This window comes from Ornithorhynchus anatinus, chromosome 15, assembly GCF_004115215.2.
Source record: "Ornithorhynchus anatinus isolate Pmale09 chromosome 15, mOrnAna1.pri.v4, whole genome shotgun sequence".
In the NCBI taxonomy this organism is placed as follows: domain Eukaryota; kingdom Metazoa; phylum Chordata; class Mammalia; order Monotremata; family Ornithorhynchidae; genus Ornithorhynchus; species Ornithorhynchus anatinus.
In genome coordinates, this window is record NC_041742.1 from 2938695 (window position 1) to 3060590 (window position 121896).

General features: G+C 46.0%; 5 protein-coding genes and 1 long non-coding RNA gene across 12 annotated transcripts; 4 read left to right on the plus strand and 2 right to left on the minus strand.

Moving 5' to 3' along the window:
• Nucleotides 1-6805: 6805 nt before the first annotated feature.
• Nucleotides 6806-34521, plus strand: SUZ12 (SUZ12 polycomb repressive complex 2 subunit). Its single transcript, XM_001511245.5, has 16 exons — nucleotides 6806-7211; nucleotides 9833-9879; nucleotides 9967-10031; nucleotides 18882-18950; nucleotides 19941-19990; nucleotides 21771-21856; nucleotides 23575-23806; nucleotides 24564-24666; nucleotides 25508-25613; nucleotides 26752-26929; nucleotides 27918-28009; nucleotides 28131-28274; nucleotides 28625-28782; nucleotides 29189-29387; nucleotides 30391-30470; nucleotides 32145-34521. Exons 1-16 carry the CDS (start codon nucleotides 6941-6943, stop codon nucleotides 32488-32490), a joined length of 2226 nt encoding a protein of 741 aa, XP_001511295.4. The 5' UTR covers nucleotides 6806-6940; the 3' UTR covers nucleotides 32491-34521.
• Nucleotides 34522-35151: 630 nt separating this feature from the next.
• CRLF3 (cytokine receptor like factor 3) lies at nucleotides 35152-57924 on the minus strand. Its single transcript, XM_001511224.4, has 8 exons — nucleotides 57752-57924; nucleotides 49434-49641; nucleotides 46713-46800; nucleotides 44672-44849; nucleotides 42705-42927; nucleotides 40888-41020; nucleotides 38285-38397; nucleotides 35152-36571 (listed from the first exon to the last, which is right to left on the minus strand). Exons 1-8 carry the CDS (start codon nucleotides 57881-57883, stop codon nucleotides 36318-36320), a joined length of 1329 nt encoding a protein of 442 aa, XP_001511274.1. The 5' UTR covers nucleotides 57884-57924; the 3' UTR covers nucleotides 35152-36317.
• LOC120638834 lies at nucleotides 40006-55498 on the plus strand. Its single transcript, XR_005660818.1, has 6 exons — nucleotides 40006-40076; nucleotides 43759-43876; nucleotides 46555-46673; nucleotides 47050-47200; nucleotides 51072-54276; nucleotides 55242-55498. It is a non-coding gene; the product is annotated as an uncharacterized LOC120638834 (long non-coding RNA).
• A 3734-nt stretch (nucleotides 57925-61658) lies between the features above and the next one.
• ATAD5 (ATPase family AAA domain containing 5) lies at nucleotides 61659-96450 on the plus strand. Of its 6 annotated transcripts, XR_005660833.1 has the most exons (24): nucleotides 61659-61734; nucleotides 68597-70548; nucleotides 71384-71459; nucleotides 72761-72916; nucleotides 73618-73762; nucleotides 75643-75733; nucleotides 76180-76361; nucleotides 77842-77999; nucleotides 79031-79190; nucleotides 79649-79981; nucleotides 81256-81352; nucleotides 81552-81628; nucleotides 81913-82055; nucleotides 82162-82312; nucleotides 82671-82841; nucleotides 84184-84314; nucleotides 85836-85929; nucleotides 87454-87518; nucleotides 89340-89520; nucleotides 89995-90164; nucleotides 91108-91967; nucleotides 92931-93089; nucleotides 93238-93579; nucleotides 96381-96450. XR_005660833.1 is itself a non-coding variant. In XM_029079803.2 (23 exons), exons 1-23 carry the CDS (start codon nucleotides 61678-61680, stop codon nucleotides 93314-93316), a joined length of 5688 nt encoding a protein of 1895 aa, XP_028935636.1. In that variant the 5' UTR covers nucleotides 61659-61677; the 3' UTR covers nucleotides 93317-94872. The 6 variants fall into 6 exon arrangements, 5 of the variants coding, with proteins under 5 accessions (XP_028935636.1, XP_028935645.1, XP_028935638.1 ...); XM_029079803.2 differs by lacking the exon at nucleotides 96381-96450 and having other exon boundaries at nucleotides 93238-94872; XM_029079812.2 differs by lacking the exon at nucleotides 96381-96450 and having other exon boundaries at nucleotides 93461-94872.
• On the minus strand, nucleotides 95081-100282 carry TEFM (transcription elongation factor, mitochondrial). The gene is made up of 4 exons (XM_001511172.5): nucleotides 100206-100282; nucleotides 97571-98022; nucleotides 97033-97182; nucleotides 95081-96425 (listed from the first exon to the last, which is right to left on the minus strand). The coding sequence occupies exons 1-4, from the start codon at nucleotides 100225-100227 to the stop codon at nucleotides 95988-95990; spliced, it is 1062 nt and encodes a 353-aa protein (XP_001511222.2). The 5' UTR covers nucleotides 100228-100282; the 3' UTR covers nucleotides 95081-95987.
• Nucleotides 100283-105013: 4731 nt separating this feature from the next.
• Nucleotides 105014-121549, plus strand: ADAP2 (ArfGAP with dual PH domains 2). 2 transcript variants are annotated; one of them, XM_029080146.2, is made up of 10 exons: nucleotides 105014-105138; nucleotides 107272-107402; nucleotides 108686-108777; nucleotides 109522-109607; nucleotides 110165-110277; nucleotides 111205-111351; nucleotides 111685-111768; nucleotides 117993-118055; nucleotides 118873-118950; nucleotides 119841-121549. In XM_029080146.2, the coding sequence occupies exons 1-10, from the start codon at nucleotides 105045-105047 to the stop codon at nucleotides 120081-120083; spliced, it is 1131 nt and encodes a 376-aa protein (XP_028935979.1). In that variant the 5' UTR covers nucleotides 105014-105044; the 3' UTR covers nucleotides 120084-121549. The 2 variants fall into 2 exon arrangements, with proteins under 2 accessions (XP_028935979.1, XP_028935980.1); XM_029080147.2 differs by lacking the exon at nucleotides 111205-111351.
• Nucleotides 121550-121896: the final 347 nt, after the last annotated feature.

Genomic DNA, 121896 nt, shown 5'->3' on the forward strand with positions numbered 1-121896 from the left:
GCAGTATTTATGTAACAGTGCAGCAGTATCGCCACTGGGAACAGTAAAATAAAGAATGATGGAAAGTCCAAGGAATGTGTACTGTAAATAGTGATTAGAAAGGAAATAGGAGTCAATTTGTGATAAGAATAAGGGAAAAAAGTTTACCCAGCAATGCCGTTAACCGGCAGATTTCTCTGAGCTGATAGATGAGGGCTTTTTTTAAAAATCTTGACCTTGATTTTTTAATTGGGAAACTCATTTGATTGCATTTATTATCCACGAGAGCCGGAACGGTGGGTTTTGCCTATTCTGCCCAAAAGCTACCAACCTGTGTCCGCTTAATGAACGTTAAATAACTGTGGCCGAGTGGATGAATCCCGGGCCTGAGAGTCTGAAGAACTTGGGTTCTAATTCCGGCTCTGCTGCTTGTCTGCTCTGTGACCTCAGGCAGGTCACTTCACTTTTCTGTGCCTCAGTTCCCTCCCTCTAACATGGGGATTCAATTGCCTCTTCTTCCTCTTACTTAAACTCTGAGCCCACGAGTGACCTGTTCAACTTGTATCTACTCCAGTGTTCAATACAGTGCTTGACACCTAGTAAGCACTTAACAAATTCCACTATTCTTTTTTATTATCATATTTTATTTCTCCATTTAAACCTCCAGAGGGTGACTAAAAGATGGGAAGCATATGCTCTGTGATTTTTATTATTAAACTTGAAAATAAAGGACAGATGAATGAAAGGAGAACAGTATATAGGGAAGTCCATTCGCTATATAGTGACTGTGCAGTCATGTCACAGTAAAAACAACTGATCTATATGAACATCTCAAATTCTTCTCTACTCATAGAATATACTTTTTCAGTAGAAAATTGATAAGTATAACATGAAACTTGGAAGTTTTTCCATTGCAGATGTTTCTCCTTTGTTTCCAATTGTGCAGAAATATGTTGTTTTCAGATAGCTTATAAAGGCTGGGGTTTTGCCAGTGATTATGGTGGTGGGTCTGCTTTAAAGGATTAAAATATTTATTTTGGCATCTATCTTAGAGTTTGCAGAGGAATATTGTGAGAGACTTTTTTTTTCTCCCTGAGGCAAGTTTGAAGACTGCAAGAGATCTTATAGAGCCATGCAGGAATCCTAAACAAATTCATTGAAAAATACCTCTGCTCACTCCTAAGATTCCCAAAGCGCCATTTCCCCATGGAACTGAATTACTCAGTCTTAATCGTGCCTTGTTCTCGGTGGCAGGAAAATTCTTAGAAGTCCATCTGTAAACTTTAGGGCCAGAAAATTGGCTTTTCCCACTGTCACTGATTTTGAACTCAAATCGCAAATATGTCAAAAACATCTGGACACAATATTAAGACTCGAGCTGCAGATTTCACCCATATCCAAGTTGATATATTTCCTGGATATCCCAGCCCGGCACAGGTGTATTTTTCTCCTGGGTAATTTTCTGGCTTACTGGTGTTAGGTTACTCTACGGCCTCAAGAATCTTGTGACTGCTTATGTTGAAAGCAGCACTGCATTGTCTATTTTACATCACCAGTGCTATAGAATGAGACATACCCTGAGCCGAGAACTTCACCGAAGCCAAATCATACTGTGTTGCTCATTCTTCCAAAACTCTTGCTTTCTTTCCTTTAACACAGTCTATCATTTCTCTTGCCTTCTCTTCATGGTAGCAGAGAGGAAGAACTGAGTGAAACAGAAAAAAAGGCATATGAATTTTGGGTGCCATTTTGAAATGTCACCATTGACTGCTTTTTTTCCCCTATAAATTGAGACATTTACTATTATCCGCTCCGTGGCATTAATTCATTTTCTTTTCTACAGACCTTCGTAATCCAGAAACGGCGTTCCCAAACTAATTTAATATTCCTTTTAAGAGCTCACCAGGAAAACGGGCATTTCCATTTCCTTCAGAGCAAGTATTAATAGGGTCCAAGTGCGTATCACCATAGGACATATGTACTAATTCCAGTGGTCTAAGCCATTTTCAGTTATAAACAGACATTTCCGCTTCCATTTTTCCAGGGGCAGAAACATAAAGACTAGGAAAAACCACCCCGAGAAATAATAGAGGAAGACATCTCTAGTGCTTAGTACATTATATTAGCTTCACTACAACTAAGTCTTCATTCCAGAATCTTGCCAATACCCTGGTAACCTAGAAGAACCTGAATAGGTCCTGTTTAACTCGTTTCCTGGGTTATTAATAAGGGCACGCCCCATAACACGTCTTTTTGATTAACCTGAGAGAGAAGACCAAAACTAAATGAAAGGAGAAATTTTGATTTTGTGAGGTAATTAACTTAAAGACTAGGGATGGAAATATACTTTAGAAGAGCATATCAGAGGCTGTGTTCGTAAAGGCTAATTTTCCTGGAACTAGTAAGGCAAGTTCTCTGTGGAATGCTCTTCTGTAAAGTGATGCTAATTATGACGTGTCTTAAGCACTACCTGTGTGCTAGATACTCGTGGAAGAGACAGATGAGGTGATGGGATGGAGTGCCCGTCCTACACGGGGCTCACAGTCCAAGAGATGGAGAAGCTGAGCTGGTTGGTATCTTTTGCTCGTTTTGCAGATGAAGAAACTTTGGGTTAGAAACTTTAGGTTAAAGGAGTACCACTCGCTCATGGTCACACAGTAGGGTAGTGGCAGAATTGGGATTAGAACCCAAGTATCTTCATTCCCACTCCCCTGTTTTTGCCACTAGACCTCGCTGCCTCATCAGCTCTTACTAATAAAAATAATAATTAAGGTATTTGTTAAGCACTTACTATGTGCCAGGCACTGTTCTAAGCGCTGGGGTGGATACGCGATAATGGAGTTGGACCCAGTCCCTGTCTTCCATAGGGCTCATGGTCTTCATCCCCATTTTCCAGATGAGGGAACTGAGGCCCAGAGAGGTGAAGCGACTTGCCCAAGGTCACACAGCTGACAGGTGGCAGAATTGGGATTTCTCACCTAACATAGCTGATTTCTTAGGAAAACCCAACCCGCACACTCCACTCCTCTAACGCCAGCCTATTTTCTGTATCTCCGTCTTGTCTATCGAGCCATCAACCCGTTGTCCGTTTGCTCCCTGGGGGCTGGAACTCCCTCCCCCCTTCACATCTAACAGTCCAACATTCTCCCCATTTTCAAAACCCTCCTAAAGTCACATCTCCCCCAAGAGCCCTTCCAAGACTAAGCCCTTTTTTCCCCTATCTGCAGTTATTTGCAGTTTAGCTGCAAACCCCTTCAGCATCTTGGTAGTCACCCCAGGCCCACAACACGTGTCCATCAGCCAGTCAGTCATATTAATCGAGTGCTCACTGTGTGCAGAACGCTGTACTATGCGCTTGGGACGGTACAATATAACATATTCTTGAGCTCTACTGCTCCCCTTGCCCCTAATCTATTTTGATCAGTCAATCAATGGTATTTATTGAGTGTATACTATGGGCAGAGCACTGTACTAAGCATTTGTTCCTGTATTAGGGTAATTAGAATAAATAAATGGATCGTACAGCCAGTTATACATTGATACAAAGGGGCCGAGAGAGGATATGAATCTCTTTAGCCGCGTGTGTGGTAGAGGGGCGCTGGATGGGTTGTCGTTGTTGGGTCTAGGGAGTTAAGGGGGTTGTTCTATGGGCATTGTCCCCCTGTAACTCACCCCCGAGGGGCATTTTTAACGTCTGCCCTCGCCTGGAGACTGTAAAGTGGCAGAGTCGGGACTTTACAGGACTTTACAGGGCAGGGATCCCATCTGCCAACTCTGTGGCACCATCTTTTCCCAAGTGCTCCATTAACACCACCCTTTGATCGATCAGGAATCAGGCTGCGGCCTTGAGAAGAAATCTGGGGACCTAAGCAATGATCCGAGGTGTGGTGGAGCTAGGAGGTGAAGGAGGAGATAATAATAATGATAATGATGGCATTTAAGCGCTTACTGTGTGCAGAGCACTATTCTAAGCGCTGATGGTGGTTCAAATACTGCACATATCTATGATCCTATTTAGCTATTTTGAGGGTACCGACGCCTGTCTACTCGTTTTGTTTTGCTGTCTGTCTCCCCCTTCGAGACGGTGAGCCCGTTGTTGGGCAAGGGACTTCCTCTCTCTGCTGCCGAATTGTACATTCCAAGTGCTGAGTAATAATAATGATGATGATGGTATTTGTTTAGCTCTTACTATGTATGGGCCAGGCACTCTTCTAAGCATCTGGGTAGATCTAGGGTCATCAGGTTGTCCTCTGTGGGGCTCCCAGTCTTCATCCCCATTTTCCAGATGAGGGAACTGAGGCCCAGAGAAGTTAAGTAATAATAATCATCATCATCATCCCGCCGTCGACCCCTGGGTCACGTCCTCCCGCGGTCCTGGAACGCCCTCCCTCCTCACCTCCGCCAAACTGATTCTCTTTCCCTCTTCAAAACCCTACTTAAAACTCACCTCCTCCAAGAGGCGTTCCCAGACTGAGCTCCTCTTCCCCCTCTACTCCCTCTGCCATCCCCCCTTTACCTCTCCGCAGCTTAACCCTCTTTTTCCCCTTTTCCCTCTGCTCCTCCACCTCTCCCTTCCCGTCCCCACAGCGCTGTACTCGTCCGCTCAACAGTATATATTTTCGTTACCCTATTTATTTTGTTAATGAATTGTACATCGCCTCGATTCTATTTAGTTGCCATTGTTTTTCAAGATGTTCTTCCCCTTGACTCCATTTATTGCCATTGTTCTTGTCTGTCCGTCTCCCCCGATTAGACTGTAAGCTCGTCAAATGGCAGGGACTGTCTCTATCTGTTGCCGACTTGTTCATCCCAAGCGCTTAGTACAGTGCTCTGCACATAGTAAGTGCTCAATAAATACTATTGAATGAATGAATGAATGAATCATGGTATTGGTTAAGCACTTACTACGTGCAAAGCACTGTTCTAAGCACTGGGGAGGATACAAGGTAATCAGGTTGTCCCATGGGGGGGGCTCACAATCTTCATCCCCATATTACAGATGAGGGAACTGAGGCCCAGAGAAGTGGTTTGCCCAAAGTCACACAGCTGACAAGCGGCAGAGTCGGGATTAGAATCCACGACCTCTGACTCCCCAGCCCGGGCTCTTTCCCCTAAGCCACACTGCTTCCCTATTCATTCGATCGTATTTCTTGAGCGCTTTACTGTGTGCAAGAGGATGGTACTCCACGCTTAGTACATGCTTAGAGAAGCAGCGTGGCTCAGGGGAAAGAGCCTGGGCTTGGGAGTTAGAAGTCATGGGTTCTAATCCCACCTCCGCCACTTATCAGCCATGTGACTTTGGGCAGTCACTTCACTTCTCTGGGCCTCAATGACCTCATCTGTCAAATGGGGATGACGACTGTGAGCCCGCTGTGGGACAACCTGATCACCTTGTCTCCCCTCCAGTGCTGAGAACAGTGTTTGGCACATAGTAAGCGCTTAACAGATGCCATTATTATTATTCTCTGTGCCTCAGTGACCTCAACTGTAAAATGGGGATGAAGACGGTGAGCCCCATGTGGGACGACCTGATGACTTTGCCTTCCCCCACAGTGTTTAGAACAGTGCTTGGTACATAGTAAACACCTAACAAATACATTTATTATTATTATCATTACACGGTAAGCGCTCAAGAAATGCGATCGAATGAATGAGATGCGAGAGTTTGGGGGGCCTAAGTGGCAGGTAGGTGGGAGCCCCCCTGAGTGAGAGGTTTGAGGAGATTCGGGGGGGGCTGCCAAGGTGCGGGGTGGTCCATGTGGGGCCCAGCCTGAGGAGATTTAGGGGGGCTGCCCATGTGGGGCCCGGCCTGAGGACATTCAGGGGGAGATGCCAAGGTGCGGGGTGGCCCATGTGGGGCCCGGCCTGAGGAGATTCAGGGGGAGATGCCAGGGTGCGAGGTGGCCCTTGTGGGGCCCGGCCTGAGGAGATTGGGGGGGGAGATGCCAAGGTGCGGGGCGCCCCATGTGGGGCCCAGTCTGAGGAGAGTGGGGGGGCTGCCCACGTGGGGCCCGATCTGAGGAGATTCAGGGGGGCTGCCCGTGTGGGGCCCGATCTGAGGAGATTCAGGGGGGCTGCCCATGTGGGGCCCGGCCTGAGGAGATTCGGGAGAGGATCCCAAGGTGTGGGGTGGCCCGTGTGGGGCCCGATCTGAGGAGATTCAGGGGGCTGCCCAAGTGGGGCCCGGCCTGAGGAGATTCGGGAGAGGATGCCAAGGTGTGGGGTGGCCCGTGTGGGGCCCGATCTGAGGAGATTCATGGGGGCTGCCCATGTGGGGCCCGGCCTGAGGAGATTCGGGAGAGGATGCCAAGGTGCGGGGTGGCCCATGTGGGGCCTGATCTGAGGAGATTCGGAGGGGGGGGCTGCCCATGTGGAGCCCGGCCTGAGGAGATTGGGGGGGGGGGCCGCCCCCGAGGGCCCGCCCGCTGAGGGAAGGCGGAGCAGGAGCAGCAGCCGGCCCCCCCCCCCCCCCCCGCCCGGCCCACAATGCACCGGGCGGCGGAGGCCGCTGGCCCTTTTTCCCGCGAATTCAGTTCAAAGAGGCGTCCGGGTGCGGGGGGGGGAGGAGGAAAGGGGGGGGCGGGCGGCGGGTCCGGCGGGCGGGCGGGGGCGCGCACCGGCCAACGCAGCTCTTCGAGAAGCGTCTCCGCCCGCCGGCCGGAGGGCGCCGCCGACAACGGCCAACGGGCGCGGGCGGCCGGGCGGCGCGCGACGCCCTCGGCCAATCGGCGCGCGGCGGGCGGCGCCAGTCGGGCTAGGGTGCGCGCCGCCCCGCCGAGCGGGGCCCTGAGGAGGAGGAGGAGGAGGAGGAGGCGGAGGAGGCGGCACCTTGGGGCTTTTTTTTTTTTCCCCTCCTCCCTCCCCGTCGTCGTCCTTCCTCCCTCCCCCGTGGACCCCCGGAGGTCGGCGGGCCGGTGGGGGTCGATCGGAGGGGTCCCGGGGGCCGCCGGCGGGCCGGGCCATGGCGCCTCAGAAGCACGGCGGTGGGGGAGGGGGCGGCTCGGGGCCCAGCGCGGGGGCCGGGGGCGGCGGCGCCGCCGCTCCTTTCGGGGCTTCGGCGGGCGGCAAATCGGCCGTCGTCGTCGTCGTCGGGACCGGCGGCGGCGGCGGCGGCGGCGGCGGCTACTCGGCCTCGTCCTCCTCCTCCGCGGCGGCCGCCGGGCTGCCCGTGAAGAAGCCGAAAATGGAGCAGCTGCAGGCGGACCACGAGCTCTTCCTCCAGGCCTTCGAGAGTGAGTGGCGCGGCGGGAGGGGCTCGGCCCTCCCCCTCCCCACACGCCCGCACTTGGGGCGAGACGGGCTTCGGGCCCCGCCGGGGGCAGCATCTTCCTTCCCCCCCTTTTCGGGGACGGGGGAGGCCTCCGGGCCCCGGGGAGCTGGAGAAGAGATGCGCCCCGAGTCCATCCCTCTAAAAATAATCATTTATTTTTAAAAAAAAAAAAAAAACCCCAACCAACTCCGCGCTCCCTAGTGTCTTGCGGCTACGGGAGCCTCCGCGGGCCCCGAGGAACAAAAAATGAAGTTGGAAGGGGGCGGCTGCCCTCCCCAAGCCAGAAAATTCGGCACCTTTTGGAAATTAAAGCCCCCCCCCCCCCCCGCTTGAAAATTCGCTTCCCTCCTCTACCCCCCCACTGGCCGGAGGCAAAAAGCACGCTTCGAAACGATGTGCAAGTCGAGAGGGGACTGCTGGGGACCGGCACTTTGGGGAAATTAAATCACCCCCCCCCCCCCCACTGCTTGGAGGCCAAAAGCACGCTTCGAAACGATGTGCACGTCGAGAGGGGACTGCTGGGGACCCGGCAGCTTTGGGAAATTAAATCTCCCCCCCCCCCTCCCCTTTTGTAGGCCAAAAGCACGCTTCAAAACGATGTGCACTTGGGGAGGGACTGCTGGGGACCCGCACCTTTAGGAAATTAAATCCCCCCCTCGCCTGGAGGCCAAAAGCACGCTTCGAAACGATGTGCACTTGGGGAGGGATTGCTGGGGACCCACACCTTTAGGAAATTAAATCCCCCCCCTCGCCTGGAGGCCAAAAGCACGCTTCGAAACGATGTGCACTTGGGGAGGGATTGCTGGGGACCCACACCTTTAGGAAATTAAATCCCCCCCCTCCACTGCCCGGAGGGCAAAAGCACTATTCTAAACGATGTGCACTTGGGGAGGGATTGCTGGGGACCCACACCTTTAGGAAATTAAATCTCCCCCCCCTCCGCCTGGAGGGAAAAAGCACTATTCTAAACGATGTGCACTTGGGGAGGGATTGCTGGGGACCCACACCTTTAGGAAATTAACCCCCCCCCCCCACTGCCTGGAGGGAAAAAGCATTATTCTAAACGATGTGCACTTGGTGGGGGGACTATTGGGGATCCCGCCAGCTTTAGGAAATTAAATGGTGGCAATTAGTGTTCGTGGGCAGGGAACGGGATGCCCCTGTTGTGCCCTCCCAAGTGCTTAGGGCAGTGCTGGGCACACGGTAGGCACCCAGTAAAGGCCACTGACGATGCTATTCAACAGTGGGCACTTTCCGGCTTAGAAATAGCAAAGGGAAGGGGGGGGCAGTCTAACTCCTTGGGATTCTCCCTTCTTCTAATTTAAGGACAATACCTGACGCCAGTTGCGGTTTTCCTTGCTATTTTGAACCGGACTTTTAATGCCATCAGTCCTGGAGCATCCCCTCCCCATTTCTCCTTGGGGTAAAACGACCGTCCCCTTAAACCGTCACCCTAGCCGGGAAGAAAAGCCTCCCATCAGGGCTTGAAGGCCCCCCGTTTCCTTTATACCCCTTTGTGTAGTTTTGGAGGACTTCCCAGGCTCCCTCCACACCGAAGAAGTCGGGCAGATCCAACTGGGAAGTTGTAGGCTACTTTGGAGGTGAAGCGGGGCAAAAGTTAGAGAGGCCGGCTTTCTGCTCTTCCCGGGAAGATCGAGGGCGTTTTACACCCCTTCTTCAGCATCCGAGTTATTCCGTCCAGGTTATCCTCATCTAAAATGTTGATGATGTGCGGGAGGAATCCCAGTACCTTGGAAGGAAAACTTAATCGCCAGGAACTGATTAATGGAGTCTATTCCATCTTTGGCCTCATTTTGAGGAAAGCTGTGGGGACCCGAAGTAGATCCTGTTGTGCACATCAGACAAAAGTAGGATGAGCGGTATTTGTAGCCCCTTGGATACGAATCTCAAGCCGCGGGTCGTGAGCTTGAAAGGGCGATGGACATCCACCAGGCTAAGTTAAAAAGAAATCCTAGATCATTTGGAAATTTCCAAGTCACGCGTTAGGGGACGCAAACAAAACTCTGGAGCAAAATGACCGGTGACCGGCCCTATATGATCTCATATGGGAAAAGGGGATGTATAGAGAGGAAAGGTGATTTGGATACCGATTGCGGATTGTGGCTGTCGAGTGGGAAGAAAAGGGCAAGTGTTCCCTTTCAAAAGATAACTGTTAACCTTTCGGTACGGAGTAATTTTTAACCTGTTAGGAAATGGCTTTTACGGAACAAAATATTGAAATCAGTTTTTAATGCGTGCAGTTAGGAAATGGGAAGCAGTTTGACAAATACTGGGGGTTTACATCGATGTACGATGTTGACGACCGCACAGCGGTAAATGTGGAATTTTCACAGGATCAGAAAGAATCCACTTCTTTCGGAAATATCGTAGGCGTCGTCGTTGGGATTCGTTTAAATAACATAGGCAGTTTAATTCGAAGAGGTCATTTCTGAGGCGTGTTAAGTAACTTTAAGGCTTCCAGTCGGATGATCTATGAGTGCCTTTGTTTTGGAGTGGGAAGGGATGGCTCTTAACTGATAAGTAAATGTAGGTAATGTTCACATTTTTCTTCCCACCACCTAGAACCAACACAGATCTATAGATTTCTTCGAACTCGAAATCTCATAGCAGTAAGTAATGAATATTAATATATACATGTACTTAATTGGAATTCACAGTCTGTAACTTAAAATTAACCTTTTTTTCTTGTTTTATAGCCGATATTTTTGCACAGAACTCTTACTTACATGTCCCACAGAAACTCCCGAACAAACATCAAAAGGTACATTTTATCATTCTTTTTCAAAACTAGTCATAGCGTTGTGTATCAGAGCTCGTGTGTGAAAAATGAGGTGGGAAGGCAACTGTGTAAATGGGTCACAAAAATACTTTCAGGTGCTGTAACCTAGTTTTATCAATAAGGACCACAATTTCTGAGTTAACAGGCATTAAAAAAAAATCAGAGTGCCTCTTCCCTCCACGGAAGTTGACCACGTGAAAATATTTGCTCCAGAGGTGACATAAAATTAGTATTTGAAACTAAAGGTTAAGAATGGGGGTTTCTGTCTTCATAATTAGAGAATTGAAGTAAAGCATTTTGAAATCAACCGGGTGGCCAGTTCCAGGGTATGACACCCTGTTTTTAGCTTTCGCCTTGAGCCTTTGGAAGAGCGCTCTCTTCTGTTGCATGGAGTTGGCGTTCAGCTCATTTCTGTTATCAAATAGGTACTCTATGTGGACTGTTCCAAATGCTTGTCAAATACAAGGAATTGATCATTCCACAGATGCATGGCAAATTCTTAGGAACCTACTGATTTTTCTACTTCAGATGGGTTTATGGTTGGCAAAAGAGTAACAAACAAACTTGGTTTGTAGGGTTTGGCTTTGATAAAAGTCCCCTTAATATAATTTCAGTTTACTGTCCTGATTTCACTACACTTCAAGACTTGTCAGTTATGTGGCTATTTTAGTATTAAAATATTTTAGTGTTAAAAATAACACAGTATTTAGTGTTACGGGTACTGAAGCACTGACGGGCCAGGCGTTACTGAGTGCTGGGGTAGGTACAAGATCATCAGGTGGGACACAGTCTGTGCCCCATGTGGGCTCATAGTCTTGATCCCCCATTTTGCAGATGAGGTTACTGAGGCACAGAGAAGTGGAGGCTTGCCCAAGGTCACCCAGTAGACAAGTGGGAAGCAGTGTGGCCTCATGGAAAGAGCGTGGACCTGGGTTCTGATCCAGTCTCCGCCACCTGATATCTGCCCCAGGGCTTAGTCCAGCTGACTCCCCGGCCCACACTCTTTCCATCAGGCCTCACTGCTTCTCATGCATTGATCTGTTAACCTTACAGCCATCTTTATTTAGCAAGGCTTTGCTTAAACTCTGTACATCTATTTTGAGATTTTGGTCTTATGTACAATTTGTCATTCGACATCCTCTCTTGTGAAAAGAATTTCACTTAGGTAATAGATGAAACTTTTAAGCTCAGTAGAGCTACCTGGGGGAAGATGAGGTTACTCAACAGATTTCTTTTTGCCGTTGTTACTGCATGTCATTCACCAGCTCGCTCTTCCTACTGTCCTACAGTGAGATAGGTAATTGAGAAAATTGAGGAATAGTAGGTAAACTTTTACTAATAATAATGGAGCTTAACTACTAGGGTTTTCTCTGGTGTCTGTTCAGCACTTACTGTGTGCCACAGATGGTCCTAAGCGCTGGGGTAGATACAAGGTGATCTGGTTGGACACAGTCGGTGTTCCACCCGGGGCTGTCAGCCGTCATCCCCGTTTTCCCGTTGAGGTAACTGAGGTACTGAAAAGTGAACTGACCTGCCCCAGGTCTCACACAGCAAATGAGTGGCCAAATGGGAATTAGAACCCAGGTCCTTCCGAATCCCCGGCCTGTGCTCTATAATCCACTAGGCCATGCTGCTTCTCACTCTACTGAATATAATGCTTGTGTGTTTAAAATGTAAGATGGGTTGGAAGATCTTAGGACTTGTTTCGTAGGAAAGCGAAAGAAAGAATTTCCCTTTTTAAGGAACAGTAGAAGCTCAATAAATGATACATGGCAAGGTGAGCCCATCCAACCTCCATACCATCAAGCTGTAGGGCATTAAATCAGCTCTCTTCCTCCTACCTTACCTCCTTGATCTCCTAATACAACCCACTTGGCTCCTCTAACACCAGCGCGCTCACTGTATCTCGATCTCGTCTTTCCTGCTGCTGACGTGTTGTCCGTGTCCTCTCTGTCCTGGAATTCTTCCCCTTCAAATCCCACAGTCCATCAGTCCAGCCCTCTCCCCTCGTCATAAAATGTCACCTGTCCTTCAAGAGGCCTTCCCTGACTAAGCCCCCACGTATTTTCCCTTATCCACCTTCCCCTCTGTTGTCTGTGCACTTGGCTATGTACCCCTTACCAGTCTGATACTCTCCCTCAGCTCCACAGTACTTATGTAAGTATCCTTATTAGTTCCCCATCTCTCTTCTCGTGTAGACGCTAAGCTCCTTGTAATAATAATGTTGGTATTTAAGCGCTTACTATGTGCCGAACACTGTTCTAAGCGCTGGGGTAGACATAGGGGAATCAGGTTGTCCCACGTGGGGCTCACAGTCTTAATCCCCATTTTACAGATGAGGGAACTGAGGCACGGAGAAGTTAAGTGACTTGCCCACAGTCACACAGCCGACAAGTGGCAGAGCTGGGATTCGAACTCATGAGCCCTGACTCCAAAGCCCGTGCTCTTTCCACTGAGCCACGCGGCTTCTCCTTGTGGGGCAGGATCATATCTACCAACTTGTACTTATATTGTACTTTGCCAAAGGCTCAGTACAGTGCTCTGCATCCAGTCATTACTCAGTAAATGCCATTAATTGACTAGAAAGGAGGAATATTTTTTTTTCTAAATGCAGTTTTCCAATGAGAAGCAGTGAGGTATGTGTGGCCAACACTGACAAGTCTGCCAATCTTCAGCCGGGCTAGGGACACCAATTCCGGGACCGTTTTTGTTTGATACGCAAGTGTGGCAAGCACTGAGTGTTTTCCAGTGAAGTACAAGAGCTGTTGTAGAGTATTTTAATGTCGTGGAAGAATTAATCTAGAAATGGTTATAAAACAGATCCTAACCTTCCGAAGACTGCATTCATTATTCTTTTTTCAAATAGTTCAATCAAGGATTAGTTTGTGTTCCTTCCAATAGATGGACCAGGTTTTTTCAAACTGGGAAATGAGTCGTCTTTCTTGACTCAACTCTGGTTCTTGCCTTTTAAGTAAAGCGTTTACTTTGAAGGTATTCTGAAGAACTTCAGATTATGAAAACTCAAAACTTATCTGGGCCTCAGATCATCCTTCGGATATTGGAATTCAATAAATTACTATAACCCCTCTGTTAAGGTAGGCTGATAGAATGCAAAAGAGAAGTAAATATGGTTGAAAAGGTCAGATTACAAACAAACCTCTTCCCCAAACTCATTTCCTTGATTTGAGTTGTCTTTGAACTCCAACCAGACTTAGTTGGAAATATTCAAAGCCAAATGAAATTAGTTCAGTGATTTCTCCTCTCCACCACCGTCTTACCCAGTTTGGTGAGTCTATCCCTCGTTCTGAGCTGGAACAGAAGCTCATTTTTAGAGAACACGAGGTTTGTTTCTTCAGTATTCCTTGGGATAATCTTAGCTCTTTGAAATGGCCTTTGCCTGATGTTCCTCGCCTTGCTCAGCATACCATTTTGTGCCAAGGAATCACAGCGCCGAGTGGTGAATCTCAGCCTTCATCATCTGTCCTCTGGGTTTCATTTTAGATGTTCCAGAGATGGGGAACGGCCCCATTTTTAAATGTAGCCAAAAGACTACATTCCAGTGCCTGAAAAAATTTAGTATGAAAGTTCTTCCTTATAACTCCTGCTGCAGTTTGTCCATTTACTTTTACTGCCCCTCCCCTTATGTAATAGGGTGAAGTATGGCATCATACAAGGTAACTTTTATAGTAAAATGAAAGGTTCTGGCTGAAGGTGTGGAAAAGAGTTCTAAAAGAATAAATGATCACTTCGGAATTTCTCCACAGAAAAGAAGACAGTGTTTTTTCTCAGTCACCTTGCCGTGAGATTGTCTAGTAAGCAGGGCCCAGGCGGCAGCTGGGTCAAGACCTTGGGCCTGTGGTGGTATGAACTGGGAGATTGTTTTTTAGGTCCATACTCCATGCCTTGCCCACAGTTCTGCCAAATTTGATGGCAGGCAAAGCAGCCGAGGTCACTGCCCAGTTGCCCGTGTACCTGTAGTTAACTGGCAGTGGAGACTGGCTGCTGTGGATGGGGAGCGGTGGCGTGCGTTTTAGAAAAATGATCGGGGCGGCAGAGTTCACGTGAGCTGGAGAGCAGGGAGACTGAAGGTAGGAATAAGAGGAAGAGGATGCCGGAATCAGGCCAAGGTAGAACAGATGCTTGGACCAGTCTAATGGCCATTTGGATGGAGAGGATTCCGGAGATGTTAAGGAAAAAACTGACGGGACTTGGCGAGGAATTGAACGTGGGGATGGAAAAAGAGGGAGAAGTCAAGGATAATGCCAAGATTGCCCATGGTGGAGGTGGTGTTAACTAGGATGGGAAAGTTACGAGGAGGAAAGGATTTGGGAGTGGAAAGGTGAACTATGTTTTAGACATCTTAAGCTATGTAATTTTGGGCAAATGGTATTTAAGTACTTCTTATGCGGTAAGCACTGAACTAAGTGCTGGGGTAGTTAGAAGGTAATCAGGTCGTACATGGAGCTCACAGACTATTAAGTAGGTGGGAGAACAGGTATTGAATTCCCATTTTGCAGATGTAGGAACTGAGGCACTGAAAAGTTAAGTGACCCACCCCAGGTGATTCAGCAGGTAAGTGGCCGAGTTGGGATTAGAACCCAGGGCCTCTGACTTACAGGCCTGTGCTCTTTCCCTGGGCCCCGCTGCTTCTCTCCGTCACTCAACTTCTCCGTGCTTTCTACCCAGCGCTGAGTACAGTGCTTGGCACATAGTAAGCACTTAAAAAGTTCAATTTAAAACTTAACACAAGAGTTGAAGATGCATGCGGCAAGCACTGATGCTTATTTGTAAAGGAGATGAAGGAAAAAAATGCCGGGCAACTCAGATGTGGTTCACAAGAGAAAAAATCGATGGTGCAAAAAATATTTTTTGTTTTCCCCTTAGCCAAAATTTTCAGGGTTCCCATAAAAATAGACAGGGCTTCATAGCTTTTTACTACATCATCTCTATATAGTTAAATACCACAATTAACTATATTGCTTTCCTTTTTGACTTTTCACAAACATTTGTGCCCAGGGTAGTTTTACTTCAAGATTCCTTTTTGTAAAATGTTACTCGGATAGCATTTTCACCATTTCCTTTTGCGTCTGTCATCTGGAGAAATGAAATTGTCATGACAGGAGAGAAAGGTTTTATTCATTCCATCTTATTTATTGAGTGCTTACTGTGTGCAGAGCACTTTACTAAGTACTTCGGAGAGTGCAATATGACAGGGTCGACAGGGTCAGGTTTTTCTGAGGATCAACACCCAATGCTTATTAGGTAAATGGTAGCAATTGCTAATCTGAGTTTTCACCTGAAAATTATTCGACTACGCCTAGCCTTTGATTTTCAGTAAAATATTTTTCTTTCCCCGGTACCAATTTTTTGTCCCAATTACTCTATATATGTGCAGTCAAAAAGCATTCCATGGTTGAGATGCTAAATATCTTACTGTTAAATTTCAGATCTGATCCAAACTCTGCTTCTGTACGGATCCAGTTTTGCCATTTTTAATGTTTTCATCACTCCTATTTGGTTGTCACCTGTTCCAGCATCCCCTCTGAAGTGTCAGTGAGATGACAAGACCAGTCAATCTGTAGTACTTTCTGCGTGCTGAATGTAGGTATAGGTAGTGTAGTGTAGGTAAATTACTGATTATCATAGAATAGTGATAGTATTTGTTAAGTGCTTACTATGTGTCAAGTACTCCTCTAAGTGCTGGGGTAGATACTAGTAAATCGGCTTGGACACAATCCCTGTCCCCCCCCCCCGTGGAGCTCACAATCTCCATCCCCATTTTGCAGCTGAGGTAACTGAGGCTCATAGAAGTAAAGTGGCTTGCCCAAGATCACACAGCAGACAGGTAGCAGAGGTGGGATTAGAACCCACGACCTGCTAGCTCCCTGCCCCTTGCTCTATCCATTACACCTTGCTGCTTCACTGTATCGTGTGTATACCTTGGTTATATTTCCAGGCTCTTCTTAAGACTTATGGGCGTAGAGGATAGCGACATCTCCTATCCAGCATGTAGGACCAAAGGCATTAGGAGTTTTGGAAAACCTTGTTAGTCTGGCTTATGGGCTCCATATATGCCATCTTAAAACTTTTCCCCTTAATTTTTTTTCATGGGAACATCTTAGTGTATGTTCCATTCAGATCCTCAGGAGCCAAAAAATGCAGGTTTAAATCTTTTAAAGGGTCAGTCACATATATCCCAATTTCTGTGTGTGCTTCGTTAAGAAATTGAGGTGAATCTAAAAGGCTTCACATACCTTGGGTGAGGGAGTAAATTTTCATTAAGGCCTGCCTTTGAAAAATACATTCTTTAAAATCCAGTTGGTTTTACTCCAGGAGCACAGCCATTATGTGGCATCTCTGTTCTTTCTGTTGTGTTTCTTATTCTGTAAAGTTTTTTATGTAGTTGATTTGAAATAGTGAAAGTGAATTTTTTTGCTATATGATCAATGCAAAAATCTTCAATTTTCTTTTATCTGGTAATGTCCAGTTAATCAGCAAACCGAGTGCTAACTTGAGTTTCACATGGGGAATTGGGCAAAACATGCATGGATCCCCTTGATCTCTACAAAAGAAAAAAAATTGTGCCCTCTGCTTTCTGGAACTGGAGCCATTGATCTGGGTCTCTGTATGTGAAGTCCCTCAACCAGACTGAGCAGAAGAGACAGTAGGTCCGTTATGCAGTGAGGAGAGATTTTTAGTAGTGATCAGTTTCTAATAGATAGTTTTGATATGTTGAAACTTGGATATGAGTACTGTATATTGAAATTTTTGGTGTGTTAATAATAATATTAGGATTCATAGTCTCAATCCCCACATTACAGATGAGGTAACTGAGGCACAGAGAAGCGAAGTGACTTGCCCCGGCTCACACAGCAGACAAGTGGCGGAGGTGGGATTAGAGCCCACGACCTCTGACTCCAAAGCCCATGCATTTGCCACTAGGCCAAGCTGCTTCTTTGGGTTCAGGGACCTGATAAACTGAGTTCTGAAAAAAAAGAAAAATGGGGTGGGAGGACAGTAGTGTGTTAACTGGATAAATGGCGCTGAGAAGTTTCATTTTTTTGTAAGTTATGTCACTGTGAGAGAAGTATCTCTTGAACAATAATAATAATAATGTTGGTATTTGTTAAGCGCTTACTATGTGCCGAGCACTGTTCTAAGCGCTGGGGTGGACATAGGGGAATCAGGTTGTCCCACGTGGGGCTCACAGTCTTAATGCCCATTTTACAGATGAGGGAACTGAGGCGCAGAGAAGGGAAGTGCCTTGCCCACAGTCACACAGCCGACAAGTGGCAGAGCTTGGATTCGAACTCATGAGCCCTGACTCCAAAGCCCGTGCTCTTTCCACTGAGCCACGCTGCTTCTAGCAAAATGAGAGAACCCAGGTTTTGGGGGAAGCCTGCATAGATACACAAAGCTCCCTCACCCGTTATCCTTCCCTCCCTTCCACCTCTCAACAGGACCAGGAAAAAAAACAGTGATGGGAGGCTACTTGTTCTGAGTGGGAATGGAAATGGTGTGATTTCCAGAATGGCTCTGAGCTGTCTTGTCAATCTGACTATCCTGAGTAAGAATCACTGAATGATAAGCCAAAATGGCCCTAGTGCAATCATTAGAAGGAAGTATTCGTGCCCTTTTAGGCCATTTGTGATGGAAAATATTTTAGTAACCCATCACCTTCTGGATTCTGAGACCCCATGCCCGACTAGTACGTTGCCCTAACAGATTCGTCGGAATGATGCGGACTGATTTCCCTTTGCAGTCCGTCCTCTTTAGCACTTTCAAACCTACTTATATCCAACCACATCACATACCTCAGCATTCCGTTGTGTAATTGTGTACCTTCAATTGTACATGTAATTATTTTGATTTCTCTGTTAATAATTTTATAGCTTGCTCTCCCATTAGAGTGGAAGCTTCTTTTGGGGCAGGGGATGTCACTTGCTTTGTAGTTCTCAAGTTTGCTTTGTTGCTCCCATTGCTCGCTCAATAAATGATATTACTGCAGCTATTACTTCTGTGACTCTGTGGAAGTAACTGCAAGTACTGAACTGAACTGCAAGTAGATTGACTCTAGTTTTTAGGCCCCTGCCCCATTGGGGGGAATGGGAGCGGCTGAACCCCGTTCAAGCCTGACCAAAGTATCTCTGGACAACCCAGCCTGACTCCCAAGACTCGGGACTTGTGCGCGGATTAGGTCTTGAGCAGGTCTCTGAGAAAATTCCTCTATTTTTATAAGGAGACAAGAAAAATGACTACCTTGAATTGAGAATTTAAACAGCCCCAACAGATTAATGCCCAGTAGCCATGTGTTAAATGGAAGGAATTCAAGGCAGAGAAGCATAGTCCCCGGAGGGGCTGGTAACAGGTGTCCTACCGAATGCAGTTAACTGGAATAAAGAGGGATTTATCCATAACTTTTTAAAAGGGTGGAGAGGTTCTTTAATAATCAATGATACATTATACCACTTCCATTAAGAAACCATTTCATTTTCATTTTATTTAGTGTCATTATTTGAGAGAGATTAAATTTGAAGAAGCTTCTGATGGAAGTTTTTCAAGATGTTGCCAGATCATTTAAAAGGAAGTTGGTCTTTATTTCACACATTAATAGGTGTTTGGAATTACAGTTGAGATGTACATTTTTTTGAGTGAAGAATGCAAGTAGTTTCGTTAAAAAGTTCCGTGTGGCCTAGCTTATCCAGAGGAATAACTTTGAAGGCAAAGAGTTTGTTCAATTTTTTTTTTTTTTTTTTGAACATCACAAATACTTATTCTTCCTTTTGCTCAGTATATCAACCTGATGTTGATATGTTGGTCTCTTCCTCACAGGAAAACATTCAAAGTTGATGACATGTTATCAAAAGTAGAGAAAATGAAAGGAGAGCAAGAGTCTCACAGGTAAGCCAACCCTTCAGTAAAGAGGATGTATAAACAGGCCATCATCACACCGGAGGATAAATTATAGTAATTATCCTCCGTATTAATAATTGGATGTTTTTAGATGCGACAGGTAATTTGCTGCATGTATCAGTGTAGGATTTTAAGATATTTAAGTTTTGAATTGTACATAGAGTATTTTCAACTGCTCTTAATATAAAGAAATAAAGGGTAAGTAAAGTATTGAGTAAGGGATAATGGATATGAAATTGTGAGGAAATGGGAAGAGAGGTGAGACTTCTGTCCAAACTGGGTGCTTTGTTTTTCTTCTTGGCATTTTAATTGTGCATTAACTGCTTTAGGTTGCGAACAGAGTTAATGTTCAGAATTTACTAAGATTTGGTAGGGTGCCCAATTCGCCCAAGAAATTTTTTTTCTATCAACCTCTATTGCACTGAACTTCAAGCGTGTTAATTAACTTCCGTATTTGCATTGTCTCTTCAAATGAATATTATGAAATGGGACTGAATTAGGTTAGTTACTTTCTTAGACAATTCAGAGTTTCTTGTTAGGCCTACCTATGTTGTGATACAGAAAAAGTTTGAATAAGCTGGAGCTAACTTTACTGTTTACTTCCCGCCTTTCTACTCTACCTGTTCTTTCTCAGGAAAGTGTTAATCCATTTTAACACCCCATTAACTTGACATTTTTACTTCTCCTGATTTTAGCTGCAGCAGAGAATGAGAAGGAAAAGTGAAATCCATACATTTAGATTTCTAGTAATGGGGTTAGGCCAAGTCAATATCTTGAGCAAGTTTTGTTAACAAATATGTGTTCTCTAGGTATAATAGGCCTAGTGTAAAATAACTTAGTGGTCAGAAATAAAGAGCCAAATTTGGACTTTGATCAGAAAAAAAACTTTTGTGCCAAATTGTAGAAGCCTGAAGTTTAAATAATCGAGGTCTTGAGTAATTTTTGAACATAACCTAACTCTTCCTTTTCTCTCTTTAGCCTGTCAACTCATCTGCAGCTTACATTCACGGGCTTCTTCCATAAAAATGGTATGTTTCATGAAAGTCCATTAAATTTTTCAGTAGCGAAATATTTCTGTCTGCGTATAATTTTTATTTCCCCAGACTTGTATTCCAAAGTTCCTTCTAATTATATTCAGTTCTGCCATAACACATGCTTTCACCATGTGTTTTGGCTCAAACAGTGTTAGGGAATTAGGGAAAGTTGGTCCTACAACATGAGCCTGTTTAGAGACAGTGCACCGTTGTGTCAGGAAAAAATGGTTTTCGTGAAGTGTCGGGATGCTTCGATGTAAACTTTCCTTACTGTGGGCATTTTGCAGTGATGGACACCAGTGTTATAAGAGAACTGGATGTGGCTAGAAAGAAAGCATTATTCTTTACTTTCGAGTAGACAGATGCCCACTAATGATTACCTTTTGGCATCCTTGACCTAGTGCTTCATTCGTGGAATTGATCACTTTCAGAGAGCCTTCTATTTTACATAGTGTGTTGATTGTTTTTTTTAAAATTAATAAAGCCGTGCATGGATAGTCATGTCAGATCCTTTTTCATCAGAAGATGACCATTCACTCGGCAAGCCTAAGAAGTGCCCCTATCCAAGGAATTTGCAGGTTGGGCCCTATGCGAGCATGTACAGTTCCTAAGGATTGTTGTTTCCAATGTTCTCTTACCTATAAATCCGTTTTTGGGGTTTTCTATAGTGGCTGTTAACCACTTTAGCAGTATTCTACACAAACATTGCCTTTCTCAGTGATAACATCCTTTGGAGAGTTCTTGTTCTCTTGTCTTATCATTGTCCCTCTCATTACTAGGCAGAATTTTTCTTAGTAATCCTGTTCTGTTTTTCAGAATCTAGGATACAGTTCAGGCTGCACCAAAGAACCCCCTTTCAAACAGGGCCCCTGGATTGATTCCAGACCACCTCTAACTTTAACTGGTCAATTGTCCATGAGATAACTTTGGGAAAAGCTTACCCATCTGTGAGCATAATTATTTTACGATTGAATGGATGAATTTTCAAGTATATTCGTACACACTGCCATTACTCACTCTTGTTCTCATATGCTCGGGATAATGCTGAGGGTTTTTCTTTAAAAGCAATCAAGGAAACTAATGTGGGTGTCATATTCTGGAAAGCCCTAAAGGCTGAACTCTAAACTGACTAAAATTTTCCAGAAAGTACTCCTAAAACATTGATCTTTGGGTAATACCTTCACTGGTCTAGTGTCATCTTCAGTAACCCTTCCTTACATTTTCTAAATAAAATGATCCTACACCTCTGAGATTGTCAAACGTATTGTCCGTGTTTACCAAAAGCTAAGTTCTATCTGGGTCAGGTATGTTTTATTAAAGTAGTAGCTATAGTGTTCTGTGTCTTCACCTTCAGTTTCTAGAAGAAAACCCTGAGAGTGTGCCACAGAATCTAATTTACAGGCCAAATCCTAGGTTAAAAAAGCAAAAAAACCCCATAAAAAACCAACCCAAGCAACAAAATCTCACAGGTATTTTAAAATCTTATTAAAGGAATCAGTCAAACTATGAGAGAGGAAGACAGCATGGAAAGATGTGGAAGCACATAATTTAGACTCGATGACTATCCGTACAGATTAAATCCTTTAAAGGAGTTTAAAAGATTCTCCTAAATATTAGAAATTACCCTGGAAACTTTTACTGAACATAGAATTAAATTTGAGGAAAATGTTTTGTCTAAAGCTTAATCTGATAAATTTAAATTTGGGCTAATCTAATAGTGTTTAAATTGAGTTGTTACTTCTTGGAGATTTTAAAGCATTGGTTTTCTTTTTAGATAAACCATCACAAAACTCAGAGAATGAACAGAATTCTGTTACTTTGGAAGTTCTACTTGTGAAAGTCTGCCACAAGAAACGAAAGGTGATGTATAAAAGCAGTCATAGCTAAAGTTTTAAAAATACCGAATAGTGTAAAGCCCGTGGGAAAAATTTTCTGTCCTTACCAAATGGAGAATATTTGAGTCAAACACTGGTTAAAGCTAATGTTTCCTCTAAGCTGGGTATTCAGGGAATCCGAGAATCTTAGGCCGTGCGCCTAATTTAGCCCTTCCCTGGCTAGGGTCGTGTCCTCCCCTTCCGGGACCAAGGACTCCAGCAGTACCCTAAGAATATAATCCCTGGACTATTATCTCACTAGCGGGATCCCCTTCTAATTCCCCCTCCTTTTTCAGAGCAAAATCCCAGCTGGTAAAAACAGGACAGAGATACGTGGTGTCATCTCATTTTCCTGCCAATGCCTGCACAATTGGGAGGCTGGCTGTCTAGCTGTTCCTCCTGTCTGCCTAGCTTCCCAAGGTGTGCGTGACCCTGAGGAAAGGAGAGTAGCAATGGGAAGGAAACTCTGGGAGGCAGATCCAATTTGGGTGGAAGTTTCCTGATTCCTTCTGGTCAGGTAAAGCTCTGGGACCCCATTGTCCTGCCTTTTCTATTGTCCCCTTTCTGCATTGCTTTTATTGCAGCAGCCCATGGCAGGTGCCAATATTGACATGCGGGGCAGTCCTTCAACACACTATCAAAACCCCTCCGCACAAGGGGGTCTGGATCTGTGTAATCGTTGGCAGGATCTGGCCTGTGATCTTGTAGGACTTACTACCTGTGTCCTGGGCTAGACCTGTGCGGCGTTCTATGCGGAAGTGCCTCTTCCCTCTTTCGTATCCCGTTATCTTCAGAAAAAGTGCTGGTGTTGGCGCCTGGATAGAAAACACTTCAGGGTCCTCTTCCAGCTTTTTCAGTTTACCGGAAATCATGCTTATAAGGCAATCAGCTTTTCCTTCTGCTGATTGTTTCCACTTTTCATTTCAGTTCTCCCTTTCTTGCCTTCTATTGAGTTTACAGTTTTTCACAACGAATTGACTCCTCCTCCTTCCTTAGCTCCACAGGCCTCCTCTGAGGAAAATTGAGACAAAGGGCAAAAAATATCAAGGCCTCGGAAATGGGGGGAAGCCTTCCCCTGTACTCTCTCATGCTGGAGTCACAGGGTTGTGGGCCTAGCTTTGCATCCCTCATGCAAGAAATGGAAAAGAGCTATTTTGTGGCTTGGTCTGAGGTTGGGGGGAGGAAAGAGAGAAGGGGGGTCACAGGTAGCAGTTGGCCATTCTTCTTTGAAAGCTGTGCGTCTCATTCTGCTTCTTAAAAGCACGTTTCATCCTTGCCTGAGCGAAGCAAGCCCAAGACAAGAGTATGGATGTGGTGGGGAACAGGCTGCAGGGTGTGGTGATCACTTTATCGTCCGTAAAATGACAGAAAAATTGTCACTTCCTTGTATTATGCAGGACATTGTTGATTTGGCATTTTCAGTTCTTTAAGGTCAGTGGAAAAATAGAAAATAAGGACTGATATTACCCTGCTACTTGGAAAATGTTATTGCCCGAAGTTTTCAAAAATATAGTAAAAGTTCATTGTACAGTAAAAGTTCATTGTTATTGGGGCTTATGTGGTATTCCTCATAAATGTCACGGTATTAGGTGGAAAAGCAATCAGTGGAAAGCAGCTTGGCATGCTGAATTTTAAAATTGGCTCAATTTCTTCAAGTACAGAAATTCAAATATTAAAATCGTATCGTTTGTCTTTGTTTTTCAGGATGTAAGCTGTCCTATTAGGCAGGTTCCGACAGGTAAAAAGCAGGTGCCTTTGAATCCAGACCTCAACCAAACAAAGCCTGGCAATTTCCCATCCCTTGCCGTTTCCAGTAATGAGTTTGAACCTAGCAACAGCCATATGGTGAAGTCTTACTCCTTGCTATTCCGAGTGACCCGCCCAGGAAGAAGAGAGTTTAATGGCATGATTAATGGAGAGACTAATGAAAATATTGGTAATCTAAGTTTTAACAATATTCCATCCATACTTACCTCTGGGGCCTAACTTATGCTGATGCCTTTGAAAAGGCTTCATTCTATCCATTATAGAATTGAGCCATATGTGACAAGTATGATTTAAAAAAAAAATAGCTTTTAAGCGTGCTTCCGTAAGGAAGAAGGTAAATGGCATTTACTGTATCTTTAATGTTATCAACTTTTTAAATATATTTACCACAATTATTTTAAATGGCACCACCTTGTAAAGGGTTATTCTAGTGTGTGGTCCTCAGAAAAGTAAATCCTCTCATGCATGTAATCTGCTGGCGTTCATCTTTTAGGCATAGTTAGGTGGGCTTCAAATACCCCTCCCCACTTGGGCCTTGATGGCTCAACTGGAATTAGGTGGGAGCCTAGTCCAAGGTGGATGTGGGTAAGGGTGTCGGTTTCGGGGGAGAGGGGAGGTTGCTGTGCATGTGGAGCTTTTTGCCGATGATATGGGCAGGGGACAGTCAGCAGCAACCCAAATTGGAGATAACCCCAGATGGGCTGAATGAAAATGGAGGGACACCTGAACCGCAATGGGTTCATTATGGCAGGGCATAACTTGGCCCTGAAGGGCTCCTGAACTGTGGAGGTTTTGAATCGTTTTGGTCGGGACGGTGTGGGAATAAAGTTTCGGTGCTTGAAAGCATGAGGACTTGTTTCATGTTAAATTTGCCTCAACGGTAGGTTTTAATTTTGCTCATTTCTGTTGTGTATCTTAAAATCTAGATGTCAATGAGGAGCTTCCCACCAGAAGAAAACGAAATTCTTCAAATCGTGAAGATGGAGAAAAGACTTTTGTAGCACAGATGACTGTGTTTGATAAAAACAGGTAATGTAACCTTTTTTGGTTTTTTTGAAAGTTCAAGTACGGTACTCACATAGTTTGAATACTGCTGGAGGTTATCCAAGTGACCGACATACCCTGTTTCATATGGCCCTGATGCTATGGGAATTGAATTGGAGGAGCAGCGTGGCCTAGTGGAAAGGGCATGGGCTGAGGAGTCAGGGGATCTAGGTTGAAATCCCGGCTCTTCCACATACCCACTGTGAACCTGTGGGCAAGTCACATAACTTCTTATGCCTTAGTTACCTCATCTATAAAGTGGTGATTCAGTACCTGTCCTCCTTCCTACTTAGATTTAAAGCCCTGTGTGGGAGAAGGACTCTGCCTGACCTGATGATCTTGTGTCTTCCCCAGTGTTTACAACAGTGCTTGACACAGAGTAAGCACTTAATAAGTACCACAATTATTATTATTATAGTAATAAGAATTGAATAGCTAAGTGGATTTTTAACTTGAGAAGTTCCTTTTTTTTAGGTGAACAGTAAACTGGCTTTCAGTAGGGTCACATCCAGAACGCCAGGCCATCCATTCTGGTTCGTCCTTCGTTTCAGGGGCTTACAGTCTAGCCGAGGAGCTTGGGACAGTACAGGTGGCAAATGAACAAGATGTCGCTTTACCTATGCTTGTTTCTATACAGCTAGACTCTTGTAAAGTAAGCTAGTTTGCCGACTCCACTTTCTTCATGAGTTGTTAAAGCTTTTTATCAATTCCTTTGGATACTGCAGCTCACTTCTATGTGAACATTTTGAGAATTAAGTAATTTCTTTTGGTTGAAAACAGTGAGTATTTTTGTAGCCTTAGAATTCCTTCATTTCATCTATTCCAGGCGCTTGCAGCTTCTAGATGGAGAATATGAAGTAGCAATGCAGGAAATGGAAGAATGTCCAATAAGTAAAAAGAGAGCAACGTGGGAAACAATTCTTGATGGAAAGGTATAGACATCAGCTTGAGCCTGTTATAGTTCTGGCTAGGCATCTGCTGGTTAGGTCAAAGTGGCTAAACCTTTCCTGGCCAGAGCTATAATAGTTTGGAAGTCACGAGTGGCAATAATCTTAACTTTGCTACTCAGAACACGGGACCAAAGGGCCAGAAGGGGACATTTTAAATGACTGTACTGGTGCTTCTGAAATAACTTTTCCTTGTGGCAGCATCTTTTTAAAAAATTTAGGCTAATGACAATCAGTGTTTTTGAAGTATCTAGACAAATGAAAAAGTAATAAAATGAATAGGAAAAAAAGCCATTTTCAGTTGCGGGGGTGGGGGAGGGGTGTGTGTGTGTGTGTGTATGTGTGAGATATGTTGGTGACTGTCCCAAAATTATAATTTGGCCAAGCGTGGTCTATAAACATATTAGTCATAGGTAAACTCTTTTTGAAAATCTTAGATGTTTCTAATTTTTTATTTAGCATATTGCATATGGATTAAGATTAATTTCCTTTTCAATAGTTATACCTTCAATTAACAACTGGTTCCTAAAACTCCAGAATCAACCTCCAGAGGTCAGTTGAATGACGAAACAACTCTGGACTGATGGTTGTTTTGGATTTTTAAAGATGTCCAGATGTGGAGATTTCACACCTTTCTTTGGTCACTTTCAGTGTAGTCACCCTTTCTGGTAACCGGAGGCTCTTGTCGCTTAAACTTCTTTCACTGAAGACCAAGTTGTTGACTAATCAGAGTAATAACCCATGTCATTTATTCAATAGTCTCTCTTTTCCAAGTTGAACAATCTGTTTTTGTTGCTCCTTCCTCAGAAAACCAATTTTCTACCCTCTTGGGGGTTTTTTTCTTTGTTTTTTTATAACCTTGGTTCTTCTTCCTCAGGTCAGGGTCTAGACATTGTAAAGTACTGTATCATGGTAGAGTTACTTGCCGTTTGGCCAGTGTTTCCCCATGCCTCACCTGGCATAAGTGCCTGTTGAAGAAGAACCCGTTTTTGTTGGCTCTTTCTCCTATTTATCAGGGCCATTTTGCATTCTCTTCTTTATGAGGTTGAATCGCTCACTTAATCGTCCGTAAGCTTAATTCCTTTAGTTCTTAATTCCCGATGTCCCCGACTGTTCTTTTCAGAGGCTGCCTCCGTTTGAAACGTTTTCTCAGGGACCTACACTGCAGTTTACTCTCCACTGGACAGGAGACACTAATGACAAGTCTACAGCTCCTATAGCCAAGCCTCTTGCAACTAGAAATTCAGAGAGCCTCCCTCAAGAAAATAAACCTGGTTCAGTTAAACCCACTCAGACTATAGGTAAGTGAACAACTGGGATTTTGCTTAGCTGCTGAACCTCAGCGAAGCCTTCTCATGCCTAATCTACCCACCAGGAATTGTATTTACTATTGTGTTAGCTGAGTGGCAAAAAGAATCAGATCCTCAACCTAGGTGGTCTCCTATTTTCTGCTCTTAACTTCTGGACTCAGTCGTTTTAATACCCTATTTAAATTTTTAGTAATTAGTTGCTCGTATAAAAGAACCCTCTGTCGTAGACTTGGGCGCGTAATTTTGAATTCCTCCTCTTTCCCTGTGGCATGCTGTCGCCCTCCAAAAACATTTTTTTGCTGTGCTTTTGGTAAGGAGGCATAGTATTAAAATAAGCATAATACATTGTTTTGGAAAGCAAATTACTAGAGAGCAGAGACTGAGCTTGTAACGTGTACTGGGTTTATAATAAAATGTGTACAGGTAGGAATTTACCCAGTAACATAAGATGGCGGTGAGGCTTTGATGTCAGGTGTTATATGTGGATGCCAGTGATCTTTTAGGTGTAATTATAACGGTTGCATTCATCAGGTAAAATAATGATGGTACTTAATTGCTTACTATGTGTCACAGCATGGTTCTGAGCACTAAGATAGATTCCAGTTCATCACGTTGGAAACAGTCCCTGTCCCCACATGGGGCTAGTAGTCTTAAGTAGGAGAGAGGACAGGTATTAAATGCCCATTTTACAGATGAGCAAGCTGAGGTACAGGGAAGTTAAGCCACTTGCCTATGGTCACACAGCAGGTAAATAGTGCTTCTGCGATTAGAGCCCAAGTTCTCTGATTCCTAGGCTGTGCTATTTCCTGTGTCTGAAGGGAAATTGTAACTTTTCTAAATTCTATTTAGGAGATAGACTCCTGGGTCTTTTACCTATGCTCATCTCAATGGAGCTCTTATTTAATTTAAACTTTCTAAATATGAAAGCCAGTGCTTTACCAGATTAAATAGGAGAGTGCTTTTTTTTCCCCTCTTACAGCTGTGAAAGAATCTCTATCTTCAGATCTACAAACAAGAAAAGAAAAAGATACTTTAAATGAACCCCGGCAAAAATTACGAATATTTTACCAGGTATGAAAAGGTTGATATCTTCTGTTTTGGCTAGCAGGAAAGGCCGTGGAGATATATTTTTGAAGTGAGATTGAGCTGGTCAAACATGTAAAATGATCTGTTGGGACTCTTCTGTTTTCAGTTCCTTTATAACAACAACACAAGGCAGCAGACTGAAGCCAGAGATGACTTGCATTGCCCTTGGTGCACGCTGAACTGTCGCAAACTTTATAGTTTACTCAAACATCTTAAACTCTGTCATAGCAGATTTATCTTCAATTATGTAGTAAGTAAGCTTTCTTTGTTCTTTCCTGTTCACATTCCAATAAAGTTGCCAATTTTTAAAATAGGTCTTTGACAGTATAGATTCTTCATTAGGAGGCTCATGGTGGGAATGGGTTGCTAGAGAAGTGCCTGGTATATTGTATTTTAGTCTTCTGAAACATAATTTTAGACACAAAGCTTTTTCTCTCCCATATCCCATACTGGGTGTGGGGGAAGGGGAATGTTCTCTGTGTACTTTTTAGTAAGAAAAACGAGAGTATTGTTATTTTGCCCATTCCGTATAAAATCAGAATTTAGCTTTTCGTCTGTGTGTCTTTCGTTACCCTGATGCATTTGGCCTTCTTGTTGCAGTATCACCCCAAAGGGGCTAGGATAGATGTTTCTATCAATGAGTGCTACGATGGCTCCTACGCAGGAAACCCTCAAGATATCCATCGCCAGCCTGGATTTGCTTTCAGTCGCAATGGGCCCGTCAAGAGAACACCCATCACCCACATTCTCGTTTGCAGGTAGGAACAAATCACTCCAGGGGTTTGCCATGATTTTGTTGGGCCATTTCTTTCCCAACAACTCTTTTCTAACCGTGGCTCCCTTGGATCAAACTGGGTGACCGGTTTGTTTTGGTTTTTTTTTTACCTTTTACAGTGTTCAGAAGTCATCACCCAATCTTACTACACTTTTTTTTGCCCAATTCCTAATGCTTTTTCTTTAGGGCTACCTACCTCAGTCTTCGGAAGTTTTTCTATGTCTATTAAACTGTTTGCATGTTTGCTCTCGTATACTTCTCGGTGTGCCGTTGAGAAGAATCGCAATAGTCGCAGGGCTTCCTACTGTGTTTTAGCAAGTGTGTTCCGTGGCTACAAATTGTAAGTGTTGTCTTAGAATAGTGTTCACAGCTAGCTTATTTTCTTTCAGGCCAAAGCGCACGAAAGCAAGTATGTCCGAATTCCTCGAATCTGAAGATGGGGAAGTAGAACAGCAGAGAACATATAGCAGCGGACACAATCGGCTCTATTTCCACAGCGATACCTGCTTACCTCTCCGCCCGCAGGAAATGGAAGTGGACAGTGAGGATGAAAAGGATCCTGAATGGCTGAGAGAAAAAACTATTACTGTAATTATTTATTTCCCTACTGGCTTTCTGTTAGAATGGAGTGTTTTTATTGATGTTGACTCATAGAAAGTGTAGCAAATAATACGACTACTAGGATGCTTTCAGATGGAATGAATTCGATCTCAAATGTCAGATCAACTGGCAAACAGAGCTTTCTGACTTGAACCTCTCTGTGGAACCCAACTCATTTTTAATGTTTTCAGTGGGCCTGCACATCTCAATGGAGGTATCCATCCAATCATTCAGTCAAAGTTACTTATTGGACACTTACTATGTGCTGAGTACTGTATTAAGCACTTGGCCGAGTGCAATACAACAGAATTAGCAGGCAAGCTCCCTGTCCTTAATGAGTTTACAGTCTAGAGGGGGAGGCTGACACTAACCTGAATAAATAATATATAATTTAAAGATACGTAGTACACGAGTGCTGTGGGGTTGGGGGTTTGGGTAAATAGCAGCTGCTCAAAGGTCACAGACAAATGCATCTCTAGTTGATTTGCCCAAATTAGCCTATAAAATAATCCGATTCTCAGGGTGGAGGTTTTTTTCCCCTGAATTATCCATCTGAGCTGGGCATGAAACTAATCAGTTGGCATAGTGGCTCATTCTTACAGTTCACTGGACTGGGTAGTCCCAATCCCTGAACTAAAGAATCTGAACACCCAGTTTTACAGTTGTAGTTTTTGGAAATTTTGCTTTGATAGAAAAACTAAAGAAAACCTAGTAATTGAGAATTTCTTTCACTTCAGATATTGATAAAGATTCATGTGTAAGAACTGCTGTTCTCTTAGGCAAACAGTTGGGTAGTATCACCTTTTAGATGATCTAGCCTACCTTCTGGCTTTTCTGTGAGCTGTTTGGATGAATTCAGCAAGTTAGAAATGATTAAGAATGTGTTGAAGCAGACATAAAAAGATAGAAAACAAAAGGAGTTTGGTTGAAGAAATGTAAATGACATGGTAGTGCTCTATCGTTCATTTAACTTTAAAAAATGTATTTGTAGCAAATTGAAGAATTTTCAGATGTCAACGAGGGAGAAAAAGAAGTTATGAAACTGTGGAATCTTCATGTTATGAAGCACGGGTAGGTGACGGTGATTTGCTTTTGTGTCATTTTCCCTAGTACTCTTTCCCTTTTTTGTGTGTATGTGTTGTTTTTTTAATGGTATTAAGCACTTTTCGTGCTTTTCTGCTTCACGGCATGCCCGTTGTGAGCATTTCAAGCAACTGTGTAGTTAAAATGTCGATCAAGTGCACGGCAAACCTTTTTGCCGGGAACCACTCGTCCTTAGAGCATTCCTCAATTGGGGGGGAGAGAAGGGGAAGTGGGCTCCCTACTCTCTGTCCGATATAGCTTGAGAATGTGGAGGCGGGGGAAGAAAAGCGAGGTGGCAGAGATGAGGAAGAGCTGGAACCAGTCCCTGCGCTCTCTCCAGGCCCCAGTTAGTGCTCATCTGACTCGCTCTCCCCTGCTACTCATTCTACCCAGTGAGGAACCTGGAGGAAGTTTGGCCCCACTGTTACTCTGAGAGCAGTGTCAAAAAGGGTAGGGGAGAACATGGGGCTCCTTGTGAGCAGGGAACGTTTCTGCCAACTCTGTTGTACGCTCCTACGCATTTAGTCAAGTGTTGTGAACATAATAGGCGCTCAACAAATACCTTTGAGTTTGTTTGGGGCCCCTAGGACATCAGCAGTATCTTTGGTGACTCCCCTCCCTCTGGGGGTCCCTTGCAGTCCAACCCGTTAAAATTTTTGAAATTCATTACGATGAGACAAATTGTCACTTGTTAAATTGCTGCAGATTCCCGGGTTACAGGAGTGGGTGACTTAGCACTCGACTCTTCGATTTTTCTATAGGCACCCACATATCATCCGGGATGCTTTGTGTTATTCTTTCACATGAAATCACCACAAGCATTTGGAGATTAGATCCTTTACTAAGCTTGCTAACTTGTTGTGGAAGAATGAAACACACTTCAGAAGTTAGTGAGTAGAAGCATTCAAGTGGAACTATGCTAGAAAGCAGTGTAATATTGTTGCAACCTCTTTGTCACACCTGTTGCTTAAGGTCAATATAGTCTTGGAATTGTGCCAGGAATTTTGGGGGCTTAGGGGAGGGAAGGGCAACAGACCATTTTCTGTAAAGGATGCCCAATTGGGCTTTTGCGGTGGTGGCTTCCAGCAAACATGGAGCCTACCAAAGATGCAGGCAGCAGCCTCCTCGGGCCACGCTGCGGCTCTTCTGGGATCGGCAGTTTAGGGGGCCACGGCTCGCACTGATTCCCACGTGGCCCTGGGATGGGCTCGGTGTTCATTAGGAGTCATCGTGAGCATGAGAATAATAGTAATTGTGGTGTTTGTTAAGCGCTTACTTTGGGTCAGGCACTGTTCTACGTGCTGGTGAAGACAAAAAGATGATCAGTCACAGCTGCTGGCTCACACAGGGCTCGCGTCCTGTTGGTGGGCCGTAGAGTATTCACCCCGAGCAAAGCTCGTGATCCATATGGCCCCGAGCGGGGAGAGACAAAAATAGGGATTGGTTTTCCCAGATCACTATGTACTAAATTTTGTTCACTTCTCCATATTCCCACTCCTGCCTCTACTATTCAAGTTAGCCTCAGATTTTCCATAGCATTCAACTACCTCCCACCGTACCATACCGGCATTCTTGGTGCCTGTGGCGATCATTACGCATGACCTTTTGATCTCCAAAATAAGGTGGCATTAATATGGTTTTTTTTCCCCCTTTACTGACCAGGTTTATTGCCGACAATCAAATGAATCATGCATGTATGCTGTTTGTTGAAAATTATGGACAGAAAATAATCAAGAAGAATCTGTGTCGAAACTTCATGCTTCATCTGGTCAGCATGCATGACTTTAACCTCATTAGCATAATGTCAATAGACAAAGCTGTCACCAAGCTTCGGGAAATGCAGCAAAAATTAGAAAAAGGAGAGTCTACGACCCCACCAAATGAGGAGTTTTCTGAAGAGCCAAACGGGACAACAAATGGATATAGTGAAATTAACACACGAGAAAAAATTTCAGAAACAGATAGTGTCTCAGGGGTCACAAAACAGAGTAAAAAACAAAAGCTTTGAAAGAAAAGGCTAACTCATGTTATGGACAAACACTGAAATGACATTCTATAGGGAGCATGATCCCTAGAAAGAACTTTCAAAACTGTTTTTTGTCTTCTTTCTCTCTCTCTCTTTTTTTTTTTTTTTTAAATCACAGGTTCCAAACAGGCACACGTAAGTGAAGTAAATGATTTCAACAAAGGTAGTGCGACAGGGTTTTTTTCCGCCTTATGCAAGTCCATCACCTGTGTCCGTTTTAGTGAGGTTATTTGTTGTCTTGAGTTTGAGCATGAAGAGCAATACTTCCTAAAAACTTTTTAATAATTTTTAGCAGTTAAGAGATTATGAAATATATCGAACATATGTAAAACTTACATATATTTAAATTATGCCCACTTTTGCATATGACTGTCTGTTGATGTAACTGTGGTAAATTTTGTGGGGGAGGCTTGGAAAATTGAAATAGAATTCACTAAAAAGAGAGACGTCCGATTAGATTTTAGTGAAGTGTGTGATTATTTACAGTTGATCCTCGCTTTTGAAATCCTGCTATTAGGCTAATGTGTTAAAACAAAAATTTGATCACTGTTAGAGCTAAAAAGAATTTTAACACCTTGAAAATGTAAAGCTAGCACTTCTTTTGCTGTGTGCCTCTTTGGAACGACCTCAGTTTTTTCATATTGATGACAGTGAGCTGCCATATTGGTTTTTGAAGGTTATTGGCCATTTTTTTGTGTGTGGATAATTTTGATGTATTGCTCACCCGGTGTGTTTTTAAACTTGAACACTTAGCTCTTCTGTTTCCCATTCAAACTTAATAACTATACTGAGAATCCAGGCGTCCACCCTTTCTTTGAGGACTGGGTCAGCGTACCAAGTGACAGATGTAGCTTGGGCTTTTCAGATGCCACTTTAGGGGCCGGGGGGGGGGAAGGGATGGGAAAAGGCACTGTCAGGTTGAGCCTGAACAATACGTTGTACACAAAATAGAAAGTACAGATTAAAAGCTCTTTTAAATCTTCCAGAGTACCTTTGTGCTGTAGTTGAAAAGGTCTTGTGCACACAATAATGCAGTTGAATTTTCTCCAGGAGTTTAAAGTGACTTCACTCCTGGCACAGTATCTGCACCAATGAATTTTTAATCCCAAGCACTGCGGCTGAGCGACATCACCTCAGTTTTTTTTTAAAGTATCCTAAAGATATTGCCTTTTCATATTCTTTATTTATAAAGGAACAATGCTGCTGTAAATAAAGGTATTTTTAATTTTTTTATTTCATTCCATCACCATCAGATGCAGGTCCCTATTTTGTTAAAATAAGGGATAGGTAAGCTTTCTAATGGTGTCTTCAGAAATTTATAAAATGTAAATACTGATTCGATTGGTCTTTAAAATGTGTTTAACTGTGAGACTATTTAACTAATGGTGTGGATGTGATTCGTCATCCAGTATTAAGTTCTTAGTCACTGATTTTTTTTGTGTAAAAATAGGAAAGAGGGAAACTGCAGCTTTTAATACAGACTCCTTGATTTGCCAGCACCCCGGTGAGTTCTAGTAAACTCTTAAGAATGCCTCCAGATCGTAGAACAAGCATTTCTCTCTGGCTTTAATTTGCTAAAGCTGTGCACATATGTAAAAAAAAAAAATAGATTATTTTAGGGGATATGTAGTTCTAGAATTATTGCTTATGTCATTTCTTAAGCAGTTATGCTCTTAATGCTTAAAAGAAGGCTAGCATCGTTTGCACAAAAAGTTGGTGATCCCCCTCAAAAAATAGTAATGAAATTACTTCTGTTGAGTAAACTTTGTCATCTTATAATTAAAGCTGAAAAAATCCCTTTGTTTCTATTTATAAAAAGATGCCTTTTCTATATGTACCCTTGATGAAAGATTTTGAAGAAATCATGTAAACTGGTAAGCATTTAAATGGTGCAGTAGGTGTAAAGAAACAGTTCAGTTGTTTAAATGATACGGTGTTTTTACATTAAATGTTTATTTGGAAAGCAAATGATTTTGTACATAAAGTTCCATAATATAAAACTTGTATCATCGACTCACTTGTGTGTATGCTGACCTCTCTCTGAGGATAAAGATGTTTCGAGTTTCCAATCAATTCACCTGTTACCCCTCCACAAAGCCTGCTGTTGGGCTGCTGGCATTGCCGTTTGACTAAATGGGTTTCCCCCCGAGAGACCGCACTAGGCGTTTTTCCCGACTTTCCCAGCTTGAAATGTGCAACAGCTTTCCTTCCAATAACTTTCCCCGTGTAGCTGTACTCTCCTTGGAGGGAAAGAGTAGGCTCGCTTCTCCTCCCCTCCTCTTGTTCCTGAAGAGCTGGATGAGATGCAGCCAGTCCAGTTAGTACTTGAAAGCATTATCTGGCATGTTTCAGAACAAAAAAATTTCACAGATTCTGTACCAGGTTAATGCTACCATGAAGGACTTAGAAATTTAAGACTGATGGAAAATACATGAGAGGCCTGTGTTGTGATTAGAGTGACGCTGAAGACAAAGTAGACTTGATGGAAGGTGGACTTGTGTTTGAATTTTAATTATCAGTTCTTATGAAAACATTTCCTTCATCAGGGCAAGGCAGCTACTTTCCGGCGTAAAGGATTTGGAAATTTTAGTTTGGGTTAAAAGCCTTGCAAATTCAAACCCAAGAAAAACTCACAACGGTAAGTTGCTTTAAAATTTTTTTTTTAATGAAACAACAAAAGACAAGGGTCTATATTCTGCCTAATCTTCAGTTACCACTGAGAGACTCCCTACTGTAACATGGATGGCAAAGGGACAACATTATGATTGTCTTTAGAAGGAACTGCATCCCCAAATAAATTACTTTACAAAAATATCAAACGAGGTTTTCTAACACTATTCCCTATTAAAAAAAAAAAGTTCAGTTAAAGGTTCACATTGAATTTGGGGGGGGGGGGGGGGGGGCGGGGAAGAGGGTCCGTAGCAGAAACAGTTATCTAGCAAGTCACAAACATTTTACACATTTTCTCAACAAAGTCAAGTATCGCCTTATCAGGTCGGTCTGTCCTTCAGGGACTAACAACAAGCTGTTTATCGTAGGAGATTCCATGCTATAAATACACAGCACGGCTAACACTGTTCACTCTCTTCCTAAATTAGTAGTTTTACCCTGTAATCATCTTGAATATCTCTAGCTTCACTGCAAAAAAGCAGCAAAAAAACCCCAAAACGTTCTAAGTTCAGGAAGGGAATAAATAGCATTGGAGACTGGGCCCTTACAGGGCAATTAATGTATCCTAGAAAGAATTCTGAAAGGTGATACTAAAACACTGTCCACAGAATGCTCAAAATACTGAAGGCACAGAGGTAAGGATAAGGATCATACTAGAAGGGTCCTCACTTTTTGCGGTTTTAAATCAGTGACTGGGCACCCTGGAAAGAGGACCAGTATTCCAGAACAGAAAGTTATTTTCACTATTAACACCACCCCACAATAATGGGGTAAAAATGACTTATGTCCAAAGGCCACTTAATTTCACATATCCTTAGACCCAAGAGATGGGTTTAGCAAAAGTTTAAAAAAAAAAAAATAACTTAAAAAAAATGTTGAACACAGTGAGAGGGTCTGAGGCTTGTTTCGTAATCGATTTATACGGATGCAGCATTCCAAATTCTGAAAACTGCATTTAATATCTTCCTCCACAAAACACAATACTTCACCACCAGACTATTTTGAAATAAATCCAGAATATGTGCAGCGTACTGTTTTCAAACTGCTTGGGAGAGGAGTCCGACATGAGGCTTATGCTAAACTGGGCTGCGAGTGGATATACTTGAAATCCGGCAGCTGAATGCCCTTTGACCTGAAGGCTAAAACACTAACACTTTCCACCCCGGGTAGGAGAAGGAACATCCAAAATAGAGGGAGTCACAGGACTGATCAAGTAACCAATCAAAAACCACTTCCCTGTTGTTGGAACTAATAGTTACTCGCAACTTAAAGTTACCACCGTCGTTATTGGGAAGGCCCAAGGTCACCGCTTCCATGTCAAATGTGACTGTGGTTCCACAGGTCACAGCCGGCAACTGGTTGGTCATCTCTTTGCCGTTGACGAAAACCGCCCCTGAAACGGCAAGAGAGTGTCAGCCTCCACAAGCGCTTAGTACACTGCTCTGCACACAGTAAAGTACTTCTCTGTGCCTCAGTTACCTCATCTGTAAAATGGGGCTTAAGACTCTGAGCCCCATGTGGGACCACCTGATTATCTCCTATCTACCCCAGCGCTTAGAACAGTCCTTGGCATATATTAAGTACTTAACAAATACCTTTATTATTATAATTATTACTCAACATTGACTAAGGACGGAAAAGCCATGAAAGATGAGGCAAAGGGCTGTGAGAAATGGTTACAGCAGATCTGGGGCCTGGGGTGAATGATTCAAAATGCCCGACTCATGAATCATATCCCTAATAATGTTTTCTTCCCACCCTAGAAGCAGCAAGACCTAGCACAGAGAGCTGGGGCTTGGAAGTCAGAAAAGACCTGGGTTCTAATCTTGCCTCCACCACTTGTCTGCTGTGTGACCTTGGGTAAGTCACGAAATTCTCATATACCAAATGGGGATTTCATATCTGTTCTTCCTCCCCCTTAGATTTTGCACCCCACACAGGGACTGTGTCTGACCTGATTATCTTGAACCAACCCCAGCCTTTAGTATAGTCCTTTAGCATGCAGTAAGCATTTAGCAAATACCAGCGTTATCACCCTTTACTTTGGCGAAATCTTAATCATCTGGAAGACACCACTTTCAAACCCAAAAAAGTCAGCCTGGTATAAATATTTCACTAGGCAGTCCTTAAATATTTTACATTGTGATTTTAACCACAGAATTTGTACTAGGAAAGTAGTGCAGAGCTGTGGGCCACAGTTTTGTTCTCTGAATTATCAACGTTGGCCGAGGTTGGTCCCAAAGACTACGTATTTGTGATCTATACTCCAAATTTGACTGGCTTGAAGCAAAACATACTTTGTGAATTTGACCACTTGCTAAGAACCCTAAAGACTGTTGTGAGTGGAGCATAAAGAGAGTTAAGCCTCTGCCATAAATGACTGAGGAAAGCATTTCCTGCTAGGTGACCTTGATTGACTGATTGATAGTGCTGGTGTTTTGGATAGAGCACGGGGCTGGGAGTCAGAAGATCAAGGGTTCTAATTCCAGCTCTGCCGCTTGTCTGCTCTGTGACCTTGGGCAAGTCACTTCACTTCTCTGTGCCAGTTACCTCATCTGTAAAGTGGGGATTACTCCTTGTGGGACATGGACTGTGTCCAAACTGATGAGCTCGTATCTACCCTAAGCATTACAGATGCTTAACAAACACTATTTAAAAAAATAAAGATAAAGGATCGTCCGTAGCCTTTGTGAGCCTAGTGTCTTCCACTGGACAGAAAGACCAGAGATGGTCTTAGGCAGGGCTTTTCCCGCAACCACCCCTAGCTAAATTCTGCATGACTTTCCGGCGATCCTTGGCTTCCTTCCACACACAGTCCCACAACATCCAGTTGCTTCACCTGGGCTCCACCCTCCTGCCTCCCACAGCACAACCCAGTCCGTGTCCCTTCCGGAACCGGCAGATCTCAGCCCAGCCGGCCCCGGCTCTACCACCCATTGGGCCCTGGGAGGGAGGGAGGCAGATCTGTCCAAGGCCCTCTCTCCCGCCAAGGAAGCTACGGGACAGTTCTGACAGTCTTCTGCCTTGGGGCACGGCTGGCAGGACCACGCAGGCTCCCTCGGCCATCGGCACACCCCCGTAGCGTGCGGCAGCCACTCTTACTTACCGTTGGTACCCACGCACACTGCTTGGTCACGCTGAAGGGAGTCATGTCCATTCTGCTGCTCGACACAGACTCCGATGCTGTCTCGCCGGTCTGGCTGGCCCACGGTTTCCACCCTGGAGGACAAGGAAGTTTGCCCAACTGTTTATTAAGGTGTAGCCCCAGACTACCACAAAGCTTAAGCTCCTTAGGGATTTTGTGGGGAGGCCACTGGGACGGCGTGGCTCTTCTCTGCATTCTTCTGACCCTTTTTTCGGTTCCTGGGAACATATCCAGTCAGCAGAATTTTGACATTTGTGGTTACTGACGCTGGGTCACCATCCTAATGCACGCGGTGGCCCGGCCCTTTACGCAGAGTGCCTGGAACCCTTCCCAGATAGGCTCGGGCGGCTCTTGAAATCGAGCGAGTTCCTTGGATGAGGCTACTGGCCGCACGCTCCCTCTACCTGTTTTTCCACCTCTCTCTGCCTTCTCTTTGAGGTTTTCCCCATCCCCATTTGTTCAGCCTTGGGACAGCCAGAAGGGGTCGGGTGCATCCAAGCTCATTTCAGTCAATCCATCATAATGCTTACTGTGTGCAGAGCACTATACTAAGCGCTTAGGAAGAGTACAGTGTAACAATATAACAGCCGGTAGATACCTTCTCTGCCCATTACGAGCTTACCTTCTAGAGGAGGAGACAGACATTAACAGAAAGAAATTAAATAGGTACGTAAGTGCCAAGGGGCCCGGTGGGGTGGTGAATATAGGGTGCATTTCGGGGCCATAGAGAAGGGAGTGGGAAATGAGGGCTTAGGGAAGGCCTCTTGGAGGAGATGTGCCTTGAATAAGGCTTTGAAGGGGCGGAGAGTCATTGTCTCTCGGCTATAAAGCGGGAAGGGGGTTCCAGGCCAGAGGCAGGATCTGCAGCTCCAGGAAAGCAGCAGCTGGTAAGGGGCGGGCACAGAGGTAGACAGGCTGCTTGTGGGCGGCTTAAGTTACCAGGCTGGAAAGGAGGTGGAGAGAGCTGTGGTTACACAGGTGGGAGAGCCCCAGAGAACAGGTGGATATCTTGGGAGGAGGTACTGGTCTCTCAACTGAGCCACCTGGCCCAGGGAAGATTCTGGGCAGGGCTGCTAGCCCGTAAGTCTGACAAGGGGAATGCCTTTTGGATGGATTCTAGAGCCAATACTTATTGTAAGATCTGGATGGTTGTAGTTGTCTGAAATCCATTCAACTGATAGTAACCACTGAGCGCCTGAGTATATTGCGTTCTCTATCATGCCCTTGGGGAAATACAACAGAATTAGCAGCCACGATCCCTGTCCCCGAGGAGTTTACACTGTCTATTCCAAGGTATAAAAACTCAAGACTCAAGGGTTAAATCTTCCAGGAGAAAGTCTGGAACCTGGCCTGCTGTGCATCCATTTGGTAGTTTACTTGTGTGGAACTGTAGATGAGATGGCAGCCACTGATCCAGGTCATCAGTGGATACCATCAGCCTCACCTCAACTGCCCCATGAGCCAAGTTTCAGGAAGAGGCCCTCTTTTCCTCCGCTCCCTCTCCCTTCTGCATGGTCTCGGCACTTGGATGTGTAACCTGGGGGCATTTGGTGTTCATTCCAATCATTCAGTCGTACTTACTGAGCGCTTATTGTGTGCAAAGCCCCTTCAGCCCCACAGCACCTACGTATATATCGAATTATCTATTATAAATTATTTATTTCTAGTAAATGTCTGCCTCTCCTTGTAGAGTCCACAAGCCAGACCCCAGCGGAGCTGTGGAGCCAGAGGATCGTGAGGAGCGGCCCCTCCCGTAAGTATTGGCCATCTTGCTGGAGGATCGATCCAACTGAGCTCTAAAAAGGGAAGCTCCTGTAGAGCTGCAGAAGGAAACTACTCTTCCCAACCTCAGAAGGCTCTTCCTCCAGCTAGGCTTCGGGGGGCTGGTTCGGTGCCATTCCCTTGGAAGGAGGTCAGGAGAAGTCCCTCGTCTGGGCAGGTGGAAGGCCAAAGGAAGAGCAGAGTCTGGCCTTTGACTCGCCACTGGCCTTGGGAAAGAAGTGAGGAAGAGGGGGAGGCTGAACAGAAGCCATTGGCTCTGAGTAGGAGGCGGGGTTGCTTTATCACCATTCACCAATGGTGATAAACTCCCAACAACTCTCAACTTAGGAGAGGAACTGCCCCGGCCCGGGGCTCTTACCCAACATGGCAATGGGGGTCCGGCCCGGGGATCTTACCCAACATGGCAATGGGGGTCCGTTCAGCTCCCCAGGGAGATTGAATGACTGGATTTATCTCAGCAGTCTGCGGACCAGGGGAGGTGTGGAGAGAAGGCTAAGGAAGGGATAGGGAGGAAATCCTTTGTCTGACGCCCCTCATCTGTAGTCACGGCTAAGCCATAGCCTGGAAGGATTAACTGGAATCTCTGAGGGGGAGTTTGGTTTCAAAACTTGCCAGATTGCATCCCCTCCAGGGAGATGCTGAGCCCCCACTGTTGGATGAGATGAACCTTTTAGTCCTGAGGTGGTGCCCAGGCACAGGAGTTTCTCCCCCGCTGTACTCCCCATTGCCAAAAGGGACTGCCCCGTGCTCGCCCCACCCCCACACCGGCCCCAAGCACTTGCCTGAACGTCAGCGTCTGTCCCCAGAAGTAGGTGGGCGCACTAGAGTAGAGGACTCCCGAAGCCTGTGAGTCGTTGCGGAGCGCCATGTTCCGACGACTGCTCAGGCTGTAGCCCTCAAAGCCGGCCGTCCACTCTGAAAAAGCAGAAAGAGAACGGGGGGTTAAACCTGAGCACCGTGGGAGCCCTTACCAGGAGTGAGGTAAAAATAACTGTGGCATTTGTTAAGCGCTTATTATTTGCCAAGTACTATACAGTCCCCACCCAACCTGGGTGCTCACAGTAAGAGGGAGAATAGGTATTGAAGTCCTATTCTACAAATGAGGAAGCTGAGCCCCAGGAAAGTGAAGTGACTTGCCCCAGGTCCCACAGCAGGCAAGTGGGGGACTCGGAATTAGAACCCAAGCCCATGCTCCTTCTCTCAGGGTCTCCTAGAGTTGGAGCTGAAAGAGCAGAGGGGAGGGCCTTGTCCAGGATTTAAAAACCCAAGCATACTTGTCGAGAGGATTGAGTGAGAGGCACAAGCAAGCAACTTGAGTCGGCATCCCAAGAGGCAGTTTACGTGTGTACACGGAGTGTTCAGGACTCTTGATCTCGCAACAGCTTTTAATACTCAGCTCCTCTGACAGGTGAAAGCGTGGCTTACAGCGGGGTCTTTCCGTACAAAGGTCAGAGAAGCTCCAAAGCCCCATTCGACAAGCTTTCCAGCTCAACTAGCCCAGCTACAGAGTTTGGATCCCCTCTCAGGGTCGCAGCCGGAGAGTTTCCCGTCTTCTACCAGTCTCTGCTAAGGGAGGGAGAGTCAGGCAGAGGCCTGTCCGTTCCACTCCTAGCTTGGGCAGTGGCTAGCGAGTGGAAGGCCATCTGCTACGGGTCAGAACTCACCCTTGCCGGGCAGCAGCAGCATGGGAGAGAGTCAAGGGCGGAGATTCGAGTTTACTCCGTGGAAGGCGGCAATGGTAAACCACTTCCATATTTTTACCGAGATAACTCTTAAGGATCCACTACCAGAACCATTGCAGAGGAAAAGCAGGGCGTTCTGGGAGAGATGCGTCCGTGGTATCGCAATGGGTCGGAAACGTCTCGACGGCATAAGACAAGACAGTCTGGCGGCTTGTACTGCCTTGACTCTCCCACCTCTTGGGAAAAGAGGAAACAGTAGGCAGCTGCTCAGCACAGAGACACGGGTTCTAGTACTCATCCTTCCATTAGCACTTCTGGAGATCTTTACCCCTCAATTGTGGATCAAGGTCTCTCTCTAATATAACCCAGGTTTACTGAAGCCCAAGTACATCTACTCCAGCGGGGGCTTAGTAGATAGACTGATAGAGCACGGGCCTAGGGGATCAGAAGGTCATGGGTTCTACTCCCACCTCCACCACTTGTCTATGTGACCTTAGGTAGGTCATTTCCACCTCTCTGGGACTCAGGTGGGAAATGGAGATTGAAACGTGAGCCCCATGTGGGACAGGGACCGTGTCCAACTCCATTTGCTTGTATCCACCGTAGCGCCTAGTACAGTGCCTGGCACAAAGCACTTAAAATACCATAATTATCATCATCCTGATAATCTGTATCTGCCCCAGGGCTTCGTGCAGGGCCTGGTGCAAAATAAGGGCTTAAGTACCACTTTAAAAAACAGAAGCCAACATGCTGTGGGATTAGAGATTGAGGGCGAGAACTCTAGAGCTCTGTGGTTGGACCCTGCTGGAACCAGCAATTTCCTAACGCAGTAACTAAGCAGTAGCTGAGACCCTGAGCAGTTAGTTGGAGGGCTGAGGGCAACTGACCAGGCTAGTCCCATGAGGACAGCGACTCACCGTGTGGCACCAGGGTCGAGTGGCCAATCTGGGGGACGCTCCAGGGGCTCCACTCCTGCCGGCCGTCCCCTCGGGCGCAGACGCGGAACTGATAATCGACGTTGGGGTCGATGTGCAACACAATGAACTCCGTCTCCGAGCCGACGTAAACGTCCTCAAAGTGATTCGAGGTACTTTTGCGAAACTGGAGCCTGTAGTCTTGGGCTGTGAACTCGTCGTCGACCTGAAAGGGGGAATGGGCTGTACATCAGAAAGGAGGGAAGGGAGGGAGTGGAGGGATAACTCTCAACAATGTCATATCTCAGACCTCGAGAATGGGCAGCCGCCTCCTCCAGAAATCAACCAGGTTTCTAATGGATCCAGAAGGGTGGGCAAATCTTTCTTCTGAGTGGAGAACGGGCTATTTCAGACGGCCACTGGAAATGGGATTGGCAAAACAAACTGGCCCATCTTGATCTCTACTTTCCCCACTTGTCCTGATCCCAAATGGGGGAACACCATTCCAATTCTGCATCACAAGGAAGAACTATCTCTTAAGCATCACGTTGCTGGAATAATAATAATGATTATGGCATCTGTAAAGTGCCAGGCACTGTATTAAGCACTGGGATGGATACAAGCAAATAGGGTTGGACATAATCCCTGTTCCACTTGGGGCTCACAGTCTCAATCACCATTTTACAGATGAGATCACTGAGGCCCAGAGAAGTGAAGTGACTAGCCCGAGGTCACACAGCAGACAAGTGGCAGAGCAGGGATTAGAACTCATTACCTTATGACTCCTAGGATTGTATCCACTAAGCCATGCTGCTTCTCTAATTGTATTGCGGTTGATTCATTCTATTTTACATTGACTATGTAGTGCGATCCCTCTCTCAGGATGGCACATGAAGAGTATGCAGAGAGTAGTGTGTTGCTTAGTGGAGCTCAAATCTAAAAATCCAGAAGCATTTGGGCCCCAACGACAGCTTCATAACGAAACTAATTAAATGGTCATGAAAGGGAGGGTATCCTTGAGTCCCACTGGCTAATTTAGTCTATTGGTTATTAACAGAAAAGGACTCTGGCTGTTGACTGCCTTAGAGAAGGATTGCTGTGTGGCTCCTTGCGGTTTACTGCTCAGAAAATAAACCTGGTAAATGAGGGTGCAATGAGGACTCACTTGTTAACAGGTAGGTGTGAACTGAATATTTTCAGTCACTCAATTGAGTGTTTACTGTGAACAGAGCATTGTACTAAGAGCTTAAGACTACTAATTCTCCAAGAATCTCTTTGTTTTACAGTGCAGTGGTGAATCTTAGACCATAAGATGCCCCTCTCGGGACGGCACCTAGAGTTTCCAGTGCTCTACTGGTCTCGGCTACGGGAGGGAGAGTCAAGCAGAGGCCTGGCCATTCCATTCCTAGCTTGGCTGGTGGCTAGCGAGTGGAAGGCCCCAGTCGACAAGTCAGAACCCACCTGTGCCAGGCAGGTCCTCCTGGCTGGTGGCTGCTACCCTTTAGCCATATGCTGTTGGAGCAGGGTGAGGGGGAAGTCTCATATGGGTAAGGAGGGAGATTTGCCAAAGCAAAATGGAGCTTTGGGGGAAAGTAAGTTCACTCCACACCACTTAATTCAGAATTTTTTTTTTAAATGAATTATGGTATTTGTTAAGTACTTACTATGTTTCAAAGAACTGTTCTAAGCATTGGGGTAGATAGGAGTTAATCAGGTTGGACAGTCCCTATCCCACACAGGACTCCCCGTCAAGTAGGAAGGAGAACAGGTATTGAATCCCTAGTTTGCAGTTGAGGAAACTGAGGCACAGAGAAGTTAGGTCACATGCCCAAGGACACAGCACAGAGGAGGTGGAGGTGGGATTAGAATCCAGGTCCTCTGACTCCCTGGCCCATTCTCTTTCCACTAAGCCGTGCTGCTTCCCAAAGGAAATACTACCAAGGGAGCATTCCTGGGCCCGGATTACCTACCTTACACCATCGGACGATGATTCCGCCAGGCTTCTCTAGGAGTTCCTCGATCTGAACCGGCGGCCGAGATGCCACCGTCCCATGTTTTAAAATTTGATCTTTCACTATGGTAAGAATCGAGTCGTCCAACTGTGCAGATAAACAAGGCACGTCGACTAGTGAGGGCACTTCTGGTAAACTGGAGAGAGAGTATTCACAGATCCATTATTTTAAACCGGAGGGCAAAGGATTAAGAATTTTAACCTCGCTCCTTTCTCACCACCCACACATACTAATTCTAGACCCCTTTTTAGGCTGCTGAAGTCCACAGGCGTGCATGTCGTCACGCAAACCGCAGCAGGAGCTTTTGGAGCCTAAAGATTCTCTTTCCCCTTAAGCAGCATAAGAGTGAGAAGCAGCGAGACAGAGGGTGAAGAACACGGGCCTGGGATTCTGAGGACCTGGGTTTTAATCCCCAATATGCCACCTGTCTGCTGTGCAACCCTGGGCAAGTCACTGAACTTCTCTGTGCTTCCAGTACCTCATCCATAAAATGGGATTAAGACTGTGAGGTTTACATCGGTCAGGGACTCTGTCCATCCTGCTTTTCTTTTATCTACCTCAGTGCTTAGTACAGTACCTGGCACATGGTGAGCACTTAACAAATACCATTAAATTTTTAAAAACCGGGAAAATTAAATTTAAAAAAATGCATGCAGCCACAATACAATATTTATAAATAAAAATCTGAAGTTTTCCTGTTGGGATCACCTCGGGGAGTGGGCATCTGCCTCTGCCCTCTCCACCATAAGGCAGTCTTGGATTGGCAAGAGAGCGCTTTAAGCTCAAAGACAGTCCCTGGCCTCTCCTGCCTTGCCCCTTAGGTCAACGCTGCTGCTTCAGCCTGTCTTCTTGTAGAAAAAGGATAGGCGTCTATGTCCCAAGAGGGAAGGGGCCTAACTCCCTTAATGCTTAACTGCTGTTGGCCCGAGGTGCCCAGGCCTACCAAACAGGCAGCAGGGAAAGAGAAAAGGTGAAAAAGTGTGACAAAAGGAGTAGAAGCTGTTGAGAGACAGAAAGATAACCAGAAGAGAGTGTGATGGATATACTGCAGGGGAGGAAGGGAGAGAAGAGAAAGACAAAGAGTTGGTGGTGAATAAGGGCGGGAAAGAAGAAAAACAGTAAAGTAGCTGAAAAGTGGATAAGAGTAAAACAACAAAAGGGCAGGAAGAAAGGGGGGAGGGAAGGGAAGAGTGACAGACATAGTGAGAGGGACACAAAGGAGAGAGAACCTCAAAGGAGTTAAAGGAACAGAGAGAATAAAAGATAACAGAAAACAGAGAGAAAAACATCAAGTGGCAGATGAAAAGGAGCCTGAGAAAGAGGAATGCCACGGGAAGATACCAAAAAGGTAAGGACAGAGAGGGGGCCAAACGAAAACACAGCTAGGTAAATGCAGAGGGGAAGAAATACCCAATTGGATCAACACAAGAAAGGGTGGCCCTAGAAGGATAGGAAAAGGGTGATTATAATAATTAGAACATGTGTTAAGCACCGGGGCAGAATCAAGATAATCAGATCAGGCACAGTTCCTGTATCCTACCAGGCTCCCACTCTAAGAGGTAGGGAAGGAGAAATTACAGGAAGAAGGCATTAAAAAAAGGGCGAGCAGAGGGGAGTAAGAAAAGTTGCCTCTTCCCCTGGACCAGGGGAAGTGGGGGGGTCCCTCCACCAGGATGAATAGAAAATGGAAAAGGAAACTTGTAGGCTTCTAATCTCCAGACCTGTCAAGATAAACTTGCCTGCCCTACCAAGGTTCTCAGGCTCAAAGGCAAGTTTAGGATTGGTCACCACTGGATATTTAAGTTAGCAAGAGTTGATTAGAAAACAAAACTTTGCTCTAGGCCAGTCCTGAAGAAGAGAGGCTCCCACTAGACAGGAGGAGGTCATGCCGGGAAAGGAAGTCCAACCCAGAGGAACGCCCAGCGTCTCTAAAGGCCGCAGACAGTGACCGAGGAACAAGGTAGGACTCGAAGCTGGTTGCCCCCAGCATCTTCCTTACCTGTCCAGTTGAATGTGGGAGGCCTTTTGGGTAAAGCTCCACAGCTTTTCATTCTTTTCTCCCACACCCCCAAGAACGGCAATCTCACCTAGAATCCGAGGGGAGAAATGCATCGATGGGAAAAATCGGTTAGAGAGAGAGATACACCCTCCACTTCTGCCAAAGATGCGTGCTGTGCTGAGGCCCTGGTTTCATAGTTAAGTGCCCCGCAGGCACTTGTCAGCAATGTGCCAGCCCACCTCTTCATTCAGCGAAGAATGTCTCCACCACTAGAACGGACACTCCTCAGAGCCCAGGCTTCTAACTCTATTGTACTTATTGCACTCGGATACTCCAGATTGACTTCCTGGAAGAGTCAAGCGAAAAGATCCACTTCCTCCAGGCAAAGCCGGATACCGCAGCACCGCCTCTGCAAGAGCACAACGTGGAGGCCAGATACCCCCGATATTTACTACCCAACCTCCCCCGGAATCTGGACACACCCCCAGGTATGGCCCTGCCAGAATTGTTAGCCCCCAGTAACAACCCCAAAATCCCCAGGTTCTTGATGCCCAGGGGCTCTAATGGTCAGGTAGAAGAGAACAATGAAAAAGAACTCTGCCCGCCTGACTGGAAGCCACCAAACTCCGGGGTGCTTCCGGTTAGGGACTTTAGACCGTCCATTCCTAAGTGTGAGGGTGGGTGTTGCTGCTCCTTGGAGTGCTCTTCCAGGACAGCGATCAATCAATCAAATTTATTGGGGGTTTACTGTGAGCAGAGCTCTGTATTAAGCCCTTGGGAGCGTACAAAAGAGTTAGACATGAGCATTACCAGCAAGGAGTTTAAAATCTAGAGTGGGAGATGGACACTAAAATAAACTGCAGATAGGTAACAGAGTATATAAAATTTGGAACTAGGGCCAAGCAGGAGGCTGTTTCCTCCAGCAGTTTAGCACCACGCTCTGCACACAGTCAGCACTTAATAGATGCCAGTGAATGAACCAATGAAGTCCAAGATTCTTTGTGGCCAAGATTAAAGTGGGAACACTGGGACTGGTTTGGAGCAACCGCTGGTCTGACCCTGGCAGGGCACTGCTCATTTTTTTCTGAGCTCATTCCTTCACCCTTGTGCCCTCGGAGGAAACGAGATCTCACATCTCCGGAACCTTATTTTCACCTCCTGACTGTACCTGTTTGCAGTCTGAACCTTGAAGCTCTGGAGATAGCGTGACTCTCTTTGCCAAGAGGAAAACTAAACAACAGTACCTTCTAGAAATCTTGAAATTCCACAAGAAGATTTTACTCTGTGTAGCAACAGGGCTTGCCAATGGGAACATTTCTAGCCCCAAGAGCTGTCAAAATAGCTTACACCGGCGGCGTGCTTTCCAAAACAAAAATTTTCTTTCTATTCCTCAGAGAGTTGGGGGGCACATAATTGAGCTATTCTGAATTATTTGGGGGTTGGTTCCTATAATGTCTCCAGGGGGGCATGTGTGTGATACTCAAAGACAAAAGCCCCTCCAGCCCCCATTTAAAAGCAGCCTAGAAACACCTGCAATCTTTTAATGGGCCAAAGACCCCAGAAGCACCAAAATTCCATTATGGGGTGTCATGACTCGGCCAAATACTCTATCGGGATACAGAGTAAACTTTACATTGGTTACTAAATGTTAAAATTGCTTTTTATAAAATAACAGAAGTTCAAACACAGAATGTGATATTAAAACATAAAACCACATGGAGGAAGGAGCCATCTTCCCCCTTCCTGTTTTGCAAAGTGTTCTGAGTAACTCTTCAAGTCTGTGTTTGCCTTAAAAAAGAAAAGCTGCGGGGAGGTCACCTGTCAGCCCAAATTACAGAATGGTCCTGACAGGCACCCCCACAATGGGTATGTCCCGAGCACGCACTCTACGTGCAGTCCTGCACTATAAACTCGGGCAGTACAAGAGAGGCAAAAGACACCATGCCTGCACACAAGGAGCTTCCCATCTAGCAAAGAATTTGCTATTTAATCCCATAAATGGCAGGAGTCAAAAGTGGGAATAGCCTGCGAGGGCTGTATTAAAGTGAATCCGGGCACTCAGCCTTTTTCTGGTGCCATGATGCCTTATTGTGGAGGTCACCCCCTCAGAAGAGAAGCAGTGAGGCCTAGTAGTCAGAGGACCAGGGTTCTAATCCCAGCCTCCACTCTCGTCTGCCCTATGGCCTTGGGTAAGTCATTTCACTTCTTTGGGCCTCAGTTACCTCGTCTAAAAAATGGGGATTAAGACTGTGAGCCCTATGTGGGACCGGGCTTCTATCCAACCCGAGTGTCCTGTATCTACCTCAGTGCTCAGTACCCTGCCTGGTTGTGGATCATGGGTTCTAATCCCCGCTCCACCACTTGTCAGCTGTGACTTTGAGCAAGTCATTTCACTTCTCTGTGCCTCATCTGTAAAATGGGGATTAAGACTGAGTCCCACGTGGGACAACCTGATTACCTTGTACCTACCCCAGCACTTAGAACAGTGCTCGGCAAATAGTAAGTGCTTAACAAATAGCAGCATCATTATTATTATTATTATTACCATTAAAAAAAGAGAAAAAAAGGGCCTCCAATGACAACAATTTTCAGATGGCAGGTAACTCGGGACCCAGCTTCTCGGGCCAAACTCTATCGTACTTTCCTCTCCCAAGCGCTTAGTACGGTGCTCTGCACACAGGAAGGACTCAGTTAAGACCACCCCTTGATCAATCCACTCACCTTCTCGGACCAAATCTTCAGCCGTGCTGACTCCGTGCTCGATGAGCTTCTGGCATTCATCCAGGGGCTTGATGTTGTCCAGCTCGATGGTGTCCACTTGGTGCAGCAGGGACCCCAAGCGCTCATCCAGGAGCTTCTGGAGGGTCCCCTTCAAGTCACTGAAATGCTTTTTCAGGGCAACTCTGGTCTGGGAGGCGCTCTCCTTGATCTGGGAAGACAAGGTGGTGAAAATTCAGCCAGGCTGCCCTTGCTGCCGACATCAACTGCAATACACTGCGGGGTGTGAGCTGAAACTCGGGACATGGGTCCCCAGAGCCTGGCAGCAGGCTGGGCGGAGTCCCATGGGCACAATATTTCTCCGAGGCAGGTAGGCAGGGCGTTGGGAAAGCATTCACTTTTTTTTTAATGGAATGTGTTAATTACTACTCTGTGCCAAGCACTGCTCTAATACAAGATAATCAGGTTGGACACAGTCCCTGTCCCACATGGGGCTCACAGTCTTCATCCCCATTTTACAGATGAGAAAACTGAGGCACCGAACAGTCAAGTGACTTGCCCAAGGTTACACAGCAGATGGCAGAGCCAAGATTAGAACCCAGATCCTTCTGACTCCCAAGCCCCTGCTCCAACAACGAGGCCTTGCTGCTTCTCCTGCCAGAGAACCTCTTCCTGGAAGCTCAACGTCCCACTCTCAATTCCTTGGTTGCGTGCAAAGGGCCGCCCACCCAACCCCCACTTTACCCCCAGGGCTTTAGGTCCCTATTCAGTCCCGCTTGGGGACCAGCCTGCTGTACTGAACGACTTAAACACCGTTCAGAAACACTGTCATGGAAGGAAAGGGAAGTCAGAGAGGCAGTTGTGGCTTTCTCCTTCTTGCTGAGCTACCAAGGCTTCCTGCCCAGGCTTCTCTCAGATCCCCTCACCCACTCGCACTGAGAACAATGTGGCCGTCTCATTCACTAGCTAGTAAAAAATGCATCTTAATAAGCTCCAGGGAATCAGTGCATAGTCTGGAGGTGGAATTTTATTTGAGAACAGAACGAGCCATTGGTGCCCGGCGTGGCCTACTGGAAAGAGCACGGGCCTGGAAGTTGGAGGACCTGAGTTATAATCTAGGCTCCGCTACCTGTCTGCTGGGTAACCTTGGGTTAGTCATTATACTGTTCCGTGCCTCAGTGTCCTCATCTGTAAAACGGGGATGAAGACTGTGAGCCCCGTGTGGGACAGGGACCGTGTCCAACCCGATCATCTCGTATCTACCCTACTGCTCAGAACGGAGCCTGACATACAGTAAGCGTTTCACAAATACCACAGCTATAGCTGGTTAGCACTCAATAGGTTCTACGAAAACTGAATATGTGAAATGAAAGGAAGAGTCTAGTCTCTCATAGTACACAATCTAAAGTACACTCTTGTGTTAAATTGACCAAAGCAATATATAATAACACAATAGTTACGTGATCCAATACAGCGGTGTAAATAGGTACCAATTTTGCAATACTCTGAATTCGACCAAGCGCTGAGTACAGTGCTCTGCACACAGTCTGGGCTCAGTGAGCATCGGTGATTGATTCGTTAGATCTTTCTGGTGTTCACATGTAAATACGGTACTTAGGTTCTAAACTGCTGTCTCCTCAGCCTCTTCAGCCAAAAAGCTCTTTGTGGAAACGGACTAGAGTTGCCATTACCTAATTGAAATGGACTTGACTCACTCTATTCAAGTCAGTCAAAATTCTTCAAAGGAAGAGGAAAGGAAGTGCTTTAAGTCAAGGTAAACCTTACAGCACTGAGTGTTACTGAAATTCAATGGCTAGTCAAAACGGGCCTGGGGAATGCTTAATATTCTCGCTGCCCCAAAGCTCTTTCTTCCTTCCCTGGTCTGAGTGAGCAGAGGGCCATGAATGAATGCTTGGTCATTGAGGGTAGTGCCCGCAGACTGGTGGGTGTATGCCCGGAACCTGGGACTGGGGAGGGCAGGCGGGTTAACCAGTCTGAGCGGTGAGACGGCTTGATTCGGGGTATGTGTGAATGGACCAGTCAAATAAAAAAGCGAAAGCATGGGGTAATGACCAGTCAACCAATAGGCACTGCTGAAAAATAAGAGACGCCTGCAGAGAGGAAATACAATCAGCCAGGAAGAATGAAACCAATAGGGTAAAAAAACCCACCCACACACAGAAATCTTATTCTGTCAAAGGGTTACAAATGACGGTGAACACTCATCTTCTAGTCGTCCATATCCATTTGTGATCGTAATTCATTTCTGGGCCAGTAATCTGCACTGGGAAAAGGGAGTCCTGGGTTCTACTCCCAGCTCTGCCTGGAACTGACAGTCACTCAGCTGACAAGTGGGTTGCACGCTGACCTGTCTACTCCTCGTTGGTGTCTGTGCCCCACTGGGGCTGTGATGGAAGATGCCATCATCATCACCTGACCACCTGTAGGCCACACAAGCCCTCTCCTCTCATCACCCCAGGCAGCAAACACATCTCCTGAGCCTTTATGTAAGAAGAATGGAATGTGAAATCAGCAGGTTATGCACCTAAAGCATCGGGTCCTGGGAGAGTTACGATAACCAGGAGTTCACTTAACAAGAACTTAGCCATCTTGGATGGGTGCTCACCTGCTTTTTAAAAAAATTATCTGAATAAACCAGTCAGATAGCCAGATTTCAGTTGATAATTATTATATTTGTTAAGCGCTTATTATGAGCCAAGTGACCTGTTCCTTACACAACAGGATTTTGTGCAGAAGTAACAAGTCAGGGACTTGTCACCTCTAGGCTGTAAGCTCCTTGTGGGCAGGGAATGGGTCTCCCAACTCTGATATACTGAACTCTCCCAAGTGCTTAGTACAGTGCTCTGTATGCAATAAGCACTCAATAAATATGACATTGATTGACTGGGGAAAGACAAGCAGGCTCTCAGAGGCAAGGCTGGGGCGCTCAGCAGGGTTTTCTGATCCAAAATCAGTCAGTTCCTTTAGTGTGTGAAAGTTGGCCCTTTAGGCAGGAACGAAAAAAGTTAAAGAAAAAAGTCTGCTAAAACAACTCTAAGGAAGTCCTACCGGTATTTTGACAAGAGAGCAAAACTGCCGAGTTCTCATTTTTGTGCGCTGGCAGTAAGGGTATAAATCTACTGCCCAAGAACCATGGAACCGGCAGAGTTATGGTTCATTTCACCCCGGATTCCAAGGGATGGCAAAAAAGAATTGTTCTTAATCCTTTCAGAGATGCTCAGGTATTAAAATAGGCTGCCCACCACCACCTGATTTCCCGTGTGCAACGAAGTGGCCTCCAACCTGATGTCGTTAAAACCGTAAGGGTTACAAATTACTCTTGCATTCCATCACCCTACTTTGCACTTCCCTTTCTCGGCAGAGGGTGGTAACCACAAAAGGAAAAAAAAAAAGAATCCCCCAAAAGCACTATATTTACTTGGAGGCTGTTTCGGAGTAAGTGATTAGCGGGGAAGATTCTACCAGGTCTGAACTTTCACGGTTATGGGGCGGGAGAGTGGACGGGGGAATGCCACCCTTGTTCAGAACACAGCTTGGTGTTTCTAATCCACCCATCTCTGGCTCTGGGGTATTTCCCACTCAGAAAATTCCTTCATTAGAAAGCCATAAATTCCGTCAATACTGAAAATACACCGTGAGTCCTAAATGTAGAGCTGTCCTTTTACCTCAGAGAAGACGTAACGGGAGGGGAAATTCGCCTCTGGGTGCTTGTGTGGGACCCTCATTCCAGAGGGCAGCAAATGCCTGTGCGCACTCAGGCACACACATAGACGCGGACCGGCCCCATGCTTTTTGTTTATTTGTTGTTTGCGGCACTCAGTGTTTTCACTTTTGCCTCCCGAAAATGTACAGTCCTAAAAATATCCTGACTATTGGGCAAGAACAGCTGTTCATGCCGATAACATTTCTGTGGCCCCACAGACTCCCGCTGAAAGGGAAATATCAGAGACTTGGTTCTTCTGGGTCCCAGCACATCCTTACAAAGTGGCCCCTGTCAGTAGCTTGCGGGACCAGGGCCATTTTAACTAGAACTAGCCCGGCACCCACTCTCTTTCATGAAAGGGGAAGTTCAGCGCTCGTCTGCTAAGCAGTATCATCGCAAACCCGCCCGCAATCGATTCTCCAACTGTAAGACTTCCTGCTCTGAACGGGGCTGCTGCCTCTTTCACTTTGGTAGTATGCTGGATTTTAAAAAGCTTTCTAAAATACTGTGCACCCAAGGAGGCTAAGGGATATACACAAACTTGCTATGATCATGCCAAAGAGAGGCCGAGAAATGCAGAATTGAGTAAACTAATAGATGCGACGATAAATCGACACCATCTTAATTTCCGTTTAAATGCACTTAAACCAGCTCGTGAACATTAGCTGCTTTCACACCAAGCAGTGAAAAGTCTCTGGAGGACATTAAACTCATTGTTAACGTTTAAACTTCACGGCTTCTCGAGTCCTGGTACTGATTTAACACGGGGAATTCTCAGCTAAAAGATTGAAATATTAAGTTGGTAGACACCAGTCAATCTGCAAAAGGTGTTTTGTTCCTGGATTTAATCTACCTTGGAATAGGCCAAGAGGGAGAACGCGAATGACTTGTTGCAAAATTTTGAAACTTGAGGGAGAGCACACTCGACGGATTTAAAGCCCCACAATTCCCTTTCCAGTTCTGACCACTGGAATGCCATTTAGACCATGGTCAGGCTTCTTAGCGTTTCCTCGCTCCAGTTTCTTTTCCAATAATAGAGGAATGATACCTCGTCGCTACCTGCCCCCAGGACTGATGAGAGACTGGGAAAAACACATCTACACAAACCAAATCTGAAATGCGGTAAGCAGCTCAAAGATATGAGTCTTTTCCTTCTTCATCTGATCTGGAAGTTCTTCCAGTGTCTGTTCTCCTGCTAGATAGGTCGGTCACGCCCACATCTATAGCACTCTCCATGTTATAGCTTCTCCATGATACACATAACCAAGAGATTCAGCTATTATCATTGAGATACCATATACCAGGTTACAGCCACATCATGATACACACGACCCAGGGATTCAACCATCGCTTAGAACAGTGCTCTGCACATAGTAAGCACTTAACAAATACCATTATTATTATTATTATGTGATGCCTTTCTCCCCACTACGGACCCCCCAAGATACGTAGAACCAGGAGATATATTCATTATTGGTGGATATCGCTTTACCCGAGATTTCAACCACCACGCAAACCACCTCAGGGATAAACTTAGTGTTTGATGCCTCACCCTCCACAAAAACCCAACCCCCGCATACTTTTTAGGTGGGTGCTACAGGTATCTACCCGTCCCCCTGCCCCCTCCCCACCTGGGCTGAGATTAAACAATCTGCAATGATAGGATCTTAGAGGAAGTTCTGCTCTTAGTTCGTACCAGATTTCCAAGGCTTAGAAAAGCCTCCGGAACAGATAAGATTGTTGAGCTCGGGAGGCAACCTCATTTAGAAAAGGCTCACGTGGCATGTCCTGGAGGAAAGAGCTCAGGTTGGGGAGTCAGAGGACCTGGGTTCTAATTCTGCCTCTGTCCCTTGCCCGCTGTGTGACCTTGGGCAACTCATCTTTTCGGTGCCTCTCAGTTACCGCATCTGAAAAGGGAGATTAACTCTTACTCCCTTCTACTCGGTCTGGGACCCCTATGGGCGAGAGGGACTGTGTCCAACCTAATAATTTTGCATCAATTCCAGTGCTTAGGGTATAGTAAGCCCTTAATATTATCATTATTATGCATATATCACTGAGTTAGCTGCATCTGTCTCACCCAATAGAGTGATTACTGGAAGAGTTAACCTGCCACAAAGAGCATTATGAAGACATGAAGGTGACTGCCAGAAAACCCAAGTAGGACAAATTCTTCACTAGAGATGAAAACCCACTTCCGTAAGGTATCAAAACAATTTTCTACTTCTGGAGCCTCCTACCTGGACCCATAAATCATACTACAGCTCATTTAGATAATGCGGTGTTATGCTTTGAATTACTTTAGCAGAGTTCAGATAATTCCTTAATGATGCCTAATGAAACAATAAAGGCCCTTAAAAGGATTTCACACTATCTTTTAAGAGGTGTTGGAACGGAAAGCCCAAGATACCATCATTCATGGTACCTGTGTGTTTCTGACATCATGGATGTATCCTACTCGCCTGGCCTTTCTTCAAATCTAGAAGATTGTTGGTTGGTCTGGTGTTTAGATCCCTGTGCTCCGGTAACAGATAATCAAGAGTGGAAGATACCAACTGGGGCTCATTTTACTCCCACTCTCAGTTCACAGTAAACCCACAATGCAAATCAAAAGCCTCTAAAAGAAGTGGCACAGAGTTGCGCAGCGCTCTTCTGTTGTGTGCTTAGTCACAACTAAATCTCGTCTGCGGAGTAAATCTACTTAAACAACAGGGGCAGGTCCAAACCAAACCCTAGGACTTTAGGATTTGGCCCAACCTCAATCCTGGGGCGGGGGGCAAGGCTCCCTACTTGCACATGCGGTTGCCCCTGTGGGATTCATAATCCCTCTGGGTACACAGGGTGTTCCACACACGAGCGCTGAGCCAAGAGCATCAAAAACCAGAGCCCTGCACTGGCCAGACCCAACCCAGAGAGCTGAAATCTGGCCAGCCCACAGTCCTTAGCCATGCCCCAAATCAGCCGGATCTGTGGGGTTCCCCCATATTTTGGGGGATCACTTGCACTAACAACAGCAATAACGATGGTATTTGTTAAGCGCGTGCTATGCACCAAGCACTGTTCTAAGCGCTGGGGTAGATCCAGGGTACGTGGGGCTCACACTTTGAATCCCCATTTTATTCATTCAATCCTATTGATGGAGCGCTGTGTGCAGAGCACTCTACTAAGCACTTGGAGAGCACAATTCGACAACAGAGACAACCCCTGCCCAACAACGGGCTCATACTCTAAAAGAAAAATAATGATGGTCTTTGTTAGGCGCTTACACTGTGCCAAGCACTGTTCTAAGCACTGGAGTAGATCCAGGGTCATCGGTTGCCCCATGTGGGCTCAAAGTCTCCGTCCCTGGTTGATAGATAGGGTCCCTGTGGCCCAAAGTCACACAGCTGATGGTGGCGTTGCCGGAATTAGAACCCACGACCTCTGACTCCTAAGCCCCCTGCTCTTTCCACTAAAAGCCACGCTGATTTTACGGATGAGGGAACCGAGGCCCAGAGAAGCAAAGTGACTTGTCCAAGGTCACAGAGCGGACAAGCGGCGGAGCCGGGACTAGAACCCGGGGACGTAGCGTAGCTCGGAGGAAAGTGCTCCGGGTTGGGGAGTCAGAGGTCATGGGTTCTAATCCAGGCACCGCCGCTTGTCGGCTGTGTGACTTTGGGCCCGTCGCTTCACTTCTCCGTGCCTCAGTTCCCTCATCTGGAAAATGGGGATGAAGACCGGGAGCCCGACGTGGGACAACCTGATTACCCTGTGCGTTGCACATAGTAAGCACTGAACAAATGCCATCATTATTATTAGAACCCACGTCCTCCCAAGCCCGGGCTCCTGCCCCTAGCGTGGCTGGTAAGCCCGTCGATGTCAGGGATTGTCTCTCTCTATTGCCATATTGTACATTCCAAGCACTCAGTACAGTGCTCCGCACGTAGTAAGCGCTCACTAAATACTATTGAATGAAAGAGCCGGGGCTTGGGAGTCAGAGGTCATGGGTTCTAATCCCGGCTCTGCCACTTGTCCGCTGTGTGACTTTGGGCAAGTCACTTCACTTCTCTGTGCCTCAGTTCCCTCATCTGTAAAATGGGGATTAAGACTGTGAGCCCCACGTGGGACAACCTAATTCCCCTATGTCTACCCCAGCGCTTAGAACAGTGCTTGGCACATAGTAAGCGCTTAACAAATACCAACATTATTATTATTATTATTATTATTCTCTGTGCCTCAGTGTCCTCATCTGCAAAATGGAGATGAAGACAGCTGATTTCCTTGCATCCCCCCCCCAGCGCTTAGAACAGTGCTTCGCACAGTAAGGGCTTAACAAATACCAACATCATTAACCTTACTCTTAAAAGGGGGACTAAGACTGTGAGCCCCAGGTGGGACAACCAGATCAACGCGGATCCTCCCCAGCGCTTAGAGCAGTGCGTTGCACACAGGAAGGGCGCAACCAGGGGCCACGATTATGATTATTTCCTGGGCGCCAACGGCGCGCAGATCGCCTGCACCGAGGGGGTGACAGATGGGCTCGACCTCGGAGGCCGTCGAGGGGGGGGGAGCCCCGAGGCTGCCTCAGTTTCCCCCCGCCCCCCGCGCAGCTCCGGACCTGCCTCCGCGCCTCCTGCAGCCCCTGCAGCCGCTGGCCCAGTTCGCGGCCGTAACTCTGCGCCGCCTCGATGCTCTCCCGGGCCTCCTGCACCAGCTGCGCTCCATCCTCCCGCTCCGCCGGCGGCTCCATCCTCCCTGGCCTGCACCGCCCGCGGCGAAGCGGAAATGGACGCCCAGGTCTTTGGTCCCTCCCCCGCCACCGTCCGACAACCTCAACTTGATTGACAGCCCGAGGGCGGGGACAAAAGCGCCGGGGGGGGCGGGGCCCCGTTTCCTAGACGACCGAGGGGCGGCTGCCAACGTCTTCCTTGCTTCCTTCCTTCATTCAATAGTATTTAATAATAATAATGATGTCGGGATTTGCTAAGCGCCGGGGGAGATCCAGGGTCATCAGGTGGTCATTCATTCATTCAATCGTATTTAATAATAATAATGTCGGGATTTGCTAAGCGCCGGGGGAGATCCAGGGTCATCAGGTGGTCATTCATTCATTCAATCGTATTTAATAATAATAATGTCGGGATTTGCTAAGCGCTGGGGGAGATCCAGGGTCATCAGGTGGTCATTCATTCATTCATTCATTCATTCATTCATTCATTCATTCATTCATTCGTATTTAATAATAATAATGTCGGGATTTGCTAAGCGCTGGGGGAGATCCAGGGTCATCAGGTGGTCAGTCGTTCATTCAATAGTATTTAATAATAATAATGTCGGGATTTGCTAAGCGCCGGGGGAGATCCAGGGTCACCAGGTGGTCATTCATTCAGTAGTACTTAATAATAATAATGTTGGTATTTGCTCAGCACTAGAGGACATCCAGGGTCAACAGGTGGTCATTCATTCATTCAATAGTATTTAATAATAATAATGTTGGTATTTGCTCAGCACTAGAGGACATCCAGGGTCATCAGGTGGTCATTCATTCATTCATCCATTCATTCATCCATTCAATAGTATTTAATAATAATAATGTTGGTATTTGTTAAGCGCTGGGGGAGATCCAGGGTCATCAACGTGGTCATTCATTCAATAGTATTTAATAATAATAATGTTGGTATTTGCTAAGCGCTGGGGGAGATCCAGGGTCATCAAGGTGGTCATTCCTTCATTCATTCATCCATTCAATAGTATTTAATAATAATAATGTTGGTATTTGCTAAGCGCTGGGGGAGATCCAGGGTCATCAAGGTGGTCATTCATTCATTCATTCATTCATTCATTCATTCAATAGTATTTAATAATAATAATGTCGGGATTTGCTAAGCGCTGGGGGAGACCCAGGGTCATCAGGTGGTCATTCATTCATTCAATAGTATTTAATAATAATAATGTCGGGATTTGCTAAGCGCCGGGGGAGATCCAGGGACATCAGGTGGTCAGTCGTTTATTCAATAGTATTTAATAATAATAATGTTGATATTTGCTAAGCGCTGGGGAAACTCAGGGTCATCAGGTGGTCAGTCGTTCATTCAATAATATTTAATAATAATAATGTTGGGATTTGCTAAGCGCTGGGGGAGACCCAGGGTCGTCAGGTGGTCATTCATTCATTCATTCATTCATTCATTAGTATTTATTGAGCGCTTACTATAATAATAATGATGGTATTTGTTAAGCGCTTACTGCGTGCAGAGCACTGTTCTAAAGGTCATGGGTTCTAATCCCCACTCCGCCCCTTGTCGGCTGGGTAACTGTGGGCAAGTCACTTCCCTTCTCGGGGCCTCAGTGAGCTCATCTGTAAAATGGGGATGAAGACTGGGAGCCCCACGTGGGACAACCTCATTCCCCTGTGTCTACCCCAGCGCTTAGAACAGTGCTCGGCACATAGTAAGCACTTAACAAATACCATCATTATTACTGTTATTAGTGCAATTGATCTGAACACAGTAGGGTCTCGATAAGTACGTTTAGTGGAAAGAGCAAGGGAGTCAGAAAGTCATGGATTCTAATCCTGCTCCGCCCCTTATCAGCTGTGTGACTTGGGACAAGTCACTTAACTTCTCTGGGCTTCAGTTCCCTCATCTGTAAAATAATAATGTTGGTATTTTTTAAGCGCTTACTACGTGCAGAGCACTGTTCTAAGCGCTGGGGGAGATACAGGGTCATCAGGTTGTCCCACGTGAGGCTCACAGTTAATCCCCATTTTACAGATGAGGGAACAGAGGCACAGAGAAGTTAAGTGACTTACCCACAGTCACACAGCTGACAAGCGGTAAAATGGGGATGAATAATAATAATAATGTCGGTATTTGTTAAGCGCTTACTATGTGCAGAGCACTGTTCTAAGCGCTGGGGTAGACACAGGGGAATCAGATGGCCCCACGTGGGGCTCACAGTCTTTATCCCCATTTTACAGATGAGGTAACTGAGGCACCGAGAATGAAGCCTGTGAGCCCCGCGCAGGACGACCTGATATCTATCCCAGCTTAGAACAGTGCTCGGCACATAGTAAGCGCTCTATAATAATGATGGTATCTGTGGGGCAGTCTGACAACCTGGCATCTATCCCAGCGCTTAGTACAGTGCTCGGCACATACTAGGCGCTTGGTAAAAGCAGCGTGGCTCAGTGGAAAGAGCCTGGGCTTTGGAATCAGAGGTCACGGGTTCGAATCCCGCCTCTGCCACCTGTCAGCTGTGTGACTGTGGGCAAATCACTTCTCTGGGCCTCAGTGACCTCATCTGGAAAATGGGGATTAAGACTGTGAGCCCCACGTGGGACCACCTGATTCTCCTGTGTCTCCCCCAGCGCTTAGAACAGTGCTCTGCACATAGTAAGTGCTTAACAAATACCATTATTAGTATTATTATTATGGTATCTGTGGGGCAATCTGATCACATCGCACGCACCTGACAAACACCAGCCTTACTAGTAAGCGTTCAGTACACACATATATATATATCTCAACTGCATATATCTTCATTACCCTATTTATTTTGTTAATGAGATGTACCTTCATTACCCTCTTTATTTTGTTAATGAGATGTACATCACCCTGATTCTATTTATTTGCTATGGTTTTAATGAGATGATCTTCCCCTCGATTCTATTGATTGCCATTGTTCTTGTCTGTCCGTCTCCCCGACTAATAATGTTGGTATTTGTTAAGCGCTTACTATGTGCCGAGCACTGTTCTAAGCGCTGGGGGAGACACAGGGGAATCAGGTGGTCCCACGTGGGGCTCACAGTCTTCATCCCCATTTTACAGATGAGGCAACGGAGGCCCAGAGAAGTGAAGTGACTTGCCCACAGTCACCCAGCTGTCAAGGGGACAGAGGCGGGATTCGAACCGGTGACCTCTGACTCCAAAGCCCGTGCTCTTTCCACGGAGCCACGCTGCTAGCCCGTCAAAGGGGCAGGGACTGTCTCTAATTGTGACCGATCCAAGCGCTTAGTCCAGTGCTCTGCACCTAGTTAAGCGCTCCATAAATACTAGTGAATGAATAAATACTACTGAATGAATGAATGAATGAAGAGTAAGCGCTTGGGTCCCGTTGCGGGGGGAGAGCGGCCGCGCGAAGCGTCTTGTCCCTCGGCGGCCGCCGTCGGCGCTGGGGTTTGGGGGCGGGGCCGTGCGCAAAGCCGCTCCGGACGGCGCGAAAACCCGATTGACAAGGAGCGCCCCCCCCCCCCCCCCCCCGCCAGGCTTTTACCTCAGCAGGGCTCCCAAGGGGGCTGTCACGTGACGCTCCCCTCGCGCCCCTCCCTTGCGCGCGCGGCTCCGCGTCGCGCGCGCTTTTTTTTTTTTTTTCCCGCCCTTCCCGCGCGCGGCGGGCCTCGCGCGCGCTCCGTCGCGCGCCGCTCCTTTCCCCCTCAGCGGCCGCCATCGCTCGCCGACCACCGACCGACCGGACCCCGCCATGGCCCCCGCCGGCCCCAGCCCCCGCCGCCCCCGCTAGGGCCGGGGGCCGGGGACCGACACCATGGTGGGGGGCCTCACCCTGGCCGCCCCCCCGCCGGGGAAGGACGGCGACCTTCAGGTAAAAATCAAAAAAATGGGCGGCGGCCCCCCCCCCCCCCTTCCTCCTCCCCCGGCCCGGCGACTCCCTCTTTAATCCCAGAAACGGGGAGGGGGGCCGCGTCCAAACCGGATCGTGGCATTCGTCAAGCGCTCACCATGTGCAAAGCGCTGTTGGAGTTCCTTATGCCGCGCTTCCTAGGCGCAGAGCACTGGTCTCCCTCGTGCAGCGCTATTCCAAGCGCTTAGTACACTGCTCTGCACATAGTAAGCGCTCAATAAATACTATCGAATGAATGAATGGCCGTGCGCAGAGCGCAGTTGTCAGGCATTTTTAAGTCGGATTTGTTCAGCGCTGACCGTGCGCAAAGCGCCGTTCTCAGGCATTCTTTCAGTCGTGTTTATTGAGCGCTTACTATGTGCAGGGCGCTGTTCCCATTCAGTCATTCAGTCGTGTTTATTGAGCGCTTACTATGTGCAGGGCGCTGGTCTCATTCAGTCATTCAGTCGTGTTTATTGAGCGCCTACTGGGCGCAGAGCACTGTTTTCATTCATTCTTAAGTCGTATTTATTAAGCGCCTCCTGTGTGCAGAGCGCCGTTCTTAGTCATTCAGCGCTTACTATGTGCAGAGCGCTGTTCTCAGTCATTCTTTCAGTCGTGTTTATTGAGCGCTTACTATGTGCACAGCGCTGTTCTCATTCAGTCGTGTTTATTGAGCGCCTACTGTGCGCTGTTCTCATGCAGTCCTTCAGTCGGGTTTATTGAGCGCCTACTGTGCGCAAGGCGCTGTTGGTCTCAGTCATTTTTTCAGGCGTGTTTATTGAGCGCTTACTATGTGCACAGCGCTGTTCTCAGTCGTGTTTATGGAGCGCCTACTGTGCGCAAGGCGCTGTTCTCAGTCATTTTTTCAGGCGTGTTTATTGAGCGCTTACTATGTGCAGAGCGCTGTTCTCATTCATTCAGTCGTGTTTATTGAGCGCCTACTGTGCGCTAAGCGCTGTTCTCAGCCGTTCTTTCAGTCGTGTTTATTGTGCGCTTACTATGTGCAGGGCGCTGTTCCCATTCAGTCGTGTTTATTGAGCGCCTACTGTGCGCTGTTCTCATTCAGTCATTCAGTCGTGTTTATTGGGCGCCTACTGTGCGCAGAGCACTGTGCAGAGCGCTGTTCTTAGTCATTCAGCGCTTACTATGTGCAGAGCACTGTTCTCATTCATTCAGTCGTGTTTATTGAGCGCCTACTGTGCGCAAGGCGCTGTTCTCAGTCATTTTTTAATGTTGGTATTTGTTAAGCGCTTACTATGTGCCGAGCACTGTTCTAAGCGCTGGGGTAGACATAGGGGAATCAGGTTGTCCCACGTGGGGCTCACAGTCTTAATCCCCATTTTACAGATGAGGTAACTGAGGCACAGAGAAGTTAAGTGACTTGCCCACAGTCACACAGCCGACAAGTGGCAGAGCCGGGATTCGAACTCATGAGCCCTGACTCCAAAGTCCGTGCTCTTTCCACTGAGCCACGCTGCTTCTCCTAAGTCATGTTTATTGAGCACTTACTATGTGCAGGGCGCTGGTCTCATTCAGTCATTCAGTCGGGTTTATTGAGCGCCTACTGTGCGCAGAGCACTGTCTTCATTCATTCTTAAGTCGTATTTATTAAGCGCCTCCTGTGTGCAGAGCGCTGTTCTTAGTCATTCAGCGCTTACTATGTGCAGAGCGCTGTTCTCAGTCATTCGTTCAGTCGTGTTTATTAAGCGCTTACTGTGCGCAGAGCACTGTTCTAATTAATTCATTCAGTCGTGTTTATTGAGCGCTTACTATGCGCAAAGCGCTGTTCTCAGTCATTCATTCAGTCGTGTTTATTGAGCGCTTACTAGGCGCAGTGCACTGTTCTCATTCATTCGTTCATTCGTATTTATTGAGCGCTTACTGTGCGCAATGCACTGTTCTCATTCATTCGGTCGTGTTTATTGAGCGCTTACTATGCCCAGAGTACTGTTCTATTTCATTCATTCAATCGTATTTATTGAGCACTTACAATGCCCCGAGTACTGTTCTCATTCATTCATTCAGTCCTATTTATTGAGCGCTTACTATGTTCTCATTCATTCGTTCAATCGTATTTATTGAGCGCTTACTATGTGCAGAACACTGTTTTCATTCATTCAATCGTATTGAGCGCTTACTATGCGCAAAGCACTGTTCTCATTCATTCGTTCAGTCTTGCTTATTGAGCGCTTACTGTGTGCAGAGCACTGTTCTCATTCATTCGTTCAATCGTATTTATTGAGCGCTTACTATGTGCAGAACACTGTTCTCATTCATTCATTCATTCAATCATATTGAGCGCTTACTATGCGCACAGCACTGTTGTCATTCATTCGTTCAGTCCTGCTTATTGAGCGCTTACTGTGCGCAGAGCACTTCTAATTCATTCGTTCAATCATATTTATTGTGCGCTTACTATGTGCGGAGCACTGTTCTCATTCATTCGTTCAATTGTGTTTATTGTGCGCTTACTATGTGCAGAACACTGTTCTTATTCATTCATTCAGTCGTGTTTATTGAGCGCTTACTTTGCGCAGAGCACTGTTCTAATTCATTCGTTCAATCGTATTTATTGAGCGCTTACTATGTGCGGAGCACTGTTCTCATTCATTCGTTCAATTGGGTTTATTGTGTGCTTACTATGTGCAGAACGCTGTTCTCATTCATTCGTTCAGTCGTGTTTATTGAGCGCTTTGCGCAGAGCACTGTTCTCATTCATTCATTCAGCGCTTACTGTGCGCAGAGCACTGTTCTCAGTCATTCATTCAGTCGAATTTATTGAGCACTTACTATGTGCAGAGCACTGTCCTCAGTCATTCGTTCAGTCCTATTTATTGAGCACTTACTGTGCGCAGAACACTGTTCTCAGTCATTCGTTCAGCACTTACTATGCGGAGAGCACTATTCTCATTCATTCCTAAGTGTATTTATTGAGCGCTTAGTGTGTGCAAAGCACTGTTCTCAGTCATTCTTAAGTCGTATTTATTGAGCGCTTACTGTGAGCCAAGCACTGTTATCATTCATTCGTTCAGTCGTGTTTATTGAGCGCTTACTGTGTGCAGAACACTGTTCTCATTCATTCATTCAGTCGTCTTAATTGCGCGCTTACTATGCACAGTACACTGTTCTCATTCATTCGTTCAGTCGTATTTATTGAGCGCTTACTGTGCGCAAAGCATTGGTCCCATTCATTCTTTCAGTCATATTTATTGAGCGCTTACTGTGTGCAGAGCACTGTTCTCATTCATTCATTCAGTCGTGTTTATTGAGCACTTACTGTGCACAGAGCACTGTTCTAATTCATTCGTTCAATCGTATTTATTGTGCGCTTACTGTGTGCAGAACACTGTTCTATTTCATTCGTTCAGTCGTGTTTATTGAGCGCTTACTATGCGCAGAGCACTGTTCTCATTCATTTATTCAATCGTATTGATTGAGCGATTACTATGTGCAGAGCACTGTTCTAAGCGCCTGGGGGGAGGGGATACAAGAGAAGCAGCTCTGCCACTTGTCAGCTGGGCGACTTTGGGTAAGTCACTTGACTCTTCTAGGCCTCAGTTCCGTCTTCTGTCAAAGGGGGATGAAGACTGTGAGCCCCACATGGGACAACCTGATAACCTTGTATCTATCCCAGCGCTTAGAACAGTGCTTGACACGTAGTAATCGCTTAACAAACACCATCATTATTATTATTACGAGGTAATCAGGTTGTCCCGAATGGGGGTGAAGTCTGTGAGCCCTACATGGGTCACCCTGATTACAAGAGTGCCAACCTCCCTACCTCTCCCCACGCCAGTCTCTGCGTCATCCTTCTCCCCGGATTGTATCTCCAACAAAACGTTTGGTCCACACCTCCCCTCCCCTCAAGAACTTCCAGTTGTTGCCCATCCACTTCCTCGACAGGCAGAAACACCTCACCACTGGCTTTAAAGTACTCAATCACCTCATCCCTTCTTTCCTTACCTCACTCATCTCCTACGACAATGCGGTCTGCATATTTCACTCCTCCAATGCCAGTTTACTAACTGTACCTCAATCTCATCTGAAACATTGACTCCTTGCTCACGTCCTCCCTTCAGCCTGTTACTCTCTCTCCTCCATCTACCACAGACCTCCAGTCTCTCCACCTTCAAAGGCTTAATAAAATCATATCTCCAAGAAGCCTTCCCCAAATAAACCCTCCTTTCCCTACCCCTCTCGCTTCTGTGCACCTGTGCACTTCGATCTCTACCATTTAACCACTTGATATACATCCCACCCTTAGCCCCGCTGCGCTTAAGTGCATATCTGTAATATATTTTAATCATTACCTTCCCCTTTAGACTGTAAGTTCCTTGCGGGCAGCGAATGTGTCCTCCCGACTCTGTCGTACCTAGCGCACTCTCCCAAGTGCTTAGTACAGTGCTCTGTAGATACCTTTGGTTGATTGGTAGTAACGTAGCCAGTGGTGATTCCTCTGGGTGTGCAACAGTGCGCCGCAAATCAAAAAAATTGAATGTGGCAATCGTACAATTTTCTCCACTGCACAGAATAGTGTAAATAGTGTAATATTGTAATTAATAGTGTAAAACTGTGCAAAAGGGTTCCAGATTGGCCAACCAGCAGCCCCTGGATGGGCCCTGCCCTACACACAGGCCCTGTAGCGCTGAATTTGGCCAACTGAGACCAGGGAATCCTCCCCAAAAATACGGGGGATGGCACCGGCCACTGACATCTTTGAGTGCTATTTGGGCACTTGCCTAGGTGGTGGGTGCCAGTTGATGAGAATGAGAGAAAAGAGGCGGCCAGGTCTCCTTTTTTGTGACTGGGGGCTGGAGGGTGAGCTCCAATGGGGTCTTCTGTGGGCAACCCCCGGGACAGAGCAGAGATAATCAGAAGGGTGTGAGAGAGTGGGGTATTGTGGCATAGACCCACCTTGCCACATTTTGGGGTGTCTTCACCACTAAATGTCGAGGAGTTGAGTTAATTTCTGCTGTCTTGAGCCATCACGATCCGTTAGAGTTGGGCAACTGTCATCTGTCTAGGTGCTAATGGTCGTTTCAGAGTTGGGAACAAAATTTTAATCTAGGAGTAGTCAGGGGTCAGGCTGGATTTTTCCATATTTTTTTTTTTTGCTTTGCTGAGCTACGGAACTCTATTTTCCACTGCACAGATTGTAAGAGAAATTGGAATTGTCATTTTCTAACTTTTCGATTATACATGTGGGGTACTGCTAAGAGAGAGGATGTCAAAATACATAGTAAATGACTTCTCAGACAATACTATTTTTTCTTATTAATATATTTAAAAGGTATAAATTGTAAAGAGATTGTCATTCCTCATTGAAGAAGGAATAGCCCCGACCCCTGATTTGCCACATATCCATGTCTGTGGAAGACACTCGAAATTCTAAGAAACCTGTTAAATACTCTGTTTTTTCTTAAAACATCACATAAATATTTTGCAGTAGTCCCGCACACAAAAAGCCTTGACATTTCTGATTACACACTTTAACAATAAAATTTTTAACCCCAAGAATTCACAGATATTAAATGATTTAGAAAAAGTCACTCAAAAGGATGAGAGAATTTAAAAATCCCCCAAAGCTGTCATCTGGACAGTGTGTACTGCGTTTCAGTTGCAGTGTGAAATGATTGCAGGTGAAAGATGAACTGATCAGGAAATGTGTGGTATTTGAATTGGGCGTTTTCCACTAGACTGTTTTTACTTCTAAAAGCAGCAGCACTGTAACATGAAAACAAACATTAACTCCAGTAGAAATACTCTGAAAAAGAGGCATAATTATCATCATTAAAATTATAGAGGGAGTGGGAACGCAGCCCTTCATTTCCCATTACAATACCCAATTTGTTAATGAGCTCCCTTAAGAAAGCATCCGTCGGTATTAGAGAAGATCACTGCGTGTGCATTCATTTTCATGAAAATAGTAAATGAGCTGTTTAGTTGTTCCAGTAGACATCGTCATCATCATTTAATGATGTGGAGAGCAAGCTCTCTTATTTGCATCTTCTTATCTAGATGCCTTGTTTCTTCTCTTGACTTCCTTCTTGATGCCTGCCCTTTGGCCATTATTCTGAACATCCATAGTGTTATATCGTAATAGTAATTATTATTATTACGGTGTTTATTAAGCACTTATATGTGCCAGGCACTGCTAAGCGCTGGGGTGGATACAAGCAAATTGGGTTGGACACAGTCCCTGTCCTACGTGCAACTCATAGTCTCGATCCCCATTTTACAGATGAGGGAATTGAGGCACAGAGAAGTCAAGTGCCTTCCCCAACGTTACCCAACAGACGAGTGGCAGAGCCGGGATTAGAACCCATGATCTCCTGACTCCCAGCCTTGTGCTCTGCCCACTACGCCATGCTGCTTCTCTAGCTGCTGCCTCTCACGCTGCTTCTCTTGTACTCTCCTAAGTGCTTGGTACAGTGCTTTGCACACAGTAAGCACTTAATAAATATGATTGAATTGAAGGGAGACCAGGTGAGGCTTAATACATTGTCCAGAAGGTCTGATCAGAGTTGATAGGGTGGACTTTGGGAATAAGGTAAAAAGATGACCATCGCAATTTAGTTAAGGATGCAGTACTTCAAAGTATTGGAATAGGGAAAAGGCTCTCCTTTTGAAGGACCATCTTTCCATAATAAACCTGTATATTTCTTGTTTGGCTTATCACTCCGAAATACCGAACCTTAAAACTTATTTGTTTCAGAATGATGGCCAACTGGTTGCGCAACAAATAGCTGTCCATTTTAATCTCACCTTAAATATTACAAAAATGATTTAAACTTTAATTTCTATCAAGTGGCTAATAATTTTTCTTCTTTTTAACTTGTAGCCATGCAAGAAACAAAGGAAAGATGATGACGAGTCTTCTTGCAAAACTATTATTAAGTATTTGTCTCCAATAGGAAAAACTGGAGATAAGGTTTTCTCGTCACCAAAATCTAACAACATTCTGGATTATTTTAAAAAGACTCCCCCTGCCTCCGAGCACGCTTGCATGGCTAAAGAAAGCAAGGTAAAGTCGTCTAAACTGTTAAATGTTGATGATGGCAAAGAATGTCAGACACCTTCGAGACCATCATCGAATTCTACTTCTGGTTCACGGTGCAAAAGGAGAGGAAAAAGGATTAACTTATGCAAACAATTAAATGATTCAAAACCTGAAAATGCATCTACAATTGAAATTATTAGTGATGACAGTGGAGAAAACAGCTTAAGTAATGGTTTTATTGGCAGCACAGATTCTTCTTTTCTTGCTCAGAAAGGTGGGGAAGAACGGTCAGAAAGTAACCAAGACCCCAAACCTCAGTCGATCATTGTCCCGTGTCAAAAAGATTCCAAGAAAGCAAACTCTGAACAAAGCACAGTAAAAAGTAACCGGAAAAAGCCCCTGAAAAGGAAGCCAAAAAGTGATCTAGGATTGCCTGAAAGTTTGTCTTGGGAAAAGGAGCTTGAAGAACCACAAGCATCTTCACCAAAAGCCGTAGAAAGTATGAACATGAATCGCCCAACCGAAGCAGTGCAGTTAAATGAGAGTACGGTAACCGTGTCATTTGAAGAGTTTTTAAAAAGCCAAAGGGAAAGTAGATTGGATCCCGTGTCAGCAGCTGACAGGTCAAAATTTGTTAATTCTGATGCTGCTAAGGAAAGAGCCAAAAATGATAATACTAGTGACCCTGAAAATTGTGATGGTTCTCTTCCCCTTAAAACAGTTACTGTTCTTGCTCAAATTCACTCCATTCCCCCCAAATCTGTTTCAGGGCTAAAAGCTAAAAAGACTAAAAAAATAGCCTCAATTTTCTTAAAACAAAAGGAATATGGAATAGAAAATAGTCCACCTGAACTTGAAGTTGAGCAGAATGAGCAGACAATTCAGAAACGAAAGTCCAATGTAGTTATCCGGGAGGAAGAATTGGAATTGGCAGTGCTAGAGGCTGCGGGCCCTGAGGTTGGGAAGCCAAAATGTACAGTAGAAGAAAGACAGCAATTTATGAAAGCTTTTAGACAGCCATCATCTGATTCGATTAAAAGTGGAGTTAAAAAATCCTCTGAAAAAGTGAAAGAAGTCAATGAAAAGCCTTTAAAAGAAGAAGGAGAGGAGGAGGGTGCAAATAAAACAGAAAATCAGAAACTACAAAAAGAGTCAGTGGATTTCAATTCACAGCCACAGCCTGGTAAAGGAGATTCAACTAACGGGAGAACTATGAAGCTAAGGAGAAAGGGAAAGAAAGCATCAGAAAGTACGGAAATAAAAAATGAGGAAAAGCCAGAGGAAGATAATGAGAAAAAGACTCCAAATGAGGGGAAAAATCCAAGTGATACAGAAGCCACCAAAAATCAAGATAGAGTACGAAGAAGCTTAAGACGACAGAAAACAGCCTCCCAAAGCAGTATGCCGTTTACCTTCAGAAATACTGACTCGAAAGATTCCATAGATGACAGCCCGTTTAAGGCTTCTACGCCGAAAGCCAGCGGTCGATGGGCCAGGACAAACACTCGACCAGGTACTTGCCGGAGCAAAGGGATCGGTGCCTCGAAACGTGCTCTCAGTGACAGCCTGGTAAAGGTTTCTGCCCCTGAGCTTAGAGGTAATTCATCGAGACGGAGACGCAGCAGTAATCCTGTTAGAATATCCATCAGCGACACTGCTTCTGAGGGGGCTCCAGATGAAGAAAGTCCGGTGAAGATTTCCACTCCAAAGGCAACTAGTACAGCGTCAGGAAAAAGTAATTTATACGTGGCTGAATTGATAACCGTACCTTCCGATTCCAAGAGTCCTATCAGGTAAAATGCATGCTCCTTCCTGAAGTTTTTGTGTCTTTTGCCTGTGATTTTTGCTTAGCGGGTTGCCTTCAGTGGTTGACTTTTCCACTGCACTGTTTGTTAAATTCAGTAGAATGAGGAGAAATAGGTTAATTGCAGCGATCAATGTTAGTGTACCGTGCCCTGAACTGGAACATGCCTGCAATATATTGCACACCCAAAGAGCATTAATTCAAACTGAATTTGATGAAAATAGGGAGCGTGGGATCCATAGTCAGTTGTGCAGTTTTGCTTGTTCTTTAAGGAGAACAGCCATAAATTATCTGCTGATTTCTGGCTTACCGCAAGGAGAGTTTTTTTAGCAGTGAATTTGCAGGATGGTTTGTTAAGACAAGGAGGGAAAAATTTAAGCAAGAAGTTCTACAGTCAGGACAGATTAAGCTTCTCATGGGCCTGAGGCAAAAGTTCTCCTAATACCCTCCCTGGAGCATGCGTACACTCCCACCACCCGCACTCCAGGGCCTATTAGAAGCCTAGAATGGCAGCCTCAGCAATTAGGAAAAGGAGAGGGCTTGTCCCCAAAGAGCAAAGATAACTGCCTCTTACCCAGTGATTAGAAGCCTCCGTCTATTGTTTCAAAATCACAATCTCTTTCTCTTCAGAATGCAACTTAACCATGTTGACTTGGTTCAGATTCCCCTTTGGTAAATAAGTTGCTTAAGTGGGATGGGAATTCTCTGATGTATAACATTCTAAAGTTTAGACCTGTATCTCAGAAATAAATGTTGAGATTTCCACATTCTGTAGCAGTTAATGGAAATACCTGTGGTTTTTTTTTAATAATTTCCTAATTCAGGATGAAATTTACTCGAATTAGTTCCCCTAAAAAAGGTGAAGCAACAGATGAAGACTTTATTCCCAAGCGTAGGAAGGTAATGTATTTCACTTCTCTTTTCTCTAACTAGAAGTAGTAAGTTAAAAGAATATTTAATCATGAACACACAGTTATGTCATCGGAATTACCACCCTGAAATGTTTATTCAATTCATGTTTTTATTGAGAACATTAAATCAGTTCCTTTTTAAAAAAGACTGAGGAGTCGAAACAGCAAAGGCTTCATTATGAACTGCCTAGTCCTTCCTGCTAATGGGCAGTAGAAGTGTGGTTATTTGAGCCCACTGTGATTACTCTGTCCCTTCCCAACTGCCCTTCTAAATGACTCAGTTAATTTGTGCACACTGAGAAGCACATCTGTACGAATAACAGTTGTGAACAGCACTTCTCTTAGGGGGCCTTCTGCTGTATTCTGAATGGGAACAGATTATCTTCTAGTCAAAACCTTCTAAGCGGTGCCAGTGTGTAACTCCGTTCAGTCCCGTAGACCACCCATTCGGCAGTCCTCTAAACTGTCCAGGAGGACCGGACCTTGGTTGCCCTCTGCCAGATCCTTCATGCCCCACTATCGAGGGGCAAGCCGGGCAGTCCTGGCTGAGGTGTGATTTCCCGGAGGAATTCTCACAGCGACCGCTGCCACTGAAAGGAGTGTGGGCCAAACAGCTCCTAGGGAAAGAAGCGGCACATCTTCTGACAGCAGTCTTTTTCCTCAAGCATTATTAACTGTCTGCATGCAAACTAGGTAAGAGCCAGTGGGAACATAAGAGAGCCGGGACTGCTTATTTCAAAATCCTTAAGGTCCCGAAGTAGCTCTGGAAAGACTTAGCAGATGCTTTACCTCTTTTCTGAGGAGCCACGATTTGTGATGGATTTGGTGTCAAAAATTGTAAAGCCTTAATTAACTTGAAAATTAATTTATGCCAAATCTACACCAGTAAAGGTAGATATTTTCAGGTTAGTAGCTCCAGATCAAGTTTAGCCATTTAGGAAAGTCAAAATAATTTTTTGAGCTACAATTGGACAGAAAATCCCCATTTAAATGTAGAGAAAACCTACCCTTCAGGAATTCATGCTCTGATATTACTTGCTGTACAGTTTTCTAGACTGTAAACTCATTACAGGCAGGGAATATGTCTGCTAGTTCTGTTGTACTTTCCCAGGTGCTTAATACTGCACTCTGCCCATAGTAAACGCTCAATAAATAAGATCAATTGATTGATTGGTTAAGCATATATGGAAGTGTTGAAAAGGAGAGGCAAAGTGTATTGTTTTTAGACTTGTGAAAATGTAGAATGTTAACTAGTGACCAAAAATGTCATTTTTGAACTTTTGTGACCAGGCAAGGCGTTCAAAAAATATATCCAAAGCAAAACAATTGATTGAAAAAGCCAAGGCCATCCATCATAAGTCAAAGGTGAATGAAGTATCAACACCTCTAAGGCGTTCTTCTAGGAATCAGACTCTTCTTGAAAGGAAAAACAGAACAGAAGCAAAAGTAAGTTAGCCATAAATGTTAATTGCAATTCCGTGTAATGATTTTCTTGTAGAAGAAGCTTGAAGCTTCACCCCAACACAGGTCACAGGCCCTTTGCCACTATGGCACTCTGTACCTGTGTATTGCTGGGCTGAGCTGCTGCAGAGTGGGTGTGGTTGAGGGAAGGTCCCATCTCCAGGGTATAACTTCAGTGATTCTTCTATGGAGCACTTATGCAGCGAACTGCACCTCTAAACGAGAAACCTATTGCAGAATCCTGAAATATGAAAGCCCGGGTCTATGCAGCTATCGCGAAGTCCTTCCCTTTGGCCAGGTTGGTTTGTCTTGGTGGACAAAAGCGTCGGAGAAATATATCCTGTAAAACATTTTTTGCTTCTCTCCATTAGATTGTGAGCTCCTTGAGGACAGGGAACATGTCTTGCTTCTGTTGCACTTTTCTGAGTGATTCCCGCTCAATAGGGTTCAATAAGTTCCACTGATTGTTTGATAAAGTGGTTGGTTTCCTCCTGTGCCTAGGCTAGTGGATTTCCAGCATCTTTCTGTACATAAAAGGGGAAAGTTAAAATAGCCCCAATGAACTCATTTAAGATGTAAATTTGTAGTCCTGGGTTCCTTTACAAATGCAACATCATCCTCTTAGAATTTATTGAATGTCTAGAGCTATTACTCATTTTAATTTTCATTTTAAAATTATTCCTTAGGATTCAATAATAATTATAGATACAAACTCTAGTAGTAGCCCAAGCCCTAAAAAGAATGCCAGAAGAAAACAGAAGGCGCTTCCATGTTTGAATGATGTGTTGGGGAAAAAAACTACAAATACGAAATTCACTAAGAATGTACCAGGTATGTAGATTGTCATAATTATTTCTGTTTATTTGGTGTTGTCGGCCCACATTGCTTTGGGTGATCTAGGACCAGGAAGCAGAAGGGCAGAAAGCAGTGTATGAGTGCCCCCCCCAGCTCCTCTTTATGTATGTTTGATTTATTTTTTCGTTCTCCTTGCCTACCGTTAGTCTAACTTTTGGGGAAATGTGACTGTTCTGTCCCATGATTCCTAGCTAACCTGGAGAAGGGTGTGAAGTTGTCTTTGTGTTCACACTCCCCAGACTCAGGATTAGGGATCAGAAAGGCAGTAAGGAAGGTAAGTCTTCTCTCTCTGTGATGTTTTTCTCTGGACCACCATTTCCCTACACTGGCGTAGTCCAAGGAAGGGTAGGGTTGTGGGGAGCTGTGCTCCCCCCCCCCCATGCCTCCTTGCTATCACGGAGAGGAGTGTGAGGTTGTCGTTTCCACGCTGCCTTTATCAGTGCGTTCTCTCCATGGGTCAAGGGTGGGGAAGGGAGAGGTGAATGGCCATTATAGGTACTAAGGAAAGTAAATTTTTCTTTCCACCTCCATGTCCCTTTCCTGGCTAAGCCAGGAAAGGGTCAGGGAGTTTCTGGGGAAGCATTGTTCCCCTGCCCTGTGCCTCCTGGGTTTTCTGGAGAAGAGAGGGTGAACTTCTGTGCACGCGGACTCCGTTCCACCCATGTGAAATGCATTTTTTTCCCTTTTTCAACTCGGTAGGCAGTGGGGTCTCATCTCTTTCAAACGTCTTATTGTTGCCAACATTTTGTACGCTGGAAGGGAGAGTCTTATTTGGCGGCACTTTCCACTGTGGGTCCAGGTGGGGATAAGATGGCAGTAACCTGTATCATTCTTTCCTCTGGCCTGACCCAAACCAAGGGGGAGATTTTAAGGAATCAGGTTTTTCCCTGCTTCTGGTGTCTTGACTAGTGTGTGCAGAGTGTGGGTTTTTTTTTTTTTTTAACTTTTTCCACCCAGCTCCTTCACAATCTACAAGTGTCCCTTCCATATTGTACCCCCCTCTAACCAGGGCACTGGGTGATGTTGAGAATTCATCGCCCAGAAAGTATGGCATCACTTGTATCTTATGGACTGGCCAGGTGTGGAGTTGATATCAGCACTGGGCAAGGCTGTATGGCCTGATGAAGGATGGCTCATGGAGACGGGATCTGGAGGAGCCTTGTTTTAAAGAGGTCTTTCCTCATCAAAGCGGTAACTGACAGAGAGATGTTTTTGTTTTTTCCTGTTGGTCTTGCTTTTCCCATGGCTTTCAGAATAAATAGGAAAAGACCCTCTGCAACCTTTACTAAGCCCATTCTGGAGTATTATACTCAGCCGCGGCTTACCAAATAGGTGAGGGCACAGTCATGTCTGCCACTGCTTGAGCTCTCAGATCTTCTGTTCTGTGATCGTAGGCTGCACCTGCTCTTCCAGGAAGCCAGTTGGCAACACGAGCTGCTAGGCAGAGGGGGACTGGTTGAGAGAGAGTTGATGGTTCAGTGCAAACCATCACCCCCACTGCAAAAACAACTCAAGCGCATGTCGTGCTGTTGATAGCAGATACCTTTCCCCATTTAACCACTGGTGTCTGAGCGATGCCCACCCAAATGGCCAGGGACCAGAAAAGTGCCCTTCTGTATTTTCATGGATAAAAAGATGGGTAGGCATTCACCTTCAAGGATGCACTCTCATCGTCGGCAGTGTCACCTCCGAACCGAAGGGCGGTTACCGTCATAAGTGTTCACAGCAACGTTTCTTTGGGAATAACTATTTTTGAACAAGACGATCCGAACTGGAGGGTAAAAGAATAAAAAGGGAAACTGTGATTTTGAAAATTAATGAGGGCAAATGCTAATTCAGGTTATTTATTCTTTCAGTGGGAAAAGTGAAAGTCGCTCCTTTATTCCTAGCCAAAAGAGCTCAAAAAACCCCTGGAACTGGAACTATCACAGTTTTTGATGAGAGCAGGTCAGTCCCATACAAATGGTAAAAATTTTAAATAAATGCTTTATAAGAAGGACTTTGAAATAGTGGGGTTGAATATCAAGAAGCTCAAGTGAAAATTATGAACTAATGAATAGCAAAAATATGGTTTGGCTTTAGTGTCAAGTGTTTAAGGAGTGCAGTTTGCTAATTTTGACATTAATTGTAGGTTTCTCAAAATTGCTCTACATTAGGTTTCAAAACGTGTGAACTAAGAACTTTTTCTGTCTGTATTCACTTTTGAAAGGCCACAAACTTCGGTTCTAGACATGTTCACAGGCCACGAGTCCAAACATTTGAGGAGACTAATTTTAATAAAATTTGATTAACCTAAATATAGTCTTTTGGTAACTTTCCTATACTATACAATCATAACTTGAAATATTTATAGGCCCAATTTCCCCCTTTTAAATCGTTTATTCTGTTTAAAGCCAAGATACCTCTGAAAATTCCCAGGATGATAAGCAATTCAAAGCAAAGCGTGAATTTCTTAGGAGTGGCTTGCCAGATTCATTGAAACGGCACATTGCAAAGAAAGCAGCTGCATTAGAAACGTACTTAGCAATAAGTTCCTGTTTCCCGACAGTTGTTCACGTACAACAAAAGGATGACTGTAAGTTTGTTCCTCTTGGAATACACGTGTGTCTGCTCTCCACATGTTCATGCTCACGCCTCCTCTCTGGCTTAGCTGCTAACTCCGTTCTGCTCTCAAAACCTCCATCCCCTCTCTCGTGCTCTTCACCCAACCTGCAACTCCCTCTTCCCCCCAAATCCACCAGAACACAGTCTTCCCCACCTGCAAAGTCCTTCTGAAAACACACTTACTCCAAGAAGCCTTCCTGGAGTAATTCCCAGAAACCCAAGTCTAGTCAACTCAACAGCCACCCCTAACACTTCTGTACATCCTTAGCATTTTCATTTATGTGCATATTAAGTTTTATATTCAGTGATTTATTGTAATATGTCATCCTGGCAGAGTCATCCTACTCCCTATTTTATCCTTTTTCTTCCTCCTGCCCTCACAGCCTGAACACAATTTTGTGTGTGTGTGTCTCTCTCCCATTAGGTTGTAAGTACCTTTCGGGCAGGTAATGTGTTTTGTTATATTATACTTTTCCAAATCTTGGTCCCTGATTTCCCTATCTCCACATGCTCCTCCTCTCCCCTTCATACTTCACTAGATCATTTTTCTGAAATGTCATTCTGCAGACTTCTCCCCACTCCTCAGAAATTCAAATGGTTGGTCTGCTCCAAGCAAAAATTCATGATTAAGGCATTTAGTCAGTTCTCTTCCTCCTACTTATCTACTCTCTTCTCCCACTCCACTTGCACTTTTCATTCCTTTTACATAAACCTGTTGAATGTGCCTTGTTTTCTGCAATAGACTTTGTGTTTCCCCTCCCCTTTGTATCTTCAAAGCCCTTTTGCAAGCTTATCTCCTCCAGGAGGCCTTCCCTGTTTAATTTCAGATCTCCCCACTTTATAGTCCCCTGCCATTTAAACACTTCCATACCACCTGAACACTTAAGAACATACAACCTCTTGTAGCACTTATCTGATTTCGTAAGCACTAACTGGGGCATATTTCCTTCTTTTCTAGCTGTAATTTATTTAGTATCTGTCTTCTCTGCTAGATTATAAAATCCTTTTGGGCTGGGCTCGTATAAGCTATCTCCATTGTAATCACCCTAGGGCTTAGTCCAGAGTTCTGCCTCCTCAATGAATATGTCAATTGATTATGTGATTTCATGTCAATTGACAGTTAAGGCTAAACTAGTGCAATAGTTTGCTCTCCCTCCCTCAGTGGGCATTTTTAAAGCTTAAGCTTACATTAATAGTATTTTGCAGTATTAGAAGGATATTTATGTTCTCTATTACTCCCTATCCCCAGGATAATACATATACCCATTAAAGTTTCAAGATGGTGGTTGAGAAATTGCTCTATCTGGGAGGTAATGCATAAATTTCTCTGAGCAATAGAGAGATAGTGATTTTTGCCTATCCAGCACTGTGTGTAATATGTCTGTATGTGTGTAAATAGGCAAATGTGAGTTGGATGTGTGGCACTAACAAGTAAATTTGTCTTCTTCTAGGCTCTCACTTGTGGAATTTGACACCACCATCTTGTGCTCTTTTAACTAAACTTAGAAAACTGAGTGCCCCAGTACCTGACATCACAAAACGTGCTATTGCCCTTGGTGAATTTTCAGTGTTGGATATAAAACCTAGGAATACCAACTCTGCAGTTGTGGTTAGTATTATTTTCCCTTGAAGTCTGCTCAAAGAAATTAGTCTAAATGGGTTTAAATGGTTGATAGTGAAGAGAGTTTATGATTTTGGAATCTTCTCGTTAGAGAGGCAGCGTGGCTCAGTGGAAAGAGCCTGGGCTTCGGAGTCAGAGGTCATGGGTTCGATTCCCGGCTCTGCCACTCGTCAGCTGTGTGACTGTGGGCGAGTCACTTCACTTCTCTGTGCCTCAGTGACCTCATCTGTAAAATGGGGATTAACTGTGAGCCTCACGTGGGACAACCTGATTACCCTGTATCTACCCCAGTGCTTAGAACAGTGCTCGGCACGTAGTAAGCACTTAACAAATACCAACATTATTATTATTAAGTGTAGCCATTTTCAGAATTTGAAATGCACTGGCTTGTACAGTCAATTTGCAAGTTAGTGTGGTAATTTAAAAACCTGGAAAAATACTGTTGGCTGAGAAGAAAACTGGAGAAAAAGCAGGGTGTAAGGGGTGGAGCAAAGGTTGGAGCAGAGGTTTGGGAGTCAGAAGGTCTTGGGTTCTAATTCCTCCTCTGCCACTTGTCTGCTGTGACCTTGAGCAAGTCACTTCTTTGGTCAGTGCCTCGGTTACCTCATCTGTAAAATGGGGATTTAGACGGTGAGCCTCATTTGGGACAGGGACTGTGCTCAACCCGATTTGCTTTTATCCACTCCAGCACTTAGTACAGTGCCTGTTGCCCAGTAGGTGTGTAACAAATACCATAATAATAATTATTATTATTATTAAGAAAGAGGAACAAAAATGATAGGAAAACAAGATCTTTAATTAAAGCTAAGTAAAAAAGTTTTTTACAGAATATTATTTATTCTTTATGCTTTGTAAATTTACTGGCAGGAAAGTATTTTAATGTGAAAAACTACTTCCATCTTTCTGACTTTTTATTAGTTAACATTTTTCTGGTTGGCACTTGTTGCCATATTTGACATTAATGCATGATTTGGGCATAATTTAAAAAATTGAGGTTTTTATTAAATCATCTATTTCAGTTGTCTGGGTCAAGGCCAGATTTTACCGAAGAACTAAGGAAGCATTTGCTGAAGGAGATTCAATCTTCTAATTCTGATTTTCCTGTAAAATCGTATTTCATGAATTTTCTTAAAAAGCGAACTGAGCACCAAGCCCTTTTTGAAAACCAAAGTAAGCAAGGTTAGTGACTTTTGCTTATTGTAATTTTTACTTTAGTTTCAAGACGTGTGTCATAGTTGTTGAGGACTGGATTGTGGCTTCAGGAGACACACTGAGAAGCAGCAGTCAGAGAGGGAAAGCACCCTTCAGGTTATGAGGAAATATGAGCAGAGTTACACGCAGCGAGAGGCGCTGTGGATGCTGACTATATGAAGCATATGCAATATTTATTGTGAAATTTAAATATTCAATTTTAGAAACATAGCATAGAGTTGTTTCAGTTCTCATGACTGCAATTAGTACAGGTAGAGGAATAAAGTACTTACCCTCCTCAGATGGATTTTTAGGCTATCTTTTTTTATTCTTGCTAATGAAAAATAATGAAATACATATGGTTGTTAGCCACTTTGAAAAAAACGTGCTAAGCAAATGTATTCTTTATTAATTAGTAAGCACATATCTATTCGCAAATCCCAAAGTAGGAAATCAACGACTAAAATTCAGTGACAATCAGAAAGAAAGCAAAAGGAAAAGAACAGAAACTGAACATCACAAATCAAAAAGAAGGAAACCGAGCAGTGATGCAAGTGGGACAGTTGAAGCGCTCCCAATCATGGACAGAAGCAACATCAATAATTCACCTGGACTAAAATTGGACTCCTCCAAAGCCAGACTTTCTAGAGTGACTAGAAAGAAACCAGCAGCTCAGGAAAATGCAGCCCGTAACAAAAAAGCCGACCTACCTCAGGATCCCGATGTTTTGATAATAGATAAAGACGAGGGCTCTTCTTCAGAAGTCATCACCATTTCTGGTAAATTTTTCATTTTCTTCCTTAAAGTGCTTTCTTTTCATCGATCTCTGGTAATAATCAAATCAAAGCCATCATTTTTACCCGCTGCCATGTCTGCATGGGCCAAGGGTGCTTTTATAAAACAGTTTTTCGATAGAAAAAGCCACTGCTGACTTGAAGCTGCACTGGACACTTCTAATAGTGAGTGCAAGCCTCATGTCTGGCGGGAATTGTGCCCTGCCACATTTTTGGAATCCTGTTGCCTGCCCCAAAACCCTTATCCACGTGCCCCACTGATACGGCCGATTGCGTTTTTTGGCTCTTCCAGCTCTATCCTCCTCACTCCACTTGCCCTCCTGGGTGGCGTCCAACCCACATAATCAGCAGTTCTTAATTGGACAGATTTTTAACCCAACTGAAAGGCAAGCAGGAGGACACATTTGCCAGCAAAAATACTCGGTTTTCACGCCCTCAACCTGATGCTTTTCAGACATTGCATACTAAATTGCAGTAAGTACGAGAAGCAAGTCTGCCGGTCATTAGCTTGATGAGTTTGTTTTAGACAATTCAAATAAGCAGTGAATTTTTTGAATATCTTTAAACCTGCCATTAGGTGTTTTTCCCCTTCTCTTGCAGTCTCATTTGTGTTGTGATAGTCTGCTTTAAAAAGATAGCAAGAAAGCTGCCAGAAAAAGTATAAAAACATTATCTTCTCATTCCCCATTGAATGCTGTTAGAAGGGTAAAAGATTTATGAACACAAACTCTATGCAGAAACTCATATTATGGAGAAGATATTGCAGATGAATTGACTTAATATTTCAGATGAGGTAAACGTCTAGCCGTAGACCTAGGAAAGTTCATCTGATCCAAAATCATGATCAATGTAAAGTAGTTTTTATCTTTTAGCTTTTGTAAGCCCAGCATATGTTACACTCATTTTTACTAACATTATTCCTTACCAATACCCTGTCTCATAGCTTATTATCATTATTATTTTATAAGTAAGGAAACTTAGAAAAGTTAACCTAGTGGCAGAGCTGAAAAAAACAGAGCGCTGTAAGCGATCCTGTCTTTATTCTTATTGTCCATCGTCAAGGTCAGCAGAACTATTGTTTTTCTTTTGTGAATGGTTATAACATTTGAACATCCTTTAAAAATTCTTTTTAGTTTGAGCAATATTTAAAATATGCTTTAGAAATTCACTTGAAAGTACTCCTTAAGATGGCAAATTGCTTGGTGGGCCTTTTAGATGTAAGAACAATTCAGCTGGAAAATAAATATTCTTTTCTTTAGATTCTGGAAGTGAAGATATGCTCTGGACAGAGAAGTATCAACCTCAAAATTCCAGTGAACTCATAGGCAACAGGCTAGCAATAAAGAAGTTACACAGGTTGGTAAAGTGTAAAGCATTTTATTGTAATCCTTTTTTAAATGCTTCATTATTTCTCTGTTTTGTTTATATGCAAAGCTATTTAAATGGGTTAGTTAAATCTCACAGCATAATAAATTTTTACAAGGTGATTTAAGGAATTTTGTGGTAACTAAGTTTAAATCCATAGTTTGTTAAAACAGATTTTTTTGTCTTGTAGCTGGTTGAAAGACTGGAAAAAGAGAGCGGAGTTTGAGGAAAAAAATGTGAAGGGAAAGAGAGATGACAAACAACAAGGTACTGCGAGACTTGTTGGCTTTTAAGTTGTGTGTTGTCCTGCCCTTCCCACTTGCAATGTTTCATGCATTGTTGAATTTCGGCCTCAGGATGATTTGAAGGCTCCTTGTGCTGTAGAACGTTGTGATCATTTGTCCAGATCCTGGAGGAAAAAAAAATCCCTTACTGCCAGAAAAAGAAAAAATGGTGTGTCATTGGTGACCATGCTTAACAATGAAGCAGCAGTGCTTTAACCATTTTCCCAGTGACAAAATATATGTTCTCCTTTGCAATGGTGTTCACAGATCTCTCAGACAGCATAGATTTTAAGGGTGATGACTCCGACGAAGAAGAGAGTCCTCTTTGCAATACCGTCCTCATAACTGGGCCAACCGGTGTGGGAAAGACAGCTGCGGTCTATGCTTGTGCTCAGGAGCTTGGATTTAAGGTACATTTAAAATGCGCTTTGTGAATATCGGTGAAAAAAGATTGACTTTAGAAGAAAAAGGGTCACCGTTTTCTCCCTCTTTTTTTTTAATTTCACATCCTTACAGGTATTTGAAGTTAATGCCTCTTCTCAGCGCAGTGGTAGGCAAATTCTCTCTCAATTAAAGGAAGCGACCCAATCTCATCAAGTGGACAAGAAAGGTGTAAATTCCCATAAGCCTTGCTTCTTTAATAGTTACAGCCTAGGCAAATCACCAAGTAAGTCCAATGTATCTCCTCAGACCTGCAGCCCTTAGCATTTTTTTTTTTCTTTTTCCCAAACCACCAATTATCAAATCATTTCCTAAAAATTCATGGATTACTTCAGGACAGAATACATTTATTGAAATGACAAATGAATATCTTCTTCAGTAGCCTGGAAAAGATAAGAGTATAGTGTATTAAATGGGGTTGGGTGTAGAAAAATCAAAGGAAAAAGGCCATTGTTTGAGTCGTTCCTAATGCGTGCAATGCAGAAAAATGAGGTGAAAACCTCCACTGTGCCTACGATGTAAGTAGGTCTTCCATCTTAAATATATGTTAAATTTGAGGCTAAAGACAGTTTTGTTTTGGGCAGAAAAATCAAGCTCTCCTAAGAAAGTTATGTCACCAAGGAAACCACCGCTTTCACCACGAGGAGCAGGACCGAAGCGCGGGCTGCCCCCTAAAACTTTGGCAAATTATTTTAAAGTCTCTTCTAAGCAAAAGAATAATGAAGGAATGACAAAATCCCAAGAAAATAACAACGGTAAAGTTTTGCATTAAACAGTCATAAAAGAATATTGATCAGTGGTATCTATTGAGTACTTAGTATGTGCAGAGGACTGTACTAAGTGCTTGGGAGAGTACAAAACAACAGAGTAGGCGGACACATTTATTGCCTGCAAAAGCTTAGGACTGAACCCAGTTTTTCCAAAGTGCATATTTTTTTCATTCACATCGTAATAATGTTGGTATTTGTTAAGCGCTTACTAGGTGCCGAGCACTGTTCTAAGCTCTGGGCGAGATACAGGGTAATCAGGTTGTCCCACGTGGGGCTCACACACTTTTAATACCCATTTTACAGATGAGGGAACTGAGGCACCGAGAAGTTAAGTGACTTGCCCACAGTCACACAGCTAAGTGGCAGAGCTGGGAGTCGAACTCATGACCTCTGACTCCAAAGCCCGGGTTCTTTCCACTGAGCCACGTTAGGGAATAGGTGGAGCATTCTTTCAACTATACGTGTCTGTCTGGACAGAACTCGATATGATGCTGGTTAAACAGATATAAGCTTGTGCATGACCCTGATAAAGTTATGAACATGAATTTTTAACAAATACAGGTCCGCCATGAACCAAACCCCTGTGCTGTGGGCAGAACTGAGTGTAATGTGCTAAGAATCAGTGCTCAGTGTGGTTTGGTTTTCTCTTTCATCTAACTACGTCCTGTATTTAAAAAAAAAATGCTAAAAATGTGCTTCATCCTCCTTAAAACTCTAGACCTAAATTATTGGAAGTTTTTGAAAGGAGATGGGTAAATCATATAACAGGCCGCTATTTTTTTTAAATGGTATTTATTAAGGGCTTACTATGTGCCCGGCATGGTCAGAATGGATCCAGTCCCTATTCCACGTGTGGGTTCACAGTCTTAATCCGCATTTTACAGATGAGGTAAGTGAGTCACAGGTGAAGCGACTTGCCCTAAGTTTCGCAGCAGACATGCAGCAGAGCCGGGACTAGAACCAAGGTCCTTCTGACTCCCAGGCCCCTGCTCTATCCACTAAGCCGTGCTGCTCTATAAAGGCTAACCCTTATGACTTTCAATCTGTACTTCATCTAGCTAAGCAGTGCCACAAAGTAAGATGAAGTACGTCTCTTAATAAACTGACCTAACACAACAAGAGCAGGTAATTAAAGATATGGTAAACTGTCTTCCATTAGTTCCCACTGACCCTCCTTTAAATTCCAGGCTGTCCTTTCCCTATAGATTCTACCTATTAAAATGGAAATGATCACTTTTGATTGTTCGAAACCATTTAAATGGCAACACAGTGAATATTTCTACAGAATTAATGTTGATGATTCTCTCTTAATTTCCAACCTGTGCAGAAATCTGTAGCTCTGAAGAGAAACAAGGTTTGAGAACTAAAGCAACAAATACCCCTAATTCCAATATCAAGGAATTTGAAACTGAAGAACCTAACCGAAAAAGCGCTACATCTCTCATTCTTTTTGAGGAGGTAAAATTCACTGTTAGCATTTTCTGTCTACCAATTCTTGCTCCCAGAAGAATTATGTATTTCTCTTGTTATAACCAGGTTTCAGAGTTGCTGATGCTGATTTGCATTCAGTGCCATTCTTTGTAATAACATTTTTACTCTAAACACTTCCTGACATTCACATATTCTGAATCTTGCTGTAATGAGATTTGAATACCAATCTCCAATAATAAAAGAGCCAGATTCTCTGGGCCATGAAAAGATCTTTACCGTGTTTACAACAGGAGGGGGACATTGTCTCTCTTTCCTGTGAAATGCAGTGAGCTACTGGGTGTCATAAGACCATAAGAAATGTCAAACTGGCCATAGCCTGAGAGATTAGAGAAGTAGTCTGATGGTTGTTCTCCCTACACTGCCTATCTTCTACTTCATATAACTTGTGTGGACTTGACTGCCATGAATTTTTTTCTCAAGCTCTTCTATCGTATCCAGCTCTTCTGCCTAACACCTCCAGATTGTGACCACAAGTAAGCATTGTGGATCCTTCATCAGCGAATTTATCTAAATCTTTTAATTTACTGATCTCTTCTGCCTTCACACTTTTCTGGGTTAACAAATTCCATACATTTGTCAGCCCCTGGGAGAAGCAGTACTGCTAACTTTTATAAGTATTGAATGGTTAGGAGTTAGTGAGTGGCCCCAGTCCTGGTGTTGAGGGGTTTGAGGAGCTGCAATTCCTCGTTTGCCCTGTCTGCTCTTTAAATGATACTGCAGTTACCAGGCCCATTCCCTCCTGGTCTGTGTTTGCAGACAGAAAAGTTCTATTCTTTTCAGTTTAATGTCCTGCGGAAGCCGCTGCATCCCCCTGATGAGGGGAGCTGTCCTCTGCCCTCTCGCATAACCAGTTTTGGACCTCTCTTCCTTTAGTCTATCCCAGTCCTTCTTGAGCAGTTGCGCAGATATGTTCCTTGTTATCTACCTGGGATCCGTGAAGTTTGGGAAAAGGTCAGGTGTGGCCGGGGGATTCTGTGAAGGCTGATTCTGCAGCCTGCCTGCTCTTAAAGCCCCTACCTGAGGCATACACGGAAACTAACACAACCAGCACCTGGAGGCCATCGTTCCCTAAACCCTAACACCTAGGCTAGGAAGGAGAATACTGGAGGGCAGAGATAAGTTGGAAGAGGTCCTTTTTCTTCAGGAAAAGAATCTGGGGAGTTGTTCTTTTTTCAGCTTGAAGGGGTGTGTGGCAGTCTGTGTTGCTGCAACAGCAGACTAGAGTTGAGTACTGAGTTATCTGAATCCACAGTCACATAAGGAAAAACCCAAAAGAGTTTAATCATTTTGACCATAAATAAATCCTTAAGACATTTTGGGGTGGAATTTGACATAGTATTTGAAAAATGATATGACTTTTCTCTTTTGAGGCTCTGTGACCCTGCCTAAATTCGTAGGAAAATGGACCATGAAATAATTCGCTTCTAGAGTGACTGTTTTTCAACTCCTGCCATACCATTATGATTAAAATTTTATTTACCCTTGCAGGTTGATGTAATATTTGATGAAGATGCTGGGTTTTTAAACGCAATCAAGACATTCATGGCCACCACTAAGAGGCCCGTAATCCTCACTACAAGTGGTAACACTGATTTCAATGCATTTTAATACCGATGTCTAAAAGTATTTGAAAATGTTGATAACTTTCAGAGTGTAATTGCTAGCTAAAGCAAACTGATTAAGTGGTGGGTGTGTCTTCCTAAGGGTTGATCAGTGGTGTTTTTTGAGTGCTTACTATGTGTCGAGCATTCTACTAAACGCTAAACAGAGTGTTTTGACACGCTCCCTCCCCATAAGGATCATAGAGTCTAGAGAGGAAGGCAAGATATTAATGTAAATAAATTACAGATATGTACGTAAGTGCTGTGGGGTTGAGGGTGGGGTGAACATCAAGTGCTTAGAGTCTAAGTGCATAGTTTCTATTGGAATATGAGAAAAATTTGTTTAGATGTTACATAGACAAATTTGAATTGTTTATAACTGCAACCCCAACAATATACCACACAGTCTCTGAGGAGTAACTGATTTACTGCAGTCTCAAAGCAGGAGTTTCAGAAAAAAATCTTGAAATGCCAGTTAGGTTCTCTAAAATGGGGAAAATGTTAATCTAATCTCTGTCTTGAAATGGACAACTCCAGAAGTTCCGTTCACTAGGAATGAAAGTGGACTGTGTATGCACTTGCCCCAGAGCGGCAAGGCAGGGACTGGGGTTGAGGAGACCTGGGAGGATAATCTCTGGGGGTCTCGCTGGCCATTCCTACCTCCTTTCCATTGTCAAGTGGGGCACAAGCTCCTGCTCCCCAGGGCAGCCCTCTCCACTTCCTGAAGGCAGCTGGTAGGGGAGAGGCAAGAGGTGGGGGTAGGAGGAGGTCCTAAAGTGTTGTGGGCCCAGATTTTCACTGCTCTCAGCCCATTGCATCCCCTCAAACCAGCTGGGGGTTGAGGTAAGGGAGAGGAATAGGTGCTAAGCCACCCAAGATTGGAAAGGAAATGGGCCTTCTCCCACCTGAACCCCAACCTCCAGAGAGCTCCTTGGAAGCCTACCCTTCAGTCCCTCTCCCAAGCAGACTGAAGGTAGGGGAGGAAGGGAGTGAGCATGCAAAATCCGACATTAACGGCTTTATTCGATAAAGCATTTGCTATGGTTTCCCCTAGTGAGCTCATCAGGAAACTCGCAAAGTGTCGGAAATCCAGCTAGGGCCCAGTTAGAAATCAGAGACCTAGGCAACGAACGCCCCCCTCCCCCAACCCACGCTTGACCCAATATGTCCCGAGCGTCTAGCAGCCAAATGCTAGACTGGAATAGAATTCCACCCAAATAAACCCAATTATGGGCCAGGTTCACTTTTGGGAGAGACTACCCCCATGGCTGTTGAGCCCTGGAATACCAACAAGCCAAAGCTGCTCCACAGAAACGTTCTTCTCAGAGAAGTTGCTAACACCTCTAAGTCAACGCGTGGTACAGTTTTTACAAGGGAGTGACTCAAGAGATGGAGCTGGATCCGTTAGCATGTTTTTGTTAGTGAAGGAAAGGCAGAGGTTGGGGATTCAGCCTTGGAGGTTCATAAATCTTGATTTGAAAGGCTTTGTATCTGTTTCTCTCTAGATCCTGCATTTAGTTTAATGTTTGATGGCTTCTTTGAGGAAATTAACTTCAAAACACCTTGTTTGGTAAGTCTTTCTTATTTCTAAACTTGGATCTCCTTTTCACTTTGCAAAAATCATTTCAAGCACGTGTGTTTAAGACAATTAAACTTTTTTGTTGGCTTAGCCTCCATATGCTGTAACAGAGAATTGTTCTAGTAGCTTTTAGGGAGTTTCAAAGTGAGGATATCAAAAGATTAGAAATTAGGCTCTTTTCTTAAAGTCCTATGTTAACAAGAGAGCTAAGCAAAATACATTTTTAAAGCTCTTGCATATATTTACTGTATTTTTTTCCTCTTTATTCTTCTGGAAGGATTCTCTTCTCTCGATCACTCTGAGTTCTCTTGCCACAACAGTCGATTTAACCGTGTGCCTGATTTCTGAAAGCAGTTTAATTCCCCGTAACAACGAGCTGATGACCTCATTTAATTAGAACACATAAATATATTTTATTTCCTTCATTCATTCATTCAATAGTATTTATTGAGCGCTTACTATGTGCAGAGCACTGTACTAAGTGCTTGGAATGAACAAGTCGGCAACAGATAGAGACCGTTCCTGCCGTTTGACGGGCTTACGGTCTAATCGGGGGAGACGGACAGACAAGAACAATGGCAATAAATAGAGTCGAGGGGAAGAACATCTCGTAAAAACAATGGCAACTAAATAGAATCAAGGCAATATACAATTCATTAACAAAATAAATAGGGTAAAGGAAATATATACAGTTGAGCAGACGAGTACAGTGCTGAGGGGATGGGAAGGGAGAGGGGGAGGAGCAGAGGGAGATGGGGGGAAAAGAGGGTTAAGCTGCAGAGAGGTGAAGGGGGGGTGGTAGAGGGAGTAGAGGGAGAAGGGGAGCTCAGTCTGGGAAGGCCTCTTGGAGGAGGTGAGTTTTAAGTAGGGTTTTGAAGAGGGGAAGAGAATCAGTCTGGCGGAGGTGAGGAGGGAGGGCGTTCCGGGAGCGCGGGAGGACGTGGCCCGGGGGTCGACGGCGGGATGGGCGAGACCGAGGGACGGTGAGGAGGTGGGCGGCAGAGGAGCGGAGCGTGCGGGGTGGGCGGTAGAAAGAGAGAAGGGAGGAGAGGTAGGAAGGGGCAAGGTGATGTAGAATCCTCGAAGCCTAGAGTGAGGAGTTTTTGTTTGGAGCGGAGGTTGATAGGCAACCACTGGAGGTGTTTAAGAAGGGGAGTGACACGCCCAGATCGTTTCTGCAGGAAGATGAGCCGGGCAGCGGAGTGAAGAATAGACCGGAGCGGGGCGAGAGAGGAAGAAGGGAGATCAGAGAGAAGGCTGACACAGTAGTCTAGCCGGGATATAACCAGAGCCCGTAGCAGTAAGGTAGCTTTCTGGGTGGAGAGGAAAGGGCGGATCTTGGCGATATTGTAAAGGTGAAACCGGCAGGTCTCGGTAACGGATAGGATGCGTGGGGTGAACGAGAGAGACGAGTCAAGGATGACACCGAGATTGCGGGCCTGAGAGACGGGAAGGATGGTCGTGCCATCCACGGTGATAGGGAAGTCTGGGAGAGGACCGGGTTCGGGAGGGAAGATGAGGAGCTCAGTCTTGCTCATGTTGAGTTTTAGGTGGCGGGCCAACATCCAGGTGGAGACGTCCCGGAGGCAGGAGGAGATGCGAGCCTGAAGGGATGGGGGGAGGACAGGGGCGGAGATGTAGATCTGCGTGTCATCTGCGTAGAGATGGTAGTCAAAGCCGTGAGAGCGAATGAGTTCACCAAGGGAGTGAGTGTAAACTTGAGGACAGTTTGCACGGTGATACAGTTTTCTTGGAATTGTGTAGTTGAAAAGCAGCATTCTTAATTTAATGTTTATCTATCTCTTCATTTAGATCAATGTTGCCAGCTTCCTGCAAGTTTTATGCTTAGCTGAAAATTTACGAACTGATGTGAAAGACTTTGTTACCTTGTTAAAGATAAACAACTGTGATATCCGGAGAAGTGTCCTCTACTTACAGTTCTGGATTAGGAGTGGAGGGGGAGTTCCGAAAGAAAAGTCACTATCATTTTATGGTGGGTTGATCTGCTTTCCAAAGATTTGCCTGGCAACAAGCGTAATCAGTAAATATAAGGGTTTTTGTTTGTGGGGGTCAAGAGTGGGCAGAGAACTTATTTTCTCCATCATTTCTCTCATTGTATTTAGAAAGTCATGCAGTTGATCTTTGATACAAAGACATCAGTTGAATTTGAAAGTATTCTCTTAAATAGAAAAAGGATTTTCACTTTGAGGGTTATTGAAGTAAAAATGAGGAGTAGTGGGGAAATGATAGTGTTGTCTGGCATTTTTTTCAGTTCTTCATCGTTTTAGGTGGTTACTCTTTCCTATGCTTCCAGTATTAATTTACTTGTAAAAATTCTGGTTTCAAACGGATTAGATAAGGTATCTAAGTGGAGAGGAGATAGGGTGCTGGCACTTAACTCTTAAGATATGTTTGCTTGAATTTAATTAGAAGAGCTAACATCTTTCTTTAAAATATACTTCTGTAGGAGGAAATGACAGGAACGTTCAGGTAGGTTCCACTGAAGATACTGCTTGTTTCACGAGTTCAGAAAGGGATCCTGCAGACCTTCCAATGTGTGACACTGGCTCTGTTGAGACTTTTCTTGGTCTTAAGAACATCTTCCACCCTTCCGAAGATTTATTTTCATTTTTAAAGGTACTTTCAAAGCTCATTTTAGTAGCACCTTAAATTATTTCCCTCCTTTCTCTGAAAAATGTATTCACAGTTTATACGTAGTGCAATTTATTTTCAGTTCTTTCTTTCAAGAGTCTAATTCATTGTTCAAAATGAATTGGGATGCTTGGCCTAGTTGAAAGAGCACAGGGTTGGGAGTCAGGAGATCTGGGTTCTAGTCCTGGCTCTTTCACTGGCTTGCTGTCTGATCAGGTGCAAGTCACTTAACTTCTTGGTGCCTTAGGTTTAACATTTAAAAAATGTTCTCCCTGCCTCCCTTGTAGACTGTGGGCCCTGGGAGGAACCTGGACTATGTTTGATGGGATTATCATGTATCTACCCCAGGACTTAGAACAGGGTTTGGCACATAGGAAGTGCTTAATAGATACCTTCATGAATTATTCTTATTAGAATTAAAACCACTAAGATGGCATCTAAAAATTGATCAGGAATGCAGACATCAATCAGTCAATAATATTTACTGAGCATCTATTGTATCTTGAACAGTGTACTACGCTCTTAGGAAAGTATGTTAGTTTTAATAGATTCATTCTCTACCTTGAAGAAGTTTACAATCAAGACTGAGCAAAAGACACTAAAATAAATTACAAGAAGGCCATTTCAAATTGAATCTATATTCTCTACCAAAATGTCCAGACTTTAGACAAACCCTGGGGCTACAGGTGACCAAGGGAGGAAGCTGGGGATAAGTAGCTCATCAGAGGCAGCATAGATTCTGACGTAGTTGGGAAATCTGAATGAACAGGGCTTGGCTGTGAAAAAATTTGGAAAAAAAAAATCCAACATCAAAAAAGCTGAGCACCCTAAATGTCACTCATTACAATATATTTTTAAAATCACTTAATAATAATAATGTTGGGATTTGACTTATGACCCTCTGCAAAATTGTCCTCTGTTTTTTCAGCACAAAACCTCAACAAGAGAAGAATGGGATAAACTCATCCAGTTTCTCACTGAATTCCAAGCACGGAATGTGGATTTTCTGCATAGTAATCTCGAATTTGTTCTACCGTTGCCAGTTCTGACTGTTCCAGAGCCAAAATGTGCTGGTATCTCATCAGGAACTTCAAGTGAAAAACCATTGCTAAAAGATTCAAAACCTCTCATTGATGATGAACATTCCAAAGAAATCAGCACTCTTAAAAATTCCAAAAAGATCAAATATCGGAAGAAAATAACATCATTGGATGACAGTGACTTATTTGACACCGAGTTGAACTACTTAGATGAGCGTAGCAGTCCATTGATAGCCATTCCTACCAAAAAGGAAGAAGAAAATAAAGATGGAATCTGCCTGGAGACAAAGGACCAACACAAATCCGTAGAGGTTAACAGTGCTTCTATTCCTCCTAAAACTCTGGCAGAAAAAAAGTGTTCCACACTTGTTTCTCACTGTCTCAATTCACTGACCGAGTTCCTGGATAGTATGTCTTTCATAGATTCTGTCTTGACCGGTGTAAGGGAACAAAAGGAATTTTGCCAAAATGAAGAATTTAACTGGACAAATGGAAAGCTTAAAAATGGCCTTTGTGATGAGTTTAGTCAAGAGAATAGCGATTGGTTTACTTCTCAAAACACAGGAGAACTCAAAGCAGTCGTGGAAGCGCTCAGTTTTAGTAAGTGCTCTGCTGACATTTCTCAAGCCTTGGAAACCTCTTTGGCTTCTTGCAAGAAACTAGGAAAAGATCCATCCAAGGAACTTGCCTTGCATGTTTCAGAGAGGCGAAATGAAGTCTACTTCAGTCAATCCGCGGCAAATTTAGAGTAAGTCTGATTTCCTTTCTCTTCACTTCTAATCGATGCAGAATGGGTATGGCTGGATCAAATCATCTGATTTAACTTTCTTACTCTTGAATTCTTGGAAATCGCTAGTGTCTTGTTATACTCTTTAGCTCTGTCTATTCCACCCAGAGTGGAAGGGTTTCTGGCAACCAGCTGGGGAATTAGATGATTGAAGACACCTAGCCCTGCTCATTCATTCAAGCCCCAAGGTGAATTATTTAGAGCTGAACTTTGTGATGTACTTTTCTACCCAGCCAAAGTGCAGAGTTACCAGCCTTCCCCATTCACTTGGCATTAGGTAGACCCAGCCACATGCTTGGATTGAAGGAGGTCTGGGGGGGCGGGCAGAAGAGAGAGGAAGGGGGGAAAAGGAGCCAGCGGGGTTCTTGCCCTCCACTACCTGCCGTCTCCACCATCTGCCATGGCTAAAGCCACGGCGATCCACCGAGCCATCGTTGCCGTGGCTCCGGACCAGAGGGGGCCAACGAGGCTACTGTGAAAATCTGTCCTGCCGAGTTAATCCAGAGCTCTGCACCCCCACCCCCGGGCCATTTCACAGAGTATATGGGCAGAGAGGTAGTGATGGAGGCATACAACTCATTTCCCCAGGGCTCCTAGAGCCTGTCCCAGAGTCTAGGGGAGCTGGGACCTACCAGGAGCGGAGGAAATACAAATCTGACACTTTGGCTCCATGCCTGACCCCTTTCCAGCTCCAAAGGATGAAGGCACGCTAACCTGCAGTTTCCCGTTCTACCCCAAAGACTGGGGGGGTCAAATCACCTGCCGCACCCCTCTGGGATCAGTCCCACGGGGCGACGTCCTTTTTCCCCCTCCCCACATCACATCCCCACGCAACAGACACTCTGGCCCCACTTATGTGTAGGTGATGCTGGTCTTAATTTTCTGTCGAGAGGATAGATAAATTGGTTTCTTGTTCACCTGCAGCAGAGCCCAGAAGAGGTTGGCCATCATCAAAAGTGTGTTTTCCAGTAGATCGCTTCTGAATCTGGGAAATAGGCAAGAGATCATCGTTGACTATCTGCCTACCCTACGTAGCATTTGTAGGACTGAGAAGAGTAAAGAACAGGGCAAGAGTAAGAGAAGGTAAAAAGCTCTTCTTTACTATGTTGTTTACAAGTTTCAGAAAACCGCTTTTCCGTAAGAACTCAAAGTACTTAATTAATTCTATCGAAAAACAAATGAAAGAAACACTAACATAAAACTGTGTGTTCTCCCCAATTTGTTTTGGTAGATTCCTGCACTATTTTGAAGGAATTCATCTTGACCTCTCCAAAGACACTGTGAACTGTTTGGCAGCCTCCTTCCCTTAATCTTTTCTTTGACTGAGTGCCTTGTACAGATTTTTTTATGTGGTACTTCTAACCCTTGGATTTTCCAGATTCATTTCTCCATAATGTATATTTAAAATAGTCATTTGTATATTACATTTGTGTACACATGTTTTAAACCAACAGAAATATCAACACCAGGGGATAAACCGTATATGCGGTCACGCTGACATTGCTTTCTGCACTTTGACCGCCTTATGTTCCCGTCATCCCATTTCATTCCGCCGAGCTCCATGTTCTTGTGGGTGAGTCGTTTCCCCGAGGTAAATTTCATCCAAGGAAGTATTTGAAGAGGCTTGAGCGCTTAACGACCCCTCTGATTCTCCCCCAACAACATCCCCTCTCGAGGCCACTGGCATTTATTTGCCAAAATAAGCGGTTTTATGTAGGGCTTTCTCATCACTACATAGTTTAAACTTCTTAATGAAAATTCCTCATTACAAAGTGGCATCAAGTCTGATCACGGTAAATTCTGGAGAAAATTTCAAAGGGGAAGGAGAAACAGCTTAAATCTGCACTGCCCAAATACGATCCTTAATGGCCTTTTTAAAAAATGTGTGTTGGCCTTCTTGATCATACCAGCAACTTCTTTTTTATTATGGGAGGAGTTAGTTCTCTAAGGTGCCAAAAAATAAAATCATCAGCCACGTTCTGTAAATAGTGAGCCCGAGTCACCCAGTTTACCGAGGTTTCCTCCTGGTTTTTTGAGGTGCTCTGAGAGGATCTTTAACTTTCAGATGACCAGGAGGGGACCGCATTTAGGGCATTGCAATCGGGTACATGCACATATCAGGTATGTGGCAATGTTTCTAACTTTTTATACCTTTTTAATTAACTTTTATAAAGATTTTTATCAAGCTTTCACATGACTCTTGGGTTTTTTATATAGCTATTTTAAAATGAAAGCACAGCCCTGGAGATAGGATGTTGATTGAGCACAATTCCCAGTATTTCTGATGAAATTCCATTGGCCAAAATTTTGTAAAGCTCAAGCTTGTCACTTGGAAATAAGAGAATTATTTCTTTATTTTTGCCCTTCTCCTTTATGTTAAGCTCTGTTGGTCAGATTAATTTCAGATCTTGATTTCTGAAAAAAAAATGTTTTTTAACCTAAGATAGGATACGGCCGTTGTACCGTCTCATTTTTCTATCAAATTGATAGAGCCAGTCATTCATGCCAGGATCAATGCTTTCAAATCTTGCATTTCCTTGTTCTCCTTCACTCTGACTCATGTTTAAGTGAATAATGTTTGCCCTCAAAAAATTTGCAGATCAAGAAATTAAACTGAGTATTTATTAGATGAATATCCTTGTACCTTAATCATGAGTAAAGGTATAAGTATTTGATAATGTAAGAGCTTCTTACTTCTGTACAGTTTTGTAAAGTGTAAAAGCATACTTGTTTGAAAATGTGTACAAAGATGTATATTTACCACTAATGTGTACAATACCACTTTGTTTCCTGTAATTATGTTGACTAGGATGCTGGTCTAATTAAAGGTTTTAAGCTCCAAAAAAAGCTTAGCCAATATATGAAATTGAGCAGTTGGTATTAATTCATTTTCCAAATATAAATTATTTTGACAGTGGACTGCCAATGAGAATATTAAGAATGTATCACAGTATCTTTTCAAAGTATGGGTCTTGCTTCCTTTACTCGAGAGAAAATCCTGATCATAATTTTGCCTTGTTCAGGGAAATGCTATTTTTAGGGTTGGTAGGAGATGGCAATCTTAAGAACCATAATGTAGATGTTTTACCGTTTATTATAGACAATAACCCAACTCCCTAACCAAAACAAAGAAGTGATAGAATACTTCTCCACATTAAGGTCCAATCTTGATTTCTGTGTTCTTTGGGGGGGCAAAAAAAACATAAGGAATAAATTCAAGTGTCTAATGTACGGATGGTAGAAGAGTGCTTAGACTCACCTTTACTAAAATATTTTATATTAAGTAATTGTTTTCCAATCTCCCTATGCAGAATACATGTCCCAACTTAGAGATGGAAACTTTCCTCTAACAAGATGAGGTTTTTTAAATCTTTCTCAAAATCCATTTACCAACGTGTCATCTGCTACTCCATTTTTGAGGTAACCAAGTACATAGGGTCTGGGACCAGGTGATAATACTTATTATTTTTTTTTCCAATCACCTAACAGAGTCCTTTCACACTGGGGACTCTACTGTTGACAAGCACACAGATTTTTTTTTTTAACTCATTGAAACTACATTTTAATAGGAATCCAATCAATTCAATTCTCCTTGATTTTAAAGAGGGGAAAATCCAGTTTTGCAGCATTGCTTGTAACAAAACATTCCCACCGCTAATGGCCACATTCTGTTTTGACCTCCACAGTCCCCCACCAACCCATCTACCAACCCTTGAAACGAAAAAGTATTAAGCTTGAGATGTCAACTTGCAGAAGGCTGGTTATCCAATTTATATTCTCCTGCTTACTTGTGTTTCATTTATATTTTCCTGCTTACTTGTGAGTGTTTCATTTCTCTACCCGAAAGGTAGGCAGATTGAGAAATGGAATAAAATTTGAGTCAATCTGTTCTGTAGCTTGAGAAGGCTTCCTGGTCAGGGGTTGACCAGACTAGGGACAAACTTTCCAGGCCTGGTAAACAAAGCGTGAGGGTTCCACTGCTTAAGAATAAGCTTTAAAAACTGCCAGTTCATAAAAAGCAACTGCTTGAAGCAAAGAATCATACATCTCCTCATCTCTGGTTTGGGCCACGGGAGAGAACATCTGCTGGTAGTGGACCACATTTTCTGGTAGAAAGGACACCCGGGGGTTCGCTTCCGTTACGGAGCACGTGAGCATCTGCTTCACCAAATCTTTTCCGCTGGTCCGGCTGCTCCCGACCATTAATCCGAAATGCTTTCCGACTGCAACCCGGTTCAGGCTCAAGACCCTGTGCTGGCCATCCTGCATGAATGTCTTATTTAACAGGGCGTGGAGCATGGCCTCCATAATGTGAAAGTGTAAGGTCAGAGGGAACAGGGACGCCTGCTGTACAGAGAGCCTATTTTTTTCCAGGACGTAGAAATCTGCTTCGGGCATCATGGAAATGATGGAAGACACCTGAAAGAAAGAAAGGAAAATGAACCAGTGAGCAGAAATTCTTTTAAGCTCCAATCTTTCGGTTGCTGACTTGATTCACTCCCATCACAACTTCCAAGTCGGTTGAGAATTAACTTATTCAAATCCAGCTTTGCTGTCCCTGGTTTTCACGGAGGAGGAGCCTGGCCTAGTGGAAGAGCACATGCTTTCGAAGACAAAGGAGCCGAATTCAGTGTGACCTTGGGCAAATGGACTATGTGTGCCTCAGTTTCCTTTTGTGTAAAATGGGGATTAAATACCCATTCTCCCTTTCTCTTACATTCTGAATGCCATGTGGGGTGGGACAGGGACTGTATCCAACCCGATAATCTTGTATCTACCCCAGAGTTTACTACAGTGTTCAACCTAAAGTAAGCACTTAAAATACCACTATTATTATTATTATTATTGTAGTAGTAAGTCCTTACATTAGAATTCCCTCTTAAAAGCAATCAGTTTTTGGTATTTGAACTTCTAACGTGATAAAGCCCTGCCAAAAGACTGACTCCAACTGGAAAAGCAGAAAGGAATTACCCAGAAGAAAAAAGAGGTAGATTTTAATTCAAAAAAGCATGTAAAAATGAATTACCTCTTCCAGGTAGACAGACGGTACGTAATCTCCTCTCATCAGTCTGGAGCATTCTTCCTGCTGCCAATCAAGAACTGTTAACTTGTGATCGAGGTGAGCCCAGGCCAGTTTGTGGAGGCCAAAAACCACAGACACGACGCTCTTAGCTGTCTGAAATAGAAGGGTTTGTTCAGATGTTAGAATCTGGTGGAAAGGCATCAGAAGTCCTTAAAATGGCTGGTCCAGATACTTGTAGCAGTTTGCACTGCACCGTCCCATTCTGCCTTTCACCCGATGACGCTATCACATCTTGGGCCGAGGGGGAGTAAAAGAACATTAATGCTTTAGTAAGTCTTCAAGGACTAAAAATCAGAATTCAAAGCCAAGACAGGATGATGATAATTGTATATATTGACTATGGACCAAGCACTGAGGCTCCAAACCTCTGTCTCAGCCCAGACCACGAAAAAGAGAATTAAAGTCTCCAGAGAATCTGCAGTTTCACTCAATGCACCCTACAATCCCTTGTGATATACCACGCATTTTAAAACAAAGATACCTTAAGCCTCGCTCTTTCTATTTCAGGTCTGATGAGCCTTCCCAGGGTTACACTCGCTTGTCTTTTCTTCTCTTCTTTTTCATTCTCAGAGGGTAGAAGAATAGAGTTACATACTTGAACGGTGGTTTTATACTGGAACAAGGGCACATCTAGTAAGTTCTGCAAGTCTACAAAGGGTCCGTGTTTTTCTCTGTGCTCTACGATGTTGACGGACTTCCTTCCCCGCAATAATCGAAACTCGGCAAGTTCTTCTGCGGATGCTGTGTTGAGCACCTGCAGGATAGCATACTGCTGCTCAGAGGAGAAGATGTTTTCCAGTGCCGGTTCAGTGTCCTTTCTGTTTTGAACTGACGAGGAAAAGTCGGGGTAAGCTTTCTTCACGGGGTGTGCGGAGAGGTGCAAGTACTGGAAGGGAGATAAATCCAGGACGGTATGAAATAACTTCTGCCTCCCTAAAATAGGAGAAAATGATAAGTTACTTAAGTTAAAGTCCTCCATCTTGTGAGTCTCCAAACTAGTTTATCTTGGCAGCATTTTTATGCAGGGGTATGGGGCTGATTGAGGGGGTGAAGGGGGCTGGGAAAGCACAGGAGCAGCATGGCTTGGTGGAAAGAGCACGGGCTTGGGAGTCAGAGGTCATGGGTTCTAACTCTGACTCCACCACTTGTCAGCTGCGTGACTTTGGGCGAGTCACTTAACTTCTCTGTGCCTGTTACCTTATCTGTAAAATGCAGTGAGCCCCATGTGGGACAACTTGATGACCTTGTATCTCTGGCCCAATGTGTAGAACAGTGCTTGGCACATAGTAAGCACTTAATACCACTATGATCATTACTATTGTCTGTGTGGCCTAGGGCAAGTCATTTAACTTGTCTGTGCCTTGGTTACCTCATCCCTAAAACGGGGATTAAGACTGTGGGATATAGACTGTTGTCCAGCGTGATTATCTCGAATCCACCCCCGTGTTTAGTATGGTGCCTGGCACAAAAGAGTCTCTTAGTAAATACCATTTTTAAAAAAAAACGGGGGTTGGGGGTTAAGAGCATGGGGTTGGTGGACCTGGGGATCTCTTAGGCGTGGCTCAGTGGAAAAGGCACGGGCTTGGGAGTCGGGTCATGGGTTCGAATCCCTGCTCTGTCACTTGTCAGCTATGTGACTGTGGGCAAGTTACTTAACTTCTCTCTGCCTCAGTTACCTCCTCTGTAAAATGGGGATTAAGACTGTGAGCCTCAAGAGGGACAACCTGATGACCCTGTATCTACCCCTGTGCTTAGAACAGTGCTCTGCACATAGTAAGCTCTTAACAAATACCAACATTATTAAGAGGCTGGGCTGGGGAGTTCTAATCCCGGCTCCGCCCCTTGCCAGCCACGTGACGTGGGGCAAGTCCTCAGTTCCCTTATCGGTAAGATGGGGGTGAGGACTGGGAGCCCCACCCGGGGCGATCTGATCACCTTGTATTCATTCAATAGTATTTACTGAGCGCTTACTATGTGCCAAGCACTCTTCTATAAGCACTGGGGTAGATAAAAGGTAATCAGGTTGCCCCACGTTGGGCTCCCAGTCTTCATCCCCATTTGACAGATGAGGGAACTGGGGCACAGAGAAGTTAAGTGACTTGCCCACAGTCACACAGCTGACAAGCAGCAGAGCCGGGATTAAATAAAAAAATAAATATGGTATTTGTTAAGCGCTTAGTATGTGCAAAGCACTGTTCTAAGCGCTGGACTAGATAGGTTCTAATCCCCGCTCCGCTGCTAATCAGCTGTGTGACCTTAGGCAAGTCACTTAACTTCTCTGTGCCTCAGTCACCTCATCTGCCAAATGGGATTAAAACTGAGCCCCACGTGGGACAACCTGATCACCTTGTATCCCCCAGCGATTAGAACAGTGCTTTGCATATAGTAAGCGCTTAACAAATACCACAATTTATAGAGGATAATCAGATCGTCCCACATGGCCACATTTTTTAATCCCCATATTTCCAGCCGAGGTCACCGAGGCCCAGGGAAGTGACTTGCCCAAGGTCACCCAGCAGAGGAGGGAGGGGGGATTAGAACCCACGACCTTTGACTCCCCAGTCCAGGCTCTTGCCACGGAGCCACGCTGCTTCTCAAATGTGCAAAGCACTGGGCTCAGTCCAGCGCTCTGCACATAGTAATAATAATGTTATTTGTTAAGCGCTTCCTAGGTGCAGAGCACTGTTCTAAGCGCTGGGGTAATAATAATAATAACGTTGGTATTTGTTAAGCGCTTACTATGTGCCGAGCACTGTTCTAAGCGCTGGGGGAGACACAGGGGAATCAGGTTGTCCCACGTGGGGCTCACAGTCTAAATCCCCATTTTACAGATGAGGTCACCAGAGACGTGAAGTGACTCGCCCCCAGTGACACAGCCGACAACTGGCCGAACGGGGATTCGAACCCATGACCTCTGAATCCCAAGCCCGGGCTCTTGCCACTGAGGCGCGCTGCTTCTCTGGAAGTAAGCGCTCAACAAATACTATGGAATGGATGAATGCTTGGCTCCGAGGAGGCGCTCAGCAAAGAGCATTCGTGGTGTTTAGTAAGGGCCCCAGGTGGGGCGGGGGGGGCGGGGTCCGGTCCTCAGGCCTAGGGGAAGAGGGGGCGGTTACCTCTTGGCAACAGGGTCCACATGGCGGCTCCGCTTCCGGTCCGGCCGGGGTTCGGGGGATCCCCGTCCGCCGCGGCCCTGCACGAACGTTCCGGCCTCCACCGCGTTCCGGCGCCGCCCTGTGGCCGCCGCGGGCCTTCCATCCGGGTCCTCCGCCCCGGCCTCCCCCGCGCAGGCGCGTTTCGCGCTTGGCGCTTCTCCTCAGGCTGACAGGGCCCATTGCCCTCCCTCCCCTGTCAGCCTGACAGGGGTATTTAATAATAATAATAATGTTGGTATTTGTTAAGCGCTTACTAGGTGCCGAGCACTGTTCTAAGCGCTGGGGGAGACACAGGGGAATCAGGTGGTCCCACGTGGGGCTCACAGTCTTCATCCCCACTTTACAGATGAGGGAACTGAGGCACAGAGAAGTGAAGTGACTTGCCCACAGTCACCCAGCCGACAAGTGGCAGAGCTGGGATTCGAACTCATGAGCCCTGACTCCAAAGCCCGTGCTCTTTCCACTGAGCCACGGGTATTTCCGAAGCGCTTACTCTGTGCCAAGCGCTGGGGCAGATAAGAATAATAATGTTGGTATTGGTTAACCCGTACTCTTGTGCAGAGCACTGTGCTAAACGCCGGGGGAGACCCAGGCTCATCAGGGGGCCCCACGGGAGGCTCCCAGTCGTCATCCCCATTTTACAGATGAGGTCACTGAGGCCCAGAGAAGTGAAATAAGAATAATAATGTTGGTATTTGTTAAGCGCTTACTCTGTGCAGAGCACTGTGCTAAGCGCCGGGGGAGACCCAGGCTCATCGGGGGTCCCACGGGAGGCTCCCAGTCATCCCCATTTTACAGATGAGATCACTGAGGCCCAGAGAAGTGAAGTAATGTTGGTATTTGTTAAGCGCTTACTCTGTGCTAAGCGCTGGGGGAGACCCAGGGTCATCAGGTGGTCCCACGTGAGGCTCCCAGTCTTCATCCCCATTTACAGATGAGGGAACTGAGGCCCAGACAAGTGAAATAATAATAATTAATAATGATGGTATTTGTTAAGCGCTTACTCTGTGCAGAGCACTGTTCTAAGCGCTGGGGGAGACCCAGGGTCATCAGGTGGTCCCACATGAGGCTCCCAGTCTTCATCCGCATTTTACAGATAAGGGAACTGAGGCCCAGAGAATAATAATAATAATAATGATGGCATTGGTTAAGCACTTACTATGTGCCGAGCACTGTTCTAAGCGCTGGGGGAGATCCAGGGTCATCAGGTTGTCCCACGTGAGGCTCCCAGTCTTCATCCCCATTTTCCAGATGAGGGAACTGAGGCCCAGAGAAGTGAAATAATAATAATGTTGGTATTGGTTAAGCGCTTACTATGTGCTGAGCACTGTTCTAAGCGCTGGAGGAGATACAGGGTCATCAGGTTGTCCCACATGAGGGTCACATTTAATCCCCTTGTGACAGATGAGGTAATTATTTGTTACTCAAATAATACATATATTATTTGTGTGTTTATATATTATACATAATATATAAATACATAAATTACATATTAATATATTTCATATATAATATAATATGTGTATATGTAAAATATATATTATTTATTGAGAAGCAGCGTGGCTTGGTGCAAAGAGCACGGTCTTGGGAGTCAGAGGTCATGGGTTCTAATCCCGGCTCTGCCGCTTGTCAGCTGTGTGACTGTGGGCAAGTCCCTTTACTTCTCTGGGCCTCAGTTCCCTCATCTGTAAAATGGGGGTAAAGACTGGGAGCCCCACGTGGGACAATCTAACCCAGCGCTTAGAACAGTGCCCTGCACATAGTAAGCGCTTAACAAATACCAACATTATTATTATTATGTGCAGAGCACTGTTCATTCGATAGTATTTATTGAGTGCTTACTATGTGCACTATGTTACTTCCCTTCTCTGGGCCTCAGTTCCCTCATCTGGAAAATGGGGATGAAGACCAGGAGCCCCACGGGGGACAACCTGCTGACCTCGTCTCTATCCCAGCGCTTAGATTGGTGCTTGGCACATAGTAAGTGCTTAACAGATGCCAATTATCATCATCATGAGGGAACTGAGGTACGGAGAACTGCCCAAGGTCATTCATTGTTGTAATTTTGGGGCACTTCCTGTGTGCAGAGCACTGCACTAAGCGCTTGGAAAGTACAATTCAGCAATAAAGAGAGACGATGCCTGCCGACACTGGGCTTACAGTCTTGTGCGGAGAGAGAGACGGCAAAACTAGTAAACAGGCATCATTTTCGATTTCAGGCTCCCGAAGAGAGAAAGCGATTTTTTTCCTGCGTCTGAAGACCCTCAAAAAGGATTGTTTTACCACAGTGGAAATCGTAGTTGGTAAGTTTTAAATCATTCCAGGGCTTGGGAGTCAGAGGTCATGAGTTCGAATCCCAGCTCTGCCGCTTGTCAGCTGTGTGACTGTGGGCAAGTCGCTTAACTTCTCTGGGCCTCAGTTCCCTCATCTGTCAAATGGGGATGAAGGCTGTGAGCCTCACGTGGGACAAGCTGATGACCCTGTCTCTCCCCCAGCGCTTACAACAGTGCTCTGCACATAGTAAGCGCCGAACAAATACCAAAGTTAAACAGTTTTATTTGCAGCCTGGCTGAGTGGAAAGAGCCCGGGCCTGGGAGTCGGAGGTCTTGGGTTCTAATACCGCCCCTGGGTGACTCTAATCAAGTCATTTCACTTCTCTGGGCCTCAGTTCCCTCATCTGTCAAATGGGGATGAAGACTGGGAGCCCCACGTGGGACCACCTGATGACCTTGGATCTACCCCAGCGCTTGGAAGAGTGCTTGGCACAGGGTAAGGGCTTAACAAATGCCATCGTTATTATTATTTGCACGCACGGGGGTAGAAGATCCATTTTAGTGCTGCCCCTGATAGTAACGATGACGGTGACCTGGCTTGTTTGGCCAGTTGACCATTTTTTCCCTCCCAGGAAAAGCCTCAACAGGCACTAGAATAAACCAGCCGTGTTGCGATGAGCGCAGACTCCTTTCACCGACTAATCCAAATAGACGTTGGGTTCCAAGTTCCAAGTTGGGTTGAGAAGCAGCGTGGCTCAGTGGAAAGAGCACGGGCTTTGGAGTCAGAGGTCATGGGTTCAAATCCCTGCTCGGCCATTTGTCAGCTGTGTGACTTTGGGCAAGTCACTTCACTTCTCGGGGCCTCAGTTCCCTCATCTGTAAAATGGGGATTAAGAATGTGAGCCCCACGTGGGACAACCTGATTCCCCTATGTCTACCCCAGCGCTTAGAACAGTGCTCGGCACCTAGTAAGCGCTTAACAAATACCAACATTCTTATTCCAAGTCGGGGGAAAGAGGATCCAGTTTGGGCTGCTGGAGATGAAGCCAAATCGGGCATCCCGGGAGATGGGAGGAGGAGAGACGGGGCAGAGGAAGCCGCATCTGAGCGCAGCAAACCTCAGGGGCGACACAGCCTCCCTTGAATCGAGGACTGGCCGGCCAGCGAGAAGAAATAATCATGTTGGTATTTGTTCATCATGTTGGAGAAGCAGCGTGGCTCAGTGGAAAGAGCCCGGGCTTTGGAGTCAGGGCTCATGAGTTCGAATCCCAGCTCTGCCACTTGTCGGCTGGGTGACCGGGGGCGAGTCACTTCACTTCTCTGGGCCTCAGTTCCCTCATCTGTCAAATGGGGATGAAGACTGTGAGCCCCACGTGGGACGACCCGATTCCCCTGTGTCTCCCCCAGCGCTTAGAACAGTGCTCGGCCCATAGGAAGCGCTTAACAAATACCAACATTATTATTATTATTATTATTATTATTATTAAGCGCTTCCTATGGGCCGAGCACTGCTCCAAGGTCATGGTCGAGGGGCGGGGCCTGAGGTGATGGGCAGGTGGAGGGGCGGGGCCTGAGGTGATGGGCGGGGCCGAGGGGCGGGGCCTAAAGTGATGGGCAGGCGGAGGAGTGGGGCCCGATTGGCTGTGGGCAGGAGGACGGGCGGGGCCTGCGGCGATGGGTAGGTGGGGCGGGGCCTGAGGTGATTGGCAGGATGGGGGCGGGGCCTGATTGGCTGTGGGCAGTCGGAGGGGCGGGGCCTGAGGTGGGGCTGAGTCGAGGGGCGGGGCCTGAGGTGATATATAGGCGGGGCGGGGCCTGCTTGGCTGTGGGCGGGAGGAGGGGCGGGGCCTGAGGTGATGGGCAGACAGCGGCGGGGCCTGATTGGCTGTGGGCAGGCGGAGGGGCGGGACCTAAGGTGATGGGCAGACAGGCGGGGCCTGATTGGCAGTGCGCAGACAGCGGGAGGGCCTGATTGGCGGTGGGCAGGCGGAGGGGCGGGGCCTGAGGTGATGGGCAGACAGGCGGGGCCTGATTGGCAGTGCGCAGACAGCGGGAGGGCCTGATTGGCGGTGGGCAGGCGGAGGGGCGGGGCCTGAGGTGATAGGCAGACGGGGGCGGGGGCCCGAGGTGATGGGCAGTGGGCAGGTGGAGGGGCGGGGTGTGAGGTGAGGGGCGGGGCAGAGGGGCGGGGCCTGAGGTGATGGGCAGACAGAGGCGGGGCCTGATTGGCGGTGCGCAGACAGGGGGCGGGGCATGAGTGGCGGCGGGCAGGCGGAGGGGCGGGGTCTGGGGTGATGGGCAGGCGGAGGGCGGGGCATGAGATGATGGATAGGCAGGGGCGGGTCCTGAGTGGCCGGGGGCAAGCAGGAGGCGGGGCCTGATTGGCGCGGGGCAGGCGGGGGCGGGGCCTGATTGACGGGGGGCGGGGCCCTGGCGGGCCGGTGAGCGCGTGCGGCCGGAGGCCGGCGGGGCGGCGGGGCTGCGGGATGGGTGGGAGCGGGGCGGGAGCGGGAGCGGGAGCGGGGCCATGGGGGACCGGGACCACAACAAGAAGCGCCTCCTCGACCTGGTGCAGGCGGCGGGCAGCGCCAACGGCCTCTGCGCCGACTGCGGGGCCCCCGGTAAGGACCCCCGACCCGACCCGACCCGCACACACACCCCCCCTCCAGCCTCCCCGCGCCCACCGACGGAGACCATTCCCCCAGTCTCATTTATTGGGCGCCTACTGTGTGCAGAGCGCTGGACTGGACGTTTGGGAGAGTACAGCACAGCGGTAGAGACCATTCATTCAGTCGTATTTATTGAGCGCTTATTCTGTGCAGAACACTGGACTAGGCGCTCGGGAGGGTTCAGTACAGCAATAGAGACCGTTCATTCAATCGTATTTATGGAGCGCTTACTCTGTGCAGAACGCTGGACTAGGCGTTCGGGAGGGTTCAGTACAGCAGTAGAGACCGTTCATTCAATCGTATTTACTGAGCGCTTACTCTGTGCAGAACGCTGGACTGGGCGCTCAGGAGGGTTCGGTACAGCAGTAGAGACCGTTCATTCAATCGTATTTATTGAGCGCTTATTCTGTGCAGAGCGCTGGACTGGGCGCTCGGGAGGGTTCGGTACAGCAGTAGAGACCGTTCATTCAATCGTATTTATTGAGCGCTTACTCTGTGCAGAGCGCTGGACTGGGCGCTCGGGAGGGTTCGGTACAGCAATAGAGACCGTTCATTCAATCGTATTTATTGAGCGCTTACTCTGTGCAGAGCACTGGACTAAGCGCTTGGAAAGTGCAATGCAGCTATAGACACCTTTCAGTCGTATTCATTGAGTGCTTTCTGTGTGCAGGGCACTGGACTAAGCGCATGGAAAGTGCAATAGGGGCCACTCGTTCATTCGTATTTATTCAGCGCTTACTGTGTGCAGAGCACTGGACTGAGCGCTCGGGAGAGTATAGCACAGTAATAGAGACCGTTCATTCAGTTGTATTCATTGAGTGCTTTCTCTGTGCAGGGCACTGGACTGAGTGCTTGGAAAGTGCAATAGAGTCCATTCGTTCAATCATTTATTGAGCGCTCTCTGTTTGTAGAGCACTGTACTGAGCGCTTGGGAGAGTACAGTACAGCAACAGAAACCATTCAATCGTATTTATTGAGTGCTTTCTCTCGGCAGGACACTGGACTAAGCGCCTGGAAAGAGCAGTACAGCTCTAGAGCCCTTTCAGTCGTATTCACTGAGGGCTTTCTGTGTGCAGGGCACTGGACTGAGCGCTTGGGAGAGTACAGTGCAGCAATAGAGACCATTCAATCGTCTTTATTGAGTGCTTTCTCCGTGCAGGGCACTGCACTAAGCGCCTGGAAAGTGCAAGACCTTTCAATCGTATTCTTTGAGCGCTTTCTGGGTGCAGAGCACTGGACTGAGCGCTTGGAGAGTACAATTCAGCAATAAAGAGACATTTCATTCAAATGTATTTATTGAACGCTTACTGTTTGCAGAGCAGTGTGCTACCGCTTGTAAAGTACAGTTCGGCAATAAAGAGAGATAATTCAGTCATATTTATTGAGTGCTTATTGTGTGCAGAGCACTGTACTGCACACTTGCGAAGTACAATTCGGCAACAAATAGAGACTGTCCCCGCCCACAGTGGGCTTACAGTTTAGAGACCCCACCTTGGCTCATCCCTCAACTGGGCACCGGATTCGGTCAGAGGAGCTGATCTTGCGTCTCCTAATAACGTCGATGATAATTCTGATACTTGATGAGCGCTATGGGCCAGGCACTGTACTAAATGCTCGGCTGGTTACAAGCAAACCGGGTTGGACACGGTCCCTTGTCCCTCGAGGGGCTCCCAGTCTCGATCCCCGTTTTGCAGAGGAGGGAATTGAGGCACAGAGAAGTCAAGTGACTTGCCCACGGTTACCCGGCAGACAGGTGGCAGAGCCGGGATTAGAACCCATGATCTTCTGACTCCCGGGCCCGTGCTCTATCCATCAGGCCACGCTGCTTCTCGCCCGTCCTTCTAGGAAAGGGCGGTCACCTCGTTAATGTTGATGTAATAAGTCCAATTGTCCTATAATAACCCCCGATAGACTGGTTAGCCCAAGCAAGTCACCTGCCAAGATCAGGGGGAGGAGAGGGAAGACCCAGAAGACACGCAAGGCCTCCCCCCACCCCCATTTCTGGCCGTCCCTTTTAATGTAGAAATGCAGTTTGTGGCCCTCTGCCCTCTCCGCTCCCTGTCAACAGTCCCGTCCTTTGTTTAGATCCCGACTGGGCCTCTTATAAACTGGGAATCTTCATCTGCCTGAACTGTTCGGGGGTCCACCGCAACTTCCCCGAGATCAGCAGAGTCAAATCTGTTCGCTTGGACTACTGGGACAATGACCTCGTAGAGGTAGGAAACGGTGGGAGGGAGGGAGAGGGAAGGAGGGCGTGCAGAGGACTGTAAGTGTTATTATTATAATCATAAATACATCTCTATCGTTATTTTTAATGATGATGCTGATAGCCATGATTGTGTATTCAAGGAATTTACTACATGATGGAGCTCACAATCTACCTTATCGCCATTTTACAAATGAGGAAATTAAGGCCTAGGGAGGTTGCGACTTAGCCACAGTCTCAAGGCAGACTAGTTTTAACTTCGGGACCAAACTTGGGTCTCCCAACTCCCAGGTGCAGCCTCTAAGTACTTAGTACAGTGCCCTGCACGCAGTAATAATAATAAGAAGAATAAAAATAATTGTGGTATTCGTTAAGCCCTTATTATGTGTCGAGTCCTGTTCTCAGCGTTGGGGTAGATAGAAGCTAATCAGGTTGGACCCAGTCCCATGTGGGGCTCACAGTCTTAATCCCCATTTTACAGATGAGGGAACTGAGGCACAGAGAAGTGAAGTGACTTCCCCAAGGTCACACAGCAGAGAAGTGGCGGATCTGGAATTAGAACCACCTCCTCCGCCTCCCAGGCCTGTGGTCTTTCCATTAGGCCACGGTTATTCATAAATAGGATTGATTCAGAAGATCCTATGCTCGAATCCCCTGATCTCGCACCAGAAATATCAGGTGGTTCTACTAGGCCAGCCAGCGTTTCTGGCAAGAGCCAAGAAAGTCCGTCCGAGAGCCGATCCATTCTCTCCTTGCTTGAGAGGTCCAGGTAGAAGGAGGGAACCCTCGAACAACTCTCCCTGAGGGGGAGGGGGACAGTGCAGATCTTCAGGGGCGCCGAGAGAAGCTTACCCACCTTAAGAATGGTTGACAGCCGTCCTACATTTGCTCTGGTTCCACTTCTTATTTTAGGTTTAAAGGTGACTTGCGGGAAGAGACCGGCTCACGGAAGGAAAGTTAGGGACGGAGAAGGAAACATTAGGATTGTTAAATGGCACGTCCATAACTTTTTGGGGAATGACACAACTGCTGCCCTTACCCCCATTAATTGTAAGTTCCCCGAGAACAGGGAACGTGAATCTTGCTACTGTCGTAAAGGGCTTAGTACAATGTCCACCTCTCAGAAGGCATTTAATTCGATTGACTGAATGCACTCCATAAATGCCGTCGATCGATTCCACTGTCATCGACAGACTCCTGGGTTGGGTGGATTATTAAAATGAGCATTCGTGGCTCCGTCTATAGCCTTCCTACCTGCCAAAGCCGCTGATCGGCGTTTCTTCTGTTTTGCAGTTTATGACGCGAAATGGAAATAGCTGTTCCAAGATGAAGTATGAAGCGAAAGTTCCCACTTTTTATTACGTCCCCCAGGCCGAGGACTGCATGTAAGCGGGAGCCCTTATGGGGACCTCGTATTTCCCTTTTTTTTCCTGAGCTCCCTAGCCCCTCTGGTGCTGCCCCCCGCCCCGAGTAGGTGCCCCTCCAGCCTGCCGTCCCCGGGTGGTCCGTCAGCAGCAGAGACGGGGGTCACTGGACTCTCCTGGAGAGGGTCAGCCTCAGTTGCTACCGGCCACTTATTACTGAGCTCTCTGGCCACCGTCTCCGGGAACAGGTGGTAGAATTGAACCAGGGTTCAGGTTAGGGTAAGTGAAAGGCTCCACTCTCCTGCAGGTGCCTAGCGTAACAAGGAGGCGACCGTGAGAGCTCCAGGAAAGACCGCGGGCGTTTGAGGGGGGAGGCGTTAAGGTGTCTGGGGATTCACCGGGGGATGGGAATGCTGGGAGCAAGTTTTCAGCATCCTAACCCCGTAGCTCTGGGGAGCAGAGGAATGATGCCAAAGAATTTACAGCTCCCTGATTGAGTAGCTCAAGACCAGGACGGTGGTCTGCCATAGGGATCCTTGGAAGCCAAGAGCAGCGCCCAGATGGAAGAGTTCCTAAAAGTGAGCTAGCCCTCTAGGGATTGTCTGTCCCAAGTGGCTTTAGCCCTAGGCCCCTTTCTAAGGACAGCAGTTGTGGCCTGCTACGTCTGAATCTGCAGCCCCCACCATCCTCATCTGGGAAGGAACCAGCAGAGCCTGGGCGGGGAGAAGGGAGCGGATCCGTTTAACGAAGCTTCCCTTTCTTCAGGGTCTTAAAAGAACAGTGGATCCGAGCTAAATACGAGAGGCAGGAGTTCACGGCCGGCAGCCTCACGTGGACGGACTCATCCTCAGGTGAGGCGGCTCTGCTGCCTTTTAAAGTTTTAGCCTTTAAAACGGGGACCGAGGTCTTGGGGGGCCAGGCGGGGATAGCGCTGAACCGACAAATGCCGCTGTCTGGTCCGGGGAACCGAAAGCCAGACTCAGAGCCAGCGGGAGCGAAGGGGGATGATCCGGTCTCTGATCCTTGGCTGTCGGCATGGAGAGCTTTGCCAAGGGTAAGCTCTCAATAAATACGATTGGGAGTTTGGGGCGAGGGAGGGCAATATTTCCATTGGTTTGTTTTTGTTGCCTATTCAAGTGGCTGGAGCTGGCTTCTCCAGGCCCTCCGTTGCTAGCACTGGGTCTCGTTTGGGGTGGGCGCAGAGAGGGGTTTGGCGCTGCCTCTTTCTGCAGCGGCGGTACTTCCTCTCCCCTCACCGTCCGGTACCCACCGCAGAAAGAACACAGACCCGAGGCTCCCACTGGCCGGGGATGTTGAGGGAAGTTGAATTGTTTTGTTTTTTTTGTCTTTGTCTTTCTGGAATGAAAGGTGCTGAATATTCCCTTTCCACCCTGTTGGGGTTTTCCAGGAACCCGGGAAGGACTCCTCTGGAAGAGAGGGAAAGATAATGGGCAGTTCCTGCAAAGGAGATTTGTGCTGCTGAAAGGAGAGGGTGTGCTGATGTACTACACCAAGGAAAATGTGAGTTCTCTGATCCCAATCCCATCCCAAGCTGACAGGGAAAGCTGGATGGACCTAATCACCCTCCCTCCCTGCCCCTTTCTTGGGAGAATTCACAGGTACTCCTAGAAGACTGCATTTGTCACCCAATCCCCTGGGCCTTCTCATCCAGTGATCGTTGATTCTGCTGTGCTACCACTTTTTCACGCAACTGTTTGTGCCGAGAGAAATCTAGTCCCTGCAGGGCCGGGATTTCTGGTCCCCCCCGATTCCACAGATTGACCCTGCCCCTCCTCCTATAGCTATTGATCCATATTGGCTGAGAGTCTCCAATATCACCCTGTTGATCCATAGGGTCAGTGAGGGTGACCTCGCCTCTTATTCTTAATGACAGAAACCCAATGGCTTCAACCTGGCTCTTCCTACATTGCTAGAGGATGATAATAATAATAATAATAATTGTAGTAATGATTAAGTGCTTACTGTGGCTAGGCCCTTGGGGTAAATACAAGATAATCAGATCGGACACAGTCCCTGTCCCACATGGGGCTCACCATCTAAGAGGGAGGAATAGCAGATCATTTCTTTCCATTTTACAGGTGAGGGAGCAGAGGCACAGAAATCTGGGGGGATTTGCCCCAGATCACAGAGCAGGCAAGTGGCAGAGCTGGGATCGTATCTATCCCAGTGCTTAAAACTCTGCTTGGCACGGAGTACACACTTAACAAATATCGCAATTACTACAGTTGTTATTGCTCAAATGATTGTAACTATAAAAAGCATCCCTATCAACACTGGCTCTTGCTTTGTTCCTGGAGTGTAAAAGTTGGTCGAACGTAGTCATTGGCCTCGTTAGTTCTCTGGCTCACTGGCTAGACACCCCTCGTGCCTCCAGCCCCTCAGTCCGCCTCACTTCAGTCCCCCAAAGAAGTGGTTTGTCTTTTCTAGGGTAAAGGCCCCAAAGCCTCCATCCCCATAGCGAACTTGAATGCCATGTTCCAGACACAGAAGATAGGACACCCTCATGGACTTCAGGTTACTTACAAGAAAGACGGTCACACCCGGAACTTGTTCGTGTACCATGAGAGTGGAAAGGTGAAACATCCTTACCTGTACTCCAATTTTATCAATCTGACCGAGTCTCTCCAGCGCTCTGCCTTGCCAGTTCTTCATTCGCTCTCATCTCACCTCCCTGCGCTCTCTCTCTGTTGCCTATTGAGCTTCAGTGCATTCTCACAATGTGAAGTGAGAAAACGCTCAGAGGATTTTAAGCTCTCAGAGGGCAGAGGCTTAATGTCTGCTCCCAGCTGCCTGATACAGTGCTCTGTACACAGAAGCTTAATAAGTGCTCGTAAATAAATAAAAGGTTAGTCATCATCATTGTCCAGATTAGTGCTATCTCGACGCTCTTTTCCTTTTCTCTTGCAGGAGATCGTCGACTGGTTCAATGCTCTGCGGGCAGCCCGTTGGCATTACTTAAAAGAAGCCTTTCCCCGGGTCCCGGAGTCTGAGGTGAGCACAAAGTGGGATAGGCACATGACCTGACACTTTCATTCATTCAATTCATGCAATAGTATTTATTGAGCACTTACTATGTGCAGAGTACTGTATAAGCACTTGGAATATACAGTTCAGCAGATAAAGACAATCCCTGCCCAATGATGGGCTTACAGTCTAATCAGGGAAGACAGACGGATAAAAACAAGACAACATGAACACGATAAATAGAATCAAGGGGTGGTACACCTCATTAACAAAATAAGTAAGGTAATAAAAATATATCCAAATAGCACAGTGCTGAGGGTAGAGGGGGAGGAGCAGAGGGAAAGGGGGCTTAGCTGAGGGGAGGTGAAGGGGGGGAAGGGGGAGGGAGCAGAGGAAAAAGGGGAAGCTCAGTCTGGGAAGGCCTCTTGGAGGAGGTGAGCTCTGAATAGGGCTTTGAAGTGGGGAAGAGACACTTGGCCACCCTCTTCTCTCTTGCTCTGGGACAACACCCATGGGACAGCAGGGAGCAGAGAATGGCACTTCCAGCAGCCTCCTGGTTTTCCAGGACTCTCTGTGGCCGGGGGGCGATCCAGTGTTCAGCCAGATCCCTGTGGAGTTTGGTGACCCTGGTTTCAGATTCTTAAGCAATTAAATTTTTCTCCTTTAAGACCAGTGGCACAGAAGGGTAATGGAGAGAATTCAAACCGCTCATGGTCTGGACTTTACTCCCAGAGCTCCTTCTGCCACTGCCCGGAGTTCCAGGTCTGGTTAGTCATGTCTTTGTTAGCTTTAGGGGCTGAAAAAAAAAACCCGAAAAACTTTCCCGGAAGTCATGGAGACCTCGCAGCCTCCGGGTGAGACAGGCAGCCTCGTTCCTGCCTCACTGAGACTAGCAGGGATCTGTGAAATGACCTAGAGGTGGAGGGGCCTTCAGTGGCTCAATTAACTGTGAGGAGAGACTTGTCAGTATAATTGATTACTTGGTAATTGGGGTATTATGAAGCACTTACTCTGCACTAGAAGCCGAAGAAAAGATAATATGATCAGACCCTGTCTCTACCCTACACAGGGCCAACAGTTTAAAAGGGAGGGAAAGGAGAGCCAATATCCTATCCCTTTTTGCAGATGAGAAAGCTGAGGTCCAGAGAGATTAAATGATTTAAGTCTGACATATCTACAATCTATGAATATTAATGTCTGTTTACCCTAAAGACTGTGAGCTCATTAAAAAAAAAAAGGTACTTGCTAAGCGCTTACTATGTTCCAGGCCCTGTACTAAGCACTGGAGTAGACAGACAATAATTACATTGGACACAGTCCCTGTCCTACATCGGGCTCACAGTCTAAATCCGGGGGAGGAGGATTTAATCCCCATTTTACAGATAAGGTCACGGAGGCACAAAGAAGTTAAGTGACTTCCCAGGATCACCCAACAGCTGAGTGGCGGAGCTAAGATTAGAACCCAGGTTCTCAGACTCCTTGGCCATTGATCTTTCCACTGGGCCTCGCTACTTCCCTGTTTCCTGCTCGTTGTGGGCAGGGAACGAATTGACCAAATCTCCTGTATTGTGCTCTCCCAAACACTTAGTAGGGTGCTCTGCACACAGGTAGTGTTCAACAGATACCATTGATTGAATGATTTGCTCAAGAGCACACAGCAGATCAGAAGCAAAGGAGAGACTAGAACCTGGGGTCTTTGAGTCGCACACACTTTCCACTAGGCCACATTGCCTCTTATCTTCCATCTGTTGAGACCCAAACAGCTGCCTAAGCACTTGTTGTAATAAAGAGGTGTTTGGACAGTCAGAGCCTGGGCCTGCATCAAAGACCTGCTCTCCCGAGTAAATAGAAGGAGGTTTGGCATACATTAAATCTCCTTTTATGACCTAGATTCCCTTAGGCAGAAGGAGGGCACAGGACATTGGAAGGCCACAAGAAGGCCACGGATTGAGTGTCGATCTCTATTTGACCAAATCAACCAATCACTAGTATTTATTGAATGCTTACTGGGTGCAGAGTACTGTACTAGGCGCTTTGGGAAGTATGATACAACAAATTGGTAGACGCTTTCCGTGCCCACCGGGAGCTTACGGTGTAGAAGGGGAGACAGGCATTAAAATAAATTAAGAACGTACGTGCTGTGGCGAATATCGAGTACTTAAAGGGTACAGATCCAAATGCGTAGGTGCCGTACAACAGAGGGGAAGTAGGGGAAATGAGGGCTTAGTTGGGAAAGGTCTCTGGGAGATGTGGTTTTGGGAGAGTGGTGCTCTGTCTCATGAAGGAGGAAGAGGTAGGGGCAAGGGTCGGCGATGAGATCAAAGTGCAGTGATAAGATTAGCGTTGGAGGAGCGAAGTGCCCGGGCTGGGTTGTAGTAGGTAATCAGCGAAGTAACATAGGAGGGGTCGAACCGTTTGAGTGCTTTAAAGTCATAAGGAGTTTCTGCCTGATGCAGTTGTGGGTGAGCTACGACTGGAGGTTTTTGAGGAGTTGGACAGGCGTGGACCGAACGGTTTTTCAGAAAAATAACCCAGGCGGTAGAGCGAAATAAGGACTAGAGTGGGGAGAGACAGGAAGATCTGCAAGGAGACTGATGCGGTAGACAAAGGCGGAATAAAATAAGTGCTTGGATCAGCGTAGTAAGTTTTTGCCGAATCCTGCTACAGGAAATTAATCACTCCGCAAGCTTCCAGTGACTCTTCCGCTGGCCCCCTTTCAGAGAACAGAACGGGTTGCATGGGTCAGTTTCATATTTTTTATTTGCTTGGTTTTTTATGGTATCTGTTAAGCACTTACTATGTGCTTCACATGAAAAGCAGATGGCGTAGTAGATAGAGCACAGCCCTGCGAGTCTGAAGGTCAGGGGTTCTAATCCCAGCTCTGCCACTTGTCTGCTGTGTGATCTTGGGCAAGTCACTTTACTGCTCTGTACCTCAGTTACCTCATCTGTAAAATGGGGATTGAGACTAGGAGTCCCATGTTGGGCAGGGACTGCGTCCAACCCAATTCGCCTGCATCCACCCCATTGCTTAGTACAATGGCACGTGGTAAGCGCTTAACAAAATACCACAATTATTATTATCATGTGGCAGGCACTGTATTAAACCCTGGGGTAGATACAAACTCATCGGGTTGGACACTGTCCACGTCCCATGAGGTACTCACGGTCTTTTAATCCCCATTTTGCAGGTGAAGTAACTGAAGCAAAGAGAAGTTAACTGACTAGCCCAAGATCTCTTACAGCAGACAAGTGGAGCGGGGATTAGAACCCAGATCCTTCAGACTCTCAGGCCCGTGCTCCGTCGGCTAGGTCACACTGCTTCTCATGTAGTTTAGCTCATCCCACCCACTTAACAGCTCCCAGGCTCCGTCACCCTGAGCTGCTTCATGTCCGGACCGCTGCTGCGTCGGGCAGCTCTAACCCCATCTTCCTCTGGTTGTTTCTCTGGTCTTTGCTCCCTCCTGAACACGGAGCACAAGGCACCTCTGGTCTCATCCCACTTTTTTCCAGTGGGAAGTCCATAGCTGTAGAATGGGGATGTAGCATGGCCTAATGGAAAGAGCACGGGCTTGGGAATCAGAGGACCTGAGTTCTAATCCCATCTTTGCAAATTGCCTGCTGTGTGATCCTGGCGACTCACGAAACTCCCCTTTGCCTCAGTTTCCTCAACTGTAAAACAGAGATTCAAAATATGTTCTTCTTCCCAGTTAGACCGTGAGCCTCATGTGGAACAGGGACTGCGCCTGACTCGATTACCTTCTATCTCTCCCTCCGCTTAGAACAGTGCTTGACAGATACCATTTAAAAACAAATGGGTGAACAGACCCTTTTTCTATTTACTTTTTTCACCCGATCATTCCCTCCAACCCAACTTGCCTGAGCCCAAGAGCTTCCTGGCCATCGTCCACACTGCCCCATCAGCTTCCTACTTTCTGTGAACTATTCTCTTCCCCTCACTGCACTCAGTCGTTGGTTTAAAATGGGTCTGAACTTCCCTCCGTGACTGGGTGGGGTCAGGTCACTGTGGGCTGGCTGGTAACACCCTTCCCTTCCCAACCATCTTTCCTCTTCTCCTTTTGATGAGCTGGGCTCTTTTGGGGCCATCTTTGGGTTGAACATAATGTTGCTCTCTCTCTCTTTCTCTTTTCTCTCTCTCTGTCTTCTCTCCCTGCCCTCGCGGGACACCAAGGCTTAGGGGACTAGATCCTAGAGTGGGAACTCCTGGTGGGCAGGGAGTATGTCTCTTCCTCCTGTTGTACTTTTCCAAGAATGCAGTGCAGTGGATGCTTCAAAAATACTGTTACAAGGGTTGTATCCACAAACAGTCCCAGCGTTGCTCAGACCCCATAATAATAGTAATAATAGCGGTATTTAAGCACTTACTATGTGCCAAGCACTGAACTAAGCGCTGGGATAGATACCAGATGATCCGGTCCCACAGGAGGCTCCCAGTCTAAGTGGGCGGGAGAGGAAGGAATTGAGGCACAGAGTAGTGAAGTGACTTGCCCAAGGCAGCAGCTCCTGTTGCCACTGCAGTCTGATTTTCAGGTCAGAACTCTACCTGATCCGTTCCCTTGGACCTTTTATTTAAGAGTGTGGAGCCTTTGTCAAGAAGTACATCCTAAAATAGCTCTGGCCCGGGTTTAAGTAGAGGTGGTTTGGCTTCTGGACCATAATGGTATTTAGCATTTGGAACATCAACTTTCTGTGGGATCTCAAAGCACATTAGCGGAAAAGGTCATTTTTTTCTAGGGGACAAATGGGAGGCTGACACTGTCGCTCTCCTAAGGCTGTTGAAGGTTTCTGACTCAACCCTGGCAATGTCATTCACAGAGCTACTGGGGAAATACCGAAGGATGTGTTCCTCCCATGACGCAGACTCTTTGTGTAATGTCTCTCGGGTAGATTCATTCACTGCTGGATTGGCTCTCTTTATAACTGGCATTGATTGAGCGCTTAGTCTGTCCTAAGCACTGGGGGATATACAAAATAACCTCAGGGTCCACAAGGGAGGAAGAGCAGGTATCATCCCGATTTTACAGATGAGGAAACTGAGGTCCAGAGAGGTTGTGACTTTTTTTTATGGTATTCGGTACGTGTCCTATGTGCCAGGCACGATACTAAGTGCTGGGGTAGGTACCAGATCACTGGGGTTGGACACAGTCCCTGTCCCGCATAGGGCTCACAGTCTTAATCCCCATTTTACAGATGGGGGAACTGAGGCCCAGAGCAATGAAGGGACTCACCCAAGGTCATAGAGCAGACGAGTGGCAGAGCCCAGATCAGATCCCAGGTCCTTTGACTCCCAGGCCCGTGTGATTTCCACTAGGCCACACCGCTCCTCAAGGCCACCCGGTACATCGGTAACAGAACTGGGTCTGGAATTCCGGTTTCCTTATTTCCAGACCACTCTGCTATCCTCTCGGTGGGGATGGCCTTGTGAGGGGAAGCCATAAACATGATGAACTTGTCCAACTGGATGGTTTTCCTGGGATCTTACAGATGTGATGCGTTAGAGCTCAAGGAGTAGTAGTAATTTATCGAGCACCCCACTGCACTGTACTAAACCCTTGCGAAGCTCAACAGAAGCACAAGCTACGTTCCTGCCCAAGCAGCCCTTAGTCCTTATGGGGAGAGAAGACATAAAGTAACTGATAGTGGCATCAGAAAAAAATAACTGCTTGTACAACTGAGTATACTTAGGTTTACATGGGCTGAGAAAGGGTATTACTTGGGTTGATACAACTTAAGCTTGCTGGAGAAGGTGGGATTTTAGGATAGTCTGGATGGTGGAGAGAAAGTGGGCAGGGATCGGGTTCATTTTTTAACACGGACCCCTCAGTCCGGTTCAGGGCTCCGAACTGCCCCTTAAAGGGGCTCCGTTCGGATGTGCCGACTGGCAGCCCGAGGGTTAATCATTGCGGGGTGGTTGGTTGCAGTAAGAGTGGGCAAGCTGAGGTCCGTTGTGTGTCGAACGTGGCCCCACGCCCAAACCCCTTGTGTGTCACCGATCACTGGTGAGGTCTGGGCAGAGACCAGACGGTGACCCCTGGGAAATATTGCACCGCGTCCCCTCCATCGTCAACCCCGTCACAGTGAGCACGCATCCTTCCCTATTTCTCACTTCCCTCTTGTGAATGGAGAATCCCCTATAAACGGCTCCCATTTGGCCCGGGTAGAACCGAAAGGGGGCTGAAATTGACTGGGGGGCCTTGATCGATCTACATGTCGCTCTCTCTCTTCCTCCAGCTCCTGCCCCTCATCACGAGGAGTTACCTCAAAGAGGGCTACATGGAGAAAACCGGACCCAAGGTACGAGCTGCCCCGGCCTGTCTTGGAAGGGGCGAGAGAGAGAGGAGAAGGCAGTGACTGAGGGGCGGTGGCCTCTCTCCCCACAGATCCCAGCCTGGGCTGGGAGCAGGGGACCGGGCGGGGCCCCGCAGGGCTGTGAAGACCAGGATCGTGGGGGGAACCTGCCAGGTCAGGGGTTTCGGGGCCTTCTGAGTCACAGTCACTCCTGATTTCTTTTCCCCCCCGCTTCCCCTTTCCGAATATTTGTGGCTCACAATTGGAGAAAGAGGAAAGTGGATGTTTCCAAATGAAGGGGTTACAGCCCTCGGTAGAAGGGTGGAATAGAGAGTGGGGGCGGAGCAGGGAAGTTTGCAGCGGGGCAGGCTGGGGGAGGGAGCCTTGTGATTCAGGCCGGTGGCAATCGATGAAGTTCACGTCACCGGCCGGACAGGGGGTCCGAAGCGATGCCCCCTGGGTTACCGGCCTGCTGGACGTTCACCCACCCATCCCTTAGCGTATTTTTAGAGCACCTGCTGTGGGGCAGAGCGCTGTACGGAGCTCTCGAGAGACTACCGTAGAGTTACTAGATATTAGCCCTTCCCTCAGGGAGCTTACCATTTAGTGGGAGAGACAGACCCTAAAACCATTTACGGCTAGGCACCACCAGAGATCCCAAAACGGACAGGAAAGTTGGTTGCGGTGACTACCCGGGCAAGTTTCTCTCTTCTTGGTAGAAAGGGATTAGAGGGAAGAGACCCAAGGTCAAGGGTATCAGATAGCTTGGCCTGGCTCCTCCACATTCTCTTTCCGTTCACTAAGATGACTTCCTGTTTTGTAGCAGAGGGAACCTTTCAAGAAAAGGTGGTTTGCCCTGGATTCACAGGAGAGAAATCTGTTCTACTACAAGAAGCCACTGGTAAGCGAATCCACAATTGGCTTAGAATCTTCTTGGAGGCCAGGACATGTGCTGATCAGTTTGTAATCAGAAAAGGAGTGGGGGGGAGCGGGGGGGGGGCAAAAAGGGTGGGGATTTTAGGGAGTGCGGATTGGGAAGGAACTGGCTTTGATGAATGAACAGGCCAGAAAATTTCCATTTTAGGTTTTTTGACCCTGACTAGAAACTCCCAAGCCTAGTCGGAGAGCTGCAACGATTGAAATTTTCCACCCCCCTCCCCAATAATAATCAATCAATGGTATTTATTGAGTGCTTACTATGTGCAGAGTATGGTGCTAAGCCTTTTGGAGAATACAGCACAAGGGTATTGGTGGACATGTTCCCCGCCCGAAAGGAGCTTAATAATAATGATAATTATAATTGTGGTACTAAGTGCTTACTATGTGCCAAGCACTGGATTAAAGGCTTGGGCGGATACAGGATAATGATAATAATGAATAATTATGACACTTGTTAAGTAATATGTGCCAAGCACTGTTCTAAGCCTTAAGGTAGAGAACAATTAAGGAGATTGGGCACAGTCCCTGTCCCACATGGAGCTCACAGTCTAAGTAGGGGGGAGTAAGAGGATTGAATCCTCATTTGATGGTTAAGGTAACTGAGGCACAGAGAAGTTAAGTAACTTGCCCAAGGTCAAACAGCAGACTGTAGCAGAGCGGAAATTAGAACCCAGGGCCTCTGGCTTCCAGGCTTGTGCTCTTTTCACCAGGACACACTGATTCTCTAGTATGCACACACATACCCCCCCAGCTCCCCAACACACCTCTCTCTCTATCTCTCTCTCACCACACAGATTCAGACACTCCCTCCCTCCCTCTCCACCGACCCTTTCCCTGCCCTTTCTCTTCCAGGATGCATATGAGCAGGGCCAAGTGTTCCTCGGCAGCAAAGAGCAGGGCTATGATATCCAAGACGACTTGCCCAAGGGAATGAAGGGGAACAAGGGGAAAGTGGGCATCACCATCATCACCCCAGAGAGACGATTCGTGTTCACCTGCACCAATGACAAGGAACAGAAGGAGTGGCTGGAGAAGCTTCAGGAGGTCCTTTCCCGCCCTCTGGGCCCTACAGACCATCCACAGACCCCTGGCTGAGACTGCTCGGACTTTCCTAGCCCTGGGCTTGGGACCCGGCCCCTCGCTCCCCCCACCCGCCCTTATCCCAACAGGAAGGCTTAGTCTCTTTCTCGTGAGAAAAAATCTCAAAGATGCTGCTCTGTTAGTGTAGTTGGGACAGCCGCCCACCAGACTGCTCCGGGGACCTTTCCCCCTACTCCGAGCCCACAGGAAAGGGAAGCTATATTTAGCTCGGCTCCTTGTCTCTTCCCCGCAGCCGCTTCCCCACCCAGACTCAAGGGCTGCCCTGTCTCCCCAGGGGAGGTCCCATCCCAGGAGGGCAAGAGGACCCAGCGTGATGGTTGCCCCCTCTCCCCACCCCCAGTTCCACAGATCCTGGCAAGGTTCAGATTTCAGGGCCAACCCCGCTGGAATCAGTCCATGCCAGGGCCAGCCGATCGTCCAGTCTGGTCACTTCGGTCCCTTATCGCAGCCGGCCTGACTTATGGGCGGGGGAGGGTTTGTGGAGCCATTCACAGGCACGACTACTGGGCACAGCTGGAATTTAATAGTCCTGGGGGGCAGGCATGCTCTTCCTTATGTTTGGAACAGAGGTGCAACCTCTTCACTCTGAAGATAGGAGCAGGGATTTTCTGGGGACGGGCTCCAAACAGCAAACAGGCCAGAAAATCCCCACCCTGGGCCTCTCAGTCCTGACTGGAAACCCTCAGGTTGGGTCAGAGACCTGGCTAGAGGGAAACCGCAAGTTCAGAGGGTCAGCGACTGGAGAGACAGGAATCACGTGTGACTGTCTATGATTCTTCTCTCTTTGGCTCTGATTAGACTCCTTAAAGTCTGGGAGAATGGCCGAAGAAAGCTGCCTGCTGTAACGTGGAATTAATGTCTCATTCCCTCCCTAGCAGCCACCAGCTGGATACAGCTGTGAGGCGGATATGCTTGGCAGTCACTGTTTCTAACTTGGGTCTCTCACCCCCCCTCCCCGCCCCCAAGTCTCTTCTCCCTGGGCAAGAGATTCTCTGGCACTTCCTGGCCCTGTGCGATTTTATGGGTGTGAGCAGGGGCTGAGTTAGAGCGGGTTGGTGGCTCTGGCATCTGATGACTGGAACCGTAGCTTCCGGCCTCTCTCTTTCCTGCAACTGCCTATTAACCCTCCTAGAAGCTTCAGGGCCCAGCAGCGGAAGGAATTTCATTTTATCTGAAATGGGCAAATTACAGGGGAAGGGGTTCCTCCCCCTGGAATGATGAAAAAAAACCCCAAACTATGGACTTCTTTTCTATAGAAGACCATGCTGTTCTAAGAAAAAGTCTGTCTCTTCAGTAAATAAATAAATTCTTTAGAACTACATTCCTCGACCTCTGCAGCTTCCTGGAAAAAAAATCTCAGGAGACACAAAATATGTTGAGAATTTCTCTCTGCTTGGTCATTCCATATCCCCTCTGTTTATGCTACATAGTAAGTGCTTAATAAACATAGGACTAGTTACTGTGGTGGTGTTTTTTAATAGCATTTGTTAAGTGCTCGGACTGAGCCGGGAACTGCACTAAGCACTGGGGTAGAGGGAAGCTAATCAGATTGGACACAGTCCCCGTCCCACATGGGACTCATGTTTTTAATCCCTATTTTACAGATGAGGTAGCTGAGTCACAGTGAAATGACTTGCCCGAGGTCACACAGCAGACAAGTGACGGAGCCAGGATTAGAGTCCAGGTCCTTCTGACTCCCAGGCCCATGCTGTATCCGTGAGACCACGCTGCTTCTTAAGCACCTACTCTGGACTAAATGCTGAGAAGGAGACAAGGTGATCAGATCAGAGAGTCACTATCCCACAGA

Excerpts from the sequence above, each read along its gene's own strand:
- SUZ12 (XM_001511245.5), top strand. The coding sequence starts at position 6,941 with ATGGCGCCTCAGAAGCACGGCGGTGGGGGAGGGGGCGGCTCGGGGCCC. Across the intron at positions 23,807-24,563 it reads AGAGACTAATGAAAATATTG|ATGTCAATGAGGAGCTTCCC; the intron begins GTAATCTAAGTT and ends CTTAAAATCTAG. Across the intron at positions 26,930-27,917 it reads TAAACCCACTCAGACTATAG|CTGTGAAAGAATCTCTATCT; the intron begins GTAAGTGAACAA and ends CCCCTCTTACAG.
- CRLF3 (XM_001511224.4), bottom strand. The coding sequence starts at position 57,883 with ATGGAGCCGCCGGCGGAGCGGGAGGATGGAGCGCAGCTGGTGCAGGAG. Across the intron at positions 41,021-42,704 it reads CTCGACCCTGGTGCCACACG|AGTGGACGGCCGGCTTTGAG; the intron begins GTGAGTCGCTGT and ends CTGCTTTTTCAG. Across the intron at positions 36,572-38,284 it reads AGTGTGCGTGGGTACCAACG|GGGCGGTTTTCGTCAACGGC; the intron begins GTAAGTAAGAGT and ends TTGCCGTTTCAG.
- ATAD5 (XM_029079803.2), top strand. The coding sequence starts at position 61,678 with ATGGTGGGGGGCCTCACCCTGGCCGCCCCCCCGCCGGGGAAGGACGGC. Across the intron at positions 72,917-73,617 it reads AAAACAGAACAGAAGCAAAA|GATTCAATAATAATTATAGA; the intron begins GTAAGTTAGCCA and ends ATTATTCCTTAG. Across the intron at positions 81,629-81,912 it reads GAGAGATGACAAACAACAAG|ATCTCTCAGACAGCATAGAT; the intron begins GTACTGCGAGAC and ends TGGTGTTCACAG.
- TEFM (XM_001511172.5), bottom strand. The coding sequence starts at position 100,227 with ATGTGGACCCTGTTGCCAAGAG. Across the intron at positions 98,023-100,205 it reads GTGGACCCTGTTGCCAAGAG|GGAGGCAGAAGTTATTTCAT; the intron begins GTAACCGCCCCC and ends CTCCTATTTTAG. Across the intron at positions 96,426-97,032 it reads CGTCTGTCTACCTGGAAGAG|GTGTCTTCCATCATTTCCAT; the intron begins GTAATTCATTTT and ends TCTTTCTTTCAG.
- ADAP2 (XM_029080146.2), top strand. The coding sequence starts at position 105,045 with ATGGGGGACCGGGACCACAACAAGAAGCGCCTCCTCGACCTGGTGCAG. Across the intron at positions 107,403-108,685 it reads GGGACAATGACCTCGTAGAG|TTTATGACGCGAAATGGAAA; the intron begins GTAGGAAACGGT and ends TCTGTTTTGCAG. Across the intron at positions 118,056-118,872 it reads TGGAGAAAACCGGACCCAAG|CAGAGGGAACCTTTCAAGAA; the intron begins GTACGAGCTGCC and ends CCTGTTTTGTAG.